Genomic DNA, 144,179 nt, shown 5'->3' with positions numbered 1-144,179 from the left:
GGCTTTTCGAAATTAACTGTCAACAAACACGAAATCGATGTTTCTAGTGACAAAATCCAGATCAAAACATGATTATCCAACTGTTCTTCACATGTTCTTCACAAAAATTTGACAGTTCTTGATTAATTTCATCAAGATCAAAGAGTCAATTTCCGATTTCTAAGTCTAAAATCGATTTCATCATATACACATCATCTGAAATCGATATCTAAACTCAGATTAACAATCAATAGCAAATGGTTATTAGAGATGAAGGAATGAAATTGGGAATCAAGAACAATCGATTAATGAACAATCGATGAACGAACAACAGATGAAGACCGGAAATAAACTTGGAACAAACGTACAACTCGGTAATGCGAGTGTACAAACTGATCAATATCAATTAGTATGCGATACGAATTAAGTCAACATATTCTGATTACAATCAACCTTGGAATGCAAATTGGGCTTTAAACTGATTTGTGAATAGTAACGAACAAAATTTGGTCTCAAACACTCTCATGAACAGTAAACAGACTATGATCATTTGGGCTTCAAATTAAATTGGACTTTCAAGAATATTATATGAATAGTAACGAGATTTTGTTCTTAAGCTTGATCTTAAAAAAAATTTATTGGATCATCAAAAGGATTGAAACGGATTTGATCCAATGAGGCAAATCGATCAAAAATGAAAAACGAAAAGCACGTATAAAAATCATGGACGTTTTGGAATCCATTTGAGAATTTGAGATACCTTTTTGACGAATCGAGATCCGTTTTCAACGAATGAATCGAATTTAGAAGATCTTGGTTCTTTTGTTGGAATGAGAAAATCTCCAATTTGAACATTCTACCACCCACTATGCGAGATGTACAACTCGTTCTTCGTGTTCTTCAACGATCCAAGAACATCTTCAAAAGAACCACCAACACTTTTGGGTTTTGACTTCAAATTCAATGCAACACTTGGAGATTGTTGCTTTGGAACCCAAATTTGCTTCACGGATTTCGGCTTCACAACAACATTTAACAATTTTTGTGAATAAACCCGCTTGTTCTTCCTTTTAATCTTCTTCTTCTTTTTCTTTCTCATCTTTTTGCATCTTGAAGACTTGATTTCATGAACAAACCCACTTTCCACAACTTCAACTTTATGAGTTTGAATCAAATCTTTTGGAGTTTGATACTTGTGAATTTCTTGGATCACCGGCTTCCGATAAGGAATCATTCCTTCAAACGAATCACAAGAACACAAAATATCATCGGTTTGAACTCCAATCGAGCAAAAAACCTTTTCATCTTGAGAATCAACTTGAATCTTCTTATCATGAACTTCAAGAACATCAAGAACATCACATTGAACTCCATTGTTAACAACTTCAACAACCTTAAGAGCACGAAGATCATTTGCGTCTTCAATAAGAGAAACATATTTCTTTTTGAACAAATATTTTTCTTCTCCAATCTTATCACTACTACGTGATGATATGGACCATGTAATATCAGCCAACCGTTTGATCTCACAAAGTGGTTGAAATATCAAGCTTCCATGATCATCCTTCAATCCTCCATAAGAGACCATAGTTTCCCAAAAAATCAAACTGCTTAACACTAACCCATAATATTGATCTTTATTGACTTTGTATTTGATACCTTCAACGATCACAATCCAAGAATTGTATGGCGAATTCACCATGATCACAAAAACTTGAAGATTTCTAGAGAGAGAAAGTGATTTTGAATGGGTTTTCTAGAGAAAGAAAGTAAAAATCATTTGAATTCTAGTGAAGAAAATCGAATTATGAGTAAAAACAATGATGAATTCGATTTCTAGAATCCAAAAACTCTCCAAATCACGAAGATCAAAGATCAAAAAATGAATCACCAAATTAAGATTGCCACCATGGATCAATTCTTGATGAAATCAAGAAGACCCGCTCTGATACCAATTGTAGTGGTGTTGATTATGATGGCATGTGCGGAATTAGAAAGATCTAGTGAATCATCATGTAAAATCAAGAACACAAGGAGTAAATAAATCTTTGTAAGCTCATATTAGATCTAGAAAGGATATACAAATGGGTTTGTACACAATTTCTCTCTCTAGTCTAACACTCCAAATGGTTCCTTACATAATGGGAGTCACTCACTTCCTATTTATAGGAAAGACTCAACCCATTTACACATACAAGAGGGTAAGCCTAAAACATTACATCCAAGAGTGACTTTGCACCCTAACATTACCACCTTGAGGATTACTGATGGCTGCCAAAGCAAGAAGGAGACACCTGTAGTGAAGAGCAGGGCACTTCAGCTAACCACCGATGAGGCTCGTGCAACACCAGATGTGGTTACTGGTATATGACTTATTCATATATTTTATTGCTTTCCTCATTTATGCTCATGTTATATATGATCTTGTATAGGGACTTTGTTAGTCAATGGTATGTCTGCTCATGTTCTGTTTGATTCGGGTGATACCCGATCCTTTGTTTCTCTTGCGCTTAGCAAGAAGTTCGGTGATGCTCCCAGAATTATGGATTACACAATAGAAGTTGAGATTACGGATAACCGTTTTGTTAGTTCTTTCAGAGTTCATCGCGGGTGTGTCCTGAACTTGTTTAGCGAAAGATGTTCTATTGACTGATGGATTTTGAGCAAAACAACAATCCTATGGTGCACATGCAAAACCCTAAATCTTTGGATCTAGGTTTCTCTATTGTACATGCAAGTTATCCAAAGCTTATAAACCCTAGATCTAGCATATCAAAATCGAAATAACATATAAAACAGGTTTAGATGATTACCTTTTGATTGTTGCAAGAATCTTCAAACTTTGAGAGCCTAGTATCACAAATGTAATACCTCTAATTGATCACAAACACCAAGGCAAGAAGGATAATCTTGGAGAGAGGATATGGAGGCACAAAATCGGCTCTCAGTACTCTAGGGTTCTTCTGGTAGCCGATTTTGGATGCCCTAGGGGTCCTTATATAACTGAGATGCTAGGGTTTCAGTTAAAACCCTAATTGGATAACTTAGGCCTTAAGCAGTCCAATGGAACATTCTGGAATCAAGGTGGGCCTCCACCCCCTTAATCCACAAGATCCACAGCCCAAATCCAATTATATTATAATTGCAATTCCAGTCCCCTAAGTTCAATTAATCTCTTTTAGTCAAAGAATTAATTTCTTAATTAATTCTTGATCAATACTAATCAACTAATATGATTTCTCTTTTAATATATTATTCTTATAATATATTAATAAACCATAATAACCTCTTTCTCCATTAATCATCCAGTCAAGTTGCTTTGGTGAAGGCAACCCAAAAGGACCATGCTACAACCGGGTCAAGTACATACCAAATATAGTTATGGGCTTAGACACTAATCCAACAGATTTGGTGTCGATTCCTCTGTGAGGTTTGAAGGTTATTATCGGGGTGGATTGGTTAGGCCCCAGTGGGGCCATGATTGACTGTGAGTGCCATATAATGAGAGTTCGAACCCCAAGTGGGGGAGAACTAATTATTCAGGGCGAGGGTGCTCAACGTGGACCGAGTCTTTGTTTGGCTGCGAGGGGCAGGAGATATCTTCAACATGGTTGTTCTGGTTTTTTGGTTTATGTGGCGGATACTCGGGATGAGGGCGCGACGGTGTTGAGTGAGATGTCCATTGTTTGGGATTTTCCCGATGTGTTTCCTAATTACTTTCCAGGCGTGCCTCCTGAGAGGTAGGTCGAGTTTCGGATTGATCTGGAACCTGGTGCGGCCCCTATAGACAAGGCACCGTATCGCTTGGCACCACCGAAGATGCAGGAGTTGTCGACGCAGCTTCAGGAGCTGTTTGACAAGGGGTTTATTTGGCCAAGTAACTCACCTTGGAGAGCACCGGTCCTGTTCACGAAAAAGAAGGACGGTTCACATAATATGTGCATTGACTACCAGGATTGAATAAACTAACGGAGAAAAACCGTTACCCACTTCTAAGGATTGATGACTTATTTGACCAGCTCCAGGGTGCATCTTTGTTTTCCAAGATTTATTTGTGGTCAGGTTATCACCAGATGAAGGTTAGAGATGAGGATGTATAGAAGACAACCTTCAGCACTCGTTATGGTCATTACCAGTTCGTGGTGATGCCATTTGGACCCACCAACACCCCAGCAGCATTGATGGATCTCATGAATCGGGTATGCAGACCGATGCTGGATCAGTCGATGATTGTGTTTATTGATGATATTCTGGTTTACTACAAGACCTAGGAGCAACACGAGGATTATTTACGGGAGGTTCTGGAGACTCTGAGGAGAGAGAGATTGTATGCCAAGCTTTCCAAATGTGAGTTTTGGTTGCACGAGGTGCGGTTCTTGGGGTACATTGTCAACCAGCAAGGTATATTGGTCGATCCAGCCAAGATCGAGGTGGCGATGAAGTGGGAAGTTACGAGAATGCCATCGAAGGTTCGGAGCTTTTTAGGTCTTGCGGGTTATTATCGGAGATTTATCCAGGATTTCTCCTAGATTGTTGTGCTAATGACCCATCTGACGAAGAAGAATGTAACTTTTTGGTGGGGGCCTGATCAGGAGTCAGCTTTCGATACATTGAGACAGATATTGTATGAGGCCCCGATTCTCACCCTTCCCGAGGACATGGATGATTTCGTGGTTTACTGTGATGTGTCTATCTCAGGATTGGGAGTTATGTTTATGCAGAGAGGTCACATGATTGATTATGCTTTGAGGCAACTTAAGCCTCATGAAGTGAATTATCCTACGCACGATTTAGAGTTGGGGGCTATGGGTTTTTTCCCTATGTACGGGGTTAGGTGTACCATCTACAACTACCACAAGAGCCTGAGATACCTGATGGATCAGCCGAATCTGAATATGGGACAACGGAGTTGGTTGGATGTAGTGAAGGATTAGGACTGCGAGATTTTGTATCACTCTAGGAAGGCTAATGTAGTGGCTGATGCCTTGATCCGCAAGGAGACGAGTTCACCTATTAGGGATTTATGTCCGAGGATGGTTATTATTTTGCCTTTGTTGGATTTGATCAAGAAGGATTAGGTGGAAGGATTGAAAAAGGAAAATTGGAAGGCACAGCGAATCAGGGGGTAGATTCCTTTATTTGACACGGATGGTCAGGGTTTATTGACTCGGTGTGGTAGAGTTTGGGTTCCGATTACTAGAGGGGTGAGGCAGACAGTGTTAGAAGAGGCTCATAAGTCGACATTTTCAATCCACCTAGGGGCCACGAAGATGTATAAGGATTTGAAGTTGAATTATTGGTGGCCTTTTATGAAGAGAGAGATAGCATGGTTTGTGAAGCAGTGCTTGACTTGCCGGAAAGTCAAGGCCGAACATCAAAGACCCCACGACAAGATGCAGTCCTTACCCATCCCTATTTGGAAATGGGAGGAGATCACCATGGATTTTATCAAAAAGTTGTCGAGCACGACACATGGGGTGGATTATATGTGGGTCATTGTTGATAGACTGACCAAGGGTGCCCATTTTATGCCCCTTACTGAAAGCATTTCCGTCGAGAAATTGGCTGACATTTACAATCAAGATGTGATAATTAGGCATGGGGTGCCGGTTTCAGTATTTTCGGACCGAGATGTTCGCTTCACCTCCAGGTTTTGGAGGAAGTTCCATGAGGAGTTGGGTACTCAGTTGCTTTTCGGTAATAACATACCACTCTCAGACCGATGGACAGAGTGAGTGGATGATTCAGACACTCGAAGATATGCTCAAGGAGTGTGTGCTGGACTTTGGAGGGAGTTGGGATATTTATCTTCCATTGGCCGAGTTATCCTACAATACCAGTTACCACGCTAGTATTGATCGACCCCCTTTCTAGATGTTGTATGGGAGGAGGTGTAGTACCCCGGTTTGTTGGGGAGAGGTCAGGCATCGGGTCATGGGGAGTATTGAAATAGTGCTCAAGACCACAGAGATGATTCAGCTGGTGCGTGACAGGTAGCGGGTCATGCAGAGTCGGCAGAAGAGTTATGTCGACCGACGTCGTTCGGATCTCAAGTTCCAGGTCAGAGATTTTTTGTTTCTGAAGGTGTCACCATGGAAAGGTGTCATCCAGTTTCGGAAGCGGGGCAAGCTAGGCCCCCGGTTTATTGGTCCCTTCAGGATTATCGCTCGGGTGGGCAATGTAGCGTACCGACTGGATTTGCCTGATGAGCTCAGTCAGATCCACAACACTTTCCACGTCTCTCAGTTACAAAAGTGTTTAGCCAATAAATCTACAGTGATTCAATTGGATGATATTCAAGTCAATGAGTGCATGAACTATGTAGAGAGACCAATTATGATTCTCGACTGAAAGACAAAGACCTTGCGTAACAAGCAGGTGAATCTGGTGAAGGTGCGGTGGCATCACCGAAAAGGTTCCGAATAGACTTGGGAACCTGAGACTGAGATGAGGGAGCATTACCCCGATCGGTTCGAGGCATAGGACTTTGAGGGCGAAGTCAAATTCAAGTCGGGGAGAGTTGTAACATTCAGTGTTAAGGTACATGATTTCAAGAATTTTTATCCTTTGGAAGAAGTCATGACGTGAGTGATGCCTCTCACGTCATGATCCAGTGTTGACTTGTTGACCTGTATTCCTTGATTCTCACGACGTGAGCCCTTGTTGCTGACGACGTGAGAGCAACCTGATGACCAAAACCCTAATTTTCGGTATTTAATGGAATGAGAGGGCTAGGTTTGTCCATCCTCAGCGCCTCTCACTCTCTAAGCCTCCAGAAACCCTAATGTATGTTTTGGCTTGTGGTACTTTAGGGAACTCACTAATCCTTGTGCTTATAGTTTATGTTTATGATTTCATGTACTTTTGGTACGAAAGGGAAGGGTCCGGCTTGATGACACAACGTCATCCCCTCATGATTTCCGCATCTATTGGATACTTTTACTCTGATATTTTGGGTATTGTACCTTGTGATTGGTTCGGAACTATTTGGTGATTGAAATTAATGGTTTTTAAAATGAAAAATTTTATTACTATTTTGGGGTTGTTATATTTTAATTTCCATTTCGTTGCCCATATTATGTTCCTCATCATTTTCTGACTCGTGGGCCTCCTCCAGTTCTAGAGTATCGAAACTAGGTTGGGAAATCGGAAAACTTGATGTTCCAAAATCACCGGTAAAGTAGCACGGGAAATAGTGTGTACTTTTTCTAATTGGGATTCATTCCACACTTGAACCTCATTTTACATCAGCTTCTCCAAATCCATAAGTTCATTTAATTTCTCACTTTCTTCATCTTGCGTTATTCCATCATCATCACTCATTCCTTCATCTACACCATCTATGAAGAAAACTTCTTCATCGATTGATTGTGAAGACTTTGTATCTCTCATGGTACTTAGGAATGGTCTCCCAAAGATGATCGGAATGCCACCATTTTCATTCATGTCGAGGACAACAATGTCAATTGGAAAAATGAACTTCCCAATTTTAACATGTAAATCTTCTATTATGCCTTGAGGATATGTGACGGAACGGTTGGCCATGTGGATAATTATTCTTGTCGGTTTTAATTTTGGAAGATCTAGCTTCATGTAAAACGATTATGGCATCAAATTAATAATGTCTTTTAGAAATTTTGCATTCTAGGGCATTTGAGTGATCGCATCTATAAATGGCATGTTGATCAAAACTGATTTTACTTGATTCATGAAATTTTTATTATCTTATTCTAGCTGGATCATCTTATATCTACCCGAATATGGTAATGGCAGTCGATACGGCTCTACACTAGAGATTCAGAATTTTTTGTGTTGAACGCGACGTGGCAGCATGTTCACCGTGTCGTGGTGTCGTGGCAATAGATTTTTCCCCTTTATTCCTTCTGACATCTTTTTTTGGTTGCTGATCGTTAGATGTAACGGTAGTTTTTAAGAGTACCAAAGTTTCAGTCCATTTATCTCCTTGAGTTGTAACAGCTAACACGTGAGCCCTTGGGTTGACTTCGGTATTGCTTGGAAGGATGTGTACCTGGTAATCGCTCGTTCATGAGTTTAGAAAGTTTCCCCACTTGCTTTTCGATGTTTAGAAATAAGGCTTGCTAGTTTCTTAACATTGCTTGTTGTTCTTTAAGTGCTTCTCCGATATCGTTATGACATTTTTCGGAGGCTTCTTCGAAACGAGTTAACATTCCCTTGAGATCCAGTTTCTTTTCAGGTGTCAATTGCTCTTTTTGCTAAAATATTCAACCTTGTTGCCTATATTTTTCTTCCTTTTCCTTTGTATATTTTTGTATGGCTTGCACTCTTTTTTTTGGTTTTCTCCAATCTTCGTCATACTTATCACCACTTGAATAGCACACTTGAGCCTTTTTGTTCCCATTTTTGTCCAAATCAAAATCTTTTGTTAAATGGGGACCGCTACAATTATAACACTCGACTTGAATGACATGAATGTTCTGGTTAATTTTATTTATGCTTCGATCTAACGTGTCAAGTTTAGAAGTGATCACGGCTTGACCATTGGAAGCTTCATCGTCAGATGCTCTTCCTCATGATATGTCGTCGCTTCGATTATTGTATTCATGCGAGTGTTTCGTAAAATTTTCTTTTAATGAATTGTTGGTTGCCAAATTTTTCTTCGTAAGTGGTCCTTGGGAATCTAGGAGTTGTCTCGTACACACATTGATCCTATTGTAGAAACTAGAAATCTTTTGTTGGACATTAAGATCGTGTTGTTGACAATTCTGTAACATTTCTTTGTATCGATACCACACTTCGTAGAGTGATTCCCCATCGAGTTGTTGAAAGTTGAGGATCTTCATTTTCAACTTGGCAAGTTTGGATGGACGGCTAAACTGCTCGATGCACTTGCTTTTTATTTGCTCTCATGTCATAATCAATCTCGGTGGTAATAACTCGGCCGAACATTTGGCCGCATCTTTGAACGTCCCCGGTAAGACTTCAAGCATGACCACATCTCTTGTGACCCCCAGTGTGTTGAAGTAGTCAGCGATCTTAATCACTTCATCAATATGATTACGGGCCTCTTCGTGGTCCTTCCCACAAACCCCAAAGATTAGGGTTTCTCATTTAATCACCACCACGCCGTGGTTATAGGCCGCCATGGTTATAGGCCGCCATGCCGTGGCGGTCATTAAAAACCCACGATACAAAATGCTCCGCCACGTCGTGGCAATGCTCCACCATGACGTGGCCACCCCATAAAAGTTGATTAATACCAGGACTGGATGTTACAATTCTCCCCCACTTGAACTAGATTTTGAACTTGAAGTTCGCTGATGTGAACAACTCAGGATAATGCTCCCGCATCTCTTCCTCGGGTTTCCAAGTCCACTCAGAACCCTTCTGATGCTGCCACTGAACCTTTACCAAGGACACCACCTTGTTGTGCAAGGCCTTCGTCTTCCAATCCAAGATCTCCATTGGTCTCTCAATAAAATTCAGGCGATCATCAACCTGAACATCATCTAAAGTAACAACTGCTGAACCTTTAAAATACACGCACTTCCGTAGCTGCAGAATGTGGAAGGTGTTATGAATCTGACTAAGCTCCTCAGGAAAATATAGTTTGTAAGCTACCTTGCCAACCCTGACAATCACTCGAAATGGCCCAATATCGGGGCCCGAACTTTCCCCTCTTCCTAAAGCATATTACACCCTTCCTGGGTGATAGCTTCAACAAAACCATGTTGCCAACCTGGAACTCCAGCTCAGATCGACACTTGTCGACATAAATCTTCTGCCTGCACTCAACTGTCTACAGCCTCTGTCTAATATGCTTAATAAGATATGTCATCTGAAGGACTACTTCAGTGCTCCCCATAACCATGTAACCGACCTCTCCCCATCATACTAGGGTACGACACTTCCTCCCATAGAGAAGCTCAAACGGCAGTGCACCGATACTGGAGTGATATTTGTTGTTGTAAGAAAACTCCACCAGAGGAAGGTAGGATTCCCAACTGCCACCAAAATCTATGACACAAGCTTTCAACATATCCTCAAGTTTCTGAATGGTACTCTCACTCTGGTCGTCAGTCTGCGGATGATAAGTTATGCTAAAATGCAACATTGTAGACTAGAACACCATGACGGGCGACGATCTCACGTATATAAATATCAGCCAATTTCTTGGCCGACGAGCTCTCCTGGATGACTAAGAAGTGGTCCCTCTTGGTCAACCGGTCCACTATCACCCAATCACATCAAACCCCTTAGTTGTCCGAGGTAACTTAGTGATGAAATCCACGGTGATATGTTCCTATTTCCACATGGGAACTTCCAAAGGTTGAAGCTTTCCATGCGGTCTCTGGTGCTTGGCTTTGACCATCTGACAGTTCAAACACCGCTTGACATACCAGGCTATCTCCCTCTTCATGCACAACCACCAATATCTAAGCCTCAAGTCTCGATACATCTTGGTGGTTCCTCCAGCATAACCTGTTTGACCCCACCAAAATCCATGGATTTCGTTCGAAAACCTGTCGATATCGCCTCTGAGTCACTCATGTCTCCAGTTTTCTTTCTTGACTCCCTCAACATGAGCCTCTGTCACACCCCGCTAAAGCGGAAACACGAGGCATGGCAGTATAAAGGGTTTCATAGCAAAAGTTAAAAGACAACACCAGCCATAGTATTAAAAGCATTACAAATTTACAATGACTTTGAACAAATTTTTAAAAGAAATTACAATGTAAACTGAAATACAACACATGCGAATGCTTCTAAAAGTGAAGTGTCCCTAAGTGCCACTTACTCGATGATTCCTGAAAAAGCATGTACGCGAGCGTCAACTATAAAAATAGTTGGTGAGTACTCACATGTTTATAACATAATATAGTTTGAAATCATGATAATAAGAATATCGATAACAGTTTCCATAAACAATGTTCATTTTTAAAATAAGTAAATAAGTTTTCATGAAAAGAAGTTCGTTGCTAAAGCGAGTAGTAAGTTTCCATAGATAGATATATATTACAAAAATTAGTAAATAAGTATGCATAAACAAAGTTCCTTGTCATCATGAGAGAAAAAGTATGTTGCCCAAATGAGATGCAACGTTCATATTCTCATGGGAAATAAAGTTTCTATAAATAGAAATATATTGCAAAAATGAGTAAATAAGTTTGCATAAACAAAGTTCATTGTCATCATGAGAGATAAAGTATGTTGCCCAAATGAGATGCACCGTTCATATTCTCATGGGAAATAAAGTTTCTATAAATAGAAATATATTGCAAAAATGAGTAAATAAGTTTGCATAAACAAAGTTCGTTGTCATCATGAGAGATAAAGTATGTTGCCCATATGAGATGCAACGTTCATATTCTCATGGGAAATAAAGTTTCCATAAATAGAACTATATTGCAAAATGAGTAAATAAGTTTTAGTTTCAACTGAAGTCAAGAATGCTAAGATAAGTTTTCTTGTAGTTTTCATATGTCTAGCTATTTTTCACCATTTTAATTTCTTGAATAACCATAAAATTATGAAAAATAATAAACAGTTAATAAAAATTACCAAACTTCAGATTTTGGTTCTAACTGCATTAAAAGACTTCCAGATAAATTTTCATGGATTATAGATATGTATAACCATTTTTCTTATATTTAATTCTATAAATAGATAAAAATTCATGAAAAATAGCAATCAGTTAAGAAAATTCTCCAAACTTTTTGTAACACTGCCATTATACATACTTAAGCTGGGAAAAATACAAAATTGATTTCTAAACTGTTGAAACCAATTTTATGATTTTTGTGCATTTATTTGAATAAAAATGGGGATAAATATAAAACAGTTTCCAAAATTACCTAAACTTTGTTTAACACTGTTATTATACATATAGAATTTGTGAAAAATATAAAAGGTATTTTTCAATTAGTTTTGCTATTTTTCTTTCTTTTATTTCCTTTAATAATCATTAATTGGTGAATAATTAACAAACAGTTGACGTAGATTATCAAAAAATTTGTAAACATCATTTATAGTCTACATAATCCGGGAAAAATACCAATGGTGATTTTTATATAGTGTAATCTGATTTTGTGGATTTAAGTGTATTAAATCTTGGGAAATTAGAAGAAAAATAGCATACAGAAGAGAAAAATAATCAAAATTTTTATGTAGCATCCTAAAATATTATACGAGTTTCTGGTAAATGTTCATGAATTTTGGATGAGTAAAACTATTTTTCCTGTTTTCAGTCAATTATAAAAACAAAAATCATGGAAAAATAGATATACATTTTGAAAAATTCCCAAAATATTTTTCTGAGTCTTCAACATAATGTAGAAGCTGTGAAAAATAAGAGATGATATTTAAACATTCCCTAAAGTGGTTTTAAGATTTATTGGAACTAAATAAAAAGAAAATTCAAAAATCATACTAAACAGTAACAAAAATCGATGAAACTCACTGAGATGTAATCATTAACTTTAGGGGTCATCCATGAATTTACCTAGGATTTATATACCTCATAAAGTATTTTATATGAATTATTGCCCTATTTTCTTGAACTAATTATAATAATTCGAGAAAAATGAATTATTTTCTGAAAACTTATAGAACATCTCATTTTGTTGGTGGAGTTCTGGGAAAAATCGGATTTGATCAGAAAAGAAGTTTTAGATATTGATTTGGGAATAAATCCTTTATGAACCTATTTGAAAGCTTTTTAACAACAAACTTTGAAAATCAAGCCTCTAAGCTTGAAGATCATCACATGCATGTTGGTTTTTGGGTGAAATAATATCAGCATAATCATAAAAATCATGGTTATAAACATGCATGTGAATAATCTCAAAGAAAAGTGTTTATGGAGAAGAAGAAATAGTAAAACTTGAAGGAATAGTGAAGTAGAAATCGATTTTACCTTCAAGAACACCACAATATGATGAAGATTTCGAGTTTGAGAAGTGTTCTTAGGTTTGTTTTCTGGAAAATTTCGTGGTTCTTAGAGGGAGGAAGAGAGAAAATATGTGTGAGAGAGTGAGAGAGAAATGAGAGAGAATGAGGGAATATGGAGTGTGAGAGTGGAGAAAAATGATTTTGTGTTGGGAAGAGGAGAGATATGGGGAGAGAGATCCGAATTTTCAATGAGGAGAGAGACCCCCCCATCTCTTCCATTTATTTTATATAAATTTCCCTCAATTTTTATAAATTTTCCCATTTTTTTATATAAATAATGCATTAAGCCATGATTTGTTTTATAAAATTATTGATTTAACTTGATAATTAGGAATAAATGTTGATACCTTAAATTTTATTTTCCTTGAATGCATTTTCATAATTTTAATTATTATAAAATAATATTATAAGTTTCATAATTATTTTTATAGAATTTTTAAGGTTAAAGTTTATAAATATGTGTTTTTAAGGCTTTTAAGGGTTTTGAGGAGTTTGTAAGTCTTTGGATATCAAAATTAATTAAATTTTAAGACTTCAAACTATTTTAGAGTTTCATAAGTCTTATTCAAGTTAGAAATAATATTTATAATTTATTTTTACCGGTTTATTGGCATTCTATGTAGTGATTTCGAGATTCAAGCGAAATTGAGGAATCAAGTATACTAGTCCTATTCTTCAACTTTAACTTAAGTTCCTACGCGACCCGGACCTAATGTATACCACTAGGTCAAGTGCATGATGTGTGTATATGATTCATGAAAATGTTTTCGAGTCAAAGAGCGACCCGAATATGGATATTCACTACAGTTAAGTAGTTGTAGAATTCACGTATCAATGTGAAATCTAAGTGTACTATCCATTGATTTTAATTGTTTCCAAGTTTCTAGTAGGTTATAACATAGCTCCTAGTTAGAAAGTCTAGTATATGTCATGCCTATAAGTGCAACTAAGTTTAGTCAAATCAAGAATCGACTCGAATTTTGACGGTTGTCATAGTCTCCCCCGGTTGAAAGAATTTCGTCCCGAAATTCAATTCGTGACGCATTCTATTAGAACTCAGTCGAATACAATTGTATAATTGGAGAGATTTGAAGAGCTCTTTGATTATTTTGGGTTAATTTCTCAAGGAAGAGCCCAATTCTTTAGTTATAATCAAATTAGTGTTTCCCTAATTCGAGTTCTATAGTCTAGATTGTGGGAAAATAGGATCATGGAAATCATGATCCAACCATGGCCACCTAGTTGAAAAATATTATCCAGTTAGATATTATCTAACTTAAAAGTGCGTTATAATTTTTTGCTGAAGCACCAACTGCACTGAGCGTTAAGTCCGTATTGATCTTTAGGTCGCGTTCTAAATCAACACTAAGTGTAAATTTGCCGCCTAATAAATAAGAGATTAGGAACAATTTGTTCACTTACAGGTTGGCTACTACATCTGGAAACGATATATTCCGAAATAAGAAGGGAGTAGCACAATGAAAGAGAAACAATCGAGGGTAAGTTCCTACACATACGTATTAAGGGTAGGCATCAAAGTTTTGGTGCATTTCAAATGTGAAGATTATACAAGTGTCGTCTTACACAATAAATTACAAAATGATCAAGGATCTTAGAGGCTATATTTACTACTAATTTAGTCTTGCTACATAAAACCATATTCAAAGAATGTGTATATCTAGAGAGTCATTTTTGCAAATGGAGGCGATGAAAGTTTATGATAAATTAATTCACATTGTCTAGATAGCATTTTGAGTGTTTAGAAATGATAAGTAATCTCACTAGTATCAAAATGTGTAATAATTCCAAGAGAATGAAGATACATGAGTGACGATCAAACTAAGTAGTAAAATAATATAAATATTAATTAAGGTTAAAGGTTTAAGTCGTCATTAAGGGAATTCGTATAGAAATATTGGTATTACACTTTTTGAAAAATTGTCCAATTATTTAAGTCAGGACAAATTCAAGATTACTAGGAGCCAGAATACTTATGAAAACAAGTTTGAGAGTTTAGGAACTCACTGAAAATTCCAAAGTAGAACACTATTTTAAGAAAGGTATCAAAATGTCGATCATTGAAAATAGTGCATTCTTTAATTAATGATCTTACAAAAACAATCATTTGAGGGATAAATAATCATAACATTTAAAACTTTTTATAATTTTAAAGAAAAGAAGAAACATAAGAAAATGTATTCTTTCACATATATTTTATGGATTTAGAAAAATGATAAGAACAAGGTTTTTCATATTGTGTATTAATTGTAAGGAAAATACAATGAAAATTGCACTTTAAATCAAGTTTTTAAATTTAGAACAAAAGAGAAAATGTAAATAAGGATTACTTGTTTACTGTAGATTTCATAATAAAAATAAAATGTATGTGATAAAAGGCGTAATCGAATATATCAAAGTTGACTAAATCAGAATTATGTCTCACGACTATACACGTATTAATCGCTCAAAACGAAAGGGTAGACTTCTACTCTGCATGTGTACAAACATGGTACCAAGAGAAAAAAAATAGACAGAAACAAAGTTAGACAATGTATTATGTTACTATTATGGGTGTGCGAGATCTAAAATCAGAAAGAGAGCGAGAAGTCAAGTTCGGGGGAAAAAAAAGGAAGGTAGCGGCGGTAATGATTGCTATTGTTAAAATTATAAGAACAATACCTATAGGTAGATTTAAAACCACGTTGAGATATATTTCAAACTTTAATATTTGATGTATGTTGATGATTAAATAGACATGTGGGAGTTTTTAAAGTGTTTCCTAAAAATCTATGAGTTATCTATTAAGTTAAACTCCATTTGTGAAAAAGAAGAAACACTAAAACTTGTAATTGAAAATCTGACAGCTTTGACCTTTTTGAGTGGAGTCCAACAATGGTTAAAACGGATAAGGTAAAGACTTAACATATTTAGATGAATAGTTGTGCATTGTCGAAAGTGCGTCACTAGAAATTTAAAAGTGAATACTAAGTTTTGCAATGCTTTATATTTTAGAAACTTTATAGATTATAAAACTATATTTAAGCAAAGTACACAAATAAGGTATGTTTTGAAATACGGGCGTTAGATATGTCTTATAAACATGTTTGAAGTAGACATTTGCATAAATATCATGTTGTGTTTTCGAGAAAATACATTAAAGTAAATTACAATGTCTAAATGAGAAAGCAGTTAAATGTGTCAAAGCAAAAGTGATTTGGAAAATCCGAGGAGGCTTTTACATATAATATGACTTCAATGTTATATGTTTAAGTTTTATAGCATAGAGTTTAAACACTTTTATAAAAGAAAATGTTTCTATGTTTTTCCAAAACGTGTCAAAATGGTAAGCAAGGTTTAAAATGGTTTATATGCCCTTAAAAGCACATGTATCCATTGAAATGGATTTGAAATGAAATTGAAATAGCAAGGTTAAAACCAATATTGGTTAAATTGAGTTTTGAAGAAAAATGTTAAGTTAAAGCAAGTTGTCAAAAGATTTTAGCGAGAATATGGATTATATTGTTAGGAAAGGTCTAGTAAGTAGTATAAAGTGGTTATGAAATATTTTATCGATGATAAGTAAAACCGATGAAGCGAAATAACTTTTCGATGGAAGATTAAGAAGTAAGGAATAAGTATGTTAGTGTAGCTGATCGTACCTAAATACTAAGGCGAGTACCAATGTCTTTTCCCCAAGATAAAGGACAATAAAAATTATTTGAAAAACGTTTTATGGTGTCAATGTAGTTTACGACCTTTTATAGAGGTCAAAGGGACACCCGATGTTAAGTTTTAAGCTCAATGTGGAAACAACCTAGAGCTAAGTCGTAGCATAGTAATAAGGTCTCACGTATGGGTTAAACCTCCGTGTCTTCTCGTGAGTCGAATCCGTAATGCCCGCCAATGGTATCTAAGTGATTACTTAGTAACGACTCCTCTACCTCCTTACGCAATGCTCCAATTTTCATCTGTGTCGGTATAGGAACGCTTTCCTAGTTGTAACTCTAGTACGAAGACAATGAAGAGGTATTGAGGAATAATTGGTATAGGTTTCGACTTAAGATTATTACTAGTGTATATCTAGCTACTAACCTTACATCTAAAGTCAATAGCTACCGAGGAATACTCATTATCAGTACTAAGTGCATTGCTCCTAGAGTGGCTAGTGATATAACCAAAGTGGTTAACCTAGCACTTGATAAAGGATAAGAATATTTCTAAATAAAGGCATTGTTATAAAAGTGCACTTAGTTTCTAAGTGTATCTAGAGGAATGCCTATAATATGCAATGCCCGTACGCACACCAAAAAATTTTGTTTTTCAAAAGTTTAAGTTGAAAATTGTTTTGAACATAATTCTACTATAACCGTTTCCAGCCTCGCATTAATTTTCCTTAATTAAGCATAGTTAGCCAGGCTATACATAATTACATTCCAATAATGCGTACTCGAATTAGTTATACCAGTAGTATGTTCAGTATTCAAAACGTTTTGAAATTTTTGGCTATAGTTGTGGTTCTCCAAAGGAAAACCGGTATTCTCTATAACCTTCGGCTCTGATACCATTTCTGTTACACCCCGCTAAAGCGGAAACACGAGGCATGGCAGTATAAATGGTTTCATAGCAAAAGTTAAAAGACAACATCAACCATAGTATTAAAAGCATTATAAATTTACAATGACTTTGAACAAATTTTTAAAAGAAATTACAATGTAAACTGAAATACAACACATGCGAATGCTCCTAAAAGTGAAGTGTCCCTAAGTGCCACTTACTCGATGATTCCTGAAAAAGCATGTAAACGAGCGTCAACTATAAAAGTAGTTGGTGAGTACTCACATGTTTATAACATAATATAGTTTGAAATCATGATAATCAGAATATTGATAACAGTTTCCATAAACAATGTTCATTTTTAAAATAAGTAAATAAGTTTTCTTGAAAAGAAGTTCGTTGCTAAAGCGAGTAGTAAAGTTTCCATAGATAGATATATATTACAAAAATTAATAAATAAGTTTGCATAAACAAAGTTCGTTATCATCATGAGAGATAAAGTATGTTGCCCAAATGAGATGCAACGTTCATATTCTCATGGGAAATAAAGTTTCCATAAATAGAAATATATTGCAAAAATTAATAAATAAGTTTGCATAAACAAAGTTCGTTGTCATCATGAGAGATAAAGTATGTTGCCCAAATGAGATGCAACGTTTATATTCTCATGGGAAATAAAGTTTCCATAAATAGAAATATATTGCAAAAATGAGTAAATAAGTTTGCATAAACAAAGTTTGTTGTCATCATGAGAGATAAAGTATGTTGCCCAAATGAGATGCAACGTTCATATTCTCATGGGAAGTAAAGTTTCCATAAATAGAACTATATTGCAAAAGGAGTAAATAAGTTTGCATAAACAAAGTCCGTTGTCATCATCAGATATAAAGTATGTTGCCCAAATGAGGTGCAACGTTCATATTCTCATGGGAAATAAAGTTTGTTGCTAAAACGAGATACAAGGTTCGTATGTGCATAATGATTATACCATGAGTTCACAACCCAAGCCTAATGACCGAGGGTGCCCTCTTCTATGTCTATCACTAACATAAGGAAATATGGTAAAATGCACTAAAGCGAATCATGCGAGTGAGGAGTTGTTTACCTCCTAATAGCGTTATCCATAATGACCATGAGCTCAAATGAGTTAATGAGTTGTGTGAACTGATTCCAGGGACTTAAACGCGATAAGGCCTCATGAATTAACAATAGCATACACATACACAACAAAATATAGCAACCAAGTTTGATACAAGTCAAATTAAATACAACGAACAATAAACAGTCTTTGGACATGCTTTTCCACCCCAAAACATTTAAAACCCGAAAATAAGGGGAGTCGTGAATACTCACAATACATTGTGATGATACAAATGGTGCCTTGAACTACGCTCCACTCGTACCACTATCGTTTTCCTACAATAATGGTATTCACGAGTGAGTCTCTAATCGAAATCTAACACTAGTATACTTACTACTACAATAGAATTATGCCAATATTGGGTCAAAATTTAATATTGATAATTTACAAAAAAATTTCTGTGAAAATTAAATTTCAATGAATCAATTGTTATATAACAATTTAAGTGGAAAAATTCCCATTATTGAAATGTTAATATTTAACATTTTTAGAGGTGTTCCAATGATTAAATATTAAAAAACTAAACCAGTTTAGTTCTAAAAGTTCCCAAACTTTGTGTTTTAGTTTCAACTGAAGTCAAGAATGCTAAGAAAATTTTTCTTGCATTTTTGATATGTCTAGCTATTTTTCACCATTTTAATTTCTTGAATAACCATAAAATTATGAAAAATAATAAACAGTTAAGAAAAATTACCAAACTTCAGATTTTGGTTCTAACTGCATTAAAAGACTTCCTGATAAATTTTCATGGATAATAGATATGTATAACCATTTTTCTTATATTTAATTCTATAAATAGATAAAAATTCATGAAAAATAGCAATCAGTTAAGAAAATTCTCCAAACTTTTTATAACACTGCCATTATACATACTTAAGCTGGGAAAAATACAAAATTGATTTCTAATCTGTTGAACCCAATTTTATGATTTTTATGCATTTATTTGAATAAAAATGGGGATAAATATAAAACAGTTTCCAAAATTACCTAAACTTTGTTTAACACTGTTATTATACATATAGAATTTGTGAAAAATATAAAAGCTATTTTTCAATTAGTTTTGCTATTTTTCTTTCTTTTATTTCCTTTAATAATCATTAATTGGTGAATAATTATCAAACAGTTAACGTAGATTATCAAAAATTTTGTAAACATCATTTACAGTCTACATAATCCGGGAAAAATACCAATGGTGATTTTTATATAGTGTAATCCGATTTTGTGGATTTAAGTGTATCAAATCTTGGGAAATTAGAAGAAAAATAGCATACAGAAGAGAGAAATAATCAAAATTTTTATGTAGCATCCTAAAATATTATACGAGTTTCTGGTAAATGTTCATGAATATTGGATGAGTAAAACTATTTTTCCTGTTTTTAGTCCATTATAAAAACAAAAATCATGGAAAAATAGATATACATTTTGAAAAATTCCCAAAATATTTTTCTGAGTCTTAAACATAAAGTAGAAGCTGTGAAAAATAAGAGATGATATTTAAACATTCCCTAAAGTGGTTTTATGATTTATTGGAATTAAATAAAAAGAAAATTCAAAATCATACTAAACAGTAACAAAAATCAATGAAACTCACTGAGATGTAATCATTAACTTTAGGGGTCATCCATGAATTTACCTAGGATTTATATACCTTAGAAAGTATTTTATATGAGTTATTGCCCTATTTTCTTGAAATATATATAATAATTCGAGAAAAATGAATTATTTTCTGAAAATTTATTGAACATCTCATTTTGTTGGTGGAGTTCTGGGAAAAATCGGATTTGATCAGAAAAGAAGTTTTAGATATTTATTTGGGAATAAATCCTTTATGAACCTATTTGAAAGCTTTTTAACAACAAACTTTGATGATCAAGTCTCTAAGCTTGAAGATCATCACATGCATGTTGGTTTTTGGGTGAAATAATATCACCATAATCATAAAAATCATGGTTATGAACATGCATGTGAATAACCTCAAAGAAAAGTGTTTATGGAGAAGAAGAAATAGTAAAACTTGAAGGAATAGTGAAGTAGAAATCGATTTTACCTTCAAGAACACCACAATATGATGAAGATTTTGAGTTTGAGAAGTGTTCTTGGGTTTGTTTGCTGGAAAATTTCATGGTTCTTAGAGGGAGGAAGTGAGAAATGTGTGTGAGAGAGTGAGAGAGAAATGAGAGAGAATGAGGGAATATGGAGTGTGAGAGTGGAGAAAAATGATTTTGTGTTGGGAAGAGGAGAGATATGGGGAGAGAGATCCAATTTTTCAATGAGCAGAGAGACCCCCCCATCTCTTCCATTTATTTTATATAAATTTCTCTCCATTTTTATAAATTTTCCCATTTTTTTTATATAAATAATGCATTAAGCCATGATTTGTTTTATAAAATTATTGATTTAACTTGATAATTAGGAATAAATGTTGATACTTTAAATTTTATTTTCCTTGAATGCATTTTCATAATTTTAATTATTATAAAATAAAATTATAAGTTTCATAATTATTTTTATAGAATTTTTAAGGTTAAAGTTTATAAATATGTGTTTTTAAGGCTTTTTAGAGTTTTGAGGAGTTTGTAAGTCTTTGGATATCAAAATTAATTAAATTTTGAGACTTCAAACTATTTTAGAGTTTCATAACTCTTATTCAAGTTAGAAATAATATTTGTAATTTACTTTTACCGGTTTATTGGCATTCTATGTAGTGATTTCGAGATTCAAGCGAAATTGAGGAATCAAGTATACTAGTCCTAGTCTTCAACTTTAACTTAAGTTCCTACGAGACTCGGACCTAATTTATACCACTAGGTCAAGTGCATGATGTGTGTATATGATTCATGAAAAGGTTTTCGAGTCAAAGAGCGACCCAAATATGGATATTCACTACAGTTAAGTAGTTGTAGAATTCACATATCAATGTGAAATCTAAGTGTACTATCCATTGATTTTAATTGTTTCCAAGTTTCTAGTAGGTTATAACATAGCTCCTAGTTACAAAGTCTAGTATGTTTCGTGCCTATAAGTGCAACTAAGTTTAGTTAAATCAAGAATCGACTCGAATTTTGACGGTTGTCACAACCTATCTAATCATACTCAACAATGGCGAATCAATCGAAATCCTCATACAAAGGCTCCCAACAGAAGAACTAGCCGTCTTGCGGCTCAAAGCATCAGCGACCACATTCGCTATCCCCGGGTGGTACAGAATCTCACACTTGTAATCCTTAACCACGTCATGCCATCTGTGTTGCCTCATGTTCAGATTTGGCTGATCCATGAGATATCCCAAACTCTTGTGATCCATGTGGATGGTATACCGGACCCCATATAAATAATTCCACCAAATCTTGAGGGCAAACACCACTACTCCTAACTCCAAATCATGAGTCGGATAACGAACCTCATGCGGCTTCAGCTGCCCAGAAGCATAAAGAATAACCCTCCCTCGCTGCATAAGAACTGCCCCTAAACCGGTGATGGATGCATCACAAAATGCTACGAAATCCTCAACACCCTCAGGGAGAGTCAACATTGGGTCCTCCCATAACTTCCTCCTCAAAGTCTCGAGTGCAACCTGTTTCTCAGGCCCCAAGTGAAAATCCATGCCCTTCCTCGTCAGATGAAAATCCTGAATAAATCTTTGATAATACCATACTAATCCCGAGAAACTCCTGCTCTGAGGGAGACTTCATAACCTCCCACTGCATCACGGACTCAATCTTGGCCGGGTCAACCAAAATTCCATTCTGGTTAACGAGGTGCCCCAAGAACTAGACTTCTCGTAACCAAAACTCACACTTCAAGAACTTGACATAAAGTACTTCCCGCCTCAGTACTCCTAGAAACTCCTAATGGTGCTCCTCACACTGCTCTCGGGTCTTGGAATACATAAAGATATCATCAATAAAAAGAATGACTGATCGATCGAGAATCGGCCTGCATACCCGATTTATCAAATCCATGAATGTTGGCAGGGCGTTGGTGAGCCCAAATGGCATCACCACGAACTCGTAATGACCATAACGAGTCTGTAACACGGTCTTTTCGACGTCCTCCTCTCTAACCCTCATCTGATGATATCCCGACCTGAAATCGATCTTGGAGAACCAGGATGCACCCTGCAACTGATCGAAGAGGTCATCAATCCGTGGAAGTGGGTAGCGGTTCTTCACCGTCAACTTTTTTAACTCCCGGTAATCAATGCACATCCGGTGTGAACCATCCTTCTTCTTGAAATACAAAAACGGTGCTCCCCATGGCAAACTCCTCGATTTAATGAATTGCTTGCCCAACAGCTCCTAAAGATGAGATGACAACTCTTGCATCTCAGGTGGTGACAATCGGTACGACGCTTTAGCAATCGGGGCCACTCCTGGAACAAAGTCGATCCTGAACTCAACCTGCCTCTCAGGAGACGCTAGGTTAACTCCTCTGGGAACACATCAGCAAACTCTCTAACAACAGGTACATCCAAAACCGAAACCTCCGCCCAACCCCGATGTCAACCACATACGCAAGATAACACATGCACCCGTGCTGCAGATACTATCGAGCCCTGGCAGCAAAACAAAAGGTAGATCCAATTCTAGTACCCTCTCCATAAATAATCAGTTCTCCCCCGCTTGGGGTTCGAACTACTACCCGTTGACCCTCGTAGTTAATCATAGCCCCAAACCTGCTCAACCAGTCCATCCCTGCTATCACACACTGTTGGGTTATGAGAAAAACATCAATCCTATGGTGTTCATGCAAACCCTAATGCTTGGATCTAGTTTTTCTATTTGTACATGCAAAAATTGTCCAATACTTGCAAACCCTAATCTAACATATAACAAAAATCGAAATCAACATAAATAAACTAGTAAGAATGTTACCTTTGATTCTAGCTTGAAGATCTTGAGCTTTTGAGAACCTAGCACCTCAAATGCGATGCCTCTAATGAATCACAAACACCAAAGCAATTGGAAGATCTTGGAGAGAGAGGGGAAATACTCAAAACCGGCTCTATGATCTCTAGGGTTCAAGTTGTAGCCAAATTCTAGTGCCCAAGGGTTCCTTGTATAGCTGCAGAGTTAGGGTTTCAGTCAAAGACCTAATCCGATTGCTTAGGCTCTAAGCAGCCAACAATATCCTTCTAGAATCCCTAGCTTGGACGATTTCTATATGGGCTCCCATATAAAACTGTCCATCCCTTTCCTAAGGGACCCACATCCCATCTTATAATTACAATATCAGTCCCCTAAGTTTGATTAATATTTTTTTACCACAAAATTAATTCTTGACCAATGATTTCTCCTTTAATATATTATTCATATAATATACTAATAAACCATAATAACCTCTTTCTCCATTATTCATCCAGTCAAGTTGCTCTGGTGAAGGCAACCCAAAAGGACCATGCTACAATCGGGTCAAGTACATACCAAATATAGTTATGGATTAGACACCTAATCCAATAGTCTCCCACTTGGATAAGTCTAATAACTATAAATGCAAGTACGACTTCAAAATCCGATTAGCAATCGTAGCTCTCAAAAGCTGCTGTCGAACTCTGACACGTCCTATAGATAAGGGATCGTATAGTCCTCCGTTCGCAAGATATCGTGTGGACAATCACATGGAACATAGTTATACTTATTGTCCAACAATTTGTTCCTCGATCTCTGATTTGTCTGACATAGAACTTAATTGAACACATCAATTCAGTCCTGACCCCGACACATAAGTCAAAACAAAATCATCGAGGGGCCCAAGATATCGCTTTTAGCCTCGTAGGATAAAAGGAACAGATAAACTTTGACTTATATGCTTGTACTATTTACTCATCAAATCGTACACAACAATGTGTTTTATAACATCAAGTTACTGATGCATTTACGCATTATCAATGCACAACCGACTCATAAACAACAACTCATATATCTAGGTTTAAAGACTATATGATATTATCGTCTCACAATCACTCGTGATTAATTCCATGAAGTGATTCATGTGAGCGTGGGTTTAATCCAATACTCAAATCATATTTCATAAGCACTCATGAACGTTGCAGCAAGCTTTTGTTATGTCTAAATGCTTAGACATACTACAAGCCAGTTCATGACAGTCTTCTTTCATACTTACTTCTAACGTATGATCGACCGTGGATAGTTTAAATAATCTTATTATTTAGGAAGTCAAAACATGCAAAGTGAAACAATAGTAAATAATTAACATAAGACAGTAACATTACTTATAAATAATACTTTTTTATTTAATCATCAAATGTTAATTTCAATTTATCTATTACAAGTTTCTAAAATCTATCTAATCACTAAAACTAATATCGTCCTTCAGCCCAATGCTCCTAGCATGCTGCAAGTGCTTAACCCTACTCAGTCCCTTGGTAAGGGGATCTGCTGGGTTATCCTCTGACGATACCCTCTTTACTACGAGGAGTCCCTCTTCTACATGATGTCTAATGAAATGATATTTACTGTCGATATGTCTGGATCTGCCATGATCCCTTGGTTCCTTGGTTAAGGCAACCGCACCTTCGTTATCGCGTCGATCTCCATAGGCTCCTTTATGGCCGGTACAACTCCAAGGTCTTCGATGAAGTTCTTTAGTCATATTGACTCCTTCGACGCTTCGCTCGCTGCTATGTACTCTGATTCGCATGTTCAATCAGCTACGGTCTCTTGCTTGGAACTTTTCCATGTCACTGCTCCTCCATTTAAGGTAAATACCCAGCCCGAATGCGAGCGGAAATTATCCTGGTCAATCTAAAAATTGGCGTCACTATACCCTCGCACTCTCAAGTCATCACTCCCACCGAGGATAAGAAACCATTCCTTAGTCCTTCGAAGGTACTTAAGAATATTCTTTAATGCGGTCCAATGTGCTCTACCAGGGTTCCCTTGATATCTGCTGACCATGCTCAAAGCGAAGGCCACATCAGGGCGAGTACATGTCATAGTATACATGATTGAGCCAACTGCGGAAGCATAAGGTACTCTGCTCATCTCTGCTATCACGACATCGGTACTCGGACTTTGAGTCTTACTCAACTTGATATTGATTTGGATTGGTAACTCCCCTTTCTTGGAATTTTCAATGCTAAAATGTTTCAACACTTTATCCAAGTAAGTACTTTGACTATGTCCTATTAGCCTCTTACTCCTATTTCTCAATATCCTTATCCGCAGAATATAGGTAGCTTCTCCGAGGTCCTTCATAGCGAAGCACTTCCCAAGCCAGGACTTAACCTCCTGCAAGGTTGGGATGTCGTTTCCTATGAGCAGTATGTCATCTACATACAAAACGAGAAAGCTAACTATACTCCCACTGGCTTTGACATATACACAGGACTCATCCTCGCTTCTTGAGAAACCAAACTCTTTGATTTTCTCATCAAAATAAAGATTCCATATGCGAGATGCTTGTTTCAATCCACAGATGGATTTCTCAAGCTTACACACTCTATTAGGGTGCTTCGCATCGACAAAACTCTCTGGCCGACTCATTTAAACATCTTCAGCCAACTTCCCATTAAGGAAAGCGGTTTTGACATCCATCTGCCATATTTCATAACCATGAAATGTAACTATGGCTATCATAACCCTTATAGGCTTAATCTTCGCTACTAGTGAGAAGGTCTCATCATAGTCAACTCCGGGAGTTTGAGTAAAGCCCTTCACAACCAATCGCGCCTTATACGTGTGTACTTTCCCATCTATGTCGGTCATCTTCTAGAAGATCCATTTGCACTTGACCGTCTTACGACCTGGTACATTGTCAACCAAGTTCCAAACTTGATGGTCATACATGGACTGAATCTCGCTGTCCATAGCCTCTTTCCATTTCGCAGACTCCGGGCCTGCCATGGCTTCCTTGTAGTTGTTAGGTTCATCCAAATTTATCAGTGTGCTATCACTAATGAACGTATCACCTTCAGTAGTAATATGGAAACCGTAAAAATCAGGTGGAACACTAACTCTACTGGAACGTCTAAGAGGTAGGGACTCGTCAGTCGGTTTAACAAAAGTTTCCTCCTCGGGTTGAGCGCCAGTGTTAGAAGTTCCTTCATCGCTTGATTCTTGAAGCTCTTCAAGATCAATTTGCCTCCCACTGTCCTCTTGACATATGAGTTCTCTTTCTCGGAAAACCCCTCTCCTCGCAATGAAGACAACATTGTCACTCGGTCTGTAGAAGAGATATCCAAAGGACTTATGTGGATAGCCGATGAAAATACACCGCTCACTACGAGGTTCGAGCATGTCGTGAGTCTCTCGTCTTACGAAAGCCTCACAACCCCAAACCTTGATATGTGCCAACGAGGGAACTTTCCCTGTCCACATTTCGTGAGGTGTTTTGGCAACCTTCTTAGTTGGGACTAGATTAAGGATACGGGCGGCAGTCTCTAAGGCATACCCCCAGAATGAGATAGGTAATGAAGCTCGACTCATCATGGAACGAACCATGTCCAACAAGATTCGATTGCGCCTCTCAGCCACACCATTCAACTGCGGTGTCCTAGGTGGCATCAATTGCGAAACGATTCTGCATTCCTTGAGGTAGTCGTGGAATTCAATACTAAGGTACTCACCTCCTCGATCTGATCGGAGCATCTTAATTTTCCTGCCCAGCTGATTCTCCACTTCTTGCTTAAATTCTTTGAACTTTTCAAAGGTTTCTGACTTGTGCTTGATTAAGTAGATATACCCATATCTGCTATAATCATCAGTAAAAGTCACATAGAAGCGGTTCGCATCCCTTGTGGTGGATCTAAAGGGTCCACACACATCCGTATGTATGAGTTCAATAAACCCTCACCCCTTTCACAAGTAGCAGTGAAGGGTGACTTGATCATCTTTCCAAGTAAACAAGATTCGAACCTGTCATCCGACTTGAGGTCGAATGACTCCAACACTCCATCCTTTTGGAGTTGGGCTATGGGCTTCTTGTTGACATGTCCAAGACGACAATGCCACAAGCATGATTTGTCCAAACCATTAGACGAATCAATGTGCAACACATTATTTCCTAAGTTATCTACAACATTCCCAGTTTCATATACTCCATTACAAGGAAATGCTTCAAAATAGAAAGTACCATTCAAGAAAGAATTAATAGAACCAATTTCATTATTAAACGAAAATCTAAAACCTTGTCTATACAAACCATGAAAAGAAATAATGTTTCTCGCCATTTCTGACGAGTAGCAACAATCATTCAAATCTAAACCTAATCCACTACTAAGCACTAAAGAGTAAACTCCAATCTTGGTGACAGGCGACGCTTTCCTATTTCCCATGATCAGGTTTATCTTCCCATGATCCACATCCCTACTTCTTCTTAGACCCTGCAAATCAGAACAAATGTGAAAACCACATCTTGTATCAAGGACCCAAGAAATAATATGTGATGAGTTGTTAGATTGAATAGTATAAATACCTATGAAGGATGGTTTTATCTTTCCATCCTTGATGTCGTGCAGATACTTCAGGCAGCTTCATTTCCAATGCCCTTTGTCGTGACAGTAGAAGCACTCTGATTCTTTTGGGTTGGAAGAGGGGGTAGCAGAACCAGCTTTGGTCCCACTAGAAGAGGATCCATCGTGGGGTTTACCCTCGTGGCTCTTAGAAGGAGCCTTCATATTCTTTCCTTTCCCTTTCCTAATAGCTAAGACAGGGGCAACAACAATAGGAGTAGATTTGCCTTTCATACTACTCTCAGCAATCCTTAGCAGACCTTGAAGCGTGCTCAGAGTGACCTCCTCCTTGTTCATATGATAGGTCATACGAAACTGGTCGTAACAACGATGCAACGAGTGAAGAATGATATCTATGGCCAGTTCCTCATCGAAGTTGACATTCAACTTCAGCAAGCGGTCCATGAATCTCTGCTTTTTCTGCAAGTGGGTCGTGATGGACTCTCCATCCTTCATTTTGGTAGTGATCATCGAGGCGATGATTTCATACCTTTCCTGCCTGGCACTTTGATGGTACCTTTCCATAAAATCTTGGTGCATCTCATAGGGATAGTAGTCCTCGTAGGACTTTTGGATTTCAGCCGTCATTGTTGCGAGCATGATGCAATGAACCTTCGTAGCATCATGCTCATGAGTTTCGTAAGCAGCAATTTCTTTAGAAGTAGCGGTGTTCGCGTTGACCTCCTTCAGCTCCTTGTCGAGAACATACTCTTTGTCCTCGTAGCGGGTGACCATGCGAATGTTGTGGATCCAATCATTGAAATTGGTTCCATCGAATATCACCCTCCCACACAAGTTCAGGAGTGAGAATGAGCCAGAAGGGGTCGAGCTAGAAGCGTTGTTGTTTTGAGTAGACATCTGAAATAGAAAAGGAACAAAGTTTAGATTAGATAAGAATCCCCAATTAAACACCAAATGAGGAATTAGGGCTAGGATCGAACACGATTATTTACAATTCAGAAGAGGGATGCCGTAATCTAATTGCAAATAATATGAAGGTAGATAAATGACGATTTACCAATTTCCACCATGAAAAACGAAAAAGCACTTTAAGTTTTAAATGAATTGAAATTCCTAGATTCTTTTGAGATTCATTGAACTTTTCAATGGCATGTTTAAATCTCGATTATGCCCTTCAAGTTTGTGACTGGGATGTCGAGGATCACAAACACGGTGTGAATAACCATGCAAATGTACTTGGTACTCTCGATGTCATTTACCACCTAATCAATGTGCCGGTTAGCCACACACACTCCATTGATCTATGATAAACATCAAGTTACCCTTTGCCATCTTTGCTAGTCCCAAATTAGTGTGTCGGTTAACCACACACGCTCCACTAATGACTTGGCAAGGTGCAAAGTGTAATTTCATGGAATAGCATACATTTTCACATTTTTCCTAAAGTAACTAAGATTGGGAATTTATAAAAACATTTAGTTACTTTATATGATCATTATACTTATTAATGAGGAATTTATTGCCCTATCCTACCCGTTCGGCTAACGACCTGCCACCAATCAAGGAAACGATGGGTGAGAGTGGACACCCATTAAACTGCCATTTTATAGGCAGCAACCTTATACCCCCCTTATAGACCGGATTCGTGAATGAGGCCTACTAACGGTAAGACTAGCTTAATCTTATACATATATATAATAATTAATCCTATAATATTATAATAGTATAAGGGTTGAATTTTAAACTTGTAAAATTCTAGGGTTTAGAATTTATATTTCAAAATTAAACTTTTAATCAAAAATTTAAATTCCAAAACATCTTTTAGATCAAATTTGAAAAATAATTAATTAATCATATTATTAATATTTATCACATAATTTGACCTAATCTATTTTCTTTACAAGATAATTCAAATCAAAAATACAAATAATCAATTTATCTAATAAAACAAGTAATTATCTTATTTATGACAATTATCTTCCAATTGAATTAGGATAATCAATACCATATTGAAAAAATCGAGTTTTATTAGTCAAAAACGTTTTTGGTAATTATTCCAATTCAATTTTAGCCAAAATCCCAAGAAAATCAGCCACCAGACGAGCCGACTCGCCGAGTCACAGAACTAGACTCGTCGAGTAGCCTGAGTCGTCAAGTTCATCTGGTGACTCGAAGAGTCCATCAGTCAGAGGCATGATTTTTCGACTTTTGATTTTGAACAATTTAGCTATGCATCAAATACAAAATAAAAAGCATCCTAGGCTCTGATACCACAGTTGGGTTATGATTAAAACATCAATCCTATGGTGTTCATGCAAACCCGAATGCTTGGATCTAGTTTTTCTATTTGTACATGCAACAATTGTCCAAGACTTGCAAACCCTAATCTAGCATATAACAAAAATCGAAATCAACATAAATAAACTAGTAAGAATGTTACCTTTGATTGTAGCTTGAAGATCTTGAGCTTTTGAGAACCTAGCACCTCAAATGTGATGCCTCTAAGGAATCACAAACACCAAAGCAATTGGATGATCTTGGAGAGAGAGGGGAAAGGCTCAAAATCGACTCTATGATATCTAGGGTTCAAGTGGTCGCCAAATTCTAGTGCCCAATGGTTCCTTATATAGCTGCAGAGTTAGGGTTTCAGTCAAAGACCTAACCCGATTGCTTAGGCTCTAAGCAGCCCACAAGATCCTTCTAGAATCCCTAGCTTGGACGATTTCTATATGGGCTCCCATTTAAAATCGTCCATCCCTTTCCTAAGGGATCCACAACCCATATTGCAACAATATTATAATTACAATATCAGTCCCCCGAGTTTAATTAATATCTTTTGACCATAAAATTAATTCTAAATTAATTCTTGACGAGTATTAATTAAACAAATATGATTTCTCCTTTAATATATTATTCATATAATATACTAATAAACCATAATAACCTCTTTCTCCATTATTCATCCAATCAAGTTGCTCTGGTGAAGGCAACCCAGAAGGACCATGCTACAACCGGGTCAAGTACATACCAAATATAGTTATGGCTTAGACACCTAATCCAACACACATATCTCTCATGGGAATAAGAATCAAATCAATCAGATAAGGCTATTGGATTAGTGTCTAAGTCCATAACTATAATTGGTATGTACTTGACCTGATTTGGCATGGTCCATTTGGGTTGCATGGCATCGGAACAATTGGATAGACAAAATGAGAAAAAGGATACTTATGACTTATATTAATATATTATAAGTTCTAATATATTAGTATGGAATCATATTATTTAATTAGTATTGATCAATAATTAATTTAGAATTAATTTCATGATAAAAAAGGAACTAATTAAATATGGACTCTTATATATATATATATATATATATATATATATATATATATATATATATATATATATATATATATAGGATGGGCCAAGTTCATTTAGGTTGGGCTAAGCTTTCATGGATAGTCCATGGAGTGTTTAACCCATGGATCCTATGGAAATGAAAGGTCATGGGTATTAGGGTTTACATGAATGTAACCCTAATCGTCCACACTATATAAAGAGGTTTATGGTTCATGAAATGGCACTAGTGTGTGTACACAAGAGGGCAAAACCGAGTTTGGTGCAAGTATCTTTATTCTCAAGTTATTCCAAGGGTTCTTGGTGTTGTGTGAACCATTTGAGGTGCAACACTTGGGGTACTAGGCTCTTAAAGGTTCAAGACTTCAAGCTCCATCAAAAGGTATGTCATTCTACTAGATTCTTGGATTGTATATACTTCTTGTTATGCTAGTTAGGATGAAACCTTGGAATATTGAATATTTGCATGTATAATAGAGAAAACATACATCCAAGGTTTATAGGGTTTCACGTACACCTTGGGAGTGTTAGAATGCTCAAAACCCATCAGTGGTATCAGATCCTAGGGTTGTTTTCAATTATACTTGATGCTACTTGCTTTTTAAGGCTGAAAATCGAAGTCTTTTGCTGTCTGGACAGCTGACTCGATGAGTCCAGGGAGTGACCCGACGAGTCCATGCCTAAAAAGTGCCTAAAATCATCCAACTCGTCGAGTTGGTTCATGCACTCGACGAGTTGGACCCCCAGACAACATATTTTCGAGTTTTTTGGATGGAACTGGACTAGGAACATTACCCTAAGCTGTTTTGAACTTATAAAACTGTTTTTGATGTGGTAATGTTCATGCTAATCCAATTTCAAAGATAATTGTCAATAGATTCATGTTTTGTATTATTTTAATGGTTAAGCTAATTTCTTGAAAATTGTTTGATTTGAATTATCTTGTTTTTATGAGTTGACTTAGATTAATAGAAAAGTTATGTGACAATGTGTTTTCAATCAAAATTGATCTAAAAGTTGTTCATAATATGTGTTTTTGTAACTTGTCCTCAAGTTATATGAAAAGTCACATTTATGATTTTTAAAACTCATAAAATTTCCATAAGTTATAAAAATGAAGAGTCTCATTTTGTAAATGCTTTAAAGTCTTCCATAACTTGTCCTCAAGTTATGGAACTTGAAGAGTTTTTCATTAAAACTACTTTAAACTTATAAGTTATGGAATTGAATATTTTTTGAATTATTAAAAACTTGCCCTCAAGTTTTGGAATTTGTAAAGTTTCCCCTCATGAATACTTTAATTCCAAGTTAAACCCTTAGAATTTTAAAAGTTAAAATTCAACCCTTATACTATTATAATGTTAATAGTTAATAGTTATATATATGTATAAGAACAAAGTCAGTCTTACCGTTAGTAGGCCTCATTCACGAAGCCGGTCTATAAGGGGGGTATAAGGTTACTGCCTATAAAATGGCAGCTTAATGGGTGTCCACTCTCACCCACCACTTCCTTGACTGATGGAGGGTCGTTAGCCGAATGGGTAGGACAAGACTATAATTCTCCCTTCATTAAAAGTATAATGATAAATACTAAGTAACTAAACACTTATAAATTCCCAATCTTAGTTACATAGGAAAATGTGATTTTGGTGCTAACCCATGAAATTACACTTTGCACCATGCTTGAGTCATTAGTCGAGCGTGTGTGGTTAACCGACACACTAACTTGGATTTAACAAGGTTAGCAAAGGGTGACTTAAGGTTTATCATAGATCGGTGGAGCGCGTGTGGTTAACCGACACATCGATTAGGTGATAAAAATTAAGAGTACCAAGTATATTTGCATGGTTATTCACACCTTGTTTGTGATCCTCGGCATCCCAGTCACAAACTTGAGAGGGCACAATCGAGATTTAAACATGCCATTGAAAAGTTCAATGAACCTCAAAAGATCTAGGAATTTCAAATCCAATTAAAACCTAATAATTTATTTCGTTTTTCATGGTGGAAATTGGTGAATCGTCATTCGCCTACCTTCAAATATTTTGTAGCTTGGATTACGGCATCCCTCTTCCAAGTTATAAAATATTGTGTTGGGTCCTAGCCTTAATATTTCATATTGGGTGCTATATTAAGGGCTTAAACCAGCTAACTTAAATTTCTCCCATTGTAGATGTCAGGTTCAGACAACTATGATCTTCCCAAATCTCTTGAAACAAGCTTTCCTAATGAAGATGATGTTCCGCGATTGGATCATGGAAATCATACTTCTCTTCCTCCACCTCCTCCAATTATTCTCCCTGACCCATAAGCTTGAAGACTTGAAAAGTTGAAGATCACTCAAGCCCTGCTTGCAATGAAACATGAAGATGGAAGGCATGTGTGTTCTCACGTCTTAGAGATGAAGTCACATATCAACAGGCTGAGAGTGTTGGGTGTCGATGTCCCAATGAATTTGGCTATTGACTGGGTTCTTCAGTCTCTTCCTGAGTCATATAGTGAGTTCATTAAAGACTACTATGTGACAGATCACGACATGAACCTAATAGATCTTTCTTATTTGCTTGTTGCTGCTGAATCAACAATGATTTGGCGCAATGATTAAGCAAATTTGATTGGAAGGTCTACCTCTCAAGGTAACATTGGAAGTCCGGAAAAGTTTTCTCTTCCCAATGGAAAGGGATTGGCCATGGTCAACCCGGTTGACCAAATGGTAAAGAGAAAGGATAAGTCTGTGATAGTCCCATGTACCATTCCCAAAGAATCTGTATGTCTTTACTGTCAAGAGAAGGGACATTGGAAGCGGAACTTCCCTAACTACCTAAAAGATTCTCATCACCCAAGTTTCAATTGGACAGAAACTTAGAACCATGCAAGTTGTATTGTATGATGAATGAGAATTTTCATCTTTGGAAAAATTAAGACTAATTCCTTGTTCCCATGTATATGTGAGTCAAGTGAAGGACTAAGGGATCGAGTATACATTCTTGTGCACTGGTCAAAGTCCACCACAAAAGATCGATAAGACTATTCGTCATTATTTACTAAAGTTTAGTAAATATGGTTATACTTACAAGTTTAAGTATAATTCTGAAACATTGGAAAAGTTTCGATGTATGGCAGAACGAATAAGAAGAATCAAATTAGGCAGAAAGATAAAAGTTTCTCAAATCTGAAAAGATGGGAGAGTACTTTCGTATCATATTTTATGATTATCTTAGTGATTATGAAACCATATCACAATTGATTCTCTAAGGACATCTTAGTGCATTTTTTTGGCTAAGAAGAGGAATCGTGAATTATAGAAATGGTTAAATCAAGAAGATGAATCATACTTCGTTCCAAAAACAATTCTTAGAGCCATACTCCAAGATTGTAACTTGAGTGACATATCTTAAAGAAGGTTTATAACACTTGTCAAATGTAGAGTAAAAGGTTTTCTACTCTTGTACATTTGAAATTGATAAGTTGTGGTGTTTTGGATAAAACAGAGACCAACTAGGGCCAATTGTGTGAAGTGTTTGTCTTGATAAGAATCGACACTAACTCTTGAATATTTGCTTTGTCAAGGAATAGTTCTTGACAAGAGAATCTTATATGTCTGATGAATCAAAGAATCGAGTAATGAATTAATCAGAGTATGAATTCAAGTAAGAGTGCGAGATTTGAACACGGAATGTAAATATGATCTGTTATGCTCTATTACGCTTTCGAATTCTTTACAGAGTACAAGAGACAAGTCTGTAAAAATTCTTATCTAACTCTAGTAAATAACCCTATTTATATGGAACTGAAAGCGTACAAAAAATATACTAAGGCATAGACACTAAAGCTTCGAATAAAAGTGCCCTAGTAAAATACATTACAAAATATTCGAAGAGTACAAAACATACTTCGACTAATTACAACAATTCGACCCTTACAATCTCTCCCTTTGTAATCATAGTCGAAGTCTTCAATTTGTAAGAAGCGTGATGGAATATAGTAATACTCTTCGAATCTCCGTGTACCAGGAGATAATCTTCTTCAGCTCTTTCTTGTCACCTTCATTGTTCTTCTTGCAATGATTTATACGAACAATTAAGTTCGTATACTGTGACGTTGAATACCTCTCCACTTCACTTGCCTGGAATAAAAACCTTTTAGCTTTTCCAGCTTTGTCTTTTCCTGCGAAAACCATTCCAAAAGGCTTCAGGCAAATTTTACCATCAGCATACTTTTTCAATTCCTCCTGAGTCTTCGTAGGAGCCATCAGTGCTTTTATTTCCATTCCCTTGGCAGTAGCTAACTCCACATCTGTTAGTGCCAAGCACTCATAATAATTTTCGATAAAAATCTTGATGTGAGCAACTCCAAGCTTGAATTCATCCGGTTCAGTGTTTTGAAGAAATGAAAATGATTTTTCTTTTAAGAGCAATGCAACTTGTATGAGATCATACAAATTCATCAAAGGAAAATCAGCAATCGTAAATTCGCAAATCTTTCCATTTGCCCTGGCAACCACATACTAAACATTCTGGACTGTGTTTTCGAAAATCACATCCTTCTTCATACTGATCACTTTCTTGATTTTAATCAATGACCATACTTCCTCATGGGCTTTTCCAAGAACAGCATGAAAACGAATTTTCATGTGTTTACCTTCATCTTTATTTTTAAAATTCCCTTCTGCTTTGAACTGAGGCATGATAAACATCATTTCGTTTATGGGAAAATCCAGCTGGCTTGCATCAGTGTTTGTGACCAAATAGCTCTGCTTTGGTTTCTTTTCGAATGTATACATGTGATTGAACGCAACCTTGGCCTCGATTGTTTCGTAATTATAATGTTTGGCTGGATCACCTTTATCCATTCCCTTCGGATCACTAGCTCGTTGAGTCATAATGCTTTGGATAATCCTCAGTTTTTCAATTTCAGCTTCTGCTTCAGCCTTCTTTTCTTCTTTCGATTTTTCCACAAGAATTGATTTCCCTTTATTTTTGAAGGCTGGATTATCAATTGTTTCTTTTGGATTCGAACCACTCCCACCAGTCTCCGAAGATTTACCAATCACAATTCCTTTCGAAATTGGTCTTGCAATTGGTATTGTTGTTACGACTGTTGAAGTAACCATTTCAGCAGAAACAAATATTGGTTTTGTTGTTGGAATTTTTGAAGAAAAAACTTTTCCCACAACTTTCGCATCCTCACCACTAGCCTTCGACTCAGTAGTTTTTCTTTCTCCCCCTTGCACCCCTGTGAAAACAGGCGGGGCATTTGTTGTTGGATGAAGGCTTGATATGCGAAAGAGATGAGCAAGTTGTTTGTTGAGAATGGCTTCGAATTGTATAAACTTCTGAGATAAAAATTCAGGAGTAATCAATGAAGAAGACATTGGCCTATCAGAAATCTCCTTTAACTCCTTGAGCAACTTAAGCACCTCCTCAAAGCTTGCACTTTCGGATGTTGAAATTTGAGTAATTTGAGGACTCAAATTTTCATACAACTTAACAAATCGAGTGATTGCGTCACAAATGATATCAACCTTTTGATGCAATGATGCATAGTCATGTTGAACATTTGCTATTTCTCTTTTCATATCTTCACGAAGTTCGTGAATTTGCAAGTTTACATCCTCTCGAACTTTCTTCACATCTTGAATAAAAAGAACGTGTCTTTCCTTTGCAACATTCTTCAACTCTCTCAGATCACCAGTAAATTTCGAATTTTGAGAATTGATCCGAAGTTCATTGTTTTGATCATTATGATCAATCTTCTCCAAGACTCGAGATTTAGAATCTTTAAGCATTCCCGATACTTTACTTATGATTCTGGATTCAAACACCTTCAGCAACGAATCAACTTCAATACTTGAAACAGACGAACCAACCCCGAGATCTGCTTGAGATTGAATGACAGAATTCAACTTTTGATTTAAAATCTTAAACTGCTTCATGGTCATCAACATGTGATCTGGAAACTGCTCTTCTTCTTCATGAAACTCCAAATCTTCAAACATTCCGCAAAACCCCTCATTATCAGTCTCTGTCTCCATACAAACAGTTTCTTCAACAGGTGAATTTGGTTTGGGTGGCTCAGTAGATTGAGAAGAAAAAATAGAAGTAAAGGGTTGATCAAGAATGTGTTCGAATGTTGGGGAATCTGTTGTTGAAGTAAGAGGAGTAGAAGATAATGGTAAGGAAACAATAATTGCAAAAGGAGCAGAAGTAGATGGACCTGTAGCTTCATTCTTCGAACCTCCTTCACCCATATTGACATTTGCATCCGTATCAGATACGTGTGCAGGGATGCCTGAAGTTCGAACCTCCTCAGGAACTGATTTGGCAATCGAAACATCGGGTGGTATGACAACTGTCTTCTCAGGAGTGAAACTTTCGGTGATAAGAGTAAACTCTGGAGTTTCTGGAATTCTTTCACCTTCATCTTCGGTTGACTCAGTAGAAATCACAAGTTTGCGAGTCTTCTTCTTCTTCTTCTTCGACAAACGTTTTGCCATATCTTCAGCCCTTCGTTTCTTTGACACAGGAGAAATAGGTGCGGGCACTTCCCTAATTAAAACGCCTTGATGAGTGATTTGAGGCTTTCGAATCATTTGTTGTGTGGGAGACTTGCGTTTATGGGAAGACTTCATTTTAATTCTTCGAAACATTCCAGTTTTCGAAGGAATGATAACATTTTCTTGTTTATCCTCAAGAATGGACTCAACCACTTGAGTCTCAGCAACAGATACTTCAACAGTTTCAGGCTTCTTCTTGGGAGATTTCGAAGATTTTGACTCAGTTTCATTCTTCTTCGTCTTCTTGGATTTCGTATCTTCTCTATCCAATAGTATGCCAGTTTCGATTGTAGAATCAATAGTCTGCAAATATGCCACTAAAACTAAATTCGAAGGATCGACCCTTTTAAGCATTGCATCGGGAATACGAGCAACTGATGGAAAAATTTCAGCACTGTCTGTGACATCCTTCGGATAGTGGTATGGTTGAAAAACTGCTCTTTCTTCATCATTGGGTACTAAAATACCTTCCTTATTGTAGAAATGTTGCAAGATCAAGCTCCAGTATCTTGCACACGAAATGCCATGAATGGCATTCGTATGTTCTACACTCTTTTGAAATTCCTTCCATAATTGAGTAGAATAGTCCACTTGAATATCATAATATATGCCAGCAACCATGGCATAAACTTCCATCCTTCCTTTATCAAGACCAGCGGATCGCCCAGTCAAACATCTTAGAAAAATTCCAAATAAGAAATTCCAAATTCTTGGAAGTCCAGATTTCTTAAAATCACTAATCTTGGACAATGGTGGCTGATATCCCATCTCATTGAATATGTGAACGATTTGTGGAAAAGTAAATGAAACATATGGAGGCGAATTCGGAATATCAAGAATTTGACAAAATAGTTTCTTGGTTAGCCTGACCTTTTTATCGTTCACCAGATGAAATGTAATCGTATCAGATGCTTTTTTGTATGTTGCAGTCGATCCTGCTTGAGAAAGCCAGGACAATGGAACAGAGAAAGAGTTGAACATCGCTTTAGCCAAAACTGAGTTCTTCAAAGCAACTATGAGCATCTTTAATTCTTCCGGATACTGAGAAACTATAATTCTTACAAGTCCCTCTATAATTCTTACAAGGGATTTTTCATCTAAAGGTTTCGTGAAAATATCAGCTAACTGATCAGTTGTTTTCACGAAATGTACTTCAATATTTCCATCCTCCACGTGATCCTTGATAAAATGATAACGAAGAGCTATAAGTTTAGTCTTCGAATGCTGCACAGGATTATGACAAATTCTTATAGCACTTTGAGAATCACAATATAATGGAATCTTTTTCATATTTATTGCATAATCACGCAATTGACTTTGGATCCATATTATTTGTGAGGTGCAAGCAGCAGCAGCCACATATTCTGCTTCAGCTGTTGAGATTGATACGCATGTTTGCTTTTTCGACTGCCAGCTCACCAATTTGCCATCGAGAAATTGACATCCACCACTTGTGCTTTTTCGATCAAGATTACAACCACCCAAGTCTGCATCCAAATATGCTTGTACAAAGAACCCAGTGTTCGAAGGATACCACAATTCTAACGAAATTGTTCCTTTAAGATAACGAAATATATTCTTCACAGCAGTGAGATGTGGTTCTCGTGGATTTGACTGATACCTTGCACAATTACACACAGAAAACATGATATCAGGTCTACTTACAGTAAGATAAAGTAATGAACCAATCATGCTTCTATAAAGAGTTAGGTCAACAGCAGGTTTATCTAACGAAGGTGTTAATTTTATGCCAGTTGCCATTGGAACTCGTAACTTCGTGCTATTCGTCAATCCAAACTTTTCCAGCAGATTCTTCGTATATTTTTCTTGATTGATAAAAATTCCTTCTCTGTTTTGACGAATATTCAAACCAAGAAAATTATTGATTTTTCCCATCATGCTCATTTCGAACTTACTCTTCATCAAATCTTCGAATTCTCTAGACAAAGCAGGGTCAGTTGAGCCAAAAATAATATCATCAACATAAATTTGAACAAGCATTAGATGATTCCCCACTTTCTTTCGAAATAATGTGGGATCAACTGATCCTTGTTTAAATTTAGATTGTTTCAAAAATGAGGTTAGATTTGCATACCATGCTCGTGGTGCTTGTTTCAAACCATAAACTGCCTTATCTAAAATATAAACATGATTTGGAAATTCTTCGTTAATGAAACCTGGGGGTTGTTCCACGTATACTGTTTCTTCAAGCTCTCCATTTAGAAATGCACACTTCACGTCCATTTGATAAACATCAAAGTCCTTGTGAGCTGCATAAGCCAGAAATATACGAACCGCCTCGAGTCTTGCGACAGGGGCAAAAGTTTCTTCATAGTCAATTCCTTCTTATTGTGAATATCCTTTGACAACAAGTCTGGCTTTGTTTCGAACAATATTTCCATCTTTGTCAGTTTTATTTTTGTAAATCCATTTTAACCCGACAATCGAAACATTTTCAGGTTTAGGAATTAATCTCCAAACCTTGTTTCGTTCGAATTCAGACAATTCAGATTGCATTGCAACAACCCAATCTGAGTGTTCCATTGCAATCTTAACTGTTTTTGGTTCAATTTTAGAGATGAAAGCATTGAACATGCAAAATTCTTGATGAGTATTCAATACCTCATTCTTTGCACGAATTTGAGCTCTTGTTAAGACTTCCTCTTGTGGATTCCCAATTACTTGATCCTTCGGATGATCTTTTGTCCATTTTTCCATTGGTGGATATGCTGGATCAAATTCCAAAGGTGCATCTTCATATATATCATCATGTTCTGAGCCTACAATCGAACAAACATCATCAAAATCATTATTATTATCAATGTTTTCTAAATTCTCCCCCTCAACATTATGCTCCCCCTCAACAATATGTTCCCCCTCAACGTCATCATTCATCCTTTCATTTTCCCCCTCGAAAGAATGTTGTTCGTCATCTAATGTATTCGAATCCAAGTGCTCCCCCTCCACTGGATTGTTTTGCAAACTTTCGCCATTTTCTGGAAAAGTTGATATTGAAGTATCATTAAGCTTTGTTAGTTCAGAGATATGAATATCACTAGCATTGATTTCAGCGTCAACAGCATGATCTGAAATTCCAAAAATTAAATCATAATCAATATCTAATGTTTGTGAGGATTCAGATTCATCTTGTATGTCTTTCAGAATAGGATGATTTTCAAACTGTGATGTTGTTTGTTTAATGTAGTAATCATCAAATGTAAGATTAAAAGTTTCTTCAACTTTTCGTGTTCTTTTATTCAACACACGATATGCGACTGAATTATGCGAATTTCCCACGAAAACCCCTTCATCTGCTTTAGCTTGAAATTTCGTAAGATGATCCTTGAGATTCATTATCAAGCATCTGCATCCGAAAACATGAAAAAATTTAACGTTAGGTTTTCGATTGTTGAGAATTTCATATGGTGTAATGTTAAAACGACGATGAATGAATGATCTGTTTTGAGTGAAACATGCAGTTGATACAGCTTCAGCCCAAAGGTATTGTGGAAGATTCGCATATGCCAACATAGTCCTTGCCGTTTCGCATAGATACCTATTTCTTCGTTCAACAACACCATTTTGTTATGGTGTGTATGGAGATGAAAAATTATGCGAAATTCCTTTGTCCACCAAAAACGAATCAAGAACATTGTTCTTAAATTCAGTTCCATGATCACTCTTAATTTTTCAAACAATTTTCTTCAGTGTTGTCTCCATCTTTTTGATAAAATCGATCATGATTTGTGCAACTTCGGATTTAAGCCTGAGAAAATAAACTCACGTAAATCTGGAAAAATCATCAACAATAACTAAAATGTACCGTTTCTTGTTGAGAGTTGAAACAGTCGAAGGTCCACACAAATCAATATGTAAAAGCTCCAGTGGTGCAACAATTTTCGAATCTATTGTAATTGGATGACCTTGTTTATGTTGCTTGCCAACTTCACAAGCTGCACATAAAGAATCATTGTCAAATTTAAGTACAGGTAAACCTCTTACCAGATCTTGTACCACAAGTTTATTGATGTTTCGAAAATTGAGATGAGAAAGTCTTCGATGCCATAACCAACTTAAGTCTGCTGTTGCTTTCGAAAGAAGACATATAGCAGGTTTCCCTACTATCGGATTGATATCCAAAGTGAACATGTCACCTTTCCTTTTGGATTTCAGTAAAACTTCTTTTGTGTTGACATTCGAAATAACACTCCCTTCTTCGTTAAAAAGAACTTGATTGCCAGTGCCCACAACAAGTTGAGAAACACTTATCAAGTTATGTTGAAGACCTTCAACATATGCAACACGATTCACTGTGAATTATCCATTCGTGATCTTCCCATATCCTTTGACTTGGCATTTTTGATTGTTCCCAAACTTCACTATTCCATCATTTTTGAGACTTTGAAAATCTCGTAAATTCTCCTTCTTCCCAGTCATGTGACGAGAGCAACCACTATCGATGTACCATTTGTTATCATATTGCTCGTCACATAGTACCTACATTCAATTGAAAATTTTAGGTACCCAAGGCTTTTTGGGTCCTTGGAAATTAGATTTCAATTTCGAATGTAATGAAGAACTTTTAACCCAATCACAAACTTTGGTTTTGAGACTATCAATTAAGTTTACTTCTTCATTAAAAGGAACTGAAACATAAGTTTTTGATGATTTCGAATGTTCACTGACATTACCCTCCGAATTCTGAGTTTGTGAATGAACATTCTTTGCTTTTATGACTGGTTTCCAAGCTTTGACTAAAATGTTCGAATCCTTAGAAGATGAACTGCCATTTGATGAAGTATTCACATATTTTTCATATGCATCGTGAATTTGCTCCTTTGAATATTTATTTGACTGATACATCTTTCCTTTGCCTTCAAGCCAATGATCAATGTTTTTCCTTGAAGTCATTCCTTTTTCCCGTGAAGTTTTCATTGTTTCTTTCTTCGTATGATTAGGAAAATTTGGCTTTTGAGGAACAAAATCAACTTTTGGATTTGATAAAATTGATTGAGCGTATGATGAATCAACAGTTGATTTAAAATGTTGACGTTGAAAGAATTGTTGATTTGATTTAGATTTATTTGAAAATGCTCTTGATTTATAAGTTGATGTAACTTTCGAAAACCTTGTGTGTTTATTCACTTCAGAGCTTGAATGATTTGTATGAGATGATTGTTGAGGTTTTGTTGAAAAAGAGGAATTTTTAGCTTTGAAAACACTTTTGGTTGATTGTGATTCAGACATCTTTTGAGACTCAACATTTTGCCAAAATATTTTCTTTCTTGCTTGTCTTTTTGAAATGTTGTGTTCCTTCGAAAATTTTTCAATTTGATCTTTAAATTCCTTAGAATTGAGTTTGACAACCTTTTCATTTTCCTTTTCAACTTGATTTGAAAACACTTTTTCTATTTTTGATTTTTCAACCCATTGTATTTTTGGTTTTTGACGTTGGAATTCATACGAATTCTTAGTTAAGTTGTTTTCAACTGTGCTTTGATTTGAGAAAAAACATTCTTCAGTTATTTTTGAATTATCCTCCTCAACTAACTTCTTTAATTCTGGTTTTATATTCTCAACATTTCCAGTAGTTACGAAAACTTGATTTGGAAAAATGACATCATCTGTACATTTGAAATTCGGATAAACCACTGTATTTGTTTCAAGATAGTGTTCTCCTTTTTCATTCATAACTTTTTCGAACTTTTGTGTATCACCATACACTTGATCAACCACCATTCGAGGAGTTTCTTCTTCTTTTGTAAATTTCTTTTCCTTCGAAATTTTATCTTCATCGTCATCATCACTATCATCAGTTTGGCTGTCTTTGAGATCCACGAAGTTCATATCACAAACTTTCGAAGTTGAGGGTATATCAGTTTCATTTTCAACCATCAAATCCTTAACTTTTTCTTTCCCTTTATATGTTAAAGCAACATTAACAACAGACAACTAAGAACAATCAACATCTTCTAGTTCACTAATTTCACTAATATTGTCAGAATTATCTTCAATATCAGCAAAATTAGATTGAGAATCAGATGTTGAATTCTCAGTCTTTTTCAAAATTTGAATTTGTTCAGATTTAGTCAAAGTATCATTCACGATGTTAACTAATTCTTTCGCATCGAGACATTCATCAATTTTGACAATTCCATATTTATATCTATCATCAGGAACTTTGTCAAAATCAGCTATTATCTGCTCACAATCATACGAAATATTATCTACCTTAGCTCTTTCGAATGCTAGAAAAGGTAGTAATTTTCTATGTTTCTCTTTACTTATGTCACTTGAATGATGTAAATCGGTTAATTTGCCATATAGTCTTTTCGCAGAATTACAGTAAATGTTTCTTTGTGCTAGTAAAAGTTTAACTTCACTCGTTAAAGAATCTCTATCACACATAATGTTTGTTATTTGTAATTCCATACATTCAATTTTGCTTATTTTCGAGTCTAATCTCTTTTTGGTCTCTAACAACTCCATTGACAATTTGTTGGCCTCATTACTAGCAGACACAACAATTGAATCAAAATAAGTAACCGTCTCATCAAAAGATATTAGTTCAGAATCATAAGCATGAGTAGGAATATTAAAAGATTCGAGAATTTTACGTACCTTTATAGTCATTGGAGATTTGTCAGCAGCTTTGGATACGAAGCATCGTCCCCTCACTTCGAATTCCTCATCCTCTGTGTTTTCCTCCATTTTCGCATACAATGCTCCATGTGTCGGATTTTGCATTTCTTCATCATCTGATCCAGATGACCAGATTTGATATGTTCCTTCTTCATCCTCATGCTCACTCTTTGCAACCAATGATAAATTCTTGGCTTTAGCACGAACCACCTCAAGCTTCTCTGCATAGTATGCCTCATCCTTGACTTTATTCTTCCTCTCATCCTTCTTTCGAAGCATATAGTCATTTGCAAGATGATTCGCACCGTTGCAATAATGACAATCTATTCCTTCATCACCTTTCAACTTCTTCTCACCCTTTCCTTCAGCTATCTTCGAATCTTGCTTCTCAACTTTCTTTTTCTCCTCAACAACATTTTTACTCACAGAATTTCCTTTCACCTCAACAAGCTTAGTCTTCGAATTGAACGGCTTTTTGAAAAATTTCTTGACACGATTATTCGAGTAAAATGCTATTGCTTCATCATCTGAATTCATGATGAATCCTTCTTCTTCCTCAGAATCACCATTCTCAGCTTCTTTCTCCGAAATTTTTGACACAAGAGCTAATGGACCTCCCAAATTCAACTTCGATTCCACAGCAATTTCATTTACTTCAACTTCGTGTGTTTTCAACTGATTGTACAAATCATTGAGAGTTGATGTATCAAAACTTTGCTGATTCTTCACCATCATACTGACACTTCTCCATTCTTTTCGAAGCCCCATTACAAAGATGAGATTGAATTCCATTGAAGTCCTGGTAATTCCATAGCGATTGCATCGATAGATTAGCTCATTCAGACGATCATAGTAAACTTCAATTGTTTCTCCTTCTTTTTGTTTGAAGTCCTTCAGCTCAACCAAACATTGTTTAACTGAATTGATTTTTGTCTTCTCACTTCCTTGAAATTTATCTTTTAGATTGTTCCAGATTTCCTTTGTAGTTGTACAACTCCTAATGTAATTGTACACAACTGGAGGTAAAGCACCTCGTAATTCCCTCATACACCTTTTCTCCAATTTCTTCAGACGATCACCTTGATTATCAACACCATAATTTGTGGAAGAAGATCCGATTGGTTGAACATTCACTGGAACATTGATACTTCCAGTGATACATGTCCATAATTCTTCATCAAGACCATTCAGATAATCCTGCATCCGATCAGGCCACTGATCATAGTATTCAGGGATTAGCATTGGAATTTTGGTTGATGAACCTAGCAGATGAGAAAACGAGGTCATCGAATTGAGATTGAAACTCGCCATTGTTGTACGGAAGAAGATTTTGAGAAGTTTGAAAAGATTTGAGAATTTGAAAACAAACTAGATGAATCAAATCGAATTGATGAGAATAACACTCGATTCAACAATTCAAATGCAGAATCGAATCACAGACTAAGATCTAGACAATTTTTCACTTTCAAAAAGTGCGGAAACTTTTGAATTAAAGAGTTGATTCAAAAACTTTTTGAACAACATGAAAATCATATCAGAGATATGATTCCTGCTCTGATACCAATTGATGAATCAAAGAATCGAGTAATGAATTAATCAGAGTATGAATTCAAGTAAGAGTGCGAGATTTGAACACGGAATGTAAATATGATCTATTATGCTCTATTACGCTTTCGAATTCTTTACAGAGTACAAGAGACAAGTCTGTAAAAATTCTTATCTAACGCTAGTAAATAACCCTATTTATAGGGAACTGAAAGCGTACAAAAAATATACTAAGGCATAGACACTAAAGCTTCGAATAAAAGTGCCCTAGTAAAATACATTACAAAATATTCGAAGAGTACAAAACATACTTCGACTAATTACAACAATTCGACCCTTACAATGTCAAGAGGTCAGTGGGAGTCTTAAAGATCTTGAAAAAGTTTCAAGAACTGATCAAGAATAAAACTTGTAGTTTATCATTAACGCTCGACTTGAGGTTTGTAACCTATCGTGTTGACATATTCCTATTTATGTGCCCATTCAAGTTAAAGTTGACTATGCATCTGAGTTCTACGAGTTCTCAGTTGTTTGCATAACTACTTGGAAGCAATGGCAGGCCCTTGTGCTGCCAGGTGGCAAGAATTTAAGATTGCACAAGTTCAGTCCATATGAGTTTGGATTTGTCACTAACCTTGTCTTGTGATTATGGTTTTGACAAATTCACATGGATAGGAACACATACACCATAAAATCTAAGTGTCATAAGGTTTCTCTCCGATTCATGAAAATGATGGCGAGGAAACGCTTTCACTAAATAGATTTTAAGTAGATAGTAAGTGTGATATTTGCATTCTCAAAGTCGTTAGTGGAGCGTGTGTGGTTAACCGGCACACTAACATGGACTTGTGAGAAATGGCAAAGGTCTAAACAATTGAGACTATGATTACGACATCCCTTTTCATAGTTCTAAAATTGTTTAGACACACATACAAGCTATCTAAGGGAAGGTGTATGATTTTGATAAAGTTTTATCAAAGCATCTCGTATCAGAAATTTGAACTTTGGTGAGAAAGTCAATAAAGTATTGATTTCTAAAAGTCCAGCTGATTTCTGAGTACATGTCAAAGCTAGTGGGAGAATAAGTGTTATGCTAATAATCATCATGGTAGTGGGAGCATGATAATTATGGTAAGTGTTGCAATTTAGTAATATTAATTATAGAAAACAAAAGTTTCAATTGGGAAAAAGTTGTTTTGCTATAATTAAGGGAGAGGAAATTATACTTCATTTCAATTCTAAAAGCTTAGATTAAGATTTTAATCATCTTTAGTCAAGGATATATATATATATATGAATTTTATGTTTGAATGGTTCAACATAAGGAAATTCTATATATATTGTGTTCTCAAGTTCGATTATGATTACGGCATCCCTTTTCATAGTCAAATTTTGAAAACATGGCAAATGAAACAAATTGTAGCAAAAGACTGATCTAAGATCATGTCTTTATGTGAGACATCATGAATCGTGTCTCATATGCTTCGGATATAGGATCGATTACATGTGCTATAATATTTATCCTTTCTAAATTTTCCAAATGCCTAGGGCATTAAGAGGGGAAAAGGTCTAGAATTGGATATGACTAAGATGATTAAACAATTGTCGAGGACAATCTGAGGTTTACTAAAGATTGATTGCTCATGGACAGTTGGAAGTATGGTGTAGTTTTTGGAAAGGACCGTAATGACATATTCTGAAAGGAGGCAACTCTTATTCAGAAGTGATAGTCAGAATGGGAATATGGAAATGTTTCATAGGTGGAAGTTATCCATTAAATCTGTGTAAGATTAGAAACCTTAATGCAAGAAGGATGTTCAAAGCAATGTACATTGAATTTGAGACTTCGTTTCCATGGAATTGATCTCCATTGGAATACTATGTAATGTCTGATGACAAGTCTTTGTGACTTTTGTGCATAGTCATTACAAGAGGATCAATGCATATACGTTTAGAATCTAACAGATTTCGGTAAATGGCAGGAATTTGGAACTTGTACATTTACAGGTAGGATTTGGGATTGTGAAATGAGAATCATTGGAGTTATGTTCAATTGATCTATTCCACAAATTAAGGATCATAGAAAAAACTAGTGTGCATACTTGGTGTATGGCATAACTATAGTTTGGATAAACATAGTGTGCATGCTTAGAACATGGCATGACTATTGTTTTGATTCAAGTATAAAGTTGATGATTTGAAACATTATGCAATGAATAATGTGTAATCAATATGGTGATACATAAAAGGTGTTCTATTTATATTCATAAGTTCTGAGACCATATTGGATTCGATTATTCTTGTGTTTCACTTTGCATGTTTTGACTTCCAGAATAACTAGGTCATTCTTCCCAAATGACTAAGTTATTCAAACCATCCACAATCGATAATACGTTGGAAGTAGGTATTAAGGCAAGACTGTCATGAATTTGGCTTGTAGATGTCTAAGGTGTTGGACATAGCAAGAGTTGCTACAACATTCATGAGTGCTCATAAGTTCTGATTATTGGATTAAACCCACGCTCATTTGAATCACTTCATGGATTTTATCACGAGTGATCATGAGACGATAATATCTTATATTCTTCAAACCTAGAGATATGAGTTGTTGACTATGAGTTGGTCATACATTGATTGTACGAAAACGCATTGGTAACTCGATGTTATAAAACGTACCTTTGTGTATGATTCAACAAGTAGTAGAACAAGCATATGAGTCGAAGTCTATCCATTCCTTTTACCCTTGTATGGATAAAAGCGATATATGTGGGCCCCTCGATGATTTAGTGATGACACCCCCAAGTGCTTGGCCAAGCCTGGACTGATTTGATTTGTTCAATTAGTCAATCGTCAAAAATCGGAAATCGGGAAACAACAAATGGACAGAGAGAATGATTATAATCCATGTCTCAGTCCATATGATATCTAGAATGGAGGAATATATGATCCCTTATCTAATGGACAAGTCATTGACTAGGTCAGAGTTCGACAGCGGCTTTAAGAGCTACGATTGCTAGTCGGGTTTTGGAGTCATACGCAATAATAGTTTTAGACTTATCCAAGTGGGAGACTGTTCTATTAGTGTCTAAGTCCATAACTATAATTGGTATGTACTTGACCCGATTTGTCATGATCCATTTGGGTTGCATGGCATCGGAACAATTGGATAGACAAAATGAGAAAAAGGATACTTATGACTTATATTAATATATTATAAGTTCTAATATATTAATATGGAATCATATGATTTAGTTAGTATTGATCAAGAATTAATTTAGAATTAATTTAGTGATAAAAAAGGAACTAATTAAATATGGACTCTTATATATATAGGATGGGGCAAGTTCATTTAGGTTGGGCTAAGCTTTCATGGATAGTCCATGGAGTGTTTAACCCATGGATCCTATGGAAATGAAAGGTCATGGGTATTAGGGTTTACATGAATGTAACCCTAATCCTCCACACTATAAAAAGAGGTATATGGTTCATGAAATGGCACTAGTGTGTGTACACAAGAGGGCAAAACCGAGTTTGGTGCAAGTATCTTTATTCATAAGTTATTCCACGGGTTCTTGGTGTTGTGTGAACCATTTGAGGTGCAACACTTGGGGCACTAGGCTCTTAAAGGTTTGTTGAGTCTAATTGTGTTGCGTCTTGGGCTTTTTGTTTTGTATCCGGATTGGGCCTGTCCATCCGTGTTTATCTGTTAGGGTTATACTATAAATATGCATGCATGTATGCATTAGACCGTGTTGATTATTACGTTCATTGTTTTGTAACCCTAAACACCTCTACAGTTGAAGTTCTTAATCGAGCTCTTCTGAGGTGTTGAAGTATTAATCATACGACATATTCAAAGCCATTCTTGTGTTCTTGATTACATTCTTAACTGTTTGCTTGCATAGAATCTAACGATCCTAATAGAACTTTGTTCTAACAATTGGTATCAGAGCAGGAGACTGTGTGATCAATACACATTCCTTCTGTATTCAGAATTCTTTAGGGTTTCCGCTTTTATCGTATAAATAGAAGCCATCTTCTTCGTATCGACGGCAACTGTATTCAGAATTCTTTAGGGTTTTGCGGCCAAGCCTGTGAGTGAGAAGATCAACGACTGCGATCGGTTGATCAAAAAGGTACAATCCATCCTTGAATCACTTAAAGTTCCAATAACAGATTACGAAGAAGAATTAAATGAATTAAAATTTAAAGTTTCTAACTTAAGTGGTAGTCTCATGCAAACTCGCTTAGCGAATTCTAACCTAACTGACCAACTCAGCAGGGTGTCTTCAAAAAGTGAGGAGAGAAGGATGTGGATTGAGCTGAAGGAGGCGTAGTTAATTAGGGCTAGGGATGAAAGTATTTATTTACAAAGAGACAATTTAAAGTTTTTAAAATAAAGGAATGTTTTTTGTTTAATAGCTAAGTGTTTATACTTTAATATTGCTCAATTGCATTTAAGTTGTGAGATAGGAAAGAAGATTCATAAGATGATGTTACCCTTCCTTGAATTTAAGGAAGATGAGGTCATAGCAGAATGTGAATCAGTAGTGTCCTCAGAAGAAACGTCAATTCATTACAAAATCGGACTAGACAAGATAGAAACCTTCATTGACTCTAAGGAACATAAATGTATGCTCAAAGATCTTCTAGATGAAAATGATAGGTTAAAATAAAGTCTGAAACTATTAAATCATTTGACTCGTCTAACGCAAAATTGATTTCAGAAAATAAAATGAACTTAGAAAATACGTTTGAATTTGATGAGGAAAGTGAGATGAGTGAAATCTCAGTGGAAGATGTAGTTGATTGCTCAGAGTTTATGAAAAGCGAAACCAAGAATGAGAAACCCCTCATTTCTGAAAATTCGGTTGAGTTCGCTCGCTTGTCAAAAGACAAGACAAGGAAACTCAAGAAGAAAGCTATGGTCTACCAAAAGGTTCAAACGGTGCCGAATCAGGTGTATGCAGTTACAGGAATCACTGCTAAACAAACAGCAGAATTACAAATCCTGGTCGACAAAGACAATGCTGAAGGATGCGACGATTACTTCTGGTCTGCCCCTATCGACAACATAGACGAAACCGTAGGCCTATCTAAGCAAACTTCATGGAGGGTTAAAGGAAGATATGTTGCTGAACCCATCAACAAACCCTCAAGTTTCGACAAACCAAGCACAAGTGGAACCAAAGAAATCCCTGAAGAACCGATGACAGAACCAACTGTTCCAACAAATACAACCGAAATTAAAAAGGAGAAGCCAAAGGCTAGCTTCAATATCCACAAATCACAGAAGGAATTAGCTGAACAGAAACGCTTAAGAAATCAAAGATACGCAAGGAATCTGAATGAGCAAAAACGTTACTGGGAATCCCAAAATCCCAACTACGTACCTCCTACGAAAGAATCAACGGATAGAGAAAAGGTAAAACTGAAAGGAAAAGAAAACTTCAGCCCAAATTCCTACTATTCCAAATCTCATAACCGAAAGTCTACTTTCGGTTCCCACATGGATTCACAGAACCGAAAGACAAGTTTCGGTCCAACCGCCAAGGCTAACAACCAAAAGCCTACTTTCGGTCCCAACAACAGCACTCAGAACCGAAAGTCGACTCTCGGTCCTAAGTCTAGTTTCGGTCCCTCTCACTCCCAAAGAAAATTAACTTCAATGAAGGATATCAAAGGCAAGGGAAAGCTTGATTCTGAGTTCAATAATAAGAAAAAGTCAGCTAAACCTAGGATTCAAAAGCATATTCCTAAACCATCTAACAACACACAAACTTATACACCAAAACCTAAACAAGATAAAACTAAAATCAAGGTGTACACCATTAAAAGAAAAGATCAAACGACTCTAGTAAAAAGAACATATTTAGTTGATATTTCTTCTGTACTTCCTTTTTTTGTGAAAAACTCACTAGGACCCAAGAAACTTTGGGTTCCTAAATCTGCTTAAATTTGCAGGTAATCAGTGACGAGCAGTTCGATGATGAATGGTATATAGACAGTGGCTGCTCGCGTCACATGACGGGAAGGAAGGAAGAACTGAGGGAGTTTCGGTCCCTAAAAGATGGTGGGTGTGTAAAGTATGGAAATAACTCCTATGGAACAATCAAGGGATATGGTATGATTACCAATGGAGATTTCTCGATTCGAAAAGTGGCGTATGTTGAAGGATTGCAGCATAACCTCATCAGCGTGTCACAACTAGTTGTGGGAACAGGTCTGAAAGTATCATTTGATGATGAGGGCTCTTAAATAATAGAAAAGCAATCGAAAAAGGTTCTGCTAAAGTCTGAACGCAAAGGAGAAATGTATCCTTTAAATCTCAACCCAATACGAGGAAAACCAGCAATATGTCTGCTGTCAAAGGCGAATATTGATGAAAGCTGGTTGTGGCATCGACGACTATCACACCTGAACTTCAAAGACATTAATAAGTTGGTGCTTGGTGATCACGTTCGAGGCCTCCCTCTTCTCAAGTTTGACAAGGAACATCTGTGTGCTGCATGTGAGATGGGCAAACAAAGCAGAAAGAGCCACCCTACACGAATTAATACAAAGATTGTTGAAGCTCTTGAACTATTGCACATTGACTTATGTGGACCTTCGGCTATCGAGAGCATCGGTGGTAGTAAGTACATCCTTGTGATTGTAGATGATTTTTCACGCTTCACCTGGGTTTTCTTTCTTAAACAGAAATCAGATGCAACTCCCAAGTTGAAGACTTTTATCAAGCAAGTGGAAGTGCAGCTGAGAAAGACGGTGAGGAATATCAGAAGTGACAACGGTCTGGAATTCAAGAATAATGATTTTGAGGACTTTCTGGCTGACAAGGGGATAACTCACAACTTTTCGGCCCCTTATACACCGCAACATAATGGGATTGTTGAAAGATGAAACCGTTCTTTGTGTGAAGCAGCCAGAACCATGCTCAGTTTCGCTTCTCTTCCGTTATACTTCTGGGCTGATGCAGTTGCAGCCGCATGCTACACTCAGAACCGATCATTGCTCAACAAGAGATTCTCAATCACTCCATACGAGATCATAAACAATCGAAAGCCCAACGTCAAATTTTTCCATGTGTTCGGTTCAAGGTGCTTCATCTTCAATTCAAAGGAGAACCGAAACAAGTTTGACGTCAAAGCAGATGAAGGAATTTTTCTAGGATATTCACCCTCTTCTAAAGCTTACAGAGTGTTGAACAAACGCTCCAAACGAATTGAAGAAACATACTACGTCACCTTTGACGATAATTATATGAAGAAAGTGCAAAGGAGTGCAAATGACTTAAGTGAAATATTTCCTAAATCTGGACAGGTCTCGGTTCCAATATCCAACCTGTTTGAAGAGTACATTCGGTTATTTGATGAACCAGAGAAAGCGGCACACTCAGAGGCAAAAGCAGCAGATAACAAAATTGATAATCTCAAGAAGATCATAGATGAAGCTGCCAAAGAAATGGAAAGTGAACCTCCTAAAACTATAGGAGTTCAATCCTCAACTGACTCTCCCATCAATGACTCAATATTCAAGGGGGAAAGTTCTTCAGTACCAAAGACAACTGAAATGTCTTTCGAGGGGGAGAGTCCTATTCTATCCCCAACTCCTAAAGGTCCAAGCGAGGGTGATCATATTGCTCCAAACCCACTCAATAGTTGTCCAATCAAGGGGGAGAATCCTACTCCCACAGAGGATGCAAATTCTGACGATGCCACAGGTTACACTTCGCCAATCGAGGGGGAGAAAGAGAATGCAACTGACGAAGGCGAGGGTGATCAATCAGAACTTGAAGAGGAAATGAATGCTGAATTGGATCCAGCATATGACCCAAATTATCCTCCGTTAGTCAAATGGACCAAGGACCATCCCAAAGCTCAAATTATTGGAGAATCATCTGAAAAAGTACTCACTCGCTCACAGTTGAAAGCGAAACAAACTGCTTTATTCTCTAAAGTTGAATTCTGTATGTTTAATTCATTCATATCCAAGGTCGAGCCGAAAACAATTAATGTTGCACTTGATCATTCTGACTGGGTTCAAGCAATGCAAGATGAGCTCCATGAGTTTGAACGCAACCGTGTTTGGAGGCTGATTCCTACCCCAAAGGATGCCTCAGTGGTGGGCTTAAAATGGGTCTTCAGAAATAAATTAGATAAAGAAGGGAATGTCATTCGCAACAAGGCTCGGTTGGTGGTGAAAGGTTATTGCCAAGAGGAAAGGATAGATTATGAGGAAACCTTCGCTCCAGTAGCTAGGTTGGAATCAGTGAGAATCTTCCTGGCATATGCTGCTCATAAAAACTTCGAAGTTTTCCAAATGGATGTCAAATGCGCTTTCTTGAATGGGGAACTAGAAGAAACAGTGTATGTTGAGCAACCTCCCGGGTTCGTGAATGAGAAATTCCCTGATCATTGCTATGTGCTGGATAAAGCGGTATATGGTTTGAAGCAAGCACCGAGAGCCTGGTATGAAACTTTAACTCGCTTTCTGAAAATGTCGAAATTTAAGCAAGGTTCGGTTGACCCAACCTTCTTCCGAAAGAAAGAAGGCGAACATCTAATGATAGTTCAAATTTATGTCGATGACATCATCTTCGGCTCCACGAATCCTAGCTTAACAGCTGAATTCAGGAAGTTGATGGAGACTAAATTAGAAATGAGCGCAATGGGTCCGATTAATTTTTTCCTTGGTTTGAATATTAGACAGGGACCAGAAGGTATCTTTATTAACCTGGAGGCGTATACAAAGACCCTGCTAACAAAATTTGGCATGACAGGAGACTCAAAAGTGAAGGTTCCTATGGCATTTGGCACCAAGTTAACACCTTCTCTGGAAAAACCTGCTTTTGACATAACACTATATCGACAAATGATAGGGTCCCTTATGTATCTAACAGCTAGTAGACCGGACATTATGTTTTCTGTTTGCTAGTGTGCTAGGTTTCAAGCTAATCCAAGAGAACCTCACATGGTGGCGGTGAAAAATATTTTTCGTTACCTGAAGCGAACCTCATCTCTCGGTCTCTAGTATCTTGCTAGATCTGGTTTCTTCATTCAAGCCTTTTTTGATGCTGATCTTGGAGGATGTGGTCTGGACCGAAAGAGCACTATAGGTGGATGCCAATTTCTTGACGGGAAACTGGTTAGCTGGCAGTCCAAGAAGCAAACCTGCGTGTCACTTTCAACAGCCGAAGCTGAGTATATATCTGCAGCATCTTGTACTTCTCAAGTCATATGGATTCAAAGTCAACTAAGAGATTACGGCCTAAGTATGAAGAAGATTCCTCTCTATTGTGACTCAGAAAGTGCAATAACGATTTGTCACAATCCAGTACAACACTCAAAGACTAAGCACATTGCACTTAGATATCATTTCATCAAGGATCACGTAGAAGATGGGAACGTGGAAGTACATTTTGTTCGATCCTCTGATCAATTGGCTGATATATTCACTAAAGCCTTACCTGAAGCGAGTTTCAATAAAATTCTGCAAGGCTTGGGAATGATGGAAGCAGAGTCGGTACCGAATCCTTAATTCAACACCTAAAAATTAGACAAGCGAAATGGAGCGAACGCTCGGTCTATTTCGGCTCCATAGTTTTCGGGAACCGAAATGAACCGACCGCTCGGTCTATTTCGGCTCTGGAATTTTAAGGAACCAAAATGAACCGTCTGCTCGGTCTATTTCGCTTCATTCCTTTTAGATAAGGTTTCGGTTGTACATTTTGTTCAAAGGGTGTTTTATGCACATTATTTTCTTTTTCTGTTTTTATTATTTTTCAGAAAACTTCAAAAATCCAAAAATATTTTTTTTTTCTGTTTTTATTATTTCTCAGAAAACTTCAAAAATCCAAAAATATTTTCTTTTTCTGTTTTTATTATTTTTCAGAAAACTTCAAAAATCCAAAAATATTTTCTTTTTCTATTTTTATTGTTTTTCAGAAAATTTCAAAACTTCAAAAATATTTTTTTTGTGGTGTGTTTGTTTGTTTGTTCCTTTCATTAGGTCACACGTGTAGAAGTGCAACAGAATTTGGAGCTAAGACAGGTATAATAATTTCCATAAGAACTAGTTAAGGGTCCCTAGAAGCATGCTGCTGCATGTTGACCAATGCCTCTACGACTTCAAGCAGGGCCTTAATGATTCGATCTCTACCTATTGTTTCTTCCCAATCAGGCTCTTAAAATTAACTCAGTCTAGAGCTACCTTACTCTTCTCATATGAGTTAAGAGTTTTTCTGCTTTGTCATGTCTATATAGCAGAAGGTACTTTCGGTTCTTTAGCCACCCTCCTTATATTCTCCATCTACTTTCGGTTCACCAACTGTAAACCTTGAGACTCTCGGTCTTTACCACTGAGGTTTATGGTTGCACAAAATTTGTGTTCATGATCTTAGATACGGATACCACGTACTTAGTGAAACCCACAATCCAACACCAACAACGAATTGACGGTGAATTTTAATATTCAAGATCTTACTGGTTACCTAATGGAATCTCATTTTTATTTTTGAGTGATCTTTTATGAATTTGTTTAAAACCAAGGCTTTTCTTCCCATACAGATCCAGTTTATTTTTGTTTTTGAGATTTATATAACTTCTTTAGTCACTATAAAATATATCCTACCTACTTGTTCAACAGACCACATCGGTCTCACAAGTACTTCTTCCAATGTTTGGTCTTATGTTAAGCATCGACGTTCGGTTGAAGATAAGCTACCTTAAGCATATGACTTAAAAAGAAGCCTTTCAATGTTTCTCTACAAACATTTGATCGTTATTTCACGGGAACCCACACAAGCACTTCAAGTCTCTCTTGACTTTGAAGGAAGCGATTCTTGCCCGGAATCCCCTGCTTTATGTCTTCTAATAGACATCACTCACATCCAATACACATTTGCTTTATTTCTTTATCTTTTGTCACTCTATTGCACGAAAATTTTAATTTTCCAACATTCTGGTTGCTGTTGGTTCGATTTCTGTTTATCTTTTGGCGAAACAGGGGTAATTCTAAATCATGGAGCGAAACTGAATTTCAAACGACGATTGAGGATAAGGATTTGGGCGCGTCAATTTGAACGGTCGAGCTACCCACGCGTGCTGACGTATACCTGGGAGTAACCAACCTGTCACATCGCGCTTTTTCAGGCGACGTTTTAGTGACCGCGTCATTATCATGATGATTTTTCTCTCTCCTGGCAACGGTATATAAAGGGTTTCTACGTTTATTTGTCTTTTACCAGCACCAAATTCTCTCACTTACAAAGGAAGTTCAAACTGTTCATCTTCTTCCTCCGATCAACAATGGCGACTTCTTCATCAGTTCATGATCAGACTGCTTCGTCTACATTGCTTTCGATCAATCCTAATCAAAACTTGATTATTGATCTCAATCTGTTTCTATACGACACTTATATGCTACACGTGGTTGAATGTTTGAAATATTCACCATTGGTTATGGCCCTAACCCAGGTGGAAGCTGTTCCGATGTCCCTTTTATCGCAGGTTTACTCTACTGCTTCTTATGACAAGAACAAGGAACGCATGTACTTCCAAATCCACTCTCATAAAGCTTCTATGTCAAAAGGGAGATTTTGTTCCCTTTTGCACCTGGCTGTGGATTCATCTGTAATTTCCCCTGACTTGATCACCACAAATCAACTTTTCTCAATGCTATATGAGATGGGTTACACCGACGTGCTTACCACGATAGCAAAGGTTAAGAAGTCGTGCCTACCATCTCCATGGAATGGAATGCTTACTCTTCTTATCAAGAGTTTGGCAGAGCGAAGTGCTGGATCTGATGGCACCAGCAAGGGTTTTCTGACCCTTCTCTACGGTCTTTACAATGGTCTCAATCTTGATTACGGGAGTATTATCTGGTCTCAAGTGGTTCAAAGCCTCAACACGTCCACGAGGCCTTCTGAAATTTCATGTGCACGATTCTGGACCCTTATTACACGACGGGCGATTAATCAGTTGGAAATTCCGATAATGAAGGATGCCATGGTTGCGTCTATTGCTACCTTTCACACCAAGAAGATTATAATTTCTGATCCAAAGAAGTTCCCTCACATTGGCTCTATCCCAGAGATAATGTACAGGTGTGTTACAACCGTGAGCAAGCTCTTCGCTGAATATCGAAAGGTTCCTCCCAAGGAACCGAGAGTCCTTTCTGCTGAACAGCAGGCTGCCCTAGATGCTCTGGACAAGCCTAGTAACCGAGGGAAAAGGACTACTACTAAGAAAGAGCCAAAAGAGGATGATAAGTCTAAGACTGCCAAGTCCAAGAAACGAAAGTCTGAGCAAGGAGATTCTTCTAAACCGAAGAAGATCAAAAAGATGGCGAAAAGATCCAAGAGTCCTACTCCTCCAAGTTCTGAACACGATGAGGATGAGGAAGAAGAAGAAGGTCATCATGACTCACAGAGAGGTAACACTCCTCCCCGATCTCCTACTCCAACCAAATCTCCTCATAATAAACTTCCAACCCCACCTCCATCACCGAAACAGACAGTTCCAGTTTCGGTTCCTCCTATTCCCCCACCTACCACATCTCAAACAACAACTTTACCACCAGTTTCGTCTATTCCTATTTCTACAACTCCAATCCCAACTCCTATTTTTTCCCAATCCACTACCACCACTATTCCTGAACCGACAGTAGTAGTCAACGTCTCTGATACGGGGGCGACTACTTAAACAGAACCTCCAGTTACTTCTACACCCCTTTCACCCTCACCTTCAACCGACTCCGGTTCCACTCTCAGTGGTGCTAATGATGAGTTTGATTCTACATACTTCAGTCCCTACCGGCTTCCTACTGATGAGGATGATGATTCTCCTGTCACACGTCAACACTTGCAAAGCATTCATGAGAAATTGGATAAGTTGATTGAAGATAGCAAGTCCTATAGTGGTGTTGTGCTTAAAGCCTTTTTGGACACTGCTCTTGAACAATATACGGAGTCAATTGACAAATCCACCAAAGTTGTTAATGCGTCTACCTCCTCTTGCCAAAAGGCCATCACTGATGTTACTGAAATTGTACATAGTACTCAGATTTTTCTTGAGTTTCTTAAAGGGCATGCTGATACAAATGCAGCAAAGGTAAATGCTTCTGTGGATTCTTTCTCCAAGTCTCTTCAGGAAGAACAAACTAAGTTTGAGGCTTTGCGTTCCTCTATCCAAGCCGAGAACTCTTCACTTATCATTTCAGTGAATTCTAGACTTGAATCTCTTCACGCTGATCTGGCCAAAGAAAGTGCTTTAAAAGAAGAACTGGCTCGACAAACATCCGTAGTTGAGGTACAGAAAGTGCAGCTCGCCCAAGCAGAAAAAGAAATTTCTTTGTTAAAGACCGAAAGAGCTGTTTTCCGTAGCTGTGCAGGGGATGTAAAGGATATGCTCACCAACATTCTTGGTGCTCATGATCCTATCCTCACTTTGACCATTCGGAATCATCTTACAACAAAACTTCTTCCTGCCCTTGCATTGTTACACGAGATGAAGGGTGTTTCGGAGAAATTCGTTGCTCCAAAACAAGGGGGAGAGGGTGCTCATCAACCTAAGGTTAAGACTGAAACCGAAACTGCTCAACCGAAGGTCAAAGTTACAACCGAACTGAAGGATAATGTAGCTTCAGGTTCTGGTCCACAAGAAAAACAAAAGGAGATTGATGATGATAGCAATGATGAATCTGATGAAACTATTGCTGAGGCTCTCAAGCGAAAGAAGAGAGATAAAGAGCTTGATGAAACCTTGAAGGTTGCAAGGGAAGCAGAGGAGATGGAAAGGAGAAACAAGGAAGAAGAAGAAGCCTTGAACTGCAAGAAGGCTTTGTTTCCCTTATGGACTAAAGAGGCACTTATCAATCAAGCTATAGATTTTCCAAGCGTTTATTGGTTGGTACCTGTTGCTTCGTTTGACTGTGATAATTCTAAGGACTCGCAGTTTGATATGCCAATCACACGAAAAGCATTCACGTTCCACTGCTTTGATTCGACTGCTGAGGTTCCTTTTCCTCATCCAAAGGTTGACCGAGAGCTTATTGATTTCTATCTGAAGTATGGACAACCTCAGTACTTGACATGGAGCGCACATAAAATAATCACTGTCAAGGTACTGAAACCTACGTCTGCTGGGAGATTTGTAAATGTCAATTTCAAAATCACACGAGGTTCTGCAAACTCGGTGTCGATTATATCTCTAGCAGATCTTCCGAATCTAAACCCTCATGATTGGATTTTATTATTCAATATTCTGCTTACAAATCCGAGGGAATATGAACCGATTTTGGAGCACTTGAAGAGGATGTTGGCTTCTTACATCCATGAGGTCGCAGCTATGGATCAAGAGATAGCGAAAGTAATGAACAAGAAACCGACCATCAAGCCAACATCAAAACCAGGAGATGTGAATAAGATGAAGATGGGCCAAATAGATTCAAAACATCTCACTGTGATGTTTACAAAAGGCGAAGCCCACAAATTTTTGTTCGCTCTTGTTGATAAACATTTATTTTCAACTGACTGCTTGGAGCACATCATCAACATTATACATCGGTGCAAGCAGAACTCAGAGGCTGACAAGAAGAATTTTACTGACATGCTTCGGTGGTACATAACGTTCCGTTATCATTTGCTGGCTATCATTCCGAAGGTGTTCAAAACAATAAAGAAGACTTCTGCAGCTCAACCGAAGTGAGCTTTCGGTCCCATTAACGCAAAGGGGGAGATTGTTGAGTCTAATTGTGTTGCGTCTTGGGCTTTTTGTTTTGTATCCGGATTGGGCCTGTCCATCCGTGTTTATCTGTTAGGGTTATACTATAAATATGCATGCATGTATGCATTAGACCGTGTTGATTATTACGTTCATTGTTTTGTAACCCTAAACACCTCTACAGTTGAAGTTCTTAATCGATCTCTTCTGAGGTGTTGAAGTATTAATCATACGACATATTCAAAGCCATTCTTGTGTTCTTGATTACATTCTTAACTGTTTGCTTGCATAGAATCTAACGATCCTAATAGAACTTTGTTCTAACTGTTGGATTAATGTCTAAGTCCATAACTATAATTGGTAAGACTTGACCCGACCCGGCATGGTCCATTTGGGTTGCATGGCATCATGCATTTAGATAGACTATAATGAGAGAAATAACACTTAAGGTTGGTTAATATATTATAAGTTCTAATATATTAATAAGGTTATTTAATTAGTATTGATCAAGAATTAATTTGGAATTAATTAAGTGATCAAAAGGAGACTAATTAAATATATGGGTTGATTGTGTAAATCATTCATTCTTATATATGTGGGCTTGTGATCCAAGATTCCTTATGTTGGACTAAGTCCATGGGGTGACCCATGGATACTCCATGGAGGTTAAAATCCATGGAGCATAAGGAATGGGTAAAGTTATGAGTTACATGGTGTAACCCTAATAGCCACCATATAAAAGAATCCCATGGCTCAAGAAATCGTGCACTAATGTGTGAGTGTGAGGGCTAGACGATTTCAAGGAGTGTTCAAGTTTCTCTCAAGTTATTCCAAGTGTATTTGGTGTTGTGTGAACCATTTGAGGTGTCACACTTGGGGCACTAGGCACTCAAGCTTCATGAAGACATTCTACATCAAAGAGGTATGTATTCTATCTTGTTATATTTATTATTTTGTATGCTAGATTAGGATAATACCTTGGATGTTCATAATTGTATGTATAATAGAGAAAACATAGATCCAAGGTATTTAGGGTTGCATGTACACTTAGGAGTGTTAGAATGCTCATAACCCAACAGTGGTATCAGAGCCAGGTTTGTTTTCTTGTTATACTTGCAAAAGTAGCTGAAAAAATCGCGTTGGATGCATATATTCGATTGTTTTGGCTGGAATTGGACTAGGAACATTACCCTAAGATGTTTTTGGACTTATAAACTTGTTTTTGATGTGGTAATGTTCATGCTAATCCAATTTCTAAAATAATTGTCATAATTTCAAGATTTGTATTAGTTTGTATGTTCATGCTAATTTCTTGAAGATTGATGATTTGAATTATCTTGTTCTTATGAGGTTCTTAGATTAATAGAAAAGTTGTGTGAAATAGTTGTTTTCAATCCATTTTAATCTAAGAATTGATTCCAAAGTGTGTTTTTGTAACTTGTCCTCAAGTTATATGAAAAGTCACATTTAAGAATCATAAAACTCATAAAAGTTGGCAAAGGTTAAAAAATAAAGAGTCTAGTTCTAATTAAATGGTTTTATGACTCCATAACTTGTCCTCAAGTTATGGAGGTTCAAGAGTCTCTTCATTAAATTAAAAAAAAGTGTAACCTTAATTAGTTCCATAAGTTACAATAAAAAAAGTTATTTTATTTTATTAATTAGTTTAAAGTAGTTTTAATTAAAACTACTTTAAACTCATAAGTTATGGAATTAATTAGTTTTGAATAGTTTCAAAACTTGCCCTCAAGTTTTGGAATTTGAAAAGTTTTCACTTATGAATACTTTAATTCCAAGTTAGCCCTTAGAATTTTAAAAGTTAAAATTCAACCCTTATACTTTATAATATTATAAGTTAATAATATTTATATATATGTATAAGAGTAAAGTCAGTCTTACCGTTAGTAGGCCTCATTCACGAAGCCGGTCTATAAGGGGGGTATAAGGTTACAGCCTATAAAATGGCAGTTTAATGGGTGTCCACTCTCACCCACCACTTCCTTGACTGGTGGAGGGTCGTTAGCCGAACGGGTAGGACAAGGACTATAATTCTCCTTTCATTAAAAGTATTAATGATAAATACTAAGTAACTAAACTCTTATTAATACCCAATCTTAGTTACTTAGGAAAATGTGAATTTGGTGCTAACCCATGAAATTACACTTTGCACTTTGCTTAAGTCGTTAGTGGAGCGTGTGTGGTTAACCGGCACACTAACCTGGACTTAACAAGGTAGGCAAAGGGTAACTTAATATTTATCATAGTATCGGTGGAGCGTGTGTGGTTAACCGGCACACTGATTAAGGGGTAAATATTAAGGGTACCAAGTATATTTGCATGGTTATTCACACCTTGTTTTGTGATCCTCGGCATCCCAATCACAAAACCTGAAGGGCACACTCGAGATTGAAACATGCCTTTGAACAGTTCAATGAATCTCAAAGATCTAGGACTTTCAAATCCAATTAAAACCTAATAAATTATTTCGTTTTTCGTGGTGGAAATTGGTGAATCGTCATTCACCTACCTTCAAATATTTTATAGCTTGGATTACGACATCCCTCTTCTAAGTTATAAAATAGTTTGTTGGGTCCTAGCCTTAATATTTCATATTGGGTGTCATATTAAGGACTTTAAATCAACTATCTTGAATATCTCCCAAAAAGATGTCTGGTCTAGACATTTATGATCTTCCCAAATCTCTTGAAACAAGCTTTCCTAAATGAAGATGATGTCTCATGGATATCATACTTCTTTCACCTCCTCCAATTATTCTCCCTAACCCACAAGTTCCTAAAAAGTGTAAGGTCACTCAAGCCCTATTGGCAAGGCAAGGTCTAGGTGTGATCACATCTTGGAGATGTAGTCACATATTCACAAGCCGGGAGAGTTGGGTGTCAAAGTCTTGAGAAAGTTGGTGGCTCAACTACTTTCTAAGTCACATAGTGAGTTCTTTTGGGAATCCTATGAAACAGACTAAGACAAGACCCTTAATGATCTTATCTATTTGCTAAGATCAACTTCCTAAAACGCTATGGACATTGACAATGATGACATTGGATATCCAGTAAAGCTCTCTCTTCCCAATGGAAAGGGATCGGCCATAGTCAACTCGGTTGACCCAATGGTAAAGAGAGAGGCAAAGTCTGAGATAGTCCCATTATCAAGGGTCCATAGGTAACTATTGCCAAAGGAAGGGGCATTGGTTACGAAGCTGCCAAATTTACCTAAGGATGTTAAAGTCAATAAGTTTGGCTCTACTTCAGGTAAAGTTCATTGTCTAACTCTATTAAGTACATGCTGATTCTGATCGTGAAGATGGATTTCAATCGCATGGTTCGGTGATCAGAATTTTGGGCTATTACTTAAGAGTTATGATATTTATATTGCTTAGGAATAGATAACAACAAGGTTTTCATATGGATTATAAGGATAAGTTTTTCCGCAAAGTTTTATAATAAAAGAAAAAGGTTTTGATTTTATTTATTTTAAGTATCCTTACAATGGCATTTGTGAAAAGTTGTTGCTTATAAGATTCCATTGATAGCAATATTGGAAAAATGGATTTGATTCTTTCGGTTGTGGTAGTGTCTAATATTACCAAATAAGGAAAGATTCTCATCACCCAAGGTTCAATTGGACCGAAACTTGGAATCATGCAAGTTGTATAGTATGATGAATGAGAATTTTCAGCTTGGAAAATTAAGACTAATTCCTAATGTGAATAAGGAAAGGACTAAGGGATCGAGTACACATTCTTGTGCACTGGTCAAGTCCACCACAAAAGATCAAGAAGACTATTCGTCATGATTTACTTAAGTTCAGTAAATATGGTTATACTTATAAGTTTAAGTATAAGTCTGTAGCATTGGAGAAGTTTCAATGTGAGACAGAACGAATAAGAAGAATCAAAGTATGGCAGAAAGATAAAAGTTTCTCAAATCTGAAAAGATGGGAGAGTACTTTAGTATCATGTTTATGATCATCTTAATGATTAAGATACCATATCACAATTGGTCCTCTAAAGTCATCTTAGTGCATTCTTATGACTAAGAAGAGGAGTCATGAATTGTTGAAATGGTTAAATCAAAAAGATGAGTCATACTTCGTTCCAAAACAATTCCTAGAGTCATACTCCAAGATTGTAACTTGAGTGACATATCTTAAAGAGGGTTTGTTAACACTAGTCAAATGTAAGAGTAAAAGGTTATCTACTCTTGTACATTTGAAATTGGTAAGTTGTGATGTTTTGGATAAAACAGAGACCAACTTAGGCCAATTGTGTAAAGTGTTAGTCTTGATAAAGAATCCGCACCATCTCTTGAATATTTGGCAAGATAGTCTTATATGTCAAGAGGACAGTGGGAGTCTTAAAGATCCTAAAAAGAATTTCAAGAACTAATCAAGAATAAAACCTGAGGTTCTTCACTAGCACACGACTTGAGGTTTATAACCTATCATGTTGACATATTCTGTGCCCATTCCAGTTAAATTTGGCTTTGCATAGGAGTTCTGAAAGTTCTCAATTGGTTGCATAACAACTTGGAAGCAATGGTATGCCCTGTACTACCAGGTGGCAAGAAGTTAAGATTGCATAAGTTCAGTCCATATGAGTTTGGATTTGTCATTATCCTTGTCTTGTGACTATGGTTTTGACGATTCACATGGATAAGAACACATACACCATAAAATCTAAGGGTCATAAGGTTTCTCTCCGATTCATGAAAATGATGGTGAGGAAACACTTCCACCAAGTAGACTTGAAGCAGATGGAAAAAGGTCTAAACAATTGAGACTATGATTACGGCATCCCTTTTCATAGTTCTGAAATTGTTTAGACACACATGCATGCTATCTAAGGAAAGGTGTATGATTTTGATAAAGTTTTATCAAAGCATCTTGTATTAGAAATCTGAACTTTGGTAAGAAAGTCAATAAAGTATTGATTTCTTGAAGTCCAGCTGATTTCTGAGTACATGTCAAAGCTAGTGGGAGCATAAGTGTTATGCTAATAATCATCATGTTAGTGGGAGCATGATAATTATTGTTAGTGTTGCAAGTTAGCAATGTTAATTATATAAAACAAAAGTTTCAATTCGTGAGGCTGCAGGGATTGAAAAAGTTGTTTTGCTATAATTAAGGGAGAGGATATACTTCATTTCAGTTCTAAAGGCTTAGATTGAGACCTTAATCATCTTTAGTGAAGAATATATATATGAATTTCATGTTGGATTGGTTCAACTTAAGGAAATTCTATATATTGCGTTCTCAAAATTCGATTATGATTACGGCATCCCTCTTCATAGTCAAATTTTGAAAACATGGCAAATAAAAATATTGTAGCAAAAGACCGGTCTAGAATCATGTCTTTATGTGAGACATCATGAATCGTATACCATTTGCTTTGGGTACAGGATCGATTGCATGTGCTATAATATTTGTCATTTCTAAATTTTTCCAAATGCTCAGAGGCATTAAGAAGGGAAAAGGTCTAGAATTGGATATGACTAAAATGATTAAGCAATTGTCGAGGACAATCTGAGGTTTACCAAAGATTGGTTGCTCAGGGACAGTTGGAAGTATAGTGCTAATTTTGGAAGGACTATATTGACATATTCTGAAAAGAGGCATCTCTTATTCAGAAGTGATAGTCAAAATGAGAATATGGAGTTGTCTCCATAGGTGGAAGTTATCTGTGTAAGATTAGAAAACTTAATGCAAGAAGCATGTCCAAAGCAATGTACTTTGAATATGAGACTTAGTTTCCATGGAGTTGATCTCCATTGGAATACCTTATAATGACTGTTGACAAGTCTTTGTGACTTTGTACATATTCATTACAGGAGGGTCAGTGCATATAAGTTTAATATCTAAACAGATTTCGATAAATGATAGGAATTTGAAATTCTCACATTTTTCGATAAGGATTTGGGAGTGTGAAATTAGAATCATTGAAATTATGTTCAATTGGTTTATTTCACAAAGTAAGGATCATAGACAAACATAGAGTGCATACTTGGTGTATGGCAAAGCTATTGTTTAAGAAAAACATAGTGTACATGCTTGGAGCATGGGACAACTAGTGTTTTTTAATTCAAGTATAAAGTTGATAAAACTGAAACAATGAATAATGAGTAATCAGTATGGTGATAAATAAAAGTGTTTATTTATATTCATAGGGTTTGATACCATATTTGATTCATTTATTCTTGTGTTTCACTTTGCATGTTTTGACTTCCAGAATAACTAAGTCGCTCTTCCTGAATGATTAAGTTATTCAAACCATCCACAGTCGGTCATATGTTGGAAGTAGATATGAATCAAGACTGTCATGGGTTGGTTTGTAGAGGTCCAAGTTGGTGGACAAAATGGTGCTACAACACTCATGAGTGCTCATAAGTTCTGAGTATTGGATTCAACCCGCGCTCATTTGAATCACTTCATGGATTTTATCACGAGTGATCATGAGACGATAATATCTTATATTCTTCAAACCTAGAGATATGAGTTGTTACTATGAGTTGGTTATACATTGATTGCACGAAAACGCATTGGTAACTCGATGTTATAAAACGTGCCTTTGTGTATGATTCAACAAGTAGTAGAACAAGCCATATGAGTCGAAGTTTATCCATTCCTTTTACCTTCGGGATAAAAGTGATATCTGTGGGCCCCTCGATGATTTAAAGATGATACATGTGAGTGCTTGGCCAAGCCAGGACTGATTTGATTTGTTCAATCAGTCAGTCATCATGAATCGGAAATCGGGAAACAACAAATGGACAGAGAGAATGATTGATAATCCATGTCTCAGTCCATATGATATCTAGAATGGAGGAATATATGATCCCTTATCTAATGGACAAGTCATTGACAAAGGTCAGAGTTCATCGATAAGGTCAGAGTTCGACAGAAGCTTTTGAGAGCTACGATTGCTGATCGGTTCCTGAAGTCATACACAATAATAGTTTTAGACTTATCCAAGTGGGAGACTGTTGGATTAATGTCTAAGTCCATAACTATAATTGGTAAGACTTGACCCGACCCGGCATGGTCCATTTGGGTTGCATGGCATCATGCATTTGGATAGACTATAATGAGAGAAATAACACTTAAGGTTGGTTAATATATTATAAGTTCTAATATATTAATAAGGTTATTTAATTAGTATTGATCAAGAATTAATTTGGAATTAATTAAGTGATCAAAAGGAGACTAATTAAATATATGGGTTGATTGTGTAAATCATTCATTCTTATATATGTGGGCTTGTGATCCAAGATTCCTTATGTTGGACTAAGTCCATGGGGTGACCCATGGATACTCCATGGAGGTTAAAATCCATGGAGCATAAGGAATGGGTAAAGTTATGAGTTACATGGTGTAACCCTAATAGCCACCATATAAAAGAATCCCATGGCTCAAGAAATCGTGCACTAATGTGTGAGTGTGAGGGCTAGACGATTTCAAGGAGTGTTCAAGTTTCTCTCAAGTTATTCCAAGTGTATTTGGTGTTGTGTGAACCATTTGAGGTGTCACACTTGGGGCACTAGGCACTCAAGCTTCATGAAGACATTCTACATCAAAGAGGTATGTATTCTATCTTGTTATATTTATTATTTTGTATGCTAGATTAGGATAATACCTTGGATGTTCATAATTGTATGTATAATAGAGAAAACATAGATCCAAGGTATTTAGGGTTGCATGTACACTTAGGAGTGTTAGAATGCTCATAACCCAACACTAACAAGGTTCAAGACTTCAAGATCCATCAAAAGGTATGTCATTCTACTAGATTCTTGGATTGTATATACTTCTTGTTATGCTAGTTAGGATGAAACCTTGGAATATTGAATATTTGCATGTATAATAGAGAAAACATACATCCAAGGTTTATAGGGTTGCATGTACACCTTAGGAGTGTTAGAATGCTCAAAACCCATCAAAGGCATCCTTAAAATCTCCAAGATACTACCCTGATAAACACTCGATGCAGAAACCCCGTGTTCGTTGGCAATAGAAACCCGCAATAGACACTCTAACTCTCCAAGATTCATATCAAAACTCCTACTGAAGGATTGAGAGACAAAGGACCGACTCACACTTGAGTCAAATAGCACAAGAGCAGGCTAGGAGTTCACTAAGAAGGTACCTAACAAAATCATAAACATAAGCATACCATAAAATAGCTGACAAAATAATAAATGGAAACATACCAGACTACTATTAACGACGTCCGACGTTGCCCTGGCCTCCTCGGCAGTGAGCTGGAAAGCACGATCTTGAGTACTCGGGGGCTCCTCCCTACTCTGGCATATATCCATAATCCTTGGGGTAGCTATAGTTGGCGTCTATACAGGTCTGGCGGAAAGTAAGGAACACTAGGCCTTCACATGGCCCACCTGCTCACAATGATAGCAAATCCTACTGCTCAGCAGAGGAGCCTGCTGACGACAGTCCTTCAGAAAGTGTCCAATCCTTCCGCAATTGCGACATGCAGAAGAAGAAGTCCAACAGACACCATCATGAGCCTGGCCGCACTTCCCACAAGTGCAGCCTTTCTGACCTCCAGATCTCGAATCAGCAGGCTTGAACCGCTTTGCTGCCGGCTATGACTGAACGGGAGCCTTCCTCAACTCCCTTATTTGAATCTCTATCTCAATCTCCCGCCTCCTTGCGACATCCTGAAGCTCGGCAAGGGAACCATTACGCTGTGTGGACACGAACTGCCGAATATCCATCTTGAGCATGCTCAAGTACTGGGTCATCTGAGCCTGCTCCGAAGCAGCAAACTCAGGGCAGAAAAGAGCTCCCTTAGTAAACATATTGGTGATCTCTATCACCATCTCAGTAGTATGCCTCATCCAAATACTCCTGGGCCAACCTCTCCTTCTCCAACAAAGGGACGTATCTCACACGGAAGATCTCTGAGAACTGCTCCCATGTAACAACAGCTCTCTGCTCAGGAGTGTAAGCACCAGTCACCAATCTCTACCAATCCTTCGCCCCCAACCCGAGAAGGTTCAAGGCGTACTTGACCTTCTGGTTAGAAGGGAAAGAGCATGTGAAGAAACAACCCTCCACATTAGATAGCCACCTCATCGATACAATCGGGTCCCTGACCCTATCAAACTCCAGGGGCTTCGTATTGTCGAAGTCCCGGTATTGGAAAGCTCTCTCCCCTCGAACCCCCGCAACAACAACAACTGCGGTAGCTACAACAGCAACAGCCTCAGTAAGAGCAGCATAACAATCATCAAACAGCTCAATCATGGAGGTCTTGATAGATTCAAACAACTCTAGAATCGATCCCTAGACAGGAGTGGCCACCTCAATGGAAATCATCTCTCGAATCTGATCATCGGTCAGACCTGACCTTTCATGGCCACTCACTCCAAATGCAGAATCTGATCTCCTCGTAAATACCATACTGAAAATAAACCAGAATATATTATAAATTCCACAATTCATAACATCACAATTATCCCAGACAGACGAAGTCCTTGGGGTTTGTGACTTCCTTGTGACGCGTACAGATCATGTGCTTCCAGTAGTACAGTCCCATACTACCTTCCACACTTACCCGTGTTTTTCTCAGAGGATCCTCATAAACTACCCAAATAAGTATGGCAACTAGGATACCCATACATCCTATCCTCACCCCTCTCTAGGGTGGCTAATCATTCCTTATCTGGCATCCTGCTCTCACATATACTCATCCATGAAACTTCCACCAACCCTGCAGCCACTCGTGTATGCTAATAATACATAAAGTTGGATCCTATAGACACTTGAATACTTGATTCTACCCTAAGCCACAACTAAACAAGGAACAGGAAGTAAGGCTAAACCAAACATTCTCAGGCTATAAAATCTTTGTTATATACAACTATGATTCATAAACTAAGCAACTATAGTAATGATGTCAATTTCATAGAAAAAAAGTCCTCCTAGGCTATCTATCATCATATATCAGGCAATTCTATCATGCAATTCCTGAAGATCCTTAGCATATCACTAGCATGTAGTTTTGGCATATCATGACAAATAAAAGTGTGGTAACTTAGGGTATACTTTCTTGCTCCGGCTGATCGTACGCATCTCCTTCTCTTGGGTTGCTTTTGATAATAATTTGAATTTAATTTGAAAACTTTTTTTTTTCAGTTCCTTAGTTTGATTCTGGATTCACATGAATGCTCATCCAATTATCTCAAACCATGGCTCTGATACCAACTTGTAACATTCCAAAAATCTCGATAAAATTTTTCATTTTTAACTTAAAAGAAACCATTTTTTTCAACCAAAACCATATAAAATCAAGTATCAAATACAAATATCCCCAAGATCAATGTATCATAAAATCTCCCAAAACATATCATTGAAGGATGTGTACGATCATGCCTTTGCCTTGCCACAGTCATCTGTAGTACCTGAAACAATAAATTGAAACTGTAAGCCAAAGCTTAGTAAGTTCCCCTAAAGTACCACATAGCACAATCAAACAGATATAAATAATGCATGATGGGTCCACAACCTCCCGGTTGGCTTACCCTAGCCCACAACCTCCCGGTTGGATTGCCCTGGCTCACAACCTCCTGGATAGATTGCTCTGGGTTTGTTGACTAACCGCACAAAGCAATACAGTCTCAACCCAACCATACTATGTCGACATATAAAATATAACATATATATTCAACAAACAGATTATCATATTTCCAGTCAACAGACTCACATGTAGATCTACAGATCACTACCGCATAACTACATCCTATATACCAGGACTCAGTTCTAACAGATCAATACAACATAGCAACATAATCTAAACCAGGATACATAACTCAATGGGTTGGAATTGGTGCATTTGACCCACAAGTACAGTGAGGAAAACACACCTCTCTGTCTGAAAAAGATCTTTGAATATGATACAACTCTGAATGACAGCTCAACCGGTCACCTATTCATCAAGAAATGACCAATCTCAAATACCATTAAAACTACCCTTAGTTCAAACTTGGTCAAACCTTGTTTAAAGATCAAAGTCAATAAGTCAACTCAGCCAGTCGTCATGTCATGGTTAGCTCTAGCCACGTCGTGGTGACTAGAGGACGAAACAGTTGCATGGCAGCCATCCACCACGTCGTGGTGACTGTTCAAAGCAGCTTATTCTAATAAGACATTCTCTCATCTAATGAACCATAAAAATCATTGCTTTATAGGCATGCATGTCCAATGCATGTTTTGAACTCAAAGTAGGTCAAAATAGAGCAAAAAGGGTCCAAGATCACATGCAAGAGTTCAAAACTCTAAGAAATTATAGATCCAACACTACTAACCCCAAAGGGACTCTAGAATCCATAAAGTTGGCAACTTTATGGAATTCCAACACTCCAATAAGTCCCAACATGAAGAATAAGGCTTAGAAACTTAGATCTATGCACAAAGAACTAAAAAGTATGGAACTTGAGGACTTATAAAAGTCCAGAAGATGCCCAACAAGAAGATGAGAAGAGTCCCTTGCAGAATCTAAGCCCACTTGTCACCTTCTTCTTCTTCTAATACCCACAAATCAACACCAAAGGCTCAAAAGGCAAGTTGGAGGTTATGGTTTTTTTGGAGGCTGAGAGAGTGTGATGGAGGCTGAGGGTGAGCAACCCTAGCCCTCATATTCCCTTAAATAGGGGTGCAAACCCCACATATTAGGGTTTCTCATTTAATCACCACCACACTGTGGTGGTCATTAAAAACCTGCGATACAAAACGTTCTGCCACATCGTGGTGCTGCTCCACCACACCGTGGCCACCCCAATAAAGATTTATACATAAAAGTTGATTAATACCTAGACCGGATGTTATACTAACCCTAGGATTGGATCGATCTCTAGTCCTAACAATTTAATGATCAGAAATCAGTTAAGATTCAAGTTAATTTAATTAGATTGGTCCTCTTAACTACACATAACTCAATAATAGATACAAAAATCATATCTTTAACATGAAAGGTAAATGATCAATCGAACACAAATATTAACCAAACTAAATAAATCCAATATCATCGAAATCAACACATAGTTTTAAGAATCATCTAATCTAAACGAAAGTTTAAGGTTATTAGCCCATAACTAAATCAGAAAAACGAATTAAGACAAAGTAAATTGAATTAAATGTGTTTAAATCAAGCAAACCAAATGATTAATCGCTATTCATCTACCGACCTCTTCGAATCTCGGCCCGATCTCGATTTCTGGCCTCCTTGTGGTTTCTAATGGTTCTCTGGTCATCAATAGTCGCAAATAATCGTCGCGCTCCTTCATAGAATGAACTAGAATCATATTTATAAGGTTGTCATATATTGCGCCACCGCGTCTTGGCAAGGTGAATACCGCGGCGTGGTGTCGATTCCTACGCGTGCCCTCCAAGTCATCTATCTTAAGGCTTATATGGTATAATAATTGATAAGGACTCCCCACCGCAGTGTGGCAAGAATGTTGCTGCAATGTGGTGGATTCTATTGTCGAATTTCTTCTTTGATGCTCGTTTTCAGCATTCCAGCTTCTAACTCAACATTTTAGCTCATTTAATCTCGAACATGTCTTCGTTGCTACAAAATGAAATATAAACATAATTAGTATCAATTATCTTTAATTATGACTAAAATGTAGATAAAAGCAGTAAAATATCGCCTAAAATGTATGACTAAATATTGTGATATCATGGGTCTAACCCGATGTATTTAAAGGTCAAATAGCTGGAGAGGAGCTCATAATTCAAACATTTATCTCCTTTTCTCTCATTCTTATTCTCGCTCTCTATACTCTCTACTTACGGTTTGTGTTCATCGTTCAGTTCATTGAAAAATATCAAGTTTACACTCTGCAATCTTGTGATTATGTAGTATAGATATTGTTTGTTTTTAATCTTTGTATTATTGTTGTTTTAGTTTCAAAACTTGTTTTTTTAAAATTTGTTCTTAATACATGAACTTGAACTTGTATTTAAAGTTCAAAGAACTGTAGAGGAGCTCATAATTCAAACATTTATCTCTTATCATGTCATTCTCACTCTCTATACTCTCTAGGGTTCGTACTTAGGGTTTGTGTTCATCGTTCAGTTCATTGAAAAATATCATATTTACACTCCGTAATCTTGTGATTATGTAGTATCTATATTGTTTGTTTTTAATCTTTGTATTATTCTTGTTTTAGTTTCAAAACTTGTTTTTGTAAAGTTTGTTCTTAATACATAAACTTACGAGTTGTTTTTTGCTATTCTATAAATGTGTATATTTTGAATAAACTATTTTATAAACTAACTTTTTAAAAAACTACTTAGACTAGTATTTCAACAAACTTAGAGTTTTTAAAAATTCTTTCAAATATACTTTTTATTAAATATTAAAACATCTTTATTAATTTTAAAACAACACAAAAATATCATCTCTCCTCGTCGGAAGACACGAAACAAATGACACCCACCATAGCAACGCGTTGATACACTTTAATTCATGCTTAATAGTCTAACCGACATGAAATGACTTTTCTTTTTCCGACCATAGCATTAAGTGACAAATGGTTTTAATTGACATCAACTTTATTGTTCATTAACTTGTAATAAAAATCATGAATTTGCTATTGATACAATTTAATTCATGCTCCATATTTAATATTTTTACTATAGGCTTGGATGATTCATAATCTTTAAACTCAAATGCATCATTTTGAAACCCATTTAAAACTCAACCAAAATTCAGCATTTTAAAACAAATTCATATTCAATCCCATTCTCATTCATAATATAATGCCCATTGATAGTTATAACATCATACGAAGATTAACCCATGAGCTTATGAACAAAAGTAATTTACATTTGATATACCTCTTTCATAGAAAAGAAAAAAAAAAGTCTAAACTACCCCACCAATTTCAACTTCATCTTTTGTTCTTTAGGACGAAGGTTGCCAATCGCTAGTGAAGGGTCATAAAGATAGCCAGATATATCATAAAGGAAAAACAAAATATATTAACAACCAGATACTAATGAAATTAGTTAAATATGAAAATGTATGTAGTTTACCAAAATACATTAACAACCAAAAGACTAAATAATATAATACCAATCGGTTACTATAATTTGAAAAAAAAAAAAAAAAACATGTATTAAGATGATATTTTGTGCACAAATGTTTTAGTTTACTAATATTTTTTGTACCGACTAAACTTGAATAGTATTTTTTTTAATAATTATTTAAACTTAATTACCATCTTAAGTCATTTTACCAAAGTTATATAGGTAATCAATATTTTGTATGACCCAAATCTTAGAAACTTGACACCAATAGAATTTTTATATTGTTACACTCCTAAAATTAAGTTGCCTTTAAATCATGTTCTTTTTTTGTGAATGAGGTGAACGTTTTTTTTGTGAATGAGGTGCATCATATAGAAGTTGATGTTCATTTGGAAAGAGAGAAATTTTCTAATGATGATGTCAAAATTGTTAAAATTGACCATGTTGATGTTTTTTAAAAATCTCTAAATGGTTATCAACATATTATTTGTGTAACAAAATACATATGGTTGATCTCTTACAAGATTAAGATTGAGCGAGGTTGTTTAAATATCGGTATATTTTATATATCAATTTTAACCTTACAAAGTTGATTAATATTGAGCAAGGTGTTTTAATATTGGTATATTTTATATATCAATTTTAACCTCACAAATAGGGGTGGCAAATCGGGCCATCGTGTCGTGTTTTTCTCTGACACGACACGACACGACAAAGTTTTTTGTAACACGAACACGACATGATACGATGTCGTGTTTTTTTCAGCTAACACGAAAATGAAACGATTAAAAAACTACAAACACGACACTAAACGAAAAAGATGACATAATATAACAATTAATTTATTTATTTAATATTTAATCATACATAACACGACAAACACGAAAAAACACGACAAACAAATGCTAAACCGTGTCAATTTCGTTTCGAATTTTGAACACGACACGACGACGTGTTTTTTATACTTGATACGAACACGACACGAACACGAAATCGAATTTCAGTTTCATCCAAATTTCGTTTCGTGTCGTGTATTTTTGTCGTGTCGTGGCATCAATTGCCACCCCTACTCACAAAGTTGACTGATATTTGTTTAGTATGTTAGATATGTAAAGACTTAAAAAAGAGAATGAGATAAGCAAAGCTAAATGAAAGAAAGGAGGAGTTAAAGGACTAAAGGTGTTCAGTGTTGAAAGGTTGAGGAACAATGTTTAGAAAAGAAAGCAAAGAAGGGTTAATCGGTATTTATGTGTTCTATATAATTAATATTCATCCGGATGATAATCATATTCATTTTCAAGAAATAAAATGAGAGAAATAGAGCTTTATTAAGGTTTCTTTATGTCTTCATCACCTTGGTGAATGAACTAAAATCTGCAAGCTTCAATTCCCCGTTCATTTTTTATTGTACGTTCTCATCGATTTGTTTGATCATTAATGTAGAAGAATGATTATCGCATGCATGTCTTAAGTTTTAAAGTTTTTTTAAAGTCATTTAATATTAAGCTTTGAGAAATTTGATTAATGATGCCGAGTTTGTAAAACTTAAATGTTTGCAGGTGTTTAAATATAATTGTTGGCTTTAAATTTATATACAGGTAGCCTACCCATAAAGAGACCACAATGACTAGCGTTCTAGTTAACACGGTCAAAGAGCCAATAGATGATGTAGGAGAAAAATTGCAAGAAGTACAACCTGTCAATGCACTCGAAGACACTATAGCTGATGTACAAGAAGAATTGCATGAAGTACAACCTATTGATGGCCTCATAGATACCACATCTGATGTACAAGACAAATTGCTTGAAGTACAACCTGTCCATGATCTCATAGAGACAGTGTCTCATATACAAGAAGAATTGCATGACATTCAACCTCTAAATGAACTCAAAGAGACTATAGCTGATGTACAAGACGGACTGGATGACATGCTACTTGTTGCTAAAATCATAGAGACTATAATACCTCCTATGATTACAGTCATAAAGACTGTAGTACCTCCTGTCCTTTCACTCGTGAAAAAAATCACCATTATGTGTGCTAAATGGGACTGAAGAGGGCTAAAATGGTTTCTACTTATGATTTAAAAGTGCTTAAGAAGGTAATGTGTATACAAAAGTTGAGGAACATGCAAAGGGCTTAAAAGATAATATGAGGTTGAGGAACGTCATAATTATTGTAAGTTAAATGATTATAGACAATAAGAACGGAAATGTCAATATATATACAATATATTGTTATTATATAAATTAAATGAAGATATAAATTTTTTGAAAGATATGTCATTTTAATGGAGAAATTGTGAGATTAGATGATCACTAGTACGCTTTTTTGTGACTGATTTGGAAAGCGAAACAACAAGATCTTTAGCAGAGATGACATCTTCCCCTATTAATACGGAGAATAGTATAATTGTTTTGGTGTGTGTGGTTTAAAACAGTGGTAAAAATGGAATTTGCAATTTGTTAGGTGGTTTTGTAATCCATTTTCTTGTATGTAATGGTGTCATCTTGGCATCTTTTTATGATCTAATTGTATAGTTGTTCATTGGACCTTTGTTGTTTACTTTTTTCCTAATACCTTACTAGAAATTGGTGTTGTTTTTTATTAATAAAATTTTCTCTCTGGTTCCAAAAAAAAAAAAAAAAGTTGATCACTAATACGTTTTAGTACGAGTTAAATGATATTCCATATTTTCATATTTATTGTCCACTTTTGACTTTTTGAAGTTTTTATTATTCAATTTTGATCTTAAATATTTGTATTTGTATTATAAATTACTTGATTAAACTTATAACAATGAAAATACATTTAAAACAAAGTTCATTCACATTTTGCATCAAGTATTATATATTAAAAACAAAAATATTTAAGATCAAAATTAAATAATAAAGACTTCAAAAGTATTATTATTATTATTTGGTATAATGTTTTTATTTTATTTAACTTTTTTTTTCATTTTAGATTGGACAAAATCCATAAAATCAATGTAATTTAGTTTTTTTCCCGATTTAACTAGTGAAAGATTTTTTTTTTCTATTTTAATATTAAGAGTTTGTTAAAAAAAAAAAAAAAAAAAAAAAAAAAAAAAAAAAAAAAACTTTACATAAAATCTTTGAATTTTATAGAAGTCACTTTAGCTTTTATTTGGTTCAACTACCCGACTAAATTAGTCTTTTTGATATAACCATTAAAATATTGATTTAAAAAAAACATATTAATTTAATTAAAAATAAGTATGATGCAATAAAAACCTTTAAGTTTGGTAGAAATTTACGTTTTTTTTATCGTTTTACGAAATTTTGGTTCATTAGAACCGTAGATTTAGATAAGTTTTTTCGTTTATAGATTTTTTACAAGTTTACCCAAATTTCTATACATGTGTGTGTGCCATGTACGTACTGTCAGGGGCGGTTCTATATCGTGATCCATAGTAACACCAACAATGCCTGACTTTCGTATACGCAATGAAAAAAAATGGAATTTCTTTCTACTATTGTGTCACTACTGTTTTTACCCGTGCCACACTTACTATGAAATCTTACGTCCGCCCCTGGATACTGTCTTCTTAGGGAGACGTGTTGCTTAATGTTCATTTGCTTTAAAAAGTACGCATAGAAGGAAGAAATGGAGCAATGAGATATAAACCTCCGACCTCCCAAACAAAGCATTCCCTTTACTAGGCTAAAAACATTTTGATGTGTTGATCCCCGAACTAATATTAAATCCAAAATAACGGAAGACTTTATATAAATTTAATTATAATCACGATGAATAATAATAATAATAATAATAATAATTATTATTATTATTATTATTATTATTATTATGTATACATATATTTTTAAATATATTTTTAAACGTATAAATAATTTTTTAAAAGTTTAAAGGTATATATTTTAAAAATGTATTTACAAATTAAAAAAATATTTATACAATTAAAAACATATTTATACATTTGAAAGGGTATTCACAAATTATAAACTTATTTAAACATTGAAAACGTATTTATAAATACATATTGTATACACATAAATATAAAATAAATAAATGTTTATACTTAGTAATATGTATAGATACCTGTAAACATATTTTTTTATAATATCAACCATATGAATATGTATATATATATATATATATATATATATATATATATATATATATATATCCTCTCCCTATTCTAATAAAAGAATAGGTTTAATCTGATATTAACAAGTGTCATATAATTAGAACTCTTCATTAATGTTATATATCACTTATTATGCCACTTGTCAACCTATTAATTATCCATTTCAAATTTCAAATTTTAAATTTCCACTCTAAGTACATTAAATTAATAATTGATTATCCATTTCAAATTTAAAATTTTAAATTTTCCCATTCTAATTACATTAAATTAATAATTGATTCTTCATTTTAAATTTCAAATTTTAAATTTTTCTCACTCTAATTATATTAAATTAATAACATTAGATTGAAAAATAAAATAAAATTAATACATATTATAATATGATATAACTTTACGTATTTATTTAAATTAACGATTATAACTTTATATAACTAAAAAAATATCTCTTAATTAGTAATTTATTTAAAATAATTAATTAATCATTTTGATTTTTTGATATGAAAGCTTAATTAATTTTATGAGGGTGGTTCTCACGGGTTATAAACTAGTATATATATATATATATATATATATATATATATATATATATATATATATATATATATAAAAGATCAAATATTAATGAATAACTATTATGTGAGTGTATATCACAATCTCCACCAATTATTTCAATTAATATAATAATCAGTTAATTGTATTTTAATCAATTTATTGATTTAAATAGATAACTTAAAATAAGCGCTGTATTTAGGAAAGAAGGGAGGTGGAGGAAAAGAAAGGTTAACAACTATTTCCTTCCCGATCATCTCAAAAGTTCAAAAGTGGGAGGAAAGAAATCATAGAAAAAAAAGCTTTTTTCCCCTCTTAATCTCTCAATTTCCTTTCCTCTCTTAAATGAAACTCAAGAACGGCTCTTTCCTCTCGATTCCCTCACCTCCTCCTAAAAAACAACTCAAGAAATCATTTGATTTTGCGTTTCATTTCCTCCCCTTTTTCTCTTTAAAAAAAGTCGAGAGCAGGGTGAATCCGATGACAATCCCCCGCTAGGGTTAGACTTTGCGTTTTCGTGTGATAATCTCTTCATACCACTGGAGATCCATATCCATCAATGCATCTAGCTGCATTAACTTCGATGGGAACTTCCTCCTTCCCAATTGACGTCTCTTTTTATGATGTGGAAAACTTCAATTGCTCCTTGTTTGTTTGTTTGCTTTTTTCTTTTTTTATCCTCACTTTTTTTTTTTTTTTTTTATTTATTTATCCTCAACCCTTTTATTTATAGGTAATGAATATATTGATTGTATTATTTTAATTGCTTTTCAATTCCCGTGACTTTCATTTCCTTTCAATTGTGTTATTTTACTTGCCTTATTTTAATTATGTTATTTTAGTTGCTTTCAACCTCAATTATGTTAGTTTTAATTTTTTTTCAATTGACATGTTTCCGTTGATTTTGAAGTTGGTTTGGAAATGCTTTTTATTTATTTATATATATAATTAGTTAGTAATTGCTTTTCAGTTGCCGTGACTTTCATTTGTCAATATTTTTTCTTAATATTTATTATTAAACTAGTTGTAAGACTCATGTATTATATAAGTTAATTTAAAAAAAAATTAAATATAAAATTTGAATTTATAAAAAAATAAGAAAAATAATGAATTATTATAATAGAAATGTTTTTTTATCTTTTAAATTTAAACAAATAATTTAAATAAATAAAAAAAATTAATGACTTTAATTTTGGGAATTTTGAAATTAAAAGATAAGTTGATTAATGAAATTTATATTCATTTATTACTACTTCTATTGCAATTATTACTTTAAAATATTATGTGAAATTTAATAAAATAGAAAAAAGTCATAAAATGACATGTGAAAAAAAAATTAATTCAAAATAACCATAAAATGACATTTAACAAATTGAATGAGAGTGTGAAAAGTGACAAAAAAACCTTCATTTATTAGAGAGGATTTCTATTTAGGTTTTCTATTGACTTTTGATTAAACATAAAACGATTTATTGATTAAACATAGAACGATTTATTGGCTATTAATTAAACATAGGACGATTTAGGTTTTCAATTGACTTTCATTTGTCATGCCTTTTGGTATAATTTGTAATTCTTTTTTTTTCAAATTTGGTAGTAGGTATGGCTGATCTACATCTGATAATGTGTTCTCTAACTTTACAATTATCTTAAGAATATCATGTAGAAGAGTCTGGAACGATAAACATGGGAGTAATTTATAGAGTTCTCGGTGAAAATGTTAGTGAAGAACAAGGTTGGGTATTTCTGCAATGCGTGGATATTGATAGATGCGTGAATATTGATAGATGAATGGTATATTATTCTTAAAGAATGATGTATGAATATTAGATAAATATAATTATGTAAGAAATTATTGTATTTTTCATGTATTATTCTTTGAAAATGTATTTTATTCTTTCAAGGATGCTATATTTTTCTTCTAAGTATCCAATTGTATTTAATTTCTTATTCTTCTATAAAGTGTTTTTTTTCAAAAATGTAACTTATTCTTAAATAATATCATATATGAACTTGTAAGCCATGACACATTCTTCTAGAATAAAATGATAATAATCGAAATTAAACTATATCTCTGGAACGTTCAAAGCAATTTCCAATAAAAGCTTATTCTTCAAGAAGGACAATGATATAATGGAAAATATAATTCTAGAGGTATTTAAAAAATGTAAATTTGTTTTTTTTTAATTTGATTTTTATTAATTAGTTTGACTTAGTTACCTAAAATATAGGTAATTTTTGTTTCTTTCTCTTAATAAAATCTCATTTTTTCCCTTATAGTTATTGAAGAGTACTTATATAAATAATGCTAGTCTATGTTAATAACATGTAGACTACGATCACAAAAATTCATTATTTTAACTAACTAGATTGTCACTCGTGTAAAACACGGCGGAACATATAAAAAATACATATAAAACTATAAAAAATTTGACGTAATAATAAAAAAATTAACAGATACAGACTTAACGTTATTGGTAACATTGAAATGTATGAAAAAAAACAATGAAATGTATGAATATTTATAATATTTAAAGAACCTCTTTGTAAACAACATTTTTTGTTTTATTAGTTGGACAACCTTTCTCGTCACATATAAGTAACTTCAATCCTTTTGTACTTGTGACGCGAGAAAAAACATATAACTGACGATGAGTGAAGACGGACTTACGCAAGTAGGATATCCAACATTTGATAATGATTGTCCTTGACTTTTGTTAATAGCAACGATTGATCAATGTTTCATCATTATAGCATTGTACTATGACAAATCTACCAATTATAGTTATAGCAACATACTTCCTTTTTTAAAAATAGCAAAAAATCCCACCACTGGTAATTAATTACTTAATACTTTTCTTGCCACATGATATATTACTATAATGTTTTTCTGCCTCAGGGAGTCAAGATCCGATTACGTAATCTTCTTCTACTTAGGTTTCAATTATGTAATCTTTTTCCACCATAGGGACCAATTATGTAATCTTTTTCTGCACATGAACAATTTTTGTAATGTTTTTTTGCATTGCTATTATTTGTAAAGAGCCATAAATATGATGCTTTTATAGGTCAAACTAAGCTTCATTTTCATTTGGTATATAAGATGTCTATTTAAAAACAGTATAAACTCTCAAGTATAAACTATAAAAAAAAACTTAAAAACAAACAAAAATCAATGATAATTACAATAAACTGCTATTTTACAATTAGCTGTAAGTATGTTACTATGTTGGTAAGAAAAGGTGCTTCTTTTGTACTCTTTAATTGTTATCATATCCAAGTCAATCCAACAATTATTCAGAAAAACAACAACTCTTTAGCAACATATAGGGCATGAAAATTAAATTAAAATGAGTAATTAAAAAAATCACAAGAGTGAACAACATAGTTGGATGGCTGTAATAATCAAACATAATAAACAATGCACAAAAAAACCATATAGAAAAATCGATGAATTCATCCACGTCTAGTAGCAATAACAAAAACCATAGTAAAAAAAATAAAAACAATATAAAATGATTGGCATGTATATCAAAGACAACCCTTTTGCTTCAAAAATCCAAAGACAACAACCCCAATTGCAATAACCATTTGACTGCAACTATAACTATAAAACTCTTCCAACAATAAACAAATTGTCACAACTAGCATTTTTGGGCTAGGAAATTATGTACACGTGTAAATAACTTCTAGCATATCTAGTAACCTATCAATTTGGTTCTTTTGGGCCAAGAATCCACATTTGGGCCCTAGTTGGACCCACATTCATTAAACAGTAGTATTTTGGGCTATAAGACTCTTCATGGGCCTTATTGGGCCGAAAACCACTCACTTTGTTTCTATGGGCCAAAAACCCACTTATTTAACCACATTAGGCCGAAAACCCATTTCTTTTACCATTTTGGGCCGTAAGTTCATATTTGGGCCCAATGGGCTGAAGTATTTCTTATTGGGGCTAAGGTATACTCGGTTGCTATTCAAATCCAAGCCCAATATCTAATTTCCTCTTTCCCCTCTCACTATTCTTGGTTTTGATAAAAAAAAAAATTTGAAATGATTTAACTAGGTGACACCTCATTTGCATGGTGGTAATCCATGCAAGTTAACCACAAAACTTCTAGGATTAGGAAGCTAACCCACCATGTATTAACCACTTAGCCATTCCTCTCTCTTATCTCTTTAAACTCGGCCGAAGACCCACCACCACCCTCATTTCATCTCATATTCAACTTCCATTTCTCTCTAAAAGACAAAGAACTCATTTCCTTTTTCTCTAAAAATCGTGTGGTGTTTGAGTGAGTTCAAGGCTTCTACTTCAAAAATCATTAAGATTGGTAAGTTGTCATCATACACAAATTATTACTCTCCATTTTATGCTAAGATTTTCACTCATAAACACTCCATTCATGTTCAAGCTTCCTAGAACTCCCTAAGTTCGAAAACTCTTCCTAAAGGAGCAAACCAGGCCGAAAACACCTTCATTCTTCTCTTCAAAACTGAACTAACACCAAGGTGAGTTTCATACCCCCTTGTTTTCGAGTTTTACTATCTTTTGGGGGAGAATAGAAGCTAGTTTTGTGGTTAATCTTAGTATTATGCATGTATGTGTGTATTTTCATGTTATGTTGTGTGAAAATTTCCATGAAAATGTGTTAAACATTTACAAACTTGAAACATCTTACAAGATTTGGTGAAATTAGTAAGTAAACTACTTGAAGTAACTATTATGATGGTTTGGAAAGATTAAACATGAAAAAGTTACTAGAAAATCCAAAGAATGTACACAAAAGGGCCACATTTGACAATAAAGAGGAACAAAATGGGTCTTTAGTGCCATTTTCGGTTTTAGTGGGCTAACATGATAACTCACGGTTAGTTAGGCCTAAAGTGTAAATTTCCATAAAAATGGGTCTTGTTTCAAAACGCACGGTTTAGTGAGCCAAAAGTGTCATTTCTCATAAAAAGGGGCCTTATTTGGAAATTCACGGTTTCATGGGCTAAAAATGTCATTTTTGATCAAATGGGCCTTATTTGAAAAATTCACGGATTCAGGGGATAAAAATGTCATTTTTGATAAAATGGGCCTTATTTGACAAATTCACGGCTTCATGCGATAAAAATGTCATTTTTTGATAAAATGGGCCTTATTTGACAAATTCACGATTTTATGGGCCAAAAGTGCCATTTTTCATAAAAACGGGCTTTATTGGCAAAAGATGGTTTTATTGGGCCAAAAATGTCATCTTTAACAAAAATGGGCCTTGATTGTAAGTTCTCGGCTTTAATGGGTCAAAAATGTCATTTTTGACAAAAAGTGGGCCTTTATTGTAAATTCGATTTTGTTGGGCCAAAATGGTCGTTTTTAATAAAAGTGGGGCTTTTATGTCATTTTGGTACTATTTGAACTAAAATGACCATTTTGATAACAAACATATTATTTACGACATTTTTACTCTAATTGGGCCTTATATACCCATTTACATGCTTATTGAGCCTATACGACACGTTCTATGCTAATCGGGTCAATATCAATAAATATTTGACATTTTGATATGAACAAATATATTTTATCACCGATGATTTGTAATCAAAATACATACTTGAAAAACTATTTAAAGTGTTAAACAATGAGATACACTATTCGCGTAGATTTAGTTAAGGCTCTTGTGAGACACTCCTTCATTCGTACCTACCTAGCGTACACCGTAAGCCCTGTAGTTATAACCAGAGTCTCCTGGAGGGAGAGCGAGAATTTGTGTATAGATCTATACGGGGTTGACACCCCACACCTGAGCTGCTCGCTACAGCTAGACATGCCAGTTTAGGGTGACAAATGTCTTACCGTAACCGACGCCTGAAGAACGTCACGACATGCAGATCAGTCATATCAAGTATGGTTATAACGACTCACATAGAGAATAACAAACAAATAAATTTACGGAATACATATACTCCTCTCGTGATACAAAGTACGAACTATACATTTTCATTACTCGGGTCTTAGGGTTTTAAGACCACAACACTTTTATAAACAGAAAATATGGGATTTTCTGGGGAATATACACTATATATTACATTTTACATTATGCATAAAATATAGGATTTTCTGGGTTACTCTCTTTATACACTACCAAACGAGAACACATATGCTTTAATACAAGGTTTGAAACAAAACTCATAAACCATTTTTACGGAAAATAAGGGATTTTCTGGTGTTTACAAACTACTACAAGGCATTTTATACAAACTTGCTTATGAACTCACCAACATTTTATATGTTGACACTTTTCAAAATAACTTGTATTCTCAGGAACACGTTAAACAGGTTGGTCGATAAGGAATGAAGACTTTTGCTGTATTTTGTTTCTCACCATACTTGATGTTTTGGATGTATTGTTATAAACAAATACAATGATGTAAAACTATGATGGTTGGTATATTTTATGGTGATGATGTTGTCTTTGATTCATTTATATACACTGTGATGATATTACAAGATGAAGTCACCCGCCCCCGGACGTTTCCACCGTCTGGTTCGGGGGTGTGACACAAATTAATTACCATATATTATTTAACGATGACAAGTTCATCGACATGTTCATCAATCTTGTCGCCTCTGTCACTGCATCCTTTGCATCACTTATTTGGATATCAACGTCGGCAAAAAAACGTAAAATCTTAAAAAGAAAGAAAAAGAAAGTAGAGTATCCATAAGGTTGACCGCATTGACTGGGTATAAATAGAATCCATCATTAAGCAACATCAAAATGTTGGTTACTGGAAATAACAACCAAGTTTATGGGAAATAGGAAGTAAATAAGGACAAAAGTTACATGAAATAGCAACCAACTTTACTTTTTTTACCAACAAAGACAGTGTATTTTATTTACCCATAAGAGCAATGTACATTTCTTTACTTGCATTTGTTTTATAGGTAATAGGCTATTAACAATGTTACTTTCTAATTTATTTATTAAAAATATGTGTTTTTAAATAATCCATCCATTATAGAAATGGGTAAATGGACAAAACTTATACAAATGAATGGAACGTAAATACTTAGAATATTATCAAATCAAATGTTAGTTTTAATGGCTTAATGCAACATTTTTTAAAATGAAAGTTTAAGCTTGCCTTTATTCTTTGTGGAAAATGCTCTCTAACATGATTGCTTTTTGAGCATTATTATAACCACTCATGTAAAAATCAATAAGAAAATGTGATTTTTCAACAACCATGGTTAACAAAAAAAATTCAGTCGATATAACAACAAAACAACAGTGCTTGATGCATATCTACTACAATTACACAATAATCGAAGAAACACCTTATTAATATTGCTACCTAAATAGAGATGGATGGAAGTATGTTCGTATAGTCGACAAACTAAATAAATGTTCCCTATCAATTGCCCCTAATACTTGTAATACTTGCTAGAGTGCAATTAAGCCATTTAGTTTAATTGCAACTGTGCACATAAAATCCTTGAGCATGTTCTAACTATACACACTAAATCATTAACTTTTTCTTCTCATTTGGAGCCTATAACACTTTCATGTGAGCTTGGAGAGAACTTTTCTTGACCAACCAACACAAAATTCAAAGTTTTTACCTCTCTTTGATAACAATTTTTGAGCAAAGAGAATTAAACATAAACAAACATTTTATAAAATAGATGGACTGCATGTGTCCTTTGGATGAAGGGTGAGAATTTAAAGGTTTTTTAAGTTTATCATTCACAAACAATGGTTCTTTTTATAACAGTTACACAAATGATCTTTGTTTCCTGGAATTTACAAAAATGGTCTTTGTCTTATAACAAATATCCATTGTTAATGAATTTTACGTAAATGGTCCCTATTTTATAAAATATATGAAATGAAAGTACGTCTCTTTTATTTATATAGAAAGTGGGAAAAAAGAACATTAAAAGACAATGCTTGTAAAAAAAATTACACAAATGGTCCCTGGAACTAAAACAACAAAAATATATATGATGTACGTTTCTATATAGGAAAGCTTAGAAAAACCAAAGAAAATAAGTTGGTTTTAATGAAATTGTGGGAAGCGTTAATTAACTTTTACTCATAATAACAACCTACTTTCAAAGTAGGTTGCTGTTAAGTGTAATAAGTAGGATTTGTTCATGGATAATGTGATGTGGCATGTGTGATTGAAAGTAAATGGTCATTAAAGAAATGGCCCCATGTAAAAATATTACACCAATAGTCATTGTCAAAAATATTTAAAGAATGGTCAAATTACGAATTATACCCTTCCCAAATACAAAAAGAAAGAAAAAAGTAAGTCCCCATTAACTTGCATATATCAAAAGTAAGTTGTTACATAGTAGTCATAAAAAGAACCTTTTTTCTGTGAACAGACCATACAAGTGTACCTGGAGACTCATAAATAAATCATTCACCAATTTTGCTATTCCCAAATACAAAAAGAAAAAATGAAATTGTAGTTGTATTTTTCTTTACTGCCATTTTTATATCCCAATAAAGTTAAATAACAAAATCCCTAAGTTTAGACCTAGCGATTTGAAAAAAAAAACACTAATGGGATATCATTTATACTTCAAAAGATTATTAAATTGAAATTTTGTTTGAGATCCTTTTGTCCAGCGTACTTTCAGACCACCTGAAGACTATATACAAAAATATTTATATATTTTTTTGAGAAAAAAATATTTATATTAGTTTGATTTTAGAATAACCTGAAACAAAATTTTGATAATGAAATATAGTTTTTTTTCTCTTGCGCTTCTTCTATGTTGATCTACACTTTCCTCCGCCATTTTAATTTCTTCAAAAGGATCGATGCGCATCAGAAATATTGCAAAAATGAATTTTTTTTAAATGTTATAAAAATAAAAAAATAAAAAAACATAAGAGTTTTAAGACATACATATGATTGCATGTCCATCCTTCTCCAACAATAACAGGCCCAACATTTACATGTTTTAATGTATAATTAAGTACATAGATTAATATCTCTCTGTGATGAGCATTGTGTGGGAAATCCTCCTAAAACTAACAAAAATGTAATTTTTAAACAGGTAGACATAAATTGGCTTGCAAAATTTATAAAAAGGGCTCACCTAAACATTTGTTTCCCATAGCTTTTAGAGATTGTGATAAAAACACATTATATACCAACCTAATATGAAAACTATCAAGACTTGATTTTTTTAGTTTACCACGTACTACCCCTGTTTCCATGGCTACTCTATCAGAAGCAATGTAGATTGACTACCCCAACCAAAAACAACCTCTATAATAATACCACCAAAACCAAGTCTCGTTTTCATATTATGGAGGTTGGTTTTGGTTCAGGTGAAATACATAATGTTTCTTCTGCTCATAAAATTAAAATCTGGTTTTCGATTCTAATTTGCTCAAAGACACTCATCTTTCAAACACTATTCTTGCTTTGCTTTACCAAGCTTCATGATAAACGTAAAAAACTTATTCAAATATTACTTCAAATGCACAAATTTAAATAGATAAATCAAAATAGATGACAATATTTATAAAACTTACTTACCATGTGTTAGGGTCAGGATCCCAAAATTACATTCAGGATCCTCAAACCACAGGATCCTTAAGCATACTTTAGGATCCTGATTATCATCATTTATTTTCCTAACATATATAACGATTATATGCTTCTTTATTTTTCTCACATGTGCAGAAATAGTCAGCTATAGACTTATTCTCATCGAAGAATCATCTTGACCATGCAAAAGATCCGGAATACTAAGTCAAATAACGTCTATGAATCTGATCTCGGAGGATCCCGGAATTATCGGACTTATTGTTATTAGTATTAGACTATAAATAACACCTGTATTCATCACACTACGGACACAATTACTTAGCGTATACACGATACTTGTACTTACATCTACATTCATCTTCGTAATCAACTTCTTCAATTAATAAAATCATCAAGGCATGTGATCTTTATCACCTCCCAAGGTTTTATGTCGGAGATCCTAACAATGATTAATGGATTTCCTTGTAAATCACTTGTGTCACTTTGATCATCATCTTATCCTCGTTTTATTCTGAACATCACAGCCTCTCATACAATTTGGTTGATTGTTACTTGTTTATTTTTTGACCAAAACCATTTGGCGCCCACCGTAGCGCCGTGGTGTTTAAAATCCTTTGAAAAATCATGTCTACACAATCGACCCTGTCCTCTTCCTCAATTCCTCCCATTTCCTCCAAAAACCTTCCACCGCCTCCAGCTGGAGCTCCCAAGAAAGCCTCAGATGCACCGAAGAAAAACACCTCTTCGGTCGTTACTCAAGGACTCTAGGATCCTCCTGTGCTGATTTCCAACATTAAAATCTTTGCCATGATGAAGAGATTAGAACGACAAGTCGCCCAACAGAAGGAGGATAACAGGAAAATTCTCAAGGAAGTTGAGAGAATGAGGACAGAAATCCACAAGCCTCAAGAAGCAGCACCCTCGATCTTGCAGCCCAAGATCCTTAACTTTGATAACACGGGATCCTCATCCACTCGCCACGAGATAGGATCCTCAATACCGGCCTCTATTCCCGCCTGGGGCGCAACTCCAAGAAAGCAAGACCATACAACCCCGGATCCCAACGAAACCTTCGTTACTCCCAATAAAAAGGATCCTGGTAACCCCATCAATAATAATATCTTTACCACTAACTTTATGGACCTTGATACAGGTTTAAGCCAAATCATGGCTAAAGAGCTTCAGCAATAAAGGCAAATGATCTCAAGCGTGTTGGGAGTAGTTCAACCTGTACCGGAAGTATCCCCCACAAGCCACAAGATCTCTAGATTTGTTCCGGTAATAGTTGATAGAATCTAACTAGAAATAGTCAGCGGCTCGTCGTTGTCAGGCTCGGGAAGGGAAACGGCCTTCAGAAAACAAAAGAGAAAGAAAGTAGAAGGTGTAATGAGAGAAGAGGCCAGACTTGCTATTTATAGGCTGATTTTGGCTCTCTCACGTCGTGAGAATCAAGACTCACGTCGTGAGCCAAGGCAAGAGTCATCCCGTAGTCTTCTCAGGTGAGAAATCCTTGCTCACGTCGTGAGCTTTTGATTTATCGTTCCGTAGACTTCTAGCTTCGAAATGTGGCGTTTTGACTCCTCACGTCGTGAGAAATAAAGCTCATGTCGTGAGTCCAGTCAGATTAGGGTTTCTGACACGTGTCATGCTCTCAGACAGCTGTAACTTCGGAAGGTCATAACTTTTGCATACGAGCTCCGTTTTTGACGTTCTTTATATCCACGCGTAGGTGGAGACGTACTCTATAACTTTCATTTAGACCCCTAAGGCTAAAAAGTACTCTATGGTAAACTCACTTTTTACGATTCCCGGTGTCATGCTGGTTAGGTCGTGAAACTTCGACAGGTCATAACTTCTTCGTTATAACTCGGATTTCAGCATTCTTTATATGTACGGAAACCTTGTGACATATACTACAACTTAGTTAAGATTATTTATTCTAAATAATCTTCTATCAAAAATTCATTTTTTTACGTTTATTGTCTCAAAACTGACTAGCCCGAATCTGCGGGCGTTACATGATGCCTTAGCCTAGGAGTTCGTTCTTTTGAGATTGAATCTGTCCTTACTATTTGCTTAGTGTATGCTACATAGTTATACATACTTAGGATTTTATAGCCTTAGAATGCCTGATTTAGCCTTTCTTCTTGTTCCTTGTTTGGTTGTGGATTTGAGGTAGAATCATTTATTCGAATGTCTATTAAGTCTCGTATTATGTACAATTGGCATACTTGAAGCAAATGGCGAGGGCATCCGTAACATCCCAAAATTCAAGGCCAAAAATTTCATTTTTAAATAATTTAGTATAAAACCATAAATATAAAAACATCCATAATAGCATCTCATGTCAAAACCAAAGTGTCAATAGTCAAACATGTTATCATAAAATAATATCAAAGTGTAATCCCAAAGATCTCAAGTGTGGAAAACATAGTGTGATGCGCTGCGATCGCCGGCTCCTTTCCTTTGAAAACAAAGTACCTGAAACAAATAGTTGAAAGCCGTAAGCACGAAGCTTAGTGAGTTCCACAAATACCACATATCAACATACTGCCTAGCATATATGGGTGCTGGCCTACCCCTTCGGTCTCTTTCAACCGGATACTGTCTAGCATATAAGCACATAACTCGCATACTGTCATACATAACCATGAGTCATACATATATCATAATCAGTAAAGATGCTATGTGCCAAACATAGTCTTGCCATTATGCCACGGGCCGCCACGTGGTCTTTGTTGCCAAGCCGGGGGCCACCCCCTCGGTCTCACAAACAAGTGCCAAGAGCCACCTCCTGGTCTTCCATGCAAGCATCACAAAGACAACTAGCATATGTAACGCCCGCAGATCCGGGCTAGTCAATTTAGAGACGATGAGAATCAAAAATGAGTTTTTGATGGAAGGTTATTTAGAAGTATTAATCTTAACCAAGTTGTAGTATATGTTACAAGCGTTCCGTACATATAAAGAACGCCTAAATCCGAGTTATAACGAAGAAGTTATGGCCCGTCGAAGTTTTACGGCAAAACCGGCACGGCACCGGGAGACGTAAATAGTGAATTTACGGTAGAAGACTTTTTAGCCTTAGTGACCTAAACAAAATTTGTAGTATATGTTAAACCGAGAACATACAAAAATGAACGCCCAAATCTGACTTCGTATGAGGAAGTTATGAATTTTATAAGATTTGGCATAGCAGTGCACGGCCCGAAACTCGAATTTTAGTTCGAGCGGTTTATGGACTAAGCGACCTAAATGAGAGTTGAAGATCTCATTAATAGGAACTCAACGGTATAAAGACAGACGAAAACGGAGTCCGTATGTAGAAGTTATGAATTTTACGCGGACATTTAACAGTATAATCTCCTCCTACTGTTAAATTTAAGATCGGTCGAGAATTAGCCGACCGAGTCTAAATGAAAGTTTTAGATCTTGTTTTTACCTACGCGTGGATATAAAGAATGTCGAGATTAGAGCTCGTATTGTAAAGATATGGACGAAACATGGTCCCTACTCTTCGAGCGCGATAAATTCGATACAGTTTTGTAAATCTAAGATAGAATGAGAATTAGCTGACGGCGTCTAAATGAAAGTTGTAGTACTCGTAAATACCAACGCGTGGATATAAAGAATGTCAAAAATGGAGTTCATATGAACGAGTTACAAATTATAATAGCATATTTACGTATTAAAATAAAGTATAAATCATATATACGTACACATATATATACAAATGTATATATCATTAGAAAGGTATCGACGATGCGGTTATTATAAGACTAGTGTTGAGTACTTTCGACATTAGTTTAGTACAAATATCGTTAAATCTATTTAAAATAGTATTATGAAGGGGTGTTTAGTCGTTTATATAACTATAAGGTCATTAAGTAATTATGGAGGGTAGTTTTTGTAAATTCAATTACTATAAATAAGAGGCTTGGGCTCTCATATTTCTTGCACCATTCTCTTGATTCAAGAGTCTTTCTCTTCTTATCCCCCGAGCATTTCGGTCCCTCGTGATTCGACTTCTCTTTCTGTAGTTTTAGTATAGTAAGGTGAGCGCTGAAGCGCTGCACGAATCTTTCTTAGAAAGATTCAGCGACGAAGTTCTGCCCCTGCAGAGCCCGACTCCTAGCTAAAACCCCCTTGTAAGTAAGTTATGCTTACCTATTTTAATATAGCTTATATTTAAAATTAGTATTGTTATTATGAACTTATAATAAATATTTGAGCTATTATTATGACTTATATAAGTGTCGTTATAATATCTTTTTAACTACTCGCGGTACGGGGAATCTAGTTTAAAGGGCCGCATAGGGTTGTTGGATTTCAGAAGTGTTATATGCCAAAATGGTCCTGCCCTCCGGTGTTTTATGTCTGGCCCCTGTCTGTACATAGTGGTTGGAAAATATTGTTTAAACGCTTATATAATAATAATAATAATAAGACTAATAATTAGTCACGGTAAATATTAGACTAAAATCTAGTGGTAATAATACTAGGTCCCGTCGAAGGAAATTATTTTAAAGTAAACGAAGCGCTGTCCGAGTACCGAGTCACCACCTTATCAAGTGAGTGCATAGTTACTTTCATCTTACACATAGATATGAAGTATTTTATATAAATTACGTGCTATGTGTGCATATTATTTGAATACTTGCTTTCTATGTTGGATGAACGATTTTATACATGTTTTAAATAATTTAAATTGTATATGTATTTTGTATCTACGAATATGTTGGGTAAAACATGGGTAGATGAATGATGAGAGATGAAAGATGATATGAGTGAACATTGGCATCTATAGACTTAGTGCCTAACAAATAACATCGGCAGCTATGGACTTAGTGCCTATCAAATAAACATTGGTAGCTATTATGGACTTAGTACCTGTTAGATAAACGTTGGTAGCTATGGATTTAGTACCTGTTAGATAAACTTCCAAAAACTATGGACTTAGTACCTATTAGATAACGTTGGTAGCTATGGACTTAGTACCTGTTAAATAAACGTTGGTAGCTATGGATTTAGTACCTATTAGCTGAACACTGGTAGCTATGGATTTAGTACTCGATGAATAAACTTTAGCAGCTATGGAATTAGTGCTTTACGAACAAGCATTGACAGCTATGGACTTAGTGCCTATCATATAAACCCTGGAAGCAATGGGCTTCGAAATAAACGAATGCAGGATAGATGATTCTTAGGGTAGATCCTTAATAGTAAGGAAGATAATGGGGATGGGTAATTGGGTTGATTGTTTGATGTTTAAACATAATAATTAAATTATTGTGGGTTGAAAACCCTGTGTACTCACCAGGTTTCCCAACCTAACCCACTCAAGCTTATTTGTATCACAGGTGTCGATATGAAGCTACTTTACACTGAGGGATTTAAAAGAGATGTAGATCACTAGTGTAAATGAATGTAAGATCTGTTTATGCTTATGTTTCTATATTGACGATGACATCCCAAATGTTTTAAAATGGATAAAAATACATTTCTTTGGAAATGCTTTGATAACGTATTTATCGTGTTTTTCTGGGAACAAATTCCGCAACGTTTTTATTAAAAGAGGTACTCTGATTTTTATAAAGCATAAACAAAATCGGTCTTTTCTGGCCGTGAAAATGGGGATGTCACAGCATACATACTACCCTACTTAGCTAATCAGCATATAGTGTGCCAGGAGCCACCTCCTGGTCTTTCATACATAATAGCATACAGTGTGCCAGGAGCCTCCTCCTGGTCTTTCATACATATTACCTAGGGCTAACCCCCGGGTCTTCCTACCATACATAATAACATACTGTGTACTAGGGTCCGCCTCCTGGTCTTTCATGCATAATGCCTAGGGCTAACCCCCGGGTCTTCCTATCATACATAAACTAAATGGGCCGACATTGGTGCCTTAGACCCATACAACCAGTGAGGAGACTCGCCTCGTACTGCTGAAGTCCCGCAGACCCAACCCCAGCTGCTGGATGACAGGTTCCCGAACTGTCAACATCAAAATAACACCCAATTAATAATTGGGTTCCAGCACATAACCATAAGTCCATACTTGGGGTAAAAGACTGCTTTACCCCAAATCTTAGTTTGATCCAAGCCCAAGGCCCAATCCAAAGCCCAAAAGTCAACTATGAGTCAAAGCCCAACATATGGCCCAATTTTCCAAATTGGGCCCAACCTCTACATTGTCTTCCCTTAAGGCCCAACCATTTAGTCCAGTCCAACATTTGACATTTCTAATGGCCCAATATCTCATAATCATAAAGGCCCAATTATGGCCCATCTATGGCCTAATTTTCCAAATTGGGCCCAAACCCCTCACATGCGCCTTACCCTAAAGCCCATTAAATTATTCTAGTCCATTTGCTTGTTCTTGGATGGCCCATTATTGGCCCAAATGTGGGTCCCGATACGTCCAAGGCCCATATATCCAAAATTGGGGTTTTCTAAACCCTAATTAGGGTTTCCAACCCACTCCCAACCCAATAGGCCCAATAGCTAAGTCCTTAGATCCATTAGGGTTTCATTAGGCCCATTAGGGTTTCACTAGTCGGGCACCACCCACTACCACCTTGGGTAGTGGTGGTCAACGGCGACTCACTGTGGTGGTTAGGGTTTCTAGTCCATTTTTGTCCACTCATCCAAAAAGTAACTACACGCAAACAAAAGCACACCGCCACCCAACACGGCGGTTGGTGGCGGCAGGAGGCGGCAGCCACCACCCTACGGTGGTGGTTTGAGTTTTCTTATTATTATTCCTTTACCGATTACATCATACAATGCAACATCTCAAATAACACACACACACCCACACACAGCCACCTAATGGTGGCCGACAGTGGCGCATGGCGACAGCCACCACCTCACGGTGGTGGTGGTGGCTGTTCTTCGAGAATTCCGGCCAACGAACTACGCACAACAAACACTACAACAACACAAACGCACAACATCAGAACACACATATCCATCGCCGGAAACGCACCAGTCTCGGCCACCCCTACGGTGGCGTGAAGCAGTCAAACAGAAAAGCAGCTACGCAATACTCATCGGAACCATAACAGTGTCGCAGCACCGGACATAAATGGAGAAGGACAAGAAGAATACGGTATGGAGGTGGTCGTCCGACATCCGAACAGCAGCAACGAACGGGCTATCTCGAACCTCCATTGCCCGTGACTGGACATCGACTTCGCAGCTCACACTTCGCCGTTCACAACGCAAAACCTGGTCTCGGTCGTCCCTGTCGTTCACGGTGTCGCCGGCAGCAAATGGCGACCTGGTTGGATCGGAAAAACGAGAAGAAGGGAGGTGACAATGGAACAGTAGGAAGTGTGTCTTCGCCGGCAGCAAGGCCATGATGGCATCTCGATGGTGAGGCAGCAGGCGGCGGCGTTCAAGACTTCATCTTGTCGGAAAAACAAGAGAGGCATCGGGTGGCGGCTGGAGAAGATGAGAAGGAGGTGACGACTGAAGGATGGGGTATAAGCGGCGGTTGTAACATCCACATAGGGTTAGGGTTCTTATTATGTTAAATATGAAGGTTGCGAGATGGATGACGGGATATAACACGTTCATGATCAACATAACCCTTTTATTACGCTTCCAGCCCCTCTTCTAAATTTCTTTTCAAATTAACCCATAATTTACCCTTTTAACCCTCAGCATTCCAAATTCATTTCCATTTAGGTCCAATGAACAAACTTCAGCCATGTTAACATTTTTAGTCCCTCCTCCTCTCATTCTTTTCAACTTAAGTCCCAATAATTACCATGCAGTCCCTATCTTCATAAATATTTACAAACTGAATCCGGATTTTACCTTTTAGCTCCAGCCTCTGAAAATCCTTTCATAACAAGTCCAATATTTTACTAAACACCCCCTGACTTCTGAAAATATTTACAAAATAACTCCCAGAATTACATTTTAACCCCCGACTTTTAAATTTGTGACAATTAGCTCCTCGAGACCAACACCTTGCTATATAATTATTGATTTTAGGGCTACTATTCGTTCATTAATTCATTTATTTATTTATTCGATAAACGGGGTGTTACAACTCTCCCTCACTTAAATTAGATTTCGTACTCGAAATTATTCCTTACCATTCCTTACATGTCCAACCACTCTAGTAACATGGTCAACATCCTGGGCACATCCTAGCCTTCCCAGGGTAGCCGTGACCAATCTTCGCAAAGCCCTAAAATCCGCAGGTGAACGAATTCCTCGCAACAAGATCACATTTACTCTGACTGAAATCTTCTGTTTTGAGATGGTCTGAATCCCTGACAGTCCACTCATACTGAATCATTATCATCGAGTTCAGTCCGTTGATCCCTCAACTGACTATTCAACTTCTAATAGCTCGAGGTTCCCACTATAAAACAAGATCACAGACCTAATTATCCCTGCAGATCACTTATACATGGCCAAGGCTCAGCTAATCCCGCTGTGAGTGACTTGTCACTTCCCAATCAACCAACTATTCCGTCCGTATTTGCAACCTAAAACACAAATACCATCACTGCCCAAACACTGAAACTGCCTGAACACTAAACTGCCTGAAGCAGTATGCTGCTACATAGCTGCTTCCCAAAATCTATCGAGACCTTCCTGGTCTCAATTCATCCGTCAGTCATCTGAAATACCGGGTTCCGCTCCGGCTGCAGAGCTAAAGGATCCTCACTTAGTCGTCTCACACGACTCCTGACCGAAATCCTTCTCTGGAACTAGTTGCCACTAGTTATCATGCCAATGTGGCTCTAACAACATTCTGATCCACCGATCGGGTCCATGCGTTGAATCCTGACGTCACCAAATCCAAGGCTAAAAGTGATTTCTAAATGACCAATGGTAGCCTTATATCACAAACGACCCTAAGCAGTCCATTGCTTCCCTGACCTCATAACCGTAGTGGCGTTCCTACAGTCTTATCACTGGCTCAATCAGGTCTAATCCATCCGGGTAATTCCGAAATCCAATCCGTGGATTTCCATATCCTCATTGCTACACCTGAACTGGTGGGTACTACTGTTCCTTTCGTGTCCTAACAACGCGCTCATGCTATCTACCAACCTAGTGAATGCTACGGCTACACCCGCAGGCTTACAACACTCTAGCACTATCTGCCAACCTCGTGAATGCTACGGCTACCCCCGCAGTCTTACAACATTTCTCATACTATCTGATCGCTAATGAATGCTACAGCTACACCCGCAGACTTACAACACTCTACCACTATCTGTCAACCTTGTGAATGCTACGGCTACCCCCGTAGTCTTACAACACTTTCCATACCGGGTCGAACACGCACTCGAACTAACACTCAACTGAACCTGAGTCCTAACTGGAGCTCTGACCTGGTTCCCGAAACCTGCTATCTGATGCCATGGAAAAGCATGAACCAAATATTAAAACGTTTTCTAAACTTCCACTCTCCCAATCCTCAATCAATACGGCCACTCGACCGCCTTCCTCCTTGACGGGGATGCGAAACTCATCCTAGGCTCACACCTATTTCTGCTTCTGAATACCTGATCGATTCTCCCCCACTTAGCTTCAGCTAAGTATTCACTGCGCGTGAGCGTTGAAGGGTTCCCAATCCTTCTTACTTTCTAATAGTCCACTGTCAACAATCTGAGCTTACCAATGCTAACGATCAATTACCAGTCAAACCTCAAGGTCGCCCATTCTCTGAAGACTTAAAGATTACTCTTGAAATCTGGTCAGGTCTGGCACCTCAATCCACCTCCTAATCTGATAGCTGGAGTCCCTAATCCTCACCCTGGCTGACGAATTCTCGTTCCCACTTCCAATCTTGCAACACCACTGAACTCTAAACGAACACACCCGTGCGAAAGTACATTTCTCTTGAACATCCAATGTCCGAACACTCATGCATCTAACACCCGCTACTGGCACTACCATCTTCATGCTACCAATCCTTTCCTAGCAACGGTAGTGCTTGAACTCCAAAGTTCTTCCATAGATAGCTGGCGACCATACCCGAACAATGATAGAGCTACTAAACTCTAACTTCCCTAGAGAACTATCGCTTTAACTCTGACTTGATATCCTCTGAACACTACTCCTGCATAGATCCTGACAAGATCCAGGATGATAACGGTACACGCGGAATCCACTTCGCAAGAAACATCCCTCTTTAGGTTCATCAAGGACTTCACGACATGCAGAGTGGCATATGAAAATCCTTGATAACCCAGACAGTAACAGAAGACCGACCCGAGATCTAACTTATCCATACTCACTCACAATTCTGAAGCGATATAGATTCCCAATATCCACTTTGAAGGGGCAGAAGATGACATACCCGCGAACATCTGACAAAATCCTGATCTTGATGACAGGAACTAACTATTTAATCCCCCTTCCTAAAGGATTCTAAGGATCCACAGACCTTGGGTTTCAGACGAACCCCTAAATTCCCCACGACAAATCTGGCCCGAAAGGCCCCGAGACGACTACCGAGAGCTCCCAAAGTCCTTTCCCTGGCTGAACGAAAGACCACCGAGGTCCATTCCCATAACTCTGCAAGTAATCTCCGATGAAATGAACTCCCGCGATCGCGCATCGACAGGCCCAGGCTCTGCTCCTGAGCCGGGACCAGAATCTGAGTCTCGTTCTTGGGTGCTTAACATCATACCAAACTGACATTCCAAAGATCTGAATATACCCAAGAATCCTTATCCCATAGGCTTCCTAGATTCTCCAAGACTCTCCCCGATTCGAGTATGGATCCTGTGCTTTCAGTAGTACAGGCCCAATACTACCTTCCACACCTATCCATACTTTCCTCAAGAATCATCCTGAATCCTCCAAGTCACCTTCTCAAACTGATACCCTGAATGCACGCTAACAGTGCAACCAAACCCACTAAAGCATTACCTAGGCTTTCCTAGGTTCCCGTACCCACCCAGTCCTCAGCTGCTGAAGGACATCTCACTAATGTCAACTAGCTACCTCATGAATATAGCCACATGCAACATAGATCAGATAATCCTTCAAGTAAAAGACTCAACCCTAGAACGGTTGGACTCAGACAAGAGCTGCGCAATAGGGTCAAATCTATCACTATGAGATTATCCAGCCTGTGCCACATGTGACTTAGCATATTCAATTAATAACTAGCTCACATTACTAAGAGTCCCACAAAGCAAAAAGCAAGCAACATTCAGACAATGGAAATTGTAACATACACATTCAATTATCGTGTTTTGTTTAAAAATGAATATTATTTAATATATGATTTTGAGTGTTGAGTTCAAAGAAGATAGTTTTATGAAGAATTGAAGTAAAACTATGTTTAGAATCACTCAGGAAGTATTGGAAGTCTTATGAGATTCCAATCAAAAGTCAATTATCGAAATTAACGAAAATATAAAGTTGGAAATAAATAAAAATAATGTTATTTAAAGTTGTAGATTATCTCGTTAGAAACATTTAGGCGAAAACCTCATCGAGATCCAAGTTATAACGAAGAAGTTATGACCAATCGAAGATCCGCGACAAAACCGGCAAAACACTATTTAGCGAAAAAAGTGAGTTTTGGATAAACTATTTTTTAGCTTTAGTGATCTAAATGAAAGTAGTAGTATTCATTAAACCGAGAATTTTCATAAAAAGAACGTCCAAATCTGACTTCGTATGAGGAAGTTATGATTTTTCTAAGTTTCAGTATAGCAGTATACACCTAAAAACTCGAAATAAAGATCGAGTGATTTTTAGCCGACACAACCTAAACGAGAATCGAAGGTCTCTTCAATAGTAGTACAACGGTAAAAAGACAGACAAACATGGACATCGGATGAAGAAGTTATGAATTTTTAACAGATTTTCCTGTCCCGGTCTGTTAAAAATAATAATATTAAAAATAAAGTCAAAATTAGCCGACGGAGTCTAAACGAACGTTGTAGAGTATAATCTCACCTACGTGTGCATATAAAGAACGTCGAAAACAGATCTTGTATGCGAAAGTTATGAATTTTTGAAGTTCGGGGTACAAAAACCGAGAAAATTCGCATGTGCATGGTCCGGGTACGGCCACGTAGCACCTGCGCATGCGAGATGCGTGTCTGGTCCGTGGCATGACCGAAGCGAGCCACGTCTCCCTTCCCTTGCGAGCCGCCCCGTGTCCGAGCAGTGAGTCATCTGAAGCGCTGGACCAATCCGAAGCCGACGTGTGCCCCCCTCCCCCATTGCCAGCTGTCCGATGCGTGTCCTTCCCTCCTCCCTCCGGATCCGAACCTCGCACCTATATAAGGAGGTGCGAGATCTCCACGTTTTGGTTGGAAATTTCACACTTTTTACACCTTACACCCTCTTTTAAGCTATTTTACAACCCCCGAAGTCCCGAGAACCTACCTAACACCTGAAAAACATCCCGAAGTGCCCGAAGACCCCGAGAAATTTATCTTTTTGGTTTGAAGCTCAACCCTCGCAAGGCCCGGTTTTCAATAAAGCTCCCGGTTTTTATCAAAGAAAGTTAATTATAGAAACGAAGCGCTGCCCAAATTACTATTTTAACCTCCGGTTATTTCACGGTGAGTTCAAATTATAGGAACAATTGTATGTTATGTGTTATATGTGCAATATGCTTACCCGTGTTATTATGATAATGAGCTATACCTTTGACCACGAAGTGAATGATTAAGCATCACTTGGGTATTGGTATGTAGCCTTTGACCATGAAGTGAATGAGTAAGCATCACTTTGGCTCTGGCAGAATGCTAGATAGGGCTGAAAGCCTGTAAATTCTAGCAAAATGTTAATTCAGAAATCGTTTATTTTTTGTGCCACTTGGGCTAAAGTCTTATTGATGTTTATCAAGTTGAAATTGTTGTATCTCATTGATTATAAATCTTTGAATCAGATCATTTGTTAATATGGAAAGCTTGTCACATGATTCACATATGTCTTTGTTGTTCTTTGTTCCTCTTTGCTTCTGTCATATTGGTATATATATGGCATAATGTTATATTGTATCTATTTTTGAACTCACTAAGCGTCATCGCTTATCCCTCTCATTGTTTAACTATTGCAGGTAATAAGGATCCAGTATAGACACATACTTTTGGAAGATTTAGAATAGTTAATAATATTACTTTTGTTTTTAGTGATCGTGTATGTATAAAATTATAATTTCCTGGGTAGTTATGTAATATACTAAAACTTAGTCGGTTTACGTCCAGTCTTTTATAACTAAACTATCAATGTAAAATATTGTTTATGAATATGCATGTAGCATGTTTTGGAGTAATATGATGTAATTTTAGAGAGGGGTTCTCTCAGAAATCTAACCGACATATTCCAAACAAATCATTCTACCCTCTTATCAGGAATCTATACTAGCATGTAATTTCAAAGGCTCATACAATCAGGAATAACCTAAACAGGCTATCCTATCACTGAATGATCAGTACTATCATGCAATTCAACAAGCACAAACATCAGGCACATAAGGCATCTTCCTAGATCCTTAGCCCTAGTCTAGCATGCAGTTCTCATTTACATACAATAGGCATATAAGGCATCCTTCCCTAATCCTTAGCTCTAATCTAGCATGCAGTTCTCATAATCATATCATATCATAACATAACATGTATGGGTATCTTGGGGAAAACTTACTTGAGCTCGGCTGATTGCACGCAACAAACACCTTGTTCTTTCCAAGGTTCTTTTATCTTTTCAAATTCTTTTCGAAATTCTTTCTATAAAATGACTTTCTTTTGAAAAATTTCATACCAAGCCCTCAGTTTGAGTCCAGACACACCCGAGAATGTGCCCGAATCCCTCAAACCAAGGCTCTGATACCAACTTGTAACATCCCAAAATTCAAGGCCAAAAATTTCATTTTTAAATAAGTTATTATTAAACCAAAGTATAAAAACATCCATAATAGCATCTCATGTCAAAACCAAAGTGTCAATAGTCAAACATGTTATCATAAAATAATATCAGAGTGTAATCCCAAAGATCTCAAGTGCGGAAAACATAGTGAGTTCCCCAAATACATGCGCTGCGATCGCCGAATCCTTTCCTTTGAAAACAAAGTACTTGAAACAAATAGTTGAAAATTGTTAGGAATAAATCCTTAATGATCGAATAGATTGAAACAGGTAAATAACATAAGATGATCAAACTGGTGCTGAATGATTAACTATCACGCCTCAGAAGAACTCGATGAAGAATTGCTTCTGTAGAGGCGTTAATTAGGGTTACAAAGATAATCATGAGACTTTACATAAATACGTAGCATGCATGCACCTTATATACTATAACCCTAACAATAAATACGAGTGGACAGGCCTAACTCGTTTATACATGGACTAGATAACAAAGGCCCAATGACGCAACACTAATATCTTCAACAATCTCCCCCTTTGCATGAATTGAAACCATAGCCATTTTAATTCGTGATTCGCTTCTGCACTTTGTAGACGTTGGGAATGAAACTCAACATCAGCTTGCGAACATGAATGTACCAAGTAATCACATCAGTGAAACACTTCACATCTTCTTTGTTGTTGCCCTTAAACTTCACAACAAGATCCAAAATAAACTCCAGACAAGAAGTATTAAACAAGTGTTTGTCTTAAAGATGAAAGAATGACTTGCGTCGATCTGCTCCTGGACGATCTCTAGCCGTGTATACCACAAACCATCCTTCCTTGTAAAACTTTCCTGGCTTGAGCTTCTGGAAGTCTTTCAGAGCTTCTTTTGGAACAACACTTGGTTTTTGCCTCAGAACAGTGGCAATTTCCACATCCATGAGTCCAACTTCCTGAATGTAAGACTTGATCAAATTTTGAAGATGAGCAAACACAGGTTCACACTTCTCCTTCTCTCGCAAAAAAATATTGAATATCACCATCCAGTCATGAGGGTTCAAGCAAGGCAGATCTGCGAGAGTGAATTCGCAGGCTTGACATGCAGATCCTCTCGCAACTTTAAACTTCGCATTAGGGAAGCTTTCAGTCTCGATTGGCCCAGTAACCTTCACATCTACAATTTTGCTCGCACTCCAGGTCTCGTACTCGGGCTTCATATGTTTCAAATAGAAGGCAAACAACAGTTGATCCCCAGTGCTGTCTGAGAAAGGAACATTAGCAACCTTTATAAAGGCACGAAACCTGAACGCCTTTGGTGTGATAGGAAGGTCTAACTGCGAATCCTGTGTATTTTGGACATCAAAGGAAGCAATAGGATCCAACCAATACTAACTTGGCATATCCACAGCTTGGTTTTGCATGCGCTTTAGAGTCCACTTTGGAAATAATAGCATTTTGCTTTTAAGAGTGGCCTGAGCTTCCTTTTCGGCTCTTTCCTTTTCCTCAGCCTCCTTGACAATACGAGCATTTTCATCCAATTCTGCTTCACGAACCTTCCGCCTTTTAAGCTCAGCTTCATCAGGCTCTTCGTCTTCGTCATTGTCAATAATAGGTTCATTACTGAACAACATTTCCTTGTCCTTTGGATCTGGCTTGATGACAGGAGGTTTAACTGAAACTTTGGGGTTGCCATCATCCGTGTGAACTTTAGAACTACCTTCTCCCCCTTGTTTTGGAAAAGACAACGTTGTCGAAACACCCTCCAAACGGTGCAGCATTGCGAACACCGGTCGTAGCTTTTCAGCCAGATGCTTTCGTACTGTGATGGAAATCATGGGATCACGGGTCTCAATGATATAAGAGAGCAGTCCATTAACATTAGAAATACAACTTCGCGTGACTGCTTTCTCTGCTAGCAAATCATCGACCTTCGTTTCAGTGAAGTGAAGCTTGGTTTCCAACACCTTAAGCTTTTCCTCCTTGACCGCGAGAGCATCCATGATCTTGTTCTCCATTGCCAAGTCTTCTTGAAGCTTTGTGAGTTTCGCATCAATAGAAGTCTGGAATGCTTCATGATCGGACTTGAACACGGTGCGAAGGTCAGCAAATTTTGCCTTTTCTGCTTGAAACATGTCACCAACATTCTGAATAGCCTTGTTCGTTGTTGTGGTGTTGGATTTGTAGGTAAGCTGGTAGGCTTCCATGAATTCCCTTATGTCAGAAATTAGTTTATCAAATTTTTTGGTCGTTTCCTTGCAAACAACAGCAGAGTCAGAAACTGCCTTGGACAAAGTAGAAGTGTTGGCAGTATGTTCGTTTGTGACTTTCTCAAGGATTGACTCAACCGCAGCTTTGGAGTAAGCTTCAGAAGGGGAAACGTTGGATGCGAGAAGCAGCTGATCAAGCTTCTCATGAAGAGATTTGAATTCCGCTTTCGGAGTAGAAACATCATCTTCATTGTCAATCCTTATTTGAAAAGGACTATAAGTGAATCCTTCCAAATCATCAGCGTCATCATCTCCGAAAATCATGTCCGGGTCATCTTTGTGAATGGGAGAGATGGGTGGTGTAACATGAGTTGAAAAACCTAAAGTGTTAGCCCCCGTATGAGATACGTTGACTAAACTTACAGGTGCAGTAGAGGTTTGAGGTGGAATTGTGGAATTTGTGAAAATAGGAATGGAAACGGGAATAGTTGTGGGTGTTTGAGTTGATACAGGTGGTGGGAGAGAAGCAATCGTGATTGGTATAGAAGTAGTTGTTTTTGGTGAGGGAGGTGGAGAAAGAACAGAATCATGAAGGGGTGGAGTTACCTCACGATTAGGAAGTAGGGTCTCAGTGCGAACTTGTGCTTCTTCCTCATTGCGAACGTGTTCTTGTTCTTCAGTGTGAATGGGTTCATCTTCTTCATTGCGAACGGGGGGATCCTCCTCAATGCGAATCTCCGACTCGGTATCAAAATCCGAATTTTCCCCTTCACTATGAGAGGGAGTAGGAGTGGGAGACTTTCGCCTTCTAGCGGGTTGCTTCCTTCGCTTTGGTGCAGCAGTAGAAGTAGGAGGAGCCTTTCGCTTCTTAGATGGAGGTTTCGGAGCCTCAAAAGTTCCTTCTTTGGTAGAATCTTTCTTGGTAGTTCTCTCGGACCCTTTTCCCCCTTTCTTGGGTTTAGCAGCCTCAGAAAATGGCTTGAAATTCATCAGTTAAAGGACGAGGTCCTGAAGGAGTAAGAGCGCGAAATCCTTCTAGAATTTTACTTGAGGGAGGAACATCACGAAACATCGCTTCCGAAATGGAACCAATGAAAGAGAACTTAATCTTATCTGCCATAATAATACCGGTTGTATGGAATGTCGCAGTGGGAGCCATCAGTGCATCAGTCATCACTGTAATTTTGAGCTGCTTAATAGCCCTGTTGACAACAACGGTCCAAAATCTCGCACAGGAGATCTCACTGTGATAAGTAACAGAGTGAGTAGGATAGAACCATAGTCTATGTTTTCACCAGTGTATAGGCCATACATCAGACCCATGAAGAGCTTGCTTGCACAGTCGTTGCATGTGACCCTTTCAGAGAAGGATTTGAACAAGATGGTGAAAAGAGCGTTCCAAGTTGGTAGAAGATTGGGTTTCTTGAACTTGGATACAGCAGTGAGTGTTTCCTTGTACCCCATTTGATAGAACATTTCCAAGATGGCTGCGTTGGGGATGGTTTCCAGATTGATCAGATTGTCAGATTGTAGGAGCCCTAGCAGATTACAGAAACGGGTCTTGGAAATCGAGGTTGTGTGATTATGGATATCAAAGTAAATTCGTTGCTCGTACTTGACATAGTTGGCAGTGGTATATGCTTTGGAGAGAATCAAGAGAGGAACATTCTCAACTTGAGACATAGCAATGGTGAGAGGAGAGTATTTCAAGCACTCAATCAGAGGGAGAAGAAAGGCATCATATTTTACCGGATCCAAATTGATGATGAGATTTTGATGTTGCTTCACTGAAAGGAGTGTTGAATGAGCAGTTTGATCTTGAACAGACTGATTCTCAGATGAAGCCGTCATTGAAGAAGCTTTGAAGAAGATGAACAGTAGAGAGCCTTTTAATCGCCAGAAATCTTTGAGAGAATTTTGAAAGTGGTAATGAAATAATGAACCGTCAAAATCCTTTTATACGATTTGATTTGGTGAGAGAAAACTGGAGAGAGAATCTCGAGTACTGAACCGTCGCCTGGAAAAGCATGATTTGACAGCTATGATAAGTCAGAGGCGTGCGTCACTCGGCGTAAGAATAGCTGTCCGTTCAACTTTTCACGCGTCCGTTTGAATTCTGATCTTTTGAAAAAAAATGTCGCGTCAGCCTATCTTCTTTCGCAGTAAGGAAATCACGTTGAATGCATACGACTGCGAACCTGAAAGTTAAATGTAACCACGAACAAGACTTTTGAAAATCACAAGGATCTTCGTGCAAGAGTGTCAAAGAAAAAGAAATAAAACAAAGTTTATTTGTGGGATGTTGTGATGTCATACATGTGACATAAAACTATTGATCCCAGGCAAAGATCTCTTTCTTCATAGTCAAGAGAGACTAAGAAGTGTCTGTGTGGTTCCCTGTGAATACGAACAGTTGTTTGATGAGAAACACTGAAAGGCATCTTTTTGTGTAAGGCTTGTAAAGGTGGTTTATCCGTTAACCAAACTACGAACTTGACATAAGTGCGAAAGTTGGAAAAGGTACTCGTGTGACCAGTGTAGTCAGTTGAACGAGTAGGTTGGGAATTTATTGTCATTGACTTGGAACAAAAATCGAAATCTCAAAAAAAACAAACTGGATCTTTTGGGTTGAAAAGTCTTGGTGTTAGACAATTTCAGAAAGACCGCTCAAAAGATAAAAAGAGATTTCATGGTACCTCCCACGAAAGTGGTTTCGTTAATCCTTGGGTGAAAACTAGAACATTTGATTGTTCACCGTCAATTCATCGTGGGTATTGAATTTTGGGTTTCACTCAGTTCGTGGTAGAACGAAACTAAGATCATTAACATAGATGATTATATAACCATAAACCTCAGTGGTAATTTCTGAGAGTCACAAGGGTTACATGAATGAGTGCGAAAGTGATGGAGAAGAGAGTAGATGGTTACAAGAGAGCGAAAGTACCTTTGCAATGCGAATGTGACCATGCAAATAACTCTTAACTCAATGCGAGAAGAGTAAGGTAGCTCATGACTAATGTGACTTCACAGCCTGATTGGGAAGAATTGATTGGTGATATCAATTCATTAAGGCTTCACAGTCGAGTCGTTGAGGCTTAGGTCAACATACAACAGCATGCTTCTAGGGACACTTAGCTAATACATAAGTAACGAGAGTCATACCTGCCCCATCACACAAGTAGATAGACGTTGCGAACGTTGTCGTTTATGATCTTGGTGTGCAAAGAAAATGAACAAAAAGTAAAAATATTTTTGTGATTTTAATGTGTCTGAAAAGCAGTAAAATAAAGCAAATAAATTATTTTTGGTTTTTGGAGTTTTTCTGAAAATAAGAAAAATAAGGTAAAATTAGATGCTTATTGAACAGTGGACTGCGAAAGGCTACGAACGTTCGCATCGATTCGCATTGATAAAACAGACTGTTAATGAACAGTGGACTGCGAAAGGTTGCGAACGTTCGCACCGATTCGCAGTGATAAGCAATTTTGAAAACAGTGATAAGATAAGCAATTTAAACATAGAGAGAAGCAAAGATACACAAAATATACAAAAGGATATGCGAAATACCAAACCACGAATGAACAGTGCCCTGCGAACTACTGCGAACGTTCGCATCGATTCGCATTGATAAAACAGATTGTTGACGAACAGTGGACTGCGAAAGCCTGCGAACGTTCGCACCGATTCGCAGTGAAGATTTTATGAATGCGATGGTGGATTTGGTACTGAATCAGCTTCCATCATTCCTAGCCCTTGAAGGATTCTATTAAATGTTGCTTCAGGTAGGGCCTTGGTGAATATGTCAGCCAATTGATCAGCGGATCTTACGAAATGAATCTCGACATTGCCATCTTCCACATGATCCTTGATAAAGTGATACCTCATTGCTATGTGTTTCGTTTTTGAGTGTTGCACTGGGTTATGACATATACGAATGGCACTTTCGGAGTCACAATAGAGAGGAATTCTTTTCATATTCAATCCATAGTCGCGAAGTTGGCTTTGAATCCAAATGACCTGAGATGTGCATGAAGCTGCAGCTATGTATTCAGCCTCAGTTGTTGACAACGAAACGCATGTTTGTTTCTTTGATTGCCAACTCACCAGCTTGCCATCGAGAAATTGGCATCCACCGGTTGTGCTTTTTCTATCTAAACCGCAACCCCCTAAATCAGCATCTGAAAATGCTTGTACAAAGAAACCTGAGTTCGCAGTATACCAAATTCCAAGAGATGAAGTTCGTTTTAGATAACGGAAGATATTCTTGACAGCCACCATATGAGGTTCGCATGGATTTGCTTGGAACCTAGCACAATAACAAACTGAAAACATGATATATGGTCTACTAGCTGTTAGATACATGAGTGAACCAATCATCTGACGATAAAGGGTCATATCAGCAGCTGGTTTATCCAGTGAAGGAGTCAGTTTCGTGTCGAATGCCATTGGAACCTTCGTCTTAGAATCTCCCAACATTCCAAACTTAGCGAGTAGCATTTTCGTGTAAGCCTCCTGATTGATGAAAATTCATTCCTGTCCCTATCTAATGTTTAATCCAAGAAAAAAGTTAATTGGACCCATTGAGCTCATTTCAAATTTAGTCTCCATCAGCTTTCGGAACTCAGCTGTTAGGCTGGGATTAGTAGATCCGAAGATGATGTCATCAACATAAATTTGTACGATCATCAAGTGGTCACCCTCTTTCTTGCGAAACAAGGTTGGGTCAACCAAACCTTGCTTGAATTTGGACATTTTAAGAAAACGAGTTAGTGTTTCATACCAGGCTCTTGGAGCTTGCTTTAGACCGTAAACCGCTTTGTCAAGAATGTAACAGTGGTTGAGATACTTTTCATTTATAAACCCAGGCGGTTGCTCCACATAAACGGTCTCTTCCAATTCTCCATTTAAGAATGCACACTTCACATCCATTTGAAAAACTTCAAAGTTTTTGTGTGCTGCATATGCCAAGAAGATGCGAACGGATTCCAATCTTGCAACGGGTGCGAAAGTCTCTTCGTAGTCAATTCCTTCTTCCTGTCAGTAACCTTTGACCACCAGTCTAGCTTTGTTTCGGATCATATTTCCTTTTTTATCCATTTTGTTCCTAAACACCCATTTTAAACCAACAACCGATGCATCAGGAGGAGTTGGAATCAATCTCCAAACTTTGTTTCTCTCAAACTCATTGAGTTCATCTTGCATTGCTTGCACCCAATCGGAGTGATTGAGAGAAATGTTGTAGGTTTTAGGTTCTATCTTGGATACGAACGAATTAAACATACAAAATTCTACTTTGGAGGATAATGCTGTTTGTTTCGCTTTCAGTTGAGAACGGGTAAGGACACCTGCAGAGGATTCACCAAAAACTTGAGCTTTTGGGTGATCTTTTGTCCATTTGGTCATAGGAGGATAATTTGGATCTAAGGATGGATTCAGCTCAGCATTGACTTCCTCAAATTCAGATTGAACAGATTTAGCGTCTGAGTCGTCATTCGCTTCATTATTCTCCCCTCGAAGGAGGCAAACTCGTTGACTTCAGGAATTGAATCATCACCTGCGAATGAAGATTCATGGGTCAAAGTGTGTGGGGATTTATCTCCATCAGAAGGAGACTCAGTAGAAGTAGGTGATGCGAAACCCTCCCCCTGGAATTGAGTGTGAGACCCAGAATTCTCCCCCTGGAAATGTGTGCTCATGTCTTGAGGGTCATTCGCAGTAGAAGGCTTTTGAGGCAAGTCTTTCGCAGCATCATCGATAATCTTCTTAAGTTCGTCAATTTTATTATCCGATGCTTTTGCTTCCGATGAGATGGCTTTCGCAGGTTCATCGAAGAGTAACATGAATTCTTCATAAAGTTTGGACACAAGAATAATGGCTGGACTTGGTTTAGGAAAGATTTCATGGATTTGACTTTTGGTCGACTGAATTTGCTTTAAGAACCTGTCGTCAAATGTAACATAGTAGGTTTCTTCCATTTTCTTTGAGCGTTTGTTGAGAACCTTATATGCCTTTGATGTTAGTGAATATCCCAAAAATATACCTTCGTCAGCTTTCACATCGAATTTGTTCCGTTGTTCTTTGGAGTTGAAGATGAAACATCTGGATCCAAAAACATGGAAAAACTTAACGTTAGGTTTGCGATTATTTATTATTTCATAAGGAGTAATTGAGAATCGCTTATTTAGGATGGATCGATTTTGGGTAAAGCAAGCGGCAGCTATCGCATCATCCCAGAAGTAGAGTGGCAGACATGGGAACGATAACATGGTTCGTGCAGCTTCACACATGGAATGGTTGCGTCTTTCAACTACACCGTTCTGTTGTGGAGTGTAGGGAGCAGAGAAATTGTGTGTGACTCCCTTTTCAGCAAGAAATTCTTCAAACGCGCAGTTTTTGAATTCAATCCCATTGTCGCTGCGAACATTGCGAACCAGCTTTCGCAGTTGAACTTCAATATGCTTGATAAAGTCCTTGAGCTTTCAAATTGCATCAGATTTCTGTCTAAGAAAGAACACCCAAGTGAAACGAGAAAAATCATCAACAATTACTAGCATATACTTACTACCACCAACGCTTTCAATAGCAGAAGGACCGCAACGGTCGATGTGTAGAAGTTTCAAAGGTTCGATAACTTTCGTGTTCACAATAGTTGGATGACTTTTTCTACTTTGCTTTCCCATCTCACAAGTGGCACACAAATGGTCCTTGTCGAATTTCAATAGAGTAAGTCCTCGCACATGATCACCAAGAACGAGCTTGTTGATGTCTTTAAAGTTTAAGTGCGAAAGACGCCTATGCCATAACCAGCTTTCGTCTGAGTGAGCTTTTGTAAGCAGGCAAATAGCTGGCTTTCCTCGTATCGGGTTCATATTCATTGGAAACATTTCACCCTTTCGTTCTGATTTTAGAAGAACGTTTTTGGATTTCTTTTCAATAATTTCCGAACCTTCGTCATCAAAGGACACTTTCAGTCCTGTTCCCTCGACCAACTGCGAGACACTGATAAGGTTGTGCTGCAAGCCTTTAACATAAGCTACTTTACGAATAGAAAAATCCCCATTTGTTATCATGTCGTAGCCTTTTATTCTTCCATATGAATTATTTCCGTATGTTACATTGCCGCCATCCTTGAGAGACCTGAACTCTCGCAGCTCCTCCTTCCTTCCTGTCATGCTCTAATATCATTCAGTGTCGTACTGGTCGTCACAAATAACCTGCAACAATTAAGCAGATTTAGGAACCCAAAGTTTCTTGGGTCCTTGTGAGCCTTTCACACAAGTAGGAAAAGTAATATCAAGATCAACCATATATGTTCGTTTTATGAGAGTGGTTTCATCTTTGCGTTTGACGGTGAAAACTTTGATTTTGTTATCTTTTGAGTTAGTTTCTATGGAATCAAAAGTTTTATTCTTGTTATGGACTTGATTCTTGACGAGCTTCTTTTTAGCTTCTTTGGGATTCGCGTTAGTTTTCCTAGTTAGAGCGTTCAGTTCTGAAAACAGCTTTCCCTTGCCTTTGATGTTATTATGTGCTGACTGTGTGGATTTAGAAAGACAAGGCTTTTGTTTCTCCATTGGTTGCTTTGCGAAGAAGGGTTGTGGGGTCCCTTTTTGCTGAGAGTCCCTTGGACTATGAGAACTACAGTGCACACATTGATTGGAGTTTACTTGCGAATGAGCTTTCGCTTTAGGATTCTTCCTTCTTTCGTGGCGAACATAATCCGAATTTTGATATTGCCAAAATTGCTTTCTTTCATTGAGATTTGTTCTATATCTGTCATTTCTTTGACGTTTTTGCTCGGCAAGTTGCTTTGACGACTTATGGATGTTCACCTTAGGATTTACTTTTCTCATTTCAGGTTCGCTTTTCTTCACGGAGTTGGGTTCGCTGCAAACCTCCTTGGTACCACTGGGACTACCTTTTTCAAACGCTGAGCGATTATTTAAAGGTTCAGCCACATATCTTCCTTTGACTTTCCAGGAAGTTCTTTCAGATAAACCAACAGTTTCGTCAGCATTATCTATGGGAGCTGACCAGAAGAATTCGTCACATCCGTCTTTGTTGTCTTCATCGACAATGGTTTTCAGCTCGACGGTTTGAGTTTCGGTTACACCATTAACTTTAAAAACTTGATTTGGCGTTATTTGAACCTTTGGGAAAACATTTTCCTTTTCTTTCAAAATTTCAGGTTTGTTTTGAACAACTCTTGCGAATTCAACAAAATTTTCAGAAATAAGAGGTTTCGCAGGTTTAGATTCACTTTTAACAAACTGTGAACAGTCAACCTCATCCTCTACAAGAATTACACTCATATCACTATCCTCATCAAATTCAGCAGTACTATCAACATTTATTTTGCTTTCTGAACTTAAATTGGCATTCAATGAATTAAATTTATGCACAGTATCAAATTTGATCTGCTTTTTGTCATTCTCATCCAAAATTTGTTTCAACATGTTTTTGTGGTCTTTGGACTTAATGTAATTTTCAATGCATTCAATACCGACTTTGTATGCGTCAAAAGTTTCTTCAGACGAAACGATAGATTCGCATTTGTAACAATCTACGTCTATTTTTCTTCCTTTAATTCGAGAAAGGGCAAGATCATTTTATGGATTTTCTTACTGATTTCACAATCAAGGTGCAGTTGAGTGATATTAAAATAAGCCTTTTTGCAATTAAACAAAAGATGTTTCGCTGTTTCAAAAGCATTAAATTATCTCTCTGTAAATAAATAGATTCATCCCTAGACTTAGATAAATCCGACTCAACCTTCTGGATCCACATACGTCTCTCCTCACTTTTGGATGTTGCCCTGCTCAATTGATCGGTTAGGTTAGAGTTTGATAGCCGAGTTTGCTTTAAACTATTGCTTATACTTGAAAAGGTGAATTTTAAATCATTAAATTCTGTTTCGTATCTAGATGTAGGAATATTAAGTGATTCAAGAATGGAATTTACCTTATTGATCAGTTGTTCGCATTCATTGATCTGTTCTGGAACAATTTTTGTCGCGAAACAACTATCTTCGCTTCTTCCACTCTCACCTGCATTCTCCTGCATCCGCGATCCACTTTCAGACACCATCAAGCACCTTCTTGAGAAATGCGAATTCTGTTGTTTCGCAGTGAATACTCTCCCATGTGTGGGCTTGCACACTTCTTCATCTTCTGAGTCTGTTGACCAGACTTCCACTCCTCCGAACTCTCCTTGTGCCATGTTTTCCTGTACAACAAAAGCAGACATAGAATTATCGTTAGATTTCTTCTTCTTAATCTCTTCCAGCTTTCGTTTGTGATAGGCCTCCTCATCCTCCTCTTCATTCTTCTCATTTTTCCTTCGCAGCATGCACTCCTTTGCAAGATGGTTTTTACCGTGACAATAATTGCAATCGTATCCGGAGTCTCCAACTAACTTTTTCTCCTTCTTCTCTTCCTCTTTCTGAGAACTACTTTTGTTTTCTTCTTTCACTTTCTCTAAGATGTAGTTTCCCTGCAAGTTTCTATTTTTGCTTGAGGGAAACTTCTTCCTAGCAAATTGCTTAGGGTTGGACACCATTAAAGCGAATTCTTTGTTTGAGAGCTCGTACTCAGAATGGTCTGAATCAGACCCGTCATCAGCAACAGTCTTGCCTTTTGCAACCAAGGCTAGAGACCCCATCCCAGACATCACCTTTGCTTCTTTCATTATCTCACTCTCTCGCGCCTTCAAAATTCCCACAAGCTTCGCAAGAGTATAGTTCTTGAACTGTTCATGTGCCTTAACTGTTGACACCACTGCTTGCCACTCTGATCGAAGTCCGTTCATGAACGTGACCTTTTGCTCAATCAGTTCACGTCCAATCCCGTGCTTCATCATTTTGCTGAGAATATGATTGTATCGATTGAAAGTAGCCCTCAGAGTTTCTTCAGGCTTTTGGAGGAATTCACCAATCACATATAACAAGAGCGTTTGAGTTGAGTGTTCTAGATCTCCGTCTGTAGAATAGAGTTCTCTCAACCTATCCCATATATCCTTCGTTGTATCATACGAACTTACAAGACGAAAAGTATCTACTTTCAATGCGAATCTAATGATCCTCATTCCTTTAATGTTGCTCATGAGTTTGTCTTTTTCATCTTGAGGCACGTCCTTCATATCAAGAAACAGCTGGTTGTATTCTCTCTGGGTTTTGATGGTTCTTTTGGTCGCTGTGTGAACAAACGGACCTAGAGTGATTGCTTCCCAGATCAGATACCCATTGTCTTCTGAACCCAAAACATAATCTTCAAATTGCATCGCCCAAACTTCATATTCTTGAGGAAAGAGAATTGGAATCCGGGTGGTTGATCCGATGCTGCTTGAGATATTCAAGGAGTTGAGATTTGAGTCTTCGTTCTGCATGGTGAATGATCTTTTAATACCTGCAACTAATCAGACTGTAAACACTTATTAGGTTATTATTGAGATCATAGAGTAACGTCAATAAATCAGTAACGACTCTTAACAGAACCAATATTTGCGGAAACCCTAATAATTTCTTCAAACAGAAGAGATGTGTATTAAGAACACAGTCTCCTGCTCTGATACCAATTGTTAGGAATAAATCCTTAATGATCGAATAGATTAAAACAGGTAAAGAACATAAGATGATCAATTTGGTGCTGAATGATTAACTATCACACCTAAGAAGAACTCGATGAAGAATTGCTTCTGTAGAGGCGTTAATTAGGGTTACAAAGATAATTATGAGACTTGACATAAATACGTAACGTAACGCCCCATTCCTGGTACGTATTAATTTATTAAAAGTCTTTTGTAAAGAGCTACTCGACGAGTAGTAGTCCTAACTCGTCGAGTAGATGCCAGGTTGGACGCGGGTTTTAAGTGATCTACTCGGCGAGTCCGTGCCTGGACTCGACGAGTAGGCCAGTCTGGATGACACCCTAATCCTTAGGGTTTGTACCCTATTTAAACGTCCTTATAGCCCCCATCCCAGCCTCCAGCACCCTTAGATCGTTTCCCCCTCAAAACCCTAGCCTCCATTGGTGAGTTTGAGTGATTCCTTCTTGATTTTGAGTGTTTTGGTGTATTCTTGGAAGTGTAGAAAAGAAGGAAGTAGTGAAGGTGCAAATGAGAAGAAGGAGATCTAGAAGCTAGCTCCCATTTGCTACTTCATTTGGTAATAAAGCCTCTACCTTGTTCATTTTCCTAGTAGATCTTCATATATGCTTGTTTTGCCATTTTTGGGACATTTCAAGGTCCAAACTCGAGATTGGAGCTCCTTTAGGGTAGTGAGCTATAGATCTGGACATCATTGAGCCCCAGGAGCTCAAAGTAGCTACATTTATGCAAAGCAAGGCCTTGTTCCAAACCCTAGGTTCCCATTTCTAGCTTATTTTGGTGTTTTAGCTTCATACCTCTATGCATGTACGTAAAGTTGGAAACTTTACGTGTTATATCGGCCCTAGAAGCTCAGATCTATGAATTGGATGCACTGGAATCGATTAAAATCAACTGTTTAGTGAGGACATGCATAGGACTCGACGAGTTGTTCTTGGACTCGGCGAGTCAGAGCGCAAACTCCTGATTTCTCCGATTTTAGAGTTGTGAGTTGAGTCAGCGAGTGGAAGAGGACTCAGTGAGTTAGAACAAGGATCTGGAAGTAGAGAGACTCGGCGAGTCTACGTCCCGAATCGGCAAGTCGAGTCGCGAGTAGAAAAGAGTGAGTCCGGGAACTCGACGAGTTCATAATAGGACTCGGCAAGTAGAGTCAACCAGGAAGTTGACTTCGAGCAGGGGTAAAATAGTCATTTTACCCTGAGATTAGTTATCAATATTTGATTTAGTGTTTATGGGATTTGTAGTCGGGGAGTTCCGGAGCAGCAGTCAGACAGTCTCAGATTTAGCACCTCAGCAGCCAGCGTTACGAGGTGAGTTTCCTTCCAGTAGGAACGGGTCTACGGCCACAATGCCGGTCCGTTTAGTTAGTAGTAGTTCCGGAATTTGGTCTGATGCAGTAGTTCAGTGTGCTTGATGTCTTTGTGATTCAAGCATGTCTTTGTGTTATGTGTTCCGGGCTTCGGTCCGATGCAGTATGCATTATCTGTGTTTATGCTAATAGTCATGATTATGCTATGCTATGTTTAGTCAGTTCCGGACTTTGGTCCGATGCAGAAGGCAAGGCCCTGGTTAGTTCCGGACTTCGGTCCGATGCAGTTTCCGAACTTTGGTCTGATGCAGAGGGCAAAGCCCTGGTTAGTTCCGGACTTCGGTCCGATGCAATTTCCAGACTTTGGTCCGATGCAGAGGGCAAGGCCCTGGTTAGTCCCAGACTTCGGTCCGATGCAGTTTCCGGACTTCGGTCTGATGCAGAGGGCAAGGCCCAGTAGTTTCTTGATATGTTATTGTATGGTATGTGTAGTTTGGGGGAGCTCACTAAGCTTTGTGCTTACAGTTTCAATGTTTGGTTTCAGGTACTTCCGCTAGTAATGGGAAGAGCTCGGGATGATGGCATGACACACACCACAGCTTCAGTTTGTCCTGGGAGTTTTATTCGGATATTTTGATATGTTTTGACGTCAGTTGATTTGATAAACTTATTATGACATTTTGAGACGCATGATCCATGGATTTATCTTTTAATATTTGATATTATGGTTTAGTAAAGTTTTCAAACGAAAATTTTTGGGTTGTATTTTTGGGATGTTACAAGTTGGTATCAGAGCCTTGGTTTGAGGGATTCAGGCACACTTTCGGGTATGACTGGACTCAAACTAAGGAAATGGTAAAAGATTTTCAAAAGAAAAATGTTTTCGAAAGAAATTTTGAAAAAAAAGAAACTTAAAAAGAAAAGAGTTTTGAGAAAAAGAAAAGGGTGTGGTGCATGCGATCAGCCGAGCTCAAGTAAGTACTCCCAAATTACCCATACAAGTTTATGTTATAATTATCAGTTCCAGTTTCAGTAGAACAACATGCTAGAATAGGACTAAGGATCTAGGAGGATGACTTATGTTCCTGTTGTATGTGTTTCAGCTTTATGAGAATTGCATGCTAATATTGAGTAGACAGCAGTAGGATAGCTTGTTTAGGTTATGCCTGATATTATGAGCTTAGCATTGTATGCTAGTACAGTTTCTCGTTATGAGGATAGATTTGCTTGAGTAGTTTCCTGTGTCCGAATGCTGCTTGCTTCGTGCTTTGTAGGACTCGGAGTGATGGGAGTTAGCCATTAGGTGAATACGTCACATCACATGTGATCAGGGTTAAATAATCTCAGAGTGCTGGATTTGGCCCTATTGCGCAACTCTTGTTTGAGTCTAACCGTTGTAGGGACGAGTCTTTTACTCGAAGGATTATCTGAGCCTCGTCACATGTGATGGTATTTAGATGATGGCTAATTGGCATTACAAGGAGGCCTTCCGCAGCTGAGGACTGGATTGGGTGGAGTCAGATATTTCCCTAGGGCAAGCCTAGGATGAGAGTAGCAGAGATCAGTAGCAGTAGAAGTGACTTGGTGGAGTCGAGGCAGTACTTGAGGAAAGTACGGATAGATGTGGAAGGTAGTATGGGCCCGTACTACAGAAAGCATAGGATCCGTACTTGAATCAAGGAAGGCTGAGATGAGACCAGGAAACTTGTGGTAGTAGCGATCCCTTTTAATATATCAGTGTTTCTGACATTTGTTATGATGTGTTTTCAGAATGGTGGTTTTACGCCCTAGGCCAGCAGTCGGCAGTTCAGGAGCCGGCGAGGGATCAGGATCAGGCTCGGGGGCCGAGCATCTAGATGAGCAGACCAGGGAGTTCCTCTCTTCAGAGGTTACTCGCACCATACTTGAGCAGACTCCTATGATCTTCGGTTCGATCAAGGAGGGTATTTTAGAGCTGATGGACGAGAGGTTGAGCACCTTCCGTGCTGAGGTGGCGGCCATGATGGGGTCGCACACACTCACCTTCAGGGAGTTTCGGGGTTGTGGAGCTCCAGACTACCATGGGGCGCGGGATCCCATTGCGAGTACCAGGTGGTTGGCGGATGTCGCCAATGCGTTCCGCACCAGCAGATGTCCCGAGGGGGACAAGGTCAGACTAGCATCCTGTCTTCTGAAGGACAGGGCACGAGATTGGTGGGAGGAGATCGGGCATGTCATCGGGGATGACGCAGCGCTTGATGCGATGACTTGGGCTGATTTTACTACCAGGTTCAAAGCCAAGTTTGCACCGGTTATTGAGGTGCAGCAGTTAGCCAGGGAGTTTCAGGATCTCACCCAGTCTACAGAGACAGTGGCGGAGATTACCGCCAAGTTAAGGGAGAGGGCTCTTATCGTTCCTCAGTACGCAGCTGATGAGGAAATGAAGAAGGCCCGTTATCATGAGATGTTGCGGAGTGATATCCGCCAGTTTGTGAGCCGGTCCAGCTGTAAAACGCTGGATGACATGATTACGAGGGCTCGTGAGAGAGAGATAGATTTGGATATGGAGAAGAAGAGGAAGCCAGAGGCGTCGTCTGGCACAGGGAGTTTGGGAAAAAAGCCCAAGGTAGCGGATCACAGATCCAGAGGACAGCAGAGCCACAGTAGGTGTGGCAAGTGTGGGAGATTGCACGATGGGGCGTGCAAGGCAGGGATCTCCGGCTGCTACAAGTGCGGTCGGACCGGGCATATGAGTAGAGATTGTACAGCTACTACCACTACTACCACAACATCTGATCTGATTTGCTTCCATTGCAATCAGAGGGGACATAAAAAGTCCCAGTGTCCGAGTTTAGCAGCAGCAGGGAAGCTGGCAGCACCTGCCCCTGCTACTTTGAGGATTACAGACGGCCGTCAGGGTCAGGCTGAGGCGCCAGTGGCGAACAGTAGAGCTTTTCAGATGACAGCAAAGGAGGCGCGCGCGACTCCTGATGTGGTGACGGGTATGTATTTTCCTCTTATCTCTTTATTGATATTGATTGTTTCTCATGGTTATATGTTTTCGTATAGGGTCGTTCTTAGTGAACGGTATTTCAGTTATAATATTGTTTGACTCGGGGGCTACCCGATCATTTGTTTCACTTGCGCTTAGCAAGAGGTTTAGCAGAGCTCCGGGGGAGCTGGATTGCCCACTTGAGGTTGAGATAGCTGATGACAGGACCGTCAGGGTCGCGAGAGTACATAGGGCGTGTTCGCTGCAGTTATTTGATGAGCAGTTTTCAGGGGACTTGGTTCCCATTCCCCTGCGAGGGAATAAGGTTATAGTGGGTATGGATTGGCTGAGCCCCAATGGGGCAGTGATTGATTGTGAACTACAGTTAGTGAGGGTTCGCACTCCTAGTGGGGGAGAGTTAGTGATTCAGGGCGAGAGGCCACAACGCGGACCGATTCTGTGTTCAGCAGCGAGAGCGAGGCGCTACGTTCAGCAGGGTTGCGCAGGGTACGTTGCCTATGTCATAGATGCCCGGGAGAAGGGTAAGGCGACAGTTGACGATGTGCCAGTAGTACAAGAGTACCCGGACGTATTCCCAGAGGATTTTCCTGGAATACCTCCGGAGAGACAGGTCGAGTTTCGGATTGATCTGGTTCCTGGTGCGGCTCCGATAGCCAAGGCACCGTATCGGTTGGCTCCTCCAGAGATGCAGGAGTTGTCTACACAGCTGCAGGAGCTGCTAGACAAGGGTTTCATCAGGCCGAGTAGTTCACCATGGGGAGCCCCGATCCTATTCGTAAGGAAGAGGGATGGGTCGCACCGTATGTGCATAGATTACCGGGAGCTGAATAAGGTAACGGTGAAGAACCATTACCCACTCACGAGGATAGATGACTTGTTTGACCAGCTTCAGGGAGCATCTTGGTTCTCCAAGATTGATCTGCGGTCAGGGTATCACCAGATGCGGGTCAGGGATGAGGATGTGCAGAAGACCGGTTTTAGGACCCGCTATGGTCATTATGAGTTTGTGGTGATGTCGTTCGGGCTCACCAACGCTCCAGCCGCGTTCATGGATCTCATGAACCGCGTATGCAGACCGATGCTGGATCGGTCTGTGATAGTGTTCATTGATGACATCTTGGTTTATTCCAAGACTCAGGAGCAGCATGAGGAGCACCTGAGAGAGGTGCTAGAGACGCTGAGAAGGGAGAGACTGTTCGCAAAGTTCTCCAAGTGCGAGTTCTGGTTGCGCGAGGTGCAGTTACTTGGTCACCTCATCAACCAGAGGGGTATACTAGTAGTAGATCCGGCCAAGATAGAGGTCGTGATGCAGTGGGAGGTCCCGAGGTCTCCAACTGAGATTTGGAGTTTCCTAGGACTGGCAGGGTACTACAGGAGATTCATCTAGGATTTCTCCAAGATAGCAGTTCCGCTCACAGGACTGACCAAGAAGTCGGTGGTGTTTCGCTGGGGGCCTGAGCAGCACGCAACATTTGAGACCCTTAGACAGAGATTGTACGAGATGCCAATTCTCACCCTGCCAGAGGGAGTAGAGGATTTTGTAATTTACTGTGATGCTTCGATCACAGGTATAGGAGCAGTGTTGATGCAGCGAGGGCATGTGATAGCTTATGCCTCTAGACAGTTGAAGCCTCACGAGGCTAACTATCCGACACACGATTTAGAGCTGAGGGCAGTGGTGTTCGCCCTCAAGATTTGGAGACATTACCTCTATGGGGTCCGCTGTATCATTTACACGGATCACAAGAGTTTGAGGTACCTCATGGATCAGCCGAATCTGAACATGAGGCAGCGCCGATGGTTAGACGTGGTAAAGGATTATGACTGTGAGATCCTTTATCATCCGGGCAAGGCCAACGTAGTGGCCGACACCCTGAGCCGCAAGGAGGTAGCATCCCCGATCAGGGATGTATGGCTGAGGATGACAGTGATTACTCCATTGTTGGAGAAGATCAGAGAGGCACAGGTTGAGGGCCTGAAGGAGGAGAGGCAGAAGTGTGAGAGGATTGTGGGCCGAGTAGCTTCCTTTGACTATGATAGTCGAGGATTGTTGACCCTTCATGGGAGAGTATGGGTACCGTACTGGGGCGGAGTACGGCATGTTTTGATGGACGAAGCTCACAAGTCTCGGTTCTCCATCCACCCAGGGGCGACGAAGATGTACAGAGATCTTCGACCCGACTATTGGTGGCCCTGCATGAAGCGGGACGTAGCTTGGTACGTGGAGAGATGCCTGACCTGCAGGAAGGTCAAGGCGGAGCATCAAAGACCCCACGGCAAGATGCAGCCGTTAGACATTCCCGTGTGGAAATGGGAGGATATCACTATGGATTTCATCACTAAGCTTCCCAGGACCGCACGTGGAGTTGATTCGATTTGGGTCATAGTGGATCGGCTGACCAAGAGCGCGCATTTCATACCGATTCAGGAGAGCATATCGGTCGAGAAGCTAGCCGATATTTATGTGCGCGAGGTAGTGGTACGGCATGGAGTGCCTGTATCAGTAGTATCAGATCGAGACATCTGGTTCACTTCCAGGTTTTGGAAACGGTTTCATGACGAGATGGGGACTCGTCTTCACTTCAGCATCGCTTTCCACCCTCAGACGGACGGGCAGAGCGAGAGGACGATTCAAACTCTCGAGGACATGCTGCGGGCATGTGTTCTAGATTTTAGTGGCAGTTGGGATACGTATCTTCCATTAGCGGAATTTTCGGATAACAACAGTTACCACGCCAGTATTGACCGCCCTCCTTTCGAGATGCTTTACGGGAGGAAGTGTAGGACCCCGATTTGTTGGGGAGAGGTCGGTCAGAGGGTCATCGGGAGCACTGAGGTGGTGCTCAAGACCACAGAGTTGATCCAACAGGTCCGTAGCAGACTGCAGACTGCGCAGAGTCGACAGAAGAGTTACGCCGACAGGAGGCGTTCGGACTTGGAGTTTCAGGTGGGCGATACGGTCCTCCTGAAAGTGTCACCCTGGAAGGGTGTTATCAGATTTTGAAAGAGGGGGAAGCTGGGCCCCAGATTCATTGGTCCGTTTAGGGTTTTGGCCCGGGTGGGTCGGGTTGCTTATCGGTTAGATCTTCCAGCAGATTTTAGCCAGATCCACAGCACGTTCCATGTTTCTCAGTTGCGAAAGTGCTTAGTGGATGATTCAGCAGTAGTACCCCTGGAGGACATTCAGGTTGATGATAACCTGAACTATATCGAGAGACTAGTGGCGATTGTAGATCGCAAGGTGAAAAAGTTGAGGAACAAGTTAGTAGAGTTAGTTAAGGTGCAGTGGCAGCACCGCAAGGGCTCGGAGTGGACGTGGGAGCCCGAGGAAGAGATGAGGGAGCACTACCCAGAGTTGTTTTCAGAGACAGCAGACTTCGAGGACGAAGTCTAAGATAAGTGGGGGAGAATTGTAACGCCCCGTTCCTGGTACGTATTAATTTATTAAAAGTCTTTTGTAAAGAGCTACTCGACGAGTAGTAGTCCTAACTCGTCGAGTAGATGCCAGGTTGGACGCGGGTTTTAAGTGATCTACTCGGCGAGTCCGCGCCTGGACTCGACGAGTAGGCCAGTCTGGATGAAACCCTAATCCTTAGGGTTTGTACCCTATTTAAACGTCCTTATAACCCCCATCCCATCCTCCAGCTCCCTTAGAGCGTTTCCCCCTCAAAACCCTAGCCTCCATTGGTGAGTTTGAGTGATTCCTTCTTGATTTTGAGTGTTTTGGTGTATTCTTGGAAGTGTAGAAGAGAAGGAAGTAGTGAAGGTGCAAAGGAGAAGAAGGAGATCCAAAAGCTAGCTCCCATTTGCTACTTCGTCTGGTAATAAAGCCTCTACCTTGTTCATTTTCCTAGTAGATCTTCATATATGCTTGTTTTGCCATTTTTGGGACATTTCAAGGTCCAAACTCGAGATTGGAGCTCCTTTAGGGTAGTGAGCTATAGATCTGGACATCATTGAGCCCCAGGAGCTCAAAGTAGCTACCTTTATGCAAAGCAAGGCCTTGTTCCAAACCCTAGGTTCCCATTTCTAGCTTATTTTGGTGTTTTAGCTTCATACCTCTATGCATGTACGTAAAGTTGGCAACTTTACGTGTTATATCGGCCCTAGAAGCTCAGATCTATGAATTGGATGCACTGGAATCGATTAAAATCAACTGTTTAGTGAGGACATGCATAGGACTCGACGAGTTGTTCTTGGACTCGGCGAGTCGGAGCGCAAACTCCTGATTTCTCTGATTTTAGAGTTGTGAGTTGAATCAGCGAGTGGAAGAGGACTCAGTGAGTTAGAACAAGGATCTGGAAGTAGAGGGACTCGGCGAGTCTATGTCCCGACTCGGCGAGTCGAGTTGCGAGTAGAAAAGAGTGAGTCCGGGAACTCGACGAGTTCATAATAGGACTCGGCGAGTAGAGTCAACCAGGAAGTTGACTTCGAGCAGGGGTAAAATAGTCATTTTACCCTGAGATTAGTTATCAGTATTTGATTTAGTGTTTATGGGATTTGTAGCCGGGGAGTTCCAGAGCAGCAGTCAGACAGTCTCAGATTTAGCACCTCAGCAGCCAGCGTTACGAGGTGAGTGAAGTTGACTTCGAGCAGGGGTAAAATAGTCATTTTACCCTGAGATTAGTTATCAGTATTTGATTTAGTGTTTATGGGATTTGTAGCCGGGGAGTTCCAGAGCAGCAGTCAGACAGTCTCAGATTTAGCACCTCAGCAGCCAGCGTTACGAGGTGAGTTTCCTTCTAGTAGGAACGGGTCTACGGCCACAATGCCAGCCCGTTTAGTTAGCAGTAGTTCCGGAATTTGGTCTGATGCAGTAGTTCAGTGTGCTTGATGTCTTTGTGATTCAAGCATGTCTTTGTGTTATGTGTTCCGGGCTTCGGTCCGATGTAGTATGCAATATTTGTGTTTATGCTAGTAGTCATGATTATGCTATGCTATGTTCAGTCAGTTCTGGACTTCGGTCCGATGCAGAGGGCAAGGCCCTGGTTAGTTCCGGACTTCGGTCCGATGCAGTTTCCGGACTTTGGTCCGATGCAGAGGGCAAGGCCCTGGTTAGTTCCGGACTTCGGTCCGATGCAGTTTCCGGACTTTGGTCTGATGCAGAGGGCAAGGCCCTGGTTAGTCCCGGACTTCGGTCCGATGCAGTTTCCGGACTTCGGTCCGATGCAGTGGGCAAGGCACAGTAGTTGCTTTATATGTTATTGTATGGTATGTGTAGTTTGGGGGAGCTCACTAAGCTTTGTGCTTACAGTTTCAATGTTTGGTTTCAGTTACTTCCGCTAGTAATGGGAAGAGCTCGGGATGATGGCATGGCACACACCACAGCTTCAGTTTGTCCTGGGAGTTTTATTCGGATATTTTGATATGTTTTGACGTCAGTTGATTTGATAAACTTATCATGACATTTTGAGACGCATGATCCATGGATTTATCTTTTAATATTTGATATTATGGTTTAGTAAAGTTTTCAAACGAAAATTTTTGGGTTGTATTTTTGGGATGTTACACGTAACATGCGTGCACCTTATATACTATAACCTAACAATAAATACGAGTGGACAGGCCCAACTCGTTTATACAAAATTGACTAGATAACAAAGGCCCAATGACGCAACACTAAAATCTTCAACAAAAGTCGTAAGCACGAAGCTTAGTGAGTTCCCCAAATACCACATACCATACATATCAACATACTGCCTAGCATATATGGGTGCTGGCCTACCCCTTCGGTCTCTTTCAACCGGATACTATCTAGCATATAAGCACATAACTCGCATACTGTCATACATAACCATGAGCCATACATATATCATAATCAGTAAAGATGCTATGTGCCAAACATAGTCTTTCCATTATGCCACGGGCCGCCACGTGGTCTTTCTTGCCAAGTCGGGGGCCACCCCCTCGGTCTCACAGAAAAGTGCCAAGAGCCACCTCCTGGTCTTCCATGCAAGCATCACAAAGACAACTAGCATACATACTACTCTACTTAGCTAATCAGCATAGAGTGTGCCATGAGCCACCTCCTGGTCTTTCATACATAATAGCATACAGTGTGCCAGGAGCCACCTCCTGGACTTTCATACTATTGGATTTTGAGCATTCTAACACTCCTATGGTGTGCATGCAACCCTAGAAACCTTGGATCTATGTTTTCTCTATTATAGATGCAAACTTTCTTTTTTCCAAGGTTTCATCCTAACTAGCATATCATGGGGTATATGTAATATAAAAAACTAGTAGAATGACATACCTTTCTTGTAGCTTGGATTCCTTAAGACTTTATGAGTCTAGCACCCCAAATGGGATGCCTCAAATGCTTCACACAACACCACCAACAATTGGAATAACTAGAGAGAAGATTCTATTGCACCAAAATCGGCTAGCCCTCACTTGTGTATCCTTAAGTGTTGATTTTGCTAGAGTGGGGCTTCTTTATATAGTGTGCATATTAGGGTTACACCATGTAACTCATGCCTTTCCACATTCCTCATGATCCATGGGTTTTAACCTCCATGGAGTATCCATGGGTCACCACATGGGTTTATCCCAACATGAAGAACTATGGATCATAAGCCCACTATACAAGAATGAATGATTTACCAAATCAATCCCCATTTATTTAATTAGTCTCTTTTGATAACAAAATTAATTCCAAACTAATTCTTGATCAATACTAATTAAATAATTCATATTAATATATTAGAACTTACAATATATTAATAAACCATAAATATCCTCTTCTTACAAAAGTCTATCCAAATTGTTCCGATGCCATGCAACCCAAATGGACCATGCCAAATCGGGTCAAGTACATACCAAATATAGTTATAGACTTAGACACCTTATCCAATAGTCTCCTACTTGGATAAGTCTAATAATTATAGCTGCAAGTACGACTTCAGGATCCGACCAGCAATCGTAGCTCTTAAAAGTCTCGTGGAACTAAATTGTGCCATTTTAGATAAGTGATCATATAATCCTCTGTTCAAGATATCATCCGGAAAAATACATGGAACAACGTCATACTTATTGTCCACCAGTTTGTTTCCTGATTTCCGATTTGTTTGACATAGAACTTAATCGAACACATCAATTCAGTTCTGACCGGGCCCGACACATAAGTCAAAACAAAATCATCGAAGGGCCCAAGATATCGATTCTAATCCTCCAAGGACTAAAAGGAACAGATAAACTTCGACTCATATGCTTGTACAGACTAATCATCAAATTGTACACAACAGCACGTTTTATAAAATCAAGTTACTGATGCGTTTTCGTACTATCAATGTACAACCAACTCATAGTCAACAACTCATATCTCTTGGCTTGAAGACTTATATGATATTACCGTCTCATGATCACTCGAGATAAATTCCATGAAGTGATACAAATGAGCGTGGGTTGAATCCAATACTCAGAACTTATGAGCACTCATGAATGTTGCAGCAACAATTGCTATGTCTAATACAATTCAGACACATCTACAAACCCAATTCGTGACAGTCTTATTTCAATACCTACTTCCAAAGTATGATCGACTGTGGATAGTTTGAATAATATAATTATTCTGGAAGTCAAAACATGCAAAATGAAACAATAGTAAAAAGATTGACACAAGACAGTACCATACTAGTAAATAAAAACACCTTTTATTTAAACATCAAATGTCAATTACATTTCAACTATTACAAGTTTCGAAAGCTATCTAATTACTAAAACTAATATCATCCTTCAGCCCAATGCGTCGCGCATACTGTAAATGCTTAACCCTACACAGTCCCTTCGTGAGGGGATCTCCTGGGTTCTCATCCGATGATACCCTCTTTGCCACGAGGAGTCCTTCTTCTATTCTATGTCTAATGAAGTGGTATTTTCTGTCGATGTGCCTAGATCTGTCGTGATCCCTTGGTTCCTTGGCTAAGGCAACTGCACTCTCATTATCACAGAAAATCCTCATAGGCTCCTTAATAGCTGGTACAACTCCAAGGTCTCCAATGAAGTTCTTCAGCCATATTTCCTCCTTCGCCGCCTCGCTTGCTGCTATATACTCTGATTCGCAAGCTGAATCAGCTACTGTCTCGTGCTTGGAACTTTTCCAAGTAATTTCTCCTCCATTTAGGGTAAAGACCCAGCCCGACTGAGAGCGGAAATTATCCATGTCTGTCTGAAAGTTGGCATCACTATACCCCACTACTCTCAAGTCATCACTCCCACCAAGGGTAAGGACCCAGTCCTTAGTCCTCTGCATGTACTTAAGAATGTTCTTTACCGCAGTCCAGCGAGCCTTGCCAGGATTCCTTTGATATCTGCTGACCATGCTCAAAGAAAAGGCCACATCAGGGCGAGTACAAGTCATAGCATACATGATTGAGCCTACAGCGGAAGCATATGGTACTCGACTCATCTCAGCTATCTCAGCCTCTGTACTCGGGCTCCGAGTCCTACTCAGTTTGGCGTTACTCTGGATCGGTAAGTCACCTTTCTTGGAATCCTGCATGCTGAATCTTTTCATCACCTTATCCAAGTAGGTACTTTGACTAAGTCCAATTAGTCTCTTACTCATGTCTCTCAATATCCTTATCCCTAGGATATAGGCAGCTTCTCCAAGGTCCTTCATAGCGAAACACTTCCAAGCCATGACTTAACCTCCTACAAGGTTGGGATGTCATTTCCTATGAGTAGTATGTCATCCACATACAATACCAAAAAGCTAACTATACTCCCACTAGCCTTAACATATACACATGACTCATCCTCGCTCCTCGAAAAGCCAAACTCTTTGACTTTCTCATCGAAACAAAGATTCCATCTGTGAGATGCTTGTTTCAATCCATAAATGGATTTCTCAAGCTTACACACTCTATTAGGGTACTTTGCATCAACAAAACCCTATGGCTGACTCATGTAAACATCCTCAGCCAACTTTCCATTAAGGAAAGCGGTTTTGACATCCATTTGCCATATTTCATAATCATGAAATATAGCAATGGCTAGCATAAACCTAATAGACTTAATCTTCGCTACTGGTGAGAAGTTCTCATCATAGTCAACTCCTGGAGTTTGAGTAAAGCCCTTCGCAACCAGTCGCGCCTTATAAGTGTGTACTTTCCCATCCATGTCGGTCTTCTTCTTGAAGATCCATTTGCACCTGACTGTCTTACAACCCGGTACATTGTCAACCAAGTTCCAAACTTGATTGTCATACATGGGCTGAATCTCGCTGTCCATAGCCTCCTTCCATTTGGCAGACTCGGGGCCTGCCATGGCTTCCTTGAAGTTGTTAGGTTCATCCAAATTTATCAGTTTACTATCACTGATAAACGCATCACCTTCTGTAGTAATATGGAAACCATAATAAAAATCAGGTGTGCTCCTAACTCTTCTGGAACGCCTCAGAGGTATTGACTCATCAATCGGCTCAATAGGAGTTTCCTCCTCAGGTTGATTGCTAGTGTTTGAGGTTCCTTCACCGCTTGACTCTTGAATTTCTTCAAAGTCAATTTGCCTCCCACTGTTTCCTTGGCTTATGAAGTCTCTCTCACGAAAGACTCCTCTCCTCGCCACGAAGACAACATTTTCACTCGGTCTGTAGAATAGATAACCAAAAGATTTATGTGGGTAGCCGATGAAAATACACCGCTCACTTCGAGGTTCGATCTTGTCGTGAGTTTCGCGCCTCACGAAAGCCTCGCAACCCCAAATCTTGATGTGGTCTAAAGTGGGAACTTTCCCAATCCACATCTCGTGATGTGTTTTGGCAACCTTCTTGGTAGGGACTAGATTAAGGATATTGGCAGCAGTCTCTAAGGCGTACCCCCATAATGAGATTGGTAACAAAGCTTGACTCATCATGGAACGAACCATGTCTAACAAGGTTCGATTACGCCTCTCAGCCACACCATTCAGCTGTGGTGTCCTAGGAGGTGTCAATTGTGAAATAATTCAACATTCCTTAAGATAGTCAAGGAACTCGATACTAAGATACTCACCACCTCGATCGGATCGGAGCATCTTTATCTTCCTGCCCAACTGATTCTCCATTTCCTGTTTAAACTCTTTGAATTTTTCAAAGGTTTCTGACTTATGCTTGATTAAGTAGATATAGCCATACCTACTGTAATCATCAGTAAAAGTCACATAGAAGCGGTTAGCATCCCTTGTGGCGGTTCTGAAGGGTCCACACACATCTGTATGTATGAGGTCCAACAAACCTTCACCCCTAGCACAAGTACCAGTGAAGGGTGACTTAGTCATTTTTCCAAGTAAACAAGATTCATAACTATCATCTGACTTTAAGTCAAATGAATTCAAGAATCTAGCCTTTTGGAGTTGGCCTATGCGCTTCTTGTTGACATGTCCAAGACGACAATGCCACAAGGATGCCTTATCCAAACTAGTGGAAGAATCAATATGCAATACATTATTTCCTAAGTTGTCTACAACCGACACAGTTTCATATACACCATTACAAGGTAATGCTTTAAAATAAAGAACACCATTATAAAAAGCATTAATACCACCACATTCATTATCAAATGAAAAAGTAAATCCTTGTTTGTACAAACCATGAAAGGAAATAATATTTTTCGCCATTTCAGACGAGTAACAACATTTATTCAAATCTAACATTAACCCACTACTAAGCAATAAAGAATAAACTCCAATCTTGGTGACAGGTGAAGCTTTCCTATTCCTCGTGATCAAGTTTATCTTCTCGTGCTCCACATCCTCACTTCTTTTTAGGCCCTGCAAATCAGAACAAATGTGAATTCCACACCGTGTATCAAGGACCCAAGAATTAGTATGTGGTGATTTATTAGACAATATAGTGTAAATACCTGCATGGGTGGGTTTTACTTTCCCATCCTTAAGATCCTGCAAGTACTTGGGGCAACTTTGCTTCCAGTGCCCGTTTTCCTGACAGTAGAAGCATTGTGCATCATTCGGGTTGGAAGAGGGAGTGGTAGAACCACCTTTGGTTCCACTCGAAGAGGAGCCATCAAGAGACTTTCCCTTGGTACCCTTCGAAGGGGTCTTCCTCTTTTTCCCTTTACCTTTCCCGATTGCCAGAACAGGGGCGGTGGTAGGAGTGGTAACAACATTCCTACCTTTGAGACTACTTTCAGCAGTCCTCAAAAGTCCTTGAAGTTTTCTAAGTGTGACCTCCTCCTTGTTCATATGATAGGTCATGCGGAACTGATCATAACAGGAGGGTAAGGAGTGTAGAATGATATATATTGCTAACTCCTCATCAAAGTTCACATTCAACTTTAGCAAACGGTCCACGAATCTTTGCATTTTCTGCAGGTGGCCCGTGATAGACTCTCCATCCTTCATTTTCGTTGTTATCATGGAGGTGATGATTTCATACCTTTCCTGACGAGCACTCTGATGATATCTCTCCATCAGGTCCTGGTGCATCTCATAAGGGTAGAAATTTTCATAGGATTTCAGATTTCTGGAGTTCTGCTGTCATGGTAGCCAACATGATACAAGACACCTTAGTGGCATCCTTCTCATGGGTAGTGTACTCAGCAATCTCCTCTGGAGTAGCAGAAGACTCATCAATAACCTTTAGCTCCTTATCAAGAACATACTCCTTGTCTTCATAGCGAGTGACCATCCTTATGTTCCTAATCCAATCATTGAAATTAGTCCCATCAAAGATGACTCTCCCACAAAGATTCATGAGAGAAAAGGAGCCAGTAAGGTTGGAGCCAGAAGCATTGTTGGAAGACATCTGAAAAGGAAGAAAGACAAGTTTAGATTAGATAAAGAGTCCTTAATAAGACACCCAAATGAAATATTAAGGCTAGGACCCAACACAATATTTTATAACTTGGAAGAGGGATGCCGTAATCCAAGCTACAAAATATTTGAAGGTAGGTAAATGATAATTTACCAATTTCCACCATGAAAAACGAAACAAATTATTAGGTTTTAATTGGATTGAAACTCCTACATCTTTTGAGATTCATTGAACAATTCAATGGCATGTTTAAATCTCGATTATGCCCATCAAGTTTGTGACTGGGATACCGAGGATCACAAACAAGGTGTGAATAACCATGCAAATTAACTTGATACTCTTAATTTTATCACTTAACTGATGTGTCGGTTAACCACACACGCTCCACCGATCTATGATAAACCTTAAGCCACCCTTTTCCACCCTTGTTAATCCAAGTTAGTGTGCCGGTTAACCACACACGCTCCACTAACGACTTAGCAAGATGCAAAGTGTAATTTCATGGGTTAGCATGAATTTCACATTTTCCTAAAGTAACTAATATTGGGAATTTATAAAAGGTTTAGTTACTTTTTATTTATCATTATACTTTTAATGAGAATTATAGTCCTTGTCCTACCCGTTCGGCTAACGACCCTCCACCAGTCAAGGAAGCGGTGGGTGAGAGTGGACACCCATTAAGCTGTCATTTTATAGGCAACAACCTTATACCCCCCTTATAGACCGACTTCGTGAATGAGGCCTACTAACGGTAAGACTGACTTGTTCTTATATATATATATACACACACACACACACACACACATATATATATATATATATATATATATATATATATATTATTAAATTATAATATTATAAAGTATAAGGGTTGAATCTTAAACTTTTAAAATTCTAGGGTTTGGAATTAAAGTTTTCTAAAGTGACTTTACAAATTCCAAAACTTGAGGGCAAGTTTTGAAACTATTCAAAACCTTTCATTTCTATAACTTATGAGTTTTAATGATTTTAATGAAAAAGACTTTTGGAATTCCATAACTTGAGGACAATTTATGGAGTCCATTAAAAGGCATTTAGATCAATAATTACACTAACAAGCATGTCAAATAATTTCTATGATCTAACAAAACTCATAAGCATCCATAATTCATATCAACAATTTTCAAGAATCATATGAACTTAATATAAAACTTGAAACTTTGATAATTATCTTTGAAATTGGATAAGCACAATCATTACTTCATCAAAAACAGGTTTAACAATCTAAAAACAGTTTAGGGTAATGATCATAGTCCAATTCCAGCATTAAAACTCGAAATTCTGCACTCAGGGCCTCCAACTCGTCGAGTGCATGAACCAACTCGACAAGTTGGATGAATTTTCACATGGACTCGTCAAGTCCCCCCATGGACTCGACGAGTTCACTGAACAGTGAGCAGAAAATCGATTTTTTTAGCAAGTAACATCAAGTATAATTGAAAACTAGCCTAGGCTCTGATACCACTGTTGGGTTTTAAGTATTCTAACACTCCTATGGTGTGCATGCAACCCTAGAAACCTGGGATCTATGTTTTCTCTATTATAGATGCAAACTTTCTTTTTTCCAATGTTTCATCCTAACTAGCATATCATGGGGTATATGTAATATAAAAAACTAGTAGAATGACATATCTTTCTTGTAGCTTGGATTCCTTAAGACTTTATGAGTTTAGCACCCCAAATGGGATGCCTCAAATGCTTCACACAACACCACCAACAATTGGAATAACTTGAGAGAAGATTCTATTGCACCAAAATCGGCTAGCCCTCACTTGTGTATCCTTAAGTGTCGATTTTGCTAGAGTGAGGCTTCTTTATATAGTGTGCACATTAGGGTTACACCATGTAACTCATGCCTTTCCATATTCCACATGATCCATGGGTTTTAACCTCCATGGAGTATCCATGGGTCACCACATGGGTTTAGCCCAACATGAAGAACTATGGATCATAAGCCCACTATACAAGAATGAATGATTTACCAAATCAATCCCCATTTATTAAATTAGTCTCTTTTGATCAAAAAATTAATTCCAAACTAATTCTTGATCGATACTAATTAAATAATTCATATTAATATATTACAACTTATAATATATTAATAAACCATAAATGTCCTCTTCTCACAAAAGTCTATCCAAATTGTTCCGATGTCATGCAACCCAAATGGACCATGCCAAATCAGGTCAAGTACATACCAAATATAGTTATGAACATAGACACCTTATCCAACACATACATATTGCCTAGGGCTAACCCCCGGGTCTTCCTACCATACATAATAACATACTGTGTGCCAGGAGCCGCCTCCTGGTCTTTCATGCATAATGCCTAGGGCTAACCCCCGGGTCTTCCTATGATACATAAACTAAATGGGCCGGCATTGGTGCCTTACACCCATACAACCAGTGAGGAGACTCATCTCGTACTGCTGAAGTCCCGTAGACCCAACCCCAGTTGCTGGATGACAGGTTCCCGAACTGTCAACATCAAAATAACATCCAATTAATAATTAGGTTCCAGCAGATAACCATAAGTCTATGCTTGGGGTAAAAGACTGCTTTACCCCAAATCTTAGCTTGATCCAAGCCCAAGGCCCAATCCAAAGCCCAAAAGTCAACTATGAGTCAAAGCCCAACATATGGCCCAATTTTCCAAATTGGGCCCAACCTCTACATGGTCTTCCCTTAAGGCCCAACCATTTAGTCCAGTCCAACATTTTGTATTTCTAATGGCCCAATATCTCATAATCATAAAGGCCCAATTATGGCCCATCTATAGCCCAATTTTCCAAATTGGGCCCAAACCCCTCATATGGGCCTTACCCTAAAGCCCATTAAATTATTCTAGTCCATTTGCTTGTTCTTGGATGGCCCATTATTGGCCCAAATGTGGGTCCCGATAAGTCCAAGGCCCATATATGCAAAATTAGGGTTTTCTAAACCCTAATTAGGTTTTCTAAACCCTAATTAGGGTTTCCAACCCACTCCCAACCCAGTAGGCCCAATAGCTAAGTCCTTAGATCCATTAGGGTTTCAATAGGCCCATTAGGGTTTCACTAGTCGAGCACCACCCATTACCACCTCGGGTAGTGGTGGTTAACGGCAGCTCACGGTGGTGGTTAGGGTTTCTAGTCCATTTTTGTCCAAGCATCCAAAAAGTAACTACAAGCAAACAAAAGCACACCGCCACCCAACACGACGGTTGGTGGCGGCAGCCACCACCCTACCGTGGTGGTTTGAGTTTTCTTATTATTATTCCTTTACCGATTACATCATACAATGCAACATCTCAAATAACACACACACACACTAAAAATAAACCCACACACAGCCACCTAATGGTGGTCGGCGGTGGCGCATGGTGGCAGCCACCACCTCACGGTGGTGGTGGTGGTGGCTGTTCTTCGAGAATTCCGGCCAACGAACTACGCACAACAAACACTACAACAACACACACGCACAACATCAGAACACGCATATCTATCGCCGGAAACGCACCAGTCTCGGCCACCCCTACGGTGGCGTGAAGCAGTTGAACGGAAAAGCAGCTACGCAATACTCATCGGAACCATAGCAGCGTTGCAGCACCGGACATAAATGGAGAAGGATAAGAAGAATACGGTAGGGAGGTGGTCGTCCGACATCCGAACAGCAGCAACGACCGGGCTATCTCGAACCTCCACTGCCCGTGACTGGACATCGACTTTGCAGCTCACACTTCGCTGTTCACAGCGCAAAACCCGGTCTCGGTGGTCCCTGTCGTTCACGGTATCGCCGCCAGCAAATGGCGACCTGGTCGGATCGAAAAAACGAGAAGAAGGGAGGTGGAAATGGAAAAGTAGGAAGTGTGTCTTTGCCGGCAACAAGGCCATGATTGCATCTCGATGGTGAGGCAGTAGGCGGCGGCGTTCAGGACTTCATCTGGTCGGAAAAACAAGAGAGGCATCGGGTGGCGGCTGGAGAAGATGAGAAGGAGGTGGCGGCTGAAGGATGGGGTATAAGCGGCGGCTGTAACATCCTCGTAGGGTTAGGGTTCTTATTGCCTTAAATATGAAGGCAGCGAGATGGACGACGGGATATAACCAGTTCATGATCAACATAACCCTTTTATTACGCTTCCAACCCCTCCTCTAAATTTCTTTTCAAATTAACCCATAATTTACCCTTTTAACCCTTAGCATTCCAAATTCATTTCCATTTAGGTCCAATGAACAAACTTCAGCCATGTTAACATTTTTAGTCCCTCCTCCTCTCATTCTTTTCAACTTAAGTCCCAATAATTACCATGCAGCCCCTGTCTTCATAAATATTTACAAACTGAATCCGGATTTTACCTTTTAGCACCAGCCTCTAAAAATCCTTTCATAACAAGTCCAATATTTTACTAAACACCCCCTGACTTCTGAAAATCTTTACAAAATAACTCCCAGAATTACATTTTAACCCCCGACTTTATATTTGTGACAATTAGCTCCTTGAGACCAACACCTTGCTATATAATTATTGATTTTAGGGCTACTATTCGTTCATTAGTTCATTTATTTATTTATTCGATAAACTGGGTGTTACAGCATCGGAGATCTTGTGAGGCAGAGCAGTGCTGGGAGAAGTCTAGAGTTAGAGTCTAGATGCTTACTGGGAGTTCTTGGGAACCAACGGGGTGAGTCAATATCTAATTTGAGGAGGTAGAGTCCTTGCGACTTGGGGTCTTGAGGGTACGACTCGAGACAAATACGGATTGGTGTGGAAGGTAGTATTGGTCCCATACTACTAGAAGCTGGATCCGTACGCAGCTCGAGGAATAACCTCAAGGGACTAAAGAGCTTGTAGGGGTGTGAGTGTCGGTATATGCGCTTTAGCCTGTTTGCTGATAATTTTCTTATGTTTTTCAGTATGGTGGTTACCCGAGGTTCAGTCTCCAGTGACCCTGAGAGGCCGAGTGCCAGCGATGATTGGATCCGCAGGATTGCTGCCGCGGAGGTAGCCACAACAATCAAAGAGGCTATCCCGAAGATTTTTCGGTCTGTCAAGACCACGTTGATTAAGACTTTTGATGGGCGCTATTCTGCTTTCACTGGGGCTGCTGCTGCCGCATCCACCGCAACTCTTGCTACTGCGAGGCCGCAGAGGGGTGATTCATTGTGGTACCGGGAGTTCACCAACACGAACCCACCCAAGTTTGATGGGACCTAGGATCTGATTGCTGCTATGAGATGGATCTCTAATGTTGAGGGATGTTTCTATACCTGCTCCTGTCTAGAGAATTTGAGGGTTCGTTTCGCACTGAATCTGCCTCGCTTGGTAGCGAAGGACTGGGGCAAGTTTGTGACAGTTGACTAGTCTATTGCAGAGCATACTACGATGACCTGGGAGAGGTTTACTGAGATGTTCAGGGATGAGTTTGTACCCGCGTTCGAGCGGGAAAGGTTAGCCCATGAGTTCCTTTCTTTCAAGCAGATGACAGAGACAGTGACTGAGATCACCAGGATGTTTCATGAGAAGGATTTGTTTTGCCCTGAGCAGGTGTCTACGGAGCAGGACTGTGTGATCTGGTATTTGAGTATTCTGAGGAGGGATATTCGGGAGTTTGTGGCGAACACCACTGATTGTCAGCAGGGGAAGGCCGAGGCACCAAGGGCTCGAGGGAGCGCATTTCAATTGACAGCAGAGGAGGCCTGCGCAGCTCCAGACGTCGTGGCTGGTATGTGTTCTTTATATTTTCTGTTCATTTATTTATGCTGCTTATATTATCGATTGTGTAGGTACTTTTCTTATGAATTTTGTGTCTGCGCTTGTGCTGTTTGAGTTGGTTGCGAGTCTATCGTTTGTGTCATCATTATTTTGTCGCAATTTTAGTATTTCGCAAGAGACCTTGAGCAGGCCCTTGAGAGTCTCGATACCTGATGAGCGTCCAGTCTTTGCTACTGATGTCTACCGGGTTTGTGTCTTGGAGATCGTCGGTGTCGGATATCCGATAGATCTCATCCCTATCACGATGTGGATGTTTGTGTGATCGTGGGTATGGATTGGTTGAGCCGGTTTGGAGCTATGATTGACTGTGAGCGTCATTTTGTGACAGTTCAAGACCCTCGTGGGGGAGTGCTGACTATCTACGATGAGGGTACTAGATCGGGATCAGCTTTTTGTTCTGGCGCAAGTGCAAGACAGAGTTTGCAACATGGGTGTATGATTTATCTAGCATATCTAGTGGATGCTCGGGTTGAGAAGAAGGCAACGATCTCTATTTCTGATGTTTCGATGGTGTGTGATTTTCCCAATGTTTTTCCCGAGGAGTTACCGGGTGTGCCTCCTAAGAGGCAGGTGAAGTTCCGGATCGATTTGATTCCAGGTGCGGTGCCGATTGCCAAGGCACCGTACCATCTTGCACCACCTGGTATGCAGGAGCTGTTGGGAAAGGGGTTTATTTAGCCGAGCAGTTCCCCTTGGGGAGCCCCGATCTTTTTTGTCAGAAAGAAAGATGGTTCATACCGGATGTGCATCGACTACCGGGATCTAAACAAGTTAACGGTGGAAAACCGTTACCCTTTGCCACAGATTGATGATCTTTTTGACCTGCTTTAGGGGGGTATCTTAATTTTCCAAGATCGATTTGAGGTCTGGGTATCATCAGATGAGGGTGCAAGAGGAGGATATTCAGAAGACGGCCTTTCGAACTCGCTATGGGCATTACGAGTTTGTGGTGATGCATTTTGGGCTCACCAACGCACCGACGACGTTCATGGACCTCATGAAACAGGTGTGTTGGCCTATGTTGGATCGATCAGTGATCGTTTTTATCGATGAAATTCTGGTATTTTCGAAGACTAGGGAACAACATGAGGAGCATCTACGAGAGGTTCTTGGGGTTTTAAGGATGGGGAAGCTTTATTCCAAGTTTTGCAAGTGTGACTTCTGGTTGCGCGAGGTTCAGTTTTTGGGACACCTCGTCAATCAGAACGGTATCTTGGTCGACCCAGCGAAGATAGAGGCGGTGATGCAGTGGGAAGTGCCGAGATCTGCATCTAGGATTCGAAGCTTCCTTGGATTGGCAGGTTATTATCGGAGATTCATTAGAGACTTCTCCAAGATTGTTGTTCCTTTCACCAGGTTGACAAAGAAGGATGTTGCTTTCAGTTGGGGGCCTGAGCAGCATGCATCATTTGAGACTCTTCGCCAGAGATTGTGTGAGGCACCAGTACTTGCCCTCCCTGAGAGAGTTGAAGACTTTGTGGTTTACTGTGATGCATCCATTGCAGGATTGGGTGTTGTGTTGATGCAGAGAGGGCATGTGATAGCATACGCTTCGAGGCAACTGAAGCCCCACGAAGCGAAGTATCCCACACACGATTTAGAGCTGGGGGCAGTGGTTTTCGCCCTCAAGATTTTGCGCCGCTATCTTTATGGTGGTCATTGTACCATCTACACGGACCATAAGAGCCTGAGATATCTTATGGATCAGCCTAACTTGAAAATGAGGCAAAGGAGGTGGTTGGATGTAGTGAAATACTATGACTCTGAGATCTTGTATCATCCGGGCAAGGCCAATATGGTGGCCGACGCCTTGAGCCGGAGGGCGGCAAGTGCCCCGATTCGGGATATGTGCATGAGGATGACCGTGATGACTCCAGTCCTAGAGATCATCAATGAAGCGCAGTCGGAGGCCATAAAAGAGGAAAATCAAAAAGTAAGCGGGTGATTGGTCAGATTTCAGCCTTTGATATTGACAGCCGAGGACTTTTGACTCTTCATGGGTGGGTATGGGTTCCGTATGCGGGCGGGGCTAGACGGATTCTAATGGAGGAGGCCCAAAAATCAAGATTTCCATCCACCCGGGGGATACCAAGATGTATCTCGACTTGAAGCATGATTATTGGTGGCCATCTATGAAGAGAGATGAAGCATGGTTTATGGAGCGATGTTTGACCTGCCGAAAGGTCAAGGCTGAGCACCAGTGCCCTCATGGAAAGTTGCAGCCTCTGGAGGTTCCCCTATGGAAGTGGGAGCAGATTACTACGGATTTCATTACAATTTTACCGAGGACTGCGAGGGGTGTTGACACTATCTGGGTGATAGTGGATCGTTTGACGAAGAGTGCTCACTCCTTAGCCATTAATGATAACTCTTCTGCAGAGAAGATGGCCGAGATTTACGTTCGAGAGGTGGTAGCTCGGCATGGGGTGCCAACGTCTATTGTTTCTGACCTGGATGTGCGCTTTACTTCCAGGTTATGGAAGAGATTTCATGAGGAGTTGGGTACCCGGATACACTTCAGTACCATATACCATCCGCAGACGGACGGGCAGAGTGAGCGGACGATTCAGACACTCGAGGATATGTTGCGTGCCTGTGTTATTGATTTTGGTGGGAGTTGCGACTCCTATCTTGCGTTGGCTGAGTTTTCTTATAACAACAACCATCATTACAGTATCGGTATGCCCCCATTCGAGCTCCTTTATGGTCGAATGTGTCAGACTCCTATTTGTTGGGGCGAGGTGGGACAGATGGTCATGGGGAGAACAGAGGTAGTGCTCAAGATGACTGAGCTTATACAACAGGTTCGACATAGATTGCTGACAACACAGAGCCGCCAGAAGAGTTATGCGGATCGAAAACGCTCTGAGCTAGAGTTTCAAGTGGGAGATCTAGTGCTCTTGAAGGTGTCGCCTTGGAATGGTGTTATCCGCTTCAAGAAGCGGGGTAAGCTGGGCCCCAGGTTCATTGGCCCTTTTTGAGTTTTGGCCCGTGTGGGCAAGGTGGCCTATCGGTTGGAGCTACCAGAGGAGCTGAGATAAATTCGTGATACCTTCCATGTTTGCCAGCTGAGGAAGTGTATAGCTGACGAGACAACTTTGGTCCCTTTAGAGGACATTCAGGTCGATGCTCGCCTGAATTATGTGGAGAATCCTGTTGCCATTTTGGATCGGAAAGTGAAAACCTTGAGGAACAAGGTTGTGAACTTGGCCAAAGTTCAGTGGCAGCACCAGAGAGGTTCGGAGTGGAAGTGGGAACCTGAGTCCGAGATGCGTGAGCAATATCTGGAGTTGTTTCCTGAGGATGACTTCAAGGGCGAAGTATGATTCTAGTGGGGGAGAAATGTAACATCCCAAAATCAGGTATATTTTATTATCTCTTGAATCTTTATGAAAAGTGGCACATTTGGGCCCTTAAAGAAAAGGGCTAGCAGAATTGGTCGTACGCAGGGCGTACATATGAGTACGCACAGCGTACTCATGTAGTGTGCATGATCGCGGACGACCAGCTAGTACGTTGGGCATACGTGTGGTACGTCGGGCGTACTAGCCCATATGTCAAACCCTAATTTTAAGGGTTTCCCCTATTTAAATAACATTATGTCTTCATTTTGAGCATCCGTATCAGCCTCCAAACCCTCTCTAAAACCCTAATCCCGATTTGTGTTGCTTGTGTGAGCTTTTGCAAGTTTTTGAGTGTTCTTGGTGCTTGTAGTAGAAGAAGGAAGCTTGAGAATAAGGAGTGGGTGCTAGCAAGCTTGTAGATCCAGAAACCTTCCCTCTTTGTGCATCATTTCTTGGTATAAAGTTTATACCTTGGCAAGCCTTTCTTTAGATCTTCATGGTTGTAGTTTTATGAACTTTTTTCCCCAAGATTGGACCTTTATCAGTTTGGAGAACTCCAGGGAATTTTAGCTGTCCTTTCATGCATTTTAGGACCTTTAGATTCAAAAAATGGTTCCTTGATCATCCCTTTGGTTCATGCATGAGTAAAGTAGCTTAGAGTGCATTAGAAGCTAAAGATTGTTGCATTGGGTCCTTCCTAACCATGCAAAGTCTTAAAGCCAACGACTTTATGGATTAAGACATCTTAGATTAGTCAGATCTGTGGTTGGGTTAGTTTTCTTAAAGGATTAACACACTAACTTGGTGGAAATAGGGGTAGACGGAGTACGCCGGGCGTACTCCTGGCTACTCGCAGCGTAGCTTGATCCTTCCCCGATGAAAGTTGGCTTCGTTGTATGCCAGCGTAAAGATTGGTACGCTCAGTGTACTCGCTGAGCGTTGACTTTGACCCTTGGTCAAGATTTAGGGTTTTTGGACCATGAGAAGGGCTAAACGGGTCCTTTTCCCCTTAAAAGGTTTAGCCGTGCGAGTTGGACTCGCGAGTGAGTTTTTGGACCTTAATTATTAATTAGGGTTAATTATTTTGTTGACTAGGCGGAGTCTAGATTCGGTAGTTCGGGTGCTAGGTTTTCGTGTCATCAGTATCAAGTGAGTTTCCTCACTTACTCATACCTGTGTGGTAGGATAGTTGTATTTATGATGACCAGCTGGGTCTAGCTGTTATGGTTATGTTATGATATTTATATGTGACTAAGGCTGTTGATAGCCAACCAGGGTTGTTGATAACGCACCGGGCGTGCTGTTATCTCATTGGGACTGCTAATAGTCCTCAGGGTTGCTGATAACCCATAGTTGTTTATGTATGATGTGATGTATGTGGTATCTTGGGGAACTCACTAAGCTTCGTGCTTACAGTTGTTGATTTATATGTGGCAGGTACTTTCGAGGACCGCGGGAAGGCGAAGGTCTGATTGTACACACGCGCTGGAGATTTACTACTGTGACATGTTTATGAACTCTGATATTTGTGATACTCTTTGTTTTGGGATAATCATATAATTTGTAACTTGGTTGTGAAACTCTGATTTTGGTGAATTAAAAATGAAAATTTTGGTCTAAAATTTGAGGTGTGACACTAATATTGCAAACATGGATGACAAAATGACATACAATTGGAGTAGATTTCAATAACACATGATTTCAGTAAGGTACGATTTAAATAAATCCCCCAATTTTAAGTCACGAGTTTGGCACAGTAACACAAGATTTTAGTAACTAGTAAAGCAGCAACAAATGATTTCAGTAGGTCACAGTTTCAATTAGTTGATTTCATTAACACACAATTGTAGTAGAAAAGATGATATTAATTGATTATATTAAAATTTTAGAAAACAAAGTTCATTGTGGAATGTCGATTGTAGAAAATCCATCTATGAAACGAGATATATTGAATCCTTTTCTTCTTGTTCATGGTTGTTGACCGAGATTCTAATACTAATTTCACATATTTAGTTGTATTGGGAGTTGATTGGAATTCAAACATTTATCACCGAATCGGTGATAAATGTATAACTTATAAATAATAGTTTTATGTTTTAAAATTTTAGATGGGACGGGTCATAAACGGATCGGATCGATAGTGATCCCTACCCGACCCTTTTAATAAAAGGTTTAACGGGTACGGGTCGTTAACGAGTAAACGAATCATAAAATATGATCCAAACCCATTAACTTTGCATTGGGTTTGGAGCGGATCAGGGTTAAAACCCGCTCCGTTGCCATGTCTATGAAAGATTACAAGCTTAACATACAAAATGTTCATACTATGTATTGACGATTTGAAAAAGTGAAAAATAAAGAACATTTGTTTGATTCAAATACATTTACCGGCCCAAAAATATAAAGCTAAACAAAGGCTTAATCAATAAGAGTGAGTTCAAGAAACCAATAAGAAAAGAATGGTGGGTCATGATGGCAGTGCTCGTATCAGTTTACCTCATTCATAACAGAGCTGCTATTTGTCTTTCCATGTTCCTTTGTTTATTATAGGGTGTTATTTTTTCCCTTTGATGTACTTTCTCTTCCCTATATATTTGTGTTGTGTATGTATCTTTTTCAGTGGAATATATAGAATACTCTTCTCTAAAGAGTTTTATGGTATCAAAGCCTATCAGCCTCCTTTATTCCTTCCTTTTTCTCCCTCCTCCTCCACAGCCATGTCTACCTCCTCCCCTGATAACTCTCCTCCTCACTCCCTTGCTCACTTGATCCCTATGAAGCTTTGCTCCTCAAACTATTTACTCCAAAAAAACCAAATGATTCCACTCCTAACTTATCAAAATCTCATATCCCATGTAGATGGTTCATCTACCGCTCTTGTCGCAACCCTCTCTATCAATGAGAAATCAACTGACAATCCTACATATGATGCTTGGACTACAACAGATCATCGCACCATTATTACCATAAACACTACCTTGTCTGAAGAAGCTGTCACAGTTATCATCGGTCTGTCAACTGCTCGTTAGATTGGGTTGCACTGGGAACCGCTTATGACAACTCCTCCATTGAACGGGTGCACAATCTTCACGATCAACTCCGCTTGGTTCGGAAAGATTCAAAAACTGTTGCTGATTATGGTCGTC

General features: G+C 38.2%; 1 long non-coding RNA gene across 1 annotated transcript; it reads left to right on the top strand.

Annotated features, from left to right (window-relative positions):
* Positions 1-76,228: 76,228 nt before the first annotated feature.
* On the top strand, positions 76,229-77,486 carry LOC145115846 (uncharacterized). Its single transcript, XR_013711737.1, has 2 exons — positions 76,229-76,340; positions 76,532-77,486. It is a non-coding gene; the product is annotated as an uncharacterized LOC145115846 (long non-coding RNA).
* The last annotated feature ends 66,693 nt before the right edge of the window (positions 77,487-144,179 follow it).

Source organism: Lactuca virosa, chromosome 5, assembly GCF_052849685.1.
Source record: "Lactuca virosa cultivar CGN04683 chromosome 5, Lactuca_virosa_CGN04683_v6, whole genome shotgun sequence".
Classification (NCBI taxonomy): domain Eukaryota; kingdom Viridiplantae; phylum Streptophyta; class Magnoliopsida; order Asterales; family Asteraceae; genus Lactuca; species Lactuca virosa.
The sequence above is the reverse complement of the archived record's forward strand: the minus strand, read 5'-3'. Positions and strand labels throughout refer to the sequence as shown.